The sequence below is a fragment of the Heliconius melpomene genome, chromosome 20 (assembly GCF_056956725.1).
Source record: "Heliconius melpomene rosina isolate 202511_hmr_F chromosome 20, ASM5695672v1, whole genome shotgun sequence".
In the NCBI taxonomy this organism is placed as follows: Eukaryota; Metazoa; Arthropoda; class Insecta; order Lepidoptera; family Nymphalidae; genus Heliconius; species Heliconius melpomene.
This window is the reverse complement of record NC_140408.1, coordinates 5,184,702-5,295,337: the sequence shown is the minus strand read 5'-3', so window position 1 is coordinate 5,295,337 and position 110,636 is coordinate 5,184,702. Positions and strand designations below refer to the sequence as shown.

At 32.4% G+C, this 110,636-nt stretch overlaps 6 protein-coding genes, 2 long non-coding RNA genes and 1 pseudogene across 16 annotated transcripts; 7 read left to right on the top strand and 2 right to left on the bottom strand.

Annotated features, from left to right (window-relative positions):
• Window positions 1-28,074: 28,074 nt before the first annotated feature.
• Window positions 28,075-53,214, bottom strand: Smg6 (Smg6 nonsense mediated mRNA decay factor). 2 transcript variants are annotated; one of them, XM_085204730.1, is made up of 24 exons: window positions 51,911-53,214; window positions 50,458-50,597; window positions 49,545-49,705; window positions 48,441-48,710; window positions 47,985-48,111; window positions 46,970-47,262; window positions 46,542-46,676; window positions 45,938-46,047; window positions 45,146-45,314; window positions 43,842-44,331; window positions 43,656-43,766; window positions 43,097-43,306; window positions 42,785-42,846; window positions 41,917-42,068; window positions 37,206-37,363; window positions 36,920-36,993; window positions 36,739-36,836; window positions 36,262-36,424; window positions 35,147-35,264; window positions 34,492-34,656; window positions 33,107-33,254; window positions 30,325-30,570; window positions 29,817-29,974; window positions 28,075-29,211 (listed from the first exon to the last, which is right to left on the bottom strand). In XM_085204730.1, exons 1-24 carry the CDS (start codon window positions 52,947-52,949, stop codon window positions 29,173-29,175), a joined length of 4,836 nt encoding a protein of 1,611 aa, XP_085060856.1. In that variant the 5' UTR covers window positions 52,950-53,214; the 3' UTR covers window positions 28,075-29,172. The 2 variants fall into 2 exon arrangements, with proteins under 2 accessions (XP_085060856.1, XP_085060857.1); XM_085204731.1 differs by having other exon boundaries at window positions 46,970-47,259.
• Window positions 53,215-54,172: 958 nt separating this feature from the next.
• LOC146527667 (TAR DNA-binding protein 43 pseudogene) lies at window positions 54,173-61,465 on the top strand (annotated as a pseudogene). Its single transcript, XR_014879172.1, has one exon. The product of XR_014879172.1 is annotated as a TAR DNA-binding protein 43 pseudogene (transcript).
• A 217-nt stretch (window positions 61,466-61,682) lies between these two features.
• LOC146527666 (uncharacterized) lies at window positions 61,683-65,601 on the top strand. Its single transcript, XM_085204409.1, has 6 exons — window positions 61,683-61,894; window positions 61,972-62,195; window positions 62,299-62,488; window positions 63,407-63,608; window positions 64,039-64,236; window positions 65,428-65,601. Exons 1-6 carry the CDS (start codon window positions 61,683-61,685, stop codon window positions 65,599-65,601), a joined length of 1,200 nt encoding a protein of 399 aa, XP_085060535.1.
• Window positions 65,602-65,644: 43 nt separating this feature from the next.
• On the bottom strand, window positions 65,645-78,226 carry ssh (Protein phosphatase Slingshot). Of its 5 annotated transcripts, none has more exons than XM_085204727.1 (8): window positions 77,873-78,226; window positions 75,411-75,482; window positions 71,114-71,285; window positions 70,669-70,832; window positions 69,705-69,770; window positions 69,189-69,383; window positions 67,336-67,605; window positions 65,645-67,264 (listed from the first exon to the last, which is right to left on the bottom strand). In XM_085204727.1, the coding sequence occupies exons 2-8, from the start codon at window positions 75,476-75,478 to the stop codon at window positions 65,836-65,838; spliced, it is 2,364 nt and encodes a 787-aa protein (XP_085060853.1). In that variant the 5' UTR covers window positions 75,479-75,482; window positions 77,873-78,226; the 3' UTR covers window positions 65,645-65,835. The 5 variants fall into 5 exon arrangements, with proteins under 5 accessions (XP_085060853.1, XP_085060850.1, XP_085060851.1 ...); XM_085204724.1 differs by having other exon boundaries at window positions 75,415-75,482; window positions 77,873-78,225; XM_085204725.1 differs by having other exon boundaries at window positions 75,415-75,479; window positions 77,873-78,225.
• Window positions 71,879-73,035, top strand: LOC146527665 (uncharacterized). Its single transcript, XR_014879173.1, has 3 exons — window positions 71,879-72,241; window positions 72,387-72,518; window positions 72,662-73,035. It is a non-coding gene; the product is annotated as an uncharacterized LOC146527665 (long non-coding RNA).
• Window positions 78,227-78,466: 240 nt separating the features above from the next.
• SAK (polo like kinase SAK) lies at window positions 78,467-81,410 on the top strand. Of its 3 annotated transcripts, none has more exons than XM_085204835.1 (3): window positions 78,467-78,695; window positions 78,877-78,969; window positions 79,046-81,410. In XM_085204835.1, exon 3 carries the CDS (start codon window positions 79,147-79,149, stop codon window positions 81,133-81,135), a length of 1,989 nt encoding a protein of 662 aa, XP_085060961.1. In that variant the 5' UTR covers window positions 78,467-78,695; window positions 78,877-78,969; window positions 79,046-79,146; the 3' UTR covers window positions 81,136-81,410. The 3 variants fall into 3 exon arrangements, with proteins under 3 accessions (XP_085060961.1, XP_085060963.1, XP_085060962.1); XM_085204837.1 differs by having other exon boundaries at window positions 78,684-78,761; XM_085204836.1 differs by lacking the exon at window positions 78,467-78,695 and adding an exon at window positions 78,696-78,812.
• Window positions 81,411-82,342: 932 nt separating this feature from the next.
• Window positions 82,343-85,586, top strand: RpL23A (ribosomal protein L23A). Its single transcript, XM_085204723.1, has 5 exons — window positions 82,343-82,499; window positions 83,043-83,494; window positions 83,571-83,698; window positions 84,788-84,964; window positions 85,456-85,586. Exons 1-5 carry the CDS (start codon window positions 82,469-82,471, stop codon window positions 85,538-85,540), a joined length of 873 nt encoding a protein of 290 aa, XP_085060849.1. The 5' UTR covers window positions 82,343-82,468; the 3' UTR covers window positions 85,541-85,586.
• Window positions 85,587-86,518: 932 nt separating this feature from the next.
• On the top strand, window positions 86,519-89,859 carry LOC146527661 (uncharacterized). The gene is made up of 3 exons (XR_014879171.1): window positions 86,519-86,855; window positions 89,094-89,189; window positions 89,764-89,859. It is a non-coding gene; the product is annotated as an uncharacterized LOC146527661 (long non-coding RNA).
• A 3,137-nt stretch (window positions 89,860-92,996) lies between these two features.
• Cpr (Cytochrome P450 reductase) lies at window positions 92,997-108,958 on the top strand. Its single transcript, XM_085204160.1, has 12 exons — window positions 92,997-93,333; window positions 98,368-98,554; window positions 98,633-98,779; window positions 99,679-99,803; window positions 99,976-100,170; window positions 100,435-100,562; window positions 100,641-100,882; window positions 101,482-101,679; window positions 101,860-102,023; window positions 105,173-105,347; window positions 106,973-107,130; window positions 108,114-108,958. Exons 1-12 carry the CDS (start codon window positions 93,149-93,151, stop codon window positions 108,256-108,258), a joined length of 2,049 nt encoding a protein of 682 aa, XP_085060286.1. The 5' UTR covers window positions 92,997-93,148; the 3' UTR covers window positions 108,259-108,958.
• Window positions 108,959-110,636: the final 1,678 nt, after the last annotated feature.

The following is a 110,636-nucleotide window of genomic DNA, read 5'->3' as shown; positions in this document are numbered from 1 at the left end:
AGTTTTAAGATATTGATAGAGATTGATAAATATAGAAAGCTTCCTAAATAATATCGATTATATTACCCGCGCAGCAGATGGCCGGCCTGGGCCAGACCGTCTCCGACCCTCCCGCGTTGCAGCCCGCCCTCACCTCATCCCCGATTGAGATTCATCCCAAAACGTCCCCTAAACCATACTAGATTATGCGATTTATATTAAGTTTCCTTAATTTTCATTTATATTGATTCACACACTATGAGCAGGAGAACATTTGCGCGGCAGATTAAACAGTTCCTTTGTAAATATTTCCGAAGGGCACGTCACCGGGGGACCGTCATTAATAATTACAAAGAGATATTAGCTTTTAAAAGGAAATGACGGAATGTCACATCTGCTGTGCTAATTTTGATGTAATGCTAGAATATTTATTATTTTAGGTATGTATTTTAGGTAACAAACATACTGGTACACATTTAATTATATTAATAATAGCATAACAGTATATATATATAGATCCTATATGTACTTCCTACATCAAGCAAGGCAAATATGAGAAAACAAACAAAGCAAAAGCTTCGACAAGATAACGAGCATAACTGCTCGGAAATCACGTAACAGAATAAGAGGAGATATTTCATATCAAAGCGCGTCACGCAAATTTGCTATTTGAATAAGATTACAATGGATCGGACTGAAGTGGGAATTTCGAAGGACTTTTAAGGACAAAATTCAATATTCTTAATATTATATTGAATATATATATGATTTTCATTTTTAAATTGTAATAGCGTTATATAACAGCATATATATAGCATACAACGAAAAAGAAAATAAACAAGCCCAATAGTTTAAGTTTATTAGGATTAACAGTTGGGACCTCTTTAAATTATGCGGGGTTCCTGGTAAAGGTTTTATTGATTGAAGAATTACTTATAGGTCCCGTTCTCCACTCCGCACCCTACTTTCTGCCGCATTCTGAAGGCATTGCGTGTTGAGTGGCGGAACCCAACGCCGCGCTTTGCCTCGACACTAGAACCAAGAAATAAATATTCCATTTCCTCCGCATGAAGCAGATTTATTTTATTTATTTTTTATAACAGCAAATATCATAATATTATATTATACTTCTAATTTCATTATAAATAAAAAAAGGAAACGAAATAATTAATTGATGCCTTCACTGCGGAACAACTAATCCAACGTTTAAGTGACTGATACCGTTATTATAAATAATGTGATATTAAAAATATACTTATTAAGCTTTATATATTTTATTTATTACGTACATTGCACTGTCGCTCTGAACGATGGCTTTTACATAACTAAATGTCACGTTGGTGAAATAAAAATATATCTTTTGTATATCTGTCGATTTATCAGTTTGCTACTGCTAGCTATTAATCAAGCGACGTGTTTTTGTTATCTTTACGCATCTCGCCTTCTTGTAAAGCAGAGAGAGTCTAATTATGCTCACTTCGTAGTGATTGATAGAGACTTTCTGAACAATATAATAGTAAAACATGTACTTTTATGACTAAATTCTCGTAAGTTTAAGAGACGCTGGAATATTTTCGTTCATTATAAACATTAAATTTACTTAAACCCGTAACCCTTAACCCGCCTAGGTACTTCATCGTCATCATCAATAGAGTCTGTACAAATACACACATTAATTAATATTTCTGAAATATAAACGATTCATTAACGTGAAATGTCTTAATAATTGTACAAAAATCTTTGATTAATATCTATAATAATTTTCTTCTGTTTTGGGAAAAAATATCAAATAATTTTATATTTTTGTTAAAACAAAAACATAATTGAGCCTTGGCAAATTTGTAGGACGTAACCAATTTGAGTTTATATTCCTTTTTTAATTGACTTCAAGGTTTGACTTCAAGGTTTGAAGGAGGTTTTTTAAATATGTAAAAAAATCTTTGTTGATTTAAAGAAAATCTAGACCAGTCGTAATATTTTCATTTTCTCGCTGTGGTAACGAAGCAAAGCGCGGCGATGAGTTCCGCCACACAACACCCAAATTCGGTGAGAGAAGTGGAGAACAGAAGTATCTAGATGGGAGCGGAGTGTCTTAGCACTAGGCTCCCTCTGCAAATTCTGATATCTGCGGGATAAAGCGTGAAGCTGAAAAAATAAAAAAAAACGTCAATATATGATCATGGCGTAAAGCAGACATCTTTCTTTATAAGTCAATCTTTATAGCAAACGTAAATAAACTTCCTATGTTATATTCTTTTCTTATAAGCCTTATAGAAATAAAAGGGTGTTATTACAAAATTCAAGATTTTGGTCATTGTGCTAATAAATATTTAAAACAATTTATTTATTATGATATTTATAAACGAAGAAATATGAGGACAAAAATAAATTTAATATATATTTCTACTTAAGTTAACTAAAACAACATTTGTTCTTCCCCGAATTGTAAAACGTCTAATGGTAAGTGGGTGGGCGGTGGTACTGTATCGTATTACAGCGCGACAACGGCACCTTATGTTCATTTCTCATTAATTATAATTACTGTTAAATGTTATATTTTCAAAGCGGTTTGCCGGCCGTTGCAGCCCTCTCGGTTATCAAAATTTATTGGATAAAATACAATTCTATATTCAAAAAGTTAATAAATATTTTTTTAGTGGAAATATTTAGCGAAAAGTCCAAGTTTAAAAGAAAGGTTGCAATATAATAAGATACAATACGATTGAAAATAGTCCTCTTATGAGAATAATTTTAATCTTTTCTTAATATATTGGATTTTACTTAATTTTAAATAATATTAAGAAAATAATTTCTTTAATATATTTCAAACTTCTCAATGGCCAAAAATAATATAGATTAACATAATATAAATTTAATACATTAACTGTTCAGTGAAGTTCATAAAATTTTATTCCTCATAGCTGGAGGCCGTTCAAGGGCTGTCTAAGCTCCATCGTGCCCAATTTTACGGTCTACAGCACAAATATCACTTTTAGAATATTAGATATTCCTCCGCTGCTATATAGATAAGATAAGCAAAAATGTTTATTAAACATATTTTTATCTAATATTACATAAACCTTACAAAACATATCAACATTGAATTATTATGTAAGTTATTAAGGTTTAACAAAGTGCTTTGATATACAATTACTAAAAAGAGTCAAAGTAATAAAAAAATCTACAAACCTTAATGTATGCATTAGTGGAGCGAGTAACATATCCAGAGCTTTTTGCTTAAAAAAAATTATCTAAGGCTTTTAGCGTTTTTTTCTGTATGTCTATACAAGAATTTAATTTCAATAAATTTTCCAAACATGTTAAGTGTAGAGATTGCAATTAGATTTATTAGATGACCTTTTATAAATTATTATTGTTATATTAACACACTAGCGACCGAAACGCGGTTATGCCCGCTTGAATTTATTGTTACATTATAGTCAAATTATACTATTTTTTGACGTAAATTGTAGCCTATGTGTTATTTTGACATATAAGATATATTATAGCAAAGTTTCATCTAAATACGTTCAGTAGTTTTTGCGTGAAAAGGGAACAAAAATGCATCCCCACAAACTTTCACATTTATAATATTACTAGGATATTTATTTTAGGGTTTAAGCTATCAGTTATAGGCTTATTACGAAGCGTCCTATACACATATGAATGCGTTAGTTAATTACTTTATAAGCTTAGTTAATTTTCGATTCCATAAAACATGTTAATTTAGTGATTTTTTAAATCTCATACAAAATATAACATGTGATAAAACTACGGGACTATAGTATTAATTTAAATAATTTATTGAACATATTTACATATGTAATGTAATAACTGTCGGTAACTGTTATACTAATTTTATGTTGGACGAGTATTATTACCTGAAAATATAATTTAGACTTATTACTTTAAATGCGTTACGTACAACATTAACATAATAAATTTATTATATTTCTATGTTAATACATTTTATATTATGTATAAGAAGTCCAGGCCAGTTTTGGCGCAGGTGCATAAAGTGTGCCTGTAAAGACGACAGGCTGTAGATTCAATTCTCACTCGAAGAAATAAAATATTTAATATATATCGAAAAAGTAAATCCTAAACAAAGCTTCTTTATTTAGCAAATGTGATCTACATTTGGCAATGGTTTGAACTTCCGTTCTGTTCTCAAACATTTTATCTTCTTATAATTTAATTAGGGCGGTGGAGTACCATGTAATCAAGTTAGGGTGCTGCTACAATATTAATGTACTATACTAAAATAACGAGCGGAGGCCGTTGAGCGCGGGAAATGTAGTACACATTTTTTTACAAATTTAATTAACATTTTTCCATTAATGTCATTTTATGTTAACCTCGTAATCTAGATGGTAAAATATTTAATAACAACACACATATTTCAGTGAAAAATATATATTTTGTTGAATGTTGATAATAATTGTATAAAAAATAATAATATCTTTGATTTACGTGATTTTTATACATTTTAAGTGAACCGATTTAACTCGATTGATCACTTATATGTACGCATTTAGTTATAATTGCGTTCCCGTAAAGACACTTCTGTTCCCCATTTTCGAGCGTAGAAATGTAATTGAGCGAGGAAATGAAAATAACAAATATTCATATTTTCCTTTCACCCGAGCGGGAATGGAACCCAGACGGACGTGTTTACGGTCAGACGCTTGTTTCCCTGCGCCACACCGGCGTCTAAATGTCAAAGTTCCATTTAAAATGTATAACCATTTTCAAACATTTTTATCAATATCAATAAAAAATCCTTAACCCTTCATTAAGCGTGTTCCACACAGTGCAGGCACTTGAAGGCATGCTGAGGTATCATCATTAGTTGTCGTGTCGTCTTTGATTACATTTCTGATATTTCTCATCTTTCCACTACACGAAGTACAAACAATGAGGTGGGAATGTAAATAGCGCATACTCGCATAGGAAGTACCGTAATCGCCCTCGGGTCATCGGCACATGAAGGTCTTGGAAAGTTATAAATATAAAAATAACAAATTAAAATAGATAGCGTTTACTAGCTTCCTTAATTTAATTTATGTTATAATATAAAACGACATTGGAAGACACTAACGTGGCTTACAGATGAGATTTTACGACTTATCTGAAAGCTGGCTATGAACAATGCGCAAGTACCGCAAGCATCTCCCGAATAGCAACTTTGCAGTCACCGGAAGGCGGTCTTGACCTCCTCCAGTATAAATTTATTCCTAGATAAGTCCATTGCTGTAATTCATTTCCAATTATCCATAGTTTTAGTCATTTACAATCAATGAGACACTGGGATTTATGAAGTACTTTACATCAGACTTTGCTCATTATTATACTGTCTATCTGTGTAGTAGGGTACGCAGAGAGAGCCTAGTGTTGAGACACTCCTTCTCCTAAATTCCAGAGGCATTGGCAATCATTTTAAATAGCAGAACTTAACGCTACTATTTGCCTCTACACCAGAGCGAAGAAATGAAAATATTAAATATTTAATTTCCTCCAGTGGGGATTGAACCCACAATCTGTCGTGATTGCAGTCACACGCCACGACTGGCCTCAAATAAATAATAAGTGAATTATAATGGAATTAACAGGCTCTCTTGCTTCACGTTCATCATTTAATCCACGGAACAGGTGATTTATTACTACGTATCGTCTACCCATTACGGCATCACAATCAATAACGCTGAGTGCGTCTATATGCGGATAAAATGTTCTTACTTTGAGTAAAATATGTATTTTCGCAAAATAAAATATACCTTAACTAATTAGGCTGTCGTAGCGCAGGGGCACAAGGGTGTGACTGTTATGTAGCGGTTGTAGGTTCGATCCCCCCTCGAGGGAAGGAATTATTCTAATTATTTGTATATTTCTAATATTATAATTCTTAATATTTTAATTTCTTCGCTGTGGTACCAAGGCAAAAGCCCGCCGTTATAGTCCGCCACTCAACACGAAATGCTTAAATTGAACAGAAAGCGGGGAACGGAGTCTCTCCCTCTGCCTACCCTACGCCATATATAGCATTAAGCTGATAAAATATTTAATTACATGATGAACATAGTGTCAATAAATATTTTTGGCTGTACTTTATAAGTATGAAATAAGTAATTTTAATGATCGACGTTACAATCTCACAATCTTTAACTATTGATCGGTAATAATTCATGGAACCCTTTTTTACTTACGTAATACAAGACGTGCCAGTCCATTTAAACTTGTGAGTCAGTGAGATCCATGACGCTCGATAACGTCTTTATTATCAGATTAACTTTGTATTTGGGAAGCCGATCGTAAGAAAATGTATAATGCAACTCTAATAAAAAAGTGGGGAACGGAGTGCCTTAACACTAGGTTCTCTCTGCCTACTCTGCTATGTGCTGTATCCTGCACATAAGCTGAATAGAATTTTTTTATGATTTTGTATGTACAATATATATATATATACTTAGTATAGATCTTTTCTATACTATATAAACTGTATTTGGGCATGACTTGTGAGTATATTGCACGGTTCTTTGTAAAGAAAAACCTAACTCACGACGATGGCTGGAATAAGGATAATGAGCTTGTATTGTAACTCCTAAAAGGATACGTAGCGTACAATATCCTATATTACCTAATGCGTTTATGGTTCTACTAATTTCTAGTAAAAATGATTTAATAAGAATGAGTTTATTTATATGAAAACTTATATGGAAACCTCAATTAAAAGTCATAACTTTAAGTTATTTCAAAATTAATTTACATAACAAATTAATACCGTAATCTAAATGAGGCATTCATGAATTTTATGATATCTAAAATAATTATGTAGTACGTTTAGTACAAATCAAATTTCTTTAGATCTTAACGTTATGTTAATCTTATCTTTATAGTTAATCCATTCAATTAACTGATTTGGAAAACTACAATTAATAATAAAAAAGATGAAAATAAAGTACCGATATTAAATAAGTATATCTCACTTGTGAATATCATTTGAAATACATATATTATATCTAAAATAAACAATTTAAACTAGTAATACAAGTTTAATATCCAAATTGGGCTCTTACGTGTCTTTATTTACTCTGAACGTGTATTTACATAGTCCGGAGGAGGCTGTGGCTATACTCGTATGTGGTAGGCAGGTCAAGTGAACGGGGGTCTGTCTCAGCCGCCGGAACCTCTATTTGTCTTAACGCAATACCTGTCAATAGCCGTCCTAAGTTCATTGGCATTCCCACTTTGGCGTCTGCATTGCGTAGAATATATGCAGCCGGTGCCGGTGGTACTCCTTCATTCTTTGCTGAACCACCACAACTGGTATTCGGTTTGTAACGTGATCTTTGGTATGTCGTTAGCGTGTTTACGCATTATGCTTAATTATTATATTTTACAAGAGGTTTTAAGCATGTAGAGTTTTATTTCATCTTCAGAAGCAACTTTGTTCGTTTTACATATTTTTTAGTTTACTTAACACTAACTATGATAGATACACTATCATAGTTAGTGTAAAGTAAATTTTAAAAAAATTACTATATGAGAAAAACAACTATGTGAATATTATATATATAAAATAATTTAATATTATGCTCAAATTAAATTATACAGTTGCACTATCTTTTACATAAATTTATGCTATAATTATTCTTTAACTGATTTTGTCCGGTTAAGTGACGGCTAGCTTACAAAATATGTAAATACTATTTATACCTTCATTTCTGAATCCTATTTATTTTATACGGTGTATATAAAATACACAGTATGCGAGTATAGCATTCGTCTTTCTTAATGCTAAATGATAACAGTCTTTTATATTAATGTTTTTTTTTTATTTTCTTCTAAATTGATTTGAAATTAAGGTAATTTAAAAAAATCTGAAAATATCTTACTAAAAATAATTAATTCCTTTACTATAGAATATTGGTAATATAAACTTTGTAGTAATTTTTTTGCAGATTCACACCGATATCAGCTCGTATCATACTAGGCAGAGTGACAGCACACTCCATTCTCTGTCAATTATTTAATGGTATTCCTATAACCATTGCAGTTATAGGAATGCTCATTAATTTCTCATTCTCAAGTTTCATAACAATTTCCTTTTGACATGATGTAGAACATTGTCGTGGTCACAAGTCAACATAGAAGTAATTTGTATGTTAGTGTTAAATAAAACTGTGTTCAATATTTTGTAACAAAACAAGGAACACAAAGAGCATTACACTCGTTGAGTAAACATCGCACGCGGTAAATGCGGCGTTAAGACACGTGTCTTCATATAACCGATCATCAAATTATCACTGTACCTGCAAGACCACACAAACATATGAAAAGTCGCTAAACGTTAAATACATTGACTTAAATGAGTTCTCTTATACATATTTATATATTTATGTATAGACAGACAGAAATAGATGTTAACGATTCACAGTTTGCAAGTGACTCATAAAAGTGTTTGTATTTTAACCGTCTCGATTTTAAATAGTTTATTGTTTTTTTTTAACTTCATGTTAAATCTCGCATATAGCAGGGAAGCTAGAAGGAACCTGGGAACCTAGTTTTAAAATACGGCGTTCCATTTCCCACTTGCCACTGAATTCTGAAGCATTGCGAATTGAGTTACGAAACTCAAAGCGCGCTTTTCCTTGTTACCAGAAAGTGAAAATTAAAATAATAAATATATAATTTTTCGAATGGAAATCGAACCTGTTACTTTGTTTATAAAGAAAATATAAATTATGTTTCTTTTGATTATAATGATGAAATATTCTAAATATGCGTTCGAGTGAAAAGCGGAGAATAAGTTCTCCGTTTTTCTTCTTCGTTTATTCATTAGATTCTCTGTGCCAAAAGCAAAAACGTGAAGCCAAATCGATTTCCATTAAAATCCAAACAGTTTCTCACAGCGTACGTACCTTAGTTCCTAAATGTTATTATTATTCAATGACTCATTTGGTTCAATTAATAGTAAATCTTATTTTAGTGAATGATGTCAGAAAACCGATGCAAACAAGACCAATTTCATTGAAACATTTTAAGGAAAATCCTAAATAAATCCTAAATCGTTCACTGGCTACCGTGCTACCTGCAGGATATAGCGTGATGCTAAAAAAAAATTTCCACATTGTGGACTTATTACACATTTCCATTATCGTTTCTTCGAAAAAATTGTAAACAATAAACGTGTTTTTAATTTTATTTAGAAAAATAATTGTTTTCAACTATAATAGTTTGAAAGTGTGATTCTTTTCATGCTCAATTATAACTTAAACTTAAAATGATCGCTCCGATAATTCAGCATGGTCTAAGTCATAAAATGTAAATCATCGTATTAGATTATTATTTGCTATTATATTCGTAGTATATAATTGACGCATTTAAGTTTTTAGATCGATATATACCTAAATTGTTGTTTCGGACGGGATGAGACGAATATCGCCCGCTTCTCGACGAACGGTCAACGATCGCAGACAACCATTTGGAAGGTCGCCGCGCGGCCTTCTTTTAACAAATCATCAGTTTAATACGAGCGCTCGGAGCACCCTATTTACTCGTACTCGTATATGCTACACCAACAGTTATACGAGCTGTCGTGCCACATGTGGGTCGTGTTTCTGTGTCGATAGAAAACCTGGTCAAAACTTAAATTGAACGCAATTATAAGCGTTTGCGTGAATATTTGTAGCGCACGAAACTTTACATAATTACAATGGTCATCTTAGTTTAGTAGAAAAAAACAACTTCACGATGTATCCCGTCATTCTGAAGGCATTGTGCGTTGAATGGCAAAACTCAACACCGCGGTTTGCCTCGAAACCAGCGCGAAGAAATGAAAATATAAATTTCTCGAGTGGAGATCGAACCCATAAGCAGTCGCGTTTACAGTCACACTTTGGGCACCTGCACCTGCACCCGCACCAGAACTAGCATCCATCAGGCAGGAGGCCATTTTAATCTTCTACTTGTCTTTAGTATAAAAATATTTAAAACATTTAAGGATCTCACGGTGACATTACAACAATAACTTAATAAGTCTTTCCTGCGAATACCTTTGTGGGAACATCAGTGACTGAGTCACACTACACATCACACGCAAAACGCGCGAACCCTTTATGTTGGTTAATTTGAACGGACGCAGACATAAAGAAGTATTATGTCGACTTAATGATACGTTCTCTATACGTCTGGAAAATGGCGTTCGATGAAGGCCTGAGGTCAAAAAAAGACAATCCTTCTTCCAACGTCTCCTTGACTTGCTGTACTGAATGCTCATTTTAATAGAAAATAATCACAAATGCAATTAAAGCTTTATTCATAATAGTAAATGGCAATGGTTGATTCTGGTATTTGTATTTTGTTATCGAATTTCATATGAAAAAATAGAATTTGGAATTGATTGAGCGAAAACTATTGTAAAAAGTATAAAAAGCATGTAACATGGTTCACGAATACATGCTGACCTCGAAATGAAAATCTCGAAGCACTCCCAACCGTTATAATAACGAGGTCATTTATCAACTTTGTATTTGTTTCTGTCTGTATACGCATTAAGATAGAGATTAGATTATAGTTTTTGATTCATATGGCGTTATTAACTTTTGGTTATAGATAACTAAAACTCGTATCAGTTGATTACAAGTAATTATATTTACAGTTTCAATATGTTAGGTAGTGCTTTCGTACGTGTTTACGATTTTAAATGTTGTTTGTCGTTGTCGAGTCCGTTACAATATATAATGATGAATCGTTGTCAAACCGTCCACACATCTTGATATTGTGTTATTGAAATTGAAAATAGGGTTACTTGTTCTAGCAACATGTTATTCGTTTATACAAATGACCATTAGGAGTTGGTGGGTGAATGTGTCGAGTCAAATTTATATGCATTTTTTTTCTTTTTTTATAGTACAACTTTTTTTATAGTATATATAGGCTAAAACATATTATAAATAAAATAAGTAAAAAAATGTATAATACTTACTCATATAGTAACATTTTCAATAAACAACAATTGCTATATTAACCTTTCGATACAGAAAAATTAAAATGTACTTAATACAAAACATTATTATAGATTAAACCATTTTCATCAATCAAAACGTAGACATTTATTTATGATCCACTATAGAATAAGAAATATTATCAAATCACTTTAAGATTTTTGTTTTAAATGACCAATGGTCATAATATGTCATTATTAATTGATTAATAAAATATTAATTATTGTAGCTTCCCGTTGCACTTAACAGACAGAGGGAACCTTTGAACCTAGTGTTAAGACATTTTGTTCCCCTCTTTCTGCCTCGTTACCGGGTCAATTAAATATTTAACATTTTCATTTCCCCGAGATGGAATCGAACCCGCAAACTGTGCTTTAACAATTACACAATTCTACCCTATATATATGATGGTACAAAGAAAAACCTTAAATGAAGTATTTTATGTAATAAAATGTTCCAAATATTTTATTTATTACAAATTAATAATTGGATGATATCCGTTAATAAAAATAAAATACTTATACTCCTTAGATTTTTAATAAAATTATGCTAATTTATGAGGTCAGTTGCATCGCAGGCGCACAAACGTGCGATTGTAAACATGACAGATTGTAGATTCGATTCCCACTCGACGAAATAAAATATTTCATAAACTGGAACGTCAACATAGTATCTTAACACTAGGTTCCCAGGTTCCCTTTGTCTACCCTGCTACGTGCGGGACACAGGGTGAAACTAATAATAATAATGCTAATTAAGATATTGCAACATGTTTAATACATTATTGACCTTTTATAGCAACGTCCTTGTGAAGGCCAATCATTTGCCTATTATTTATAGTATAAGTGGCAATCACCGTACAAATTCTAAACAAGAGAGACGTGACGAAGCGCGCCATTACGCAAACTACTCGCACGAACTATAAGGAAGTAACCTTTAACTTTTGACACCGTGTAAATAAACACTAATATTGATATTTTCATTATTAGATATGCACGATTTAATTTAATTTTAATAAAACGGTAGAATCGAATATATTTAGTGAGATGGACTCAACCGAACGTAGAACCATCGCATTTACAATTAGAGGTTGATCTACTGCGCCATTAAGATCTGATTGTTTATTTGCTTGCTGTATCCCGCACATAGCAGGGTGGGCAGAGGGAACCTGGGAACCCAGTGTTAAGACACTCAGTTCTACACTTACCGCCGAATTCTGAAGGAATTGTGTGAAATCGAACCCTCAACCTATCGCGTTTTACAGTCGCGCGTTTGTGCCCCTGCACCGCAACTGGTCTTTATTATAAAAAAAAAAATTATGGCACTCTACTTGAGCAATTTCGTAATCGTTAAAATATATAGCTTATTATTTTTTTTTTACTAGTAAATAGTACATAAACTAAAAAAATAAACAAAGTAAGATTCCTTTTATATTATAGCTCAAAATTACTACAAAGAAAAAATACTCTTTGAATAACAACAAAGGAGTAGAAATATGTAACGTTGAGTTCCGCCACTCAACACGCAATATCTCAAAATTGGACGGCAAATTGAGAACAAAATGTCTTGATTGATCTCTAGGCTTCCTCTGCCTACCCTGCTGCAAACAACGCAAAGATAAAAAATATATAATTAAGTAACTGCCATTAAAAGATATTACAGAATTATCAACGCTATCACAACAAGTGCTGAACAATGGTTGCACTGAACTCACGCGATACCACTTTTCTCCAGATTACACAATACGAATTTGTTAACGGGAAATGGTCATCTACATTCAACTTTTTTGTTTGTGCACTGGCAAGTTTAAATTGATAATGTTGGTAATTTGGCGTCGAGCTAGAGTGCCGTTGCCGTTGCCCGCTATGCTAATGACTTTATAATGAACATAATAACATACGTTGATGATATAGTTTCCAAATCAATGTCTAGGTCGTATCTTGTTTTTATTTAATCTCTATATGGGACAATATAAACATTTAAAACATCATCAAATTATGATAAGCCCAATAATGGCGCAGGCGCACAGTACTTTAAACGCGAAAGTTCGATTCGCACTTGAGAAATACTGATGTAAAGTGCGGCGTTGAGTACCGCCACTTAACACGAAAAAAAACCTCTGTTGCTATAAACAAACATAATAATAATATTCTAACGTAAGTTGGCAAATTCAAGTTGAATGACTTTATTAGATTCCTGTGTGAAATTTCCGTAATATTCCTTAAAACAATGTGAACATTTAAATTTGAGCTCGAGTGAGCACCGCAACTGAGTGGAAATTATTGAGACTGCAGTAAGCTGACTTCATAATAACGGAGAAACATTGTAACTAATACATCTCTCCTCTCTCCTAGTCTCTGTGACGAAACATTTACCAACTGGGACATTTACCATCTCTAAAATTATCACCCAAATTTTGTATACCACCTGATAATGGAAAAACTCGAGCAGATTTAAAATAATTGTATAAATTTATTACATTTTGTTTTGTGAACAGTGTGAAACAAAAATAACATTCTAATGAGGAAAAAAATATAATTTAAGGACTGCGTAATTGCAAGAATTTATAATTTTTAAAATTCTGAGAATGTGTTTACTTGAAATCCCTTGTCTACTACAACTAATTATTTATCCTTGTTATGATGCCATATTGTGCAAACCTTTTTTTTATAATGTATACTATACTATTTTATAATCAATTCTGATTTTTTCTTTTAAGTTCTCTACAAAAATATACAAATTACCATTATTAGTTCTCAACAAAAATATAGAATTAATATAGAAATACCATACCAAAATGTGAAAATCGTAAAGAAAAATATATATTATACATGGTAGTTCAGACATTGCTCTGCCAAGATAATCTGATATAATAGGTATGCTTGGGAGCTATTGTCTACGGCTGATTTTACTGTACATGATGCAGGAGACGCGTCTTTATGGCTAATATAAACATTCACCTCGTTTCGCGGTCACATAAAGCCAAGAAGATAAACAGCTAGTACGCTATGTGATAAAAGTACAAATTATAAGGTGAGTTTGTCAGGTAATATATATAAATATATAAATAATAAAATAAGTACATAATAATTACATATTACGAGAGTAAAAACATTTATTTTAATTATAAGCTTTATAATTTATTAATGAATTGATTGCTAATGATGAGGTAAATGTGGAAACGTGAGAAGTTCAATGCTGGCAGCATCTGCTGACGCCACTGCTCCTAGATCTTCCTTAACCCATGACTCATATCTATTGAGTTCGTGACCCAAGCCGGCCATTAAGTGTTATGGCCTCGTCCAGCGTAGGGGATGACTAACGCTAAGAAGTAATACCAAGAAGTTGGTTGCCTTAATTTAATATAGCAATTCAATTGGCAAAATAACCTGTTTACTGAACAAGATATTTATGATGCATCAAAGAAATATGAAATAATAACTGATTAACTGCGAGTCGTACTTACCCACTGAGGCCCCCCTGAGCCCCCCAACGGGAAGTACAATTTATGTAAGTTAACAAACTTAAGTTAGCAGACATATTCGTATGCACTCATTTTGTATGGTGAACTATGAATATAAATTTGGAAGGACTTTTTTTTATTAAATACCTATTAATTTTCACTTATCGGATTTTTTTCTTTATTTGTATTGTAAGTTCTCACTTCGTGCTAGATTTCATAACTGTAGGTCAACGCGGAAGTACCTACTTACAGTGCTTCAAGAGACCATAGAATGATATTAATATTTGATATTAATTTTAGCTTAATACCTTAACACGATCTCGATATAAATGGTCTTGACAGACGGACAGATGGGCAGTAAAGTCTTGCCATAAGGATTCATTTTTACCTTTTGAGGTACGAAATGCTAAAATTGGCAAAATTAGGATAGATATGTAGTTAATGACTATATACTATAATATACTTATGTAAATTTATTGCTTCAAGTTATTAAATTTATCAACTCATCAAGAAAAAAACTTATAATAAATTTATAGTAATATGTTAAGAATGTATAATTAATTCCCTTTTACATAAATGGCGTTAAGAGCATCCGGCTGAGGATGACTTAAGATAATGTTTTATACGAGCACTTGACATTGTGAAAGCTTATTCCTATTACTATTGTAAGTTTATGCAGGTGTTTAAAAAAATAAAAATATTATTAATGAATTCAATGTTTAAATAAACATAATATCTACATATAAACAATAAGCAAAATAATAAGAGTAAATTCTCCATTTTTAGAGTGGTTCTAACATAATTTTTTTAAATGCAAACATTTTCAACACCTTTATCTTCTACATTGGTGACCGACCCTACCACAATTGCCATTTTACAATGCTCATTGCTAATAATATTTTCTTTAAAAAGGCAGTTTCAATTCGTCTCTTAACTCTGAAAAACACTAATAGTACACAAAAAAGTTTTAAGCAAACAACAATAACGGTAACTTTCTATATACTCGTAAGTTGGCGCGGGTTTCTTATATGTAATCAAATTCGTGATAATGTCGTTCAACTTTGAGGCTTACATTTTAGCAGTACTATATAAATGTTTTAAATTTTAAAAATCATTGTGAAATTCAAATATTACTTGGTTTTTGCGCAATTACATAAAATGTCTTATTATAACAGTTAATTCATTGAAAATTTCTTTGCTTTTATATTTAATTTTTCTTTTAATTTTCACGCTATATCCTGCACTAGACAGGGTAGAAAAAGGGTACCTAATATTAAGACAATCCGTTCCCTATAATCAGCCGAATTCAGGAGACATTGCGTGTTGAGTGGCGGAACCCAACGCCGCTTTGTAGCGAAGAAATTAAAATATTAAATATTTTATTTTCTCGAGGGATCTCTGGTCTCAATTAATAAATGTCAATTTTATTATTTGTAGAAACAAAGATATTGGTAAAAGTAAATTTAAATGAAACTGTCCATTAGACTCACCTCGCAGTGGCCACACTGTCAGCTAACGCCGTAAGTATATCGTGTTCAATAAATAATGAGGCATCCACTCGACTCACATACCAATAGTTAGCGGCAAATAACCTAATCGTGAGAACTAGGCTTTCGAGCCCCATTGAAATTTCAATCATTAACACGAACTTTAGAATATTAATACATGTTGTAAATAATCCTTAGCCATTTTCGTATTTAAATTTTTACATAGAACGCAAAAAAAAGCTAATTGGTTTCCCTGTAACAATTAATTTATTAAATTAAAAATTAAAAAATCAAATGGGCTTCACACTATATACAGCACATAGCAGGATACATAAAGGGGTACCGGATATAAAGACACTCCGTTCACCAACGCGTGTTGAGTGGCGGAATTCAACGCCGGACTTTCCCTTTGCCTGTGCCTGAGCAAAGAAATGAAAGTATTGATAAATAATAATCCATTCGCTCAAGTGAGGATCGAACCTAAAACTGTTGCATTACAGTCACATTCTTATGTCCCTGTGCCACTAGGGCTTTTCTTTAATTTAAATGAATTTTAATGAACATAATAAAACATTTTTTTTCAATGAACCTGAAAACAATGAATTTTATTTTCTTTGTGTTTTTGATATATTATAGTAAAGTAAGAAATAAACGATTTTAAACGACGAACCTAGTGTTAAGACACTATTATTCTTTTTCAGCCTAATTTTAGATACATTGTTTCTCAAATGTTTATATTCGAATTAATTTTGTTATAAAATAATTATACATTTTTTAAATAACTTAGTAAATAATACTACATAAGAGATTAACAGACAAAAAATACAGTGAAAATACATATAAATATAAACAATAAAATGTACATATTACTAAGAGTATCTCATATTATCATTCAAAATAAGCTCTACATTTTAATAATTTAAATTGACTCAAGTGGAAATGCATTAAATGGCAATCAACCGATGTGGGCCGTCAGTGGAGATGGATCGGATAAATAACGGCACCCAACTAATTATCTATTAACGCCAACAATGGTCTCACGTCTGCTGCTGCGGCACCACTCACGTCGAGCGCGCCACTCCACGGGCCCACGTCATCCCCCTACAGGCTGTATCATCTGTCTGTGTAAAAAAAGAAAATATATTTCTTTCTAAAACGTCGTTAAACTTTGTTGCTAGTCGACGTACCGAAAATAAATATTTACACGGTAATTTTATTCCTATCTATGTATGTAAATTATAAGCAGGTTTAAAATTCACTGCTTTATTTGTATTTGCGAAGCGTTCTGCTCAAAAACGCGAAGGTTTTACCTGGTCGAGCGAGAACACTATCTGAGCGACTGGCGAGCTATTCCCAGACTGCGAATACAAATTCTGATCACACGAAGTGTGGGGCGTCGGAGAATGGCGTCTTACTCGGCTTCGTAGTCCACTTAAAATCGTTTGATATACTTCGTACGTGCCTCTATCTATTGGCCAGTGACAATTCATAAATGAAAGCTGAATAAATTCTCGTAGCTTAGGTCACTGCTGTTGTTAATTCCATCATGATCGATGCGAGGATATTTCTAGGTCTAAAATTTGTGTGTTGCAAGTTTTAAAAAGCAATAGAATATTGTTAAATTAATTTTAATCAATTATTTGTTGCTTAGACTTTTTTTATGAAAATGTTAATTTTCTTGACTATTTAAATAGAATAAATAAATATATAAACATTACAACAAGTGACGTTTGCTCGAATATAAAAACAAGTTTTATAATAAAAAGTGAAAATATAACTAAAAATATTTATTCATTTGTAGCTAGGAATAATTTTGTCAATGTTGAATTTGCTGATCGATGGAATAAACTCTCCCGCAACGTTACTAGCCCACACGGACAGTGGAGTGGCCAGCGGTCAATACTCCCAGAATTACAGGAATTTATTCAAAAGAACAGTGTCTACATAGTGCACAACTGTCATTTCATGAAACTTTCTCGCACAACTTACTAAATATATTCTAAAGTATAAATAAAAATATTACAGAGATTCTTGCATGTACGACTAATAGACGTAATACCGTTATGTTATAAAAATATACTATTATCTCAATCGTAATTCACTGCTTTAAAGCCTGTATTACTATAAGGTTTTACAGCACGCCGTCTTTGGAAAACAAGTTATCTTAGCGCAGGGAATATTATGATTAATTTCATGTATGGTCCAAGTTAACCCTGTTAAGTATTTAACATTTGTTTTGACGTTCCATAGTTAGCACAATTACCTTCTTGTAATATCGTTTTTTATGAGTAAACGACTGTGAAATTTAGGCGTCCAAATAACGGAATCAAGCCGTCGACTTTGTACATAAATTAATGGCTGGCTCAAGGCCGACTTCAAACACTCGACATAGATTCATTAGTTTTTCTGCTATGAGAACATGGTGCTGACAGCATTGAGGTCGAGAAAGTGCTGGCTCTTAAAACTTGTAAATAACATGAATAAGATTCAAGTATTCCTAATATAGATGTACAAGCGGAAGTAGAAATATCCATCCATCCATACCATCTGGCAAACACTGTTTTTTATTTAGTTTATTAACAAACTCCCCAAACAAATTGTAGTAACGGAATACTCTTAAACTTTGTAAAAAAAAGTTAATACATTAGAAATGTGTCGCGGTGAAGTAGAGAATAGCGAATTTAAGATATATTAAAATATTTAATTAAATCCTTATCGCGGTGCCAGCATTAACCGTGTCGTCGTCCATTCACTATTTTTAAGTAATTAATTTGAATTGAAGAGCACAAAAGTGATAGCGTATTTGGTATCAGGTACCGGGCGACTGCCAGGTTTTTGCCTCTCGTGAGTATACTGTTAGCCGAGTTTCTGCCGCTAACCTTGATATGTACTTTCAGTTACGATGTCTATTTCGCACTCTTCTTGTTGCATTTGTCATTTTATTGTGGCCCAGTAACTGACAAAAAATATCAATCAAAATTCTAGCACATGCGCCCGCGGCGCACGCGCTCTCTCGTCGTCGTTCCTCGTCGCTCGTACAGTAAAAAATATTTATTTTAAATTATTAAAATGCTTATAGTATATGTTTTAAAATGTCACTTTTATTAAAGAGATATTTTTACACACATTGATTTGTATTTTTTGTTATTTATACAACCTGTTTTATCAATTGCAATTTTTGAGGCATTGCGTGGCGGAATTTAACTCCCCGCTTTTTGTCTTGATATCAGGGCGAAAATATAAAAATATTAATAAATAATAACCCATTTCCAAGTGGAAATCGAACCCACAGCCGTCGCATTAGAATCACACGCTAATGCACCTGCACTACGACGGCCTTTATCATGTTAATAAATTGTTCAATAAAAAAGTACAAAATCAAATTCTATAAAAATAAGTTGATAAAATTCTTGTCAATATTCAAAACAATTCATCAACAAAACTTTATCTTTGTATTTTTATTGTTAATAAATATTTGTTATTGTTAATAAATATAACCGTCTGACATTTTGTTTTATTATTTACAAAAATATTGTTTTGCAATCATAAGACTATGGAGGAATCACGCGACTCGTAAGTTCACTGACTCCACCTTCCTCTCTGACTTGGCAGGAAGCTTATATTCGCGTTTGCAGAACCTGTTTGTGCACCCTAATATTACCTGCACATAGTATTTTTTTGTCAAAATGACGGCAGGGTCACTGTCCTCTAATGGTAACCACATCCGACTTTAACAATATTAAACAAATAACGCGTAAAATGAGTTTACGTAAAAACCATCTCGAATATCCAAGACGGGTTCACAGTATACCAAAGCTAGTTTTCCGAATGATCGGACTGCGTGAGTACAGTTAGTTCGTACAAATGTCGCTAAAAGGAATGTCTAGTGATGTAGATGATGACAAATTCGTTAATTGAGCTCGTGTATCGAATATTTGTATGTTGCAATATTGGCTGTTACATAACAATTAGGGTCGTAGTTAGGCGAGGGTCTAGGCGCGGCGCGGGCGCTGCTCAGTCATGCGCGGGGTCATTGGCAACGTGCCGCCGCAGGCTGCCACTTAAGTTCAAGGGTATTTTAGAAATGGTTATATGGTGACGGTTGACCACTGCTCGGTTAAATTCAATTGTAAGTTAAATTTGAACGCGTTAGCTTTATTATTTAACTCATGTTCACAATTAAGTGTTTCCCTAATACTCTGGAAGCCTATCTCTGATGGCTGACCTCAACATCATGAAGGTATATTATAATAATAATATCAAAAGATAGCGAGTACCCGCCGCTGTATATCATATGTAATATCGATTTATTTTTCATTATTATTTAGTGCAGCATATAAACCTACCCTAACTTCGCAGTTCTTTGTCATTAGCGCGTTCTCACGTCTAGTGCATTAGCTATTTTGTCATCACCCAGGGCGATATTCTATATCTCATTATATTATTCCAGACTGTATTACTGTCACAAAGAAACATCTTGTATTAATTATTTACTTATAATAAATATAACATGTTATGTACCGTACAAACACACACGCCTACGTATAATATCATTTATGTTTGTATATAACACAAATATTCAAATGGATGGTCAACATTTTTCGAGTTAAAAGATCTGATTATTTATTATTTATATATCTTTTATATATTTAGATATCTAAATATTTATTAGTAATGAGTGAACATTTCTATATAGAAACATTATTCTTCCTATTTATTACAATACAAATAAAGGGTATATCTTATATATTATATTATATAGGGAGAACGAACGCCTTTTGCAATTCTTAAAGGCTCACCTATAAATAAATATTAATAGACGCCGACCACGAAAAGCAATCTCGCCAGGTGGCAGTTAAGAGTCCTCAACTTATTTTATAACAAAGTTCATTAATAAATGAAACAAGCTGAACTTGGAAAACTGTATCTAGCCCCGTATAGTTGAGAGTCCGTTCTCATTTGCCGCACAACCAGTATATTGTCTCGTCAACTTTGTATACTCATTATTTATTATCTTAAACTCCTATTACAAATAAGTTTGTTGAAGGGAGAAACTTGGTGATTATATGAAATAAAATGTGTATAGCGGGCCTTATATTAAATATTTTAATGAACTAGGTGCATGGGTTCCTACAAACTATTTAGTTGCGAGAAAAGCTAATTGAGAATCGTCAGTATTATTTTCTCCGTAATTAGTGGTGGGAAGGAAGCGTTGATGTCTAATGTAAAGCGCGTAATGCGCATGCGCGTGACCGTCGTTCACTCTCGTCAATGAATATTCACTGACAAAAAATTCTTGAATGAACGCATCAGACGTATGAGTGTCACATAGGTGTACGACTGTCTTGCATTGTTTAAATAAATGATAATAATTAATTACATTATTTAATGGTTTATGTACGTAATCCAATACGTTATATTAAACTAATAACTAAAAATGACTTACGAGTATTCTAAATTATAAAAAATATAAAGGAAGTGAAATATTTATGTACGTTTATATTTCCATTTATTCGCTCTGGTGTCGAGGCAAAGCGCGGCGTTGAGTTCTGCAACTCAATACGCCTCTAGAAGTCGGTAGAAAATGGGGAACAGAGTTTCTTAACACTAGGTTCCCTCTGCCTACCCTGCTGTGTGTGGGATACAGCATGAAGCTGATTTAATTTATTTATTTTAACTTCACCGAGTATCTTATACATTTACAAAACATTATCTGTTTTTAAAATTAAAATAAGTATAAGTAAGAAGGTGGTTGCGGCCCCCGAAGGTAACATGGCCACCTTTGAGACTTGTTATCAAAAATCACGCTATCCACTGATTTTTTTTAAAACGGAACATTAATATGACAATATTAAAATTATACAAAAATCTGAGTGAAGGCAGCATATTCCTGTGTTTTACGCAGCACTTAAAACCTGTACTCGTCAAAATTTTTTAAACTGCTGCAATTATTTCAATAATATTGTAAATATCATGTCATACCTGCTAAGAATTCGACATTATGTTTAATTAACCTTGTCATACAAGATTTTTAAGGCAAATATGCTTAATATTTAATATTGTGGGAATTTTTGCTATCAGAAGAAAATCGTGAAAACGGACGCGGCTATAGAGAGGATGTCTCTAACAGTTCTAGTTCACCAATTACCAAAGAGACGCGATATTCGACATAAGTTCCAATAATGATAAAGTCGTAGAACTTGTTTGAATGTGAGGAAAAATAGCATAGCAATAGCATTCGTAGAAAAATAAATATCAAAATCGGTGATGTATTATTTAGATCTATATTCCTTTTACTTTTCATATTAGACCTCAAAAACAATAATATAACATTACCACATTCTCCCTGTACTAAAGATATTTATATAATTTAAAATGATTTCCTCTACATTTTAGAAGTTTACAAGCAAGAATAATATAATTATAGACCGTAATTGTCTTCTTTAAATACTAAAATGTGTTCATATTAATAATAATTAATTATTATAATTTTTTAATATCTTAATAGTAATAATAAAACGAACTAGACGAGGCTTATCTCATGCTATTATTTATTAAGAATCGTGTTCAATGGGGCCTTCCTCACACGACGTCGATCACAAAAACTCCCCAAATGCTTGACGGATGAGCTAACCCGCCCCGAACAAACGCACGATTCATTGATTGCCTTGTAAAAAATTTAATCATCGACAAAATTATTATTTCTAAAGAAATCATCAAAATTTAACAATTTAAATTACATTCAAAGGCTATTTCAAGAACTCGGTCTCGGACATTAGCTGCGTAGTTAAGACTAATTATACTAAAAATTATTTAATTGAATAATTACTTGCCAATATTTACAATGAATTGATCAAAACTTGTTCATTTAAAAAAAATACTTATTTACATAGAGTACCTACTAATAGTTATTAAGAATTTCAAAGTTTAGAAAAGCTTCTTTTGTTTTCTTGAGGCACTAGAATATATTTGACCTAGTCTAACACCTTCTAAATGAATGTTAAAAAACCGGTCAAGTGTGAGTCGAAATTAATTTTACAGGCGTATTTTGTATGAAATAAACTACAAATATTTTTTATAAATATTCACTTTTTAAATTTTCTAAATAACCTTAAAATGTCATTTACATTTTCATCTTTTCTATCTTTCTTTTTATTACTTTATCTGTATATATAAATCCTCACTTAGTGCTTAGTGTAGGTTCATGGCAAGTACAATAGTATTTCATACAAAATGGAGCAAAAGAATGCATAAATCGTATCTTTACATTGCGTTGATTTAAAAGCTTGATATTTTTTTAAAGTGACCGTAGACTTGAATAAAAGATATTATTTTCAGCTTGAAAAAATCTTTTATTGTATTAGGATTCTATAGCGTAGTTAAAACTGTGATTTTATTACTGCTTCTGTAATGTTTTATTAAGAAACCGCTTAAGTATTAATACTACAATTAAGTATGAATTTAAATAAACAATAGTAAATACATATATTTAAATATGCAATTCAAAGGCAGAAGTCAACGCATACTTAAATATTTTTTTTAACCGTAAATTGTATAAATAAGATTTATTTGAAACCATTTAAGTGTGTAGACACTCAGACTGCAGGTTTACATTTGTAGGTTCTTGTGCCGGATGTCTATAAGTGTAATCTGACGATGATGATGATGTCAACACAATGATGTTTTAAAACTTACGTATCAGCACGTTCAAAACATTTTACAAATCAACGTTTTTTACAATAGAACATGTTTCTGATATTGATTAATGTAATTTACTGTAATTGGTACAAATTATTCTGTTTCTTGTTATTAGTTGTTTAAATTTCCTTTGGTTTATTAAATTTGTATAGTCGTTTTTTATATAATGTATGAGGGTGAGTAATAAAAGAATATTAAATAAAAGTTATTATTATTTAATATCTGTACTATCCTTTGAATAAAATGCACGTGGTACTTACATTGCTACACTTACTTGCATCATGGCGGACACATGTAAGAAGCATATAATTTAATATTGTTTTTTAATGTATACATATTTTGAAAATATATCATTTTTGGGGGGTGGAGAGTTGCGTAAAAGTATCTATAAGTTTCAATGGAAACTAAATAAATGTATTTAATTGGTAAAAAAAATATCTTTATCTCATTTCGTAAACATAAAACATGTTATATTTTACAATACAGTTTTAAATAAATATAGCAAATTGTAACTAAATAACTAGTTACGTTAAAATACACCGATAATTATATTGATATTTTTGTTCCTAAACACAGTTCTTACAGCCAATGAAAGAGTAAAAATTTTATATCTGGGAAAAAAATAGCAAATGAAACACACTAATATAATTAATTGGACACGTGGGAGCAATAAACTTCGTAACAGGAACTGTGTAATTTTATAACTTTGTAAAATTATGTTGAAGCATAAATACATATATAACTTATATATATGTTAAGTTGAAGTAAAATATATCTAACAATATTATAACAATTCTAACTCAAATGTACTTACCTAATACTTGATTAGGTAGGTACGTTTGAGCTAGAATTGTGAATGAATGAATGAATTAATCATTTTACTGTCATATTTAATTTTGGGGATTTAAAAAACAGGAAGTACTGATTACGGTTGTTCTTTTTTAGTGTATTGGATATTCCATTTACGTTACTAATATTATAACGTTACTATAATAGAAGCGGTGTAAGAATAAAAAATATTGCTAAAACAGAAGAACTTGAAAAGCTTCCGTGCGTGCGCTGCATAAACGTACATGATTTTATATAACTTTCAAAAGTTGTACTTCTTGTTGATGTATAATCCTCAAATCAGTACGGAACTCACGGTGGGTGAATGCGACTCGCACATAACCAATTTTCGAAATCGAACAAAATCGAAATCGAAAATTTAGTAAATTCGAAAATTTTGTAAATTCAAAAGCTTTTCTATGTGGCATAAAAGTTTAAGTTCCCTTCACACTATGAGTGACTCATTCCTAATGAAATCTTTATATTATTGCCAACTAATGAATACTAATGTACGTATTAATTACCAGGAAACTTGCGTGTTCCTGTTTAAATTATAGTCTGTGCTTAAGTAAGTGATGCGCGAGCGCACGTCGGTGGTTCAACGCACGATTCACGAACGATTATTCAATAGAAGTAGGTATGTAACTTTGCACATACAAACATTTTGAACAAAATAAATATAAAATAATAAACAGAATAAATTTTAAATAAACAACTCATCCTATCAAAAATAATTTAATATGAAGTAGTAGGCCTTAACGCCTTAACCTATTTCTTAATAGCCTTAATACTCTATAACGTTATATGAGTAAAGATTGCTTGACCAAGCTCCTGACGCTAACTTAACACTTATTTAGTTTTCAGTGCTTTACAAAGTCCTATTCTTAGTCAAAATGTATGGTTGGCTAACCAAACGTTACGTAGGAATAATATAATCATTACTACATAAATTAATTTTTAACAAAAAGAAGACTCTCTGTTCCCAATTTATACCTAATCCCTGCCACATCAGGCTTCAAAGTAGGTTTTTACATATAAAACGTTAATACGTAAGTACTACCTCGAATACGTAAAGTAATTGAACGTAAACACAAATAAAGAATTACTTGAACAGCGCTATCATTAAGATTAAAAAATATTTACTTGTTAGTTAAAAAGAAGGAAATAACACTACTTTGAAACTAACAAAACCCCGGGTTTCGCATATTTACATAGTTGGAAGTCCCTTTTTCACTATACCTGATGAATCATTTTATCTCATGATTAAACATTATAGCCGTATACGATGGAAATATTTTTGTAGATCTATATAATCTGTGGTCACAAAATTCTCAGTATCAACATCCCCTCGCCGGCAAATTGAACTATTATTTATAAAGTAAAATGGCTTGTCAATGATGTGTCCGTTATTTAGTCATTATTCCTTTTGCATCCCGCCAACTATCGGATCAGAATTTCCAATGTTTCTGTGAGAAACCTTACCTATATTTCAGATTCTCTTGTTTGTATTTTTATTATTTACTCAATGATTTTGTACGAAGTTCTTATAAAAAAACATGACTATTGCAAAGTACTTATTTATTAATACGTCAAGATAAAAGTATTTTTATTAACGGAAACAAGGTTAAATTACGTGTTTCTGCTATTTACCTACCTACTTACATTTGTAACTTGATTCATTCAATCTTTATAAATATTGTATTTTAATATTATCGTATTGAGAAATATTTTATTTGTGATAATAACGTTATGTATAAAAGACCTTCGTTTATGAAGTTTATTCAAGCCGACTGCGGCTTAATCGCTATATTGTTTATTATTTTTTTATTATTTGAGTGTACATAAAAAGGTTTTTAAGTTATTTTCATAGATTTCCTTACAAAAAATGTAAGAGCAGCCTCGCCAGAACGAAGATTAAAAAAAACAATACTGTAATTGCGGAACTTTAAAAAAAACAATACTGTAATTGCGACACTTACCCAACGAGCATGCGTAATGGAAATTGCTAACAAAATGAAATATCTCTTAGTCAGATATATTACATCAGCAATGGGAAAAAAACAACATAGGCAGAGGGAAAAGTTGATATCGTCACTCCGTTCCCCATTTCCGCCGAATTTTGGACGCATTGCGTGTTCATTGGCGAGACATTCATTGCTTCGAGAAAGTATAACGCAATTAAATATATACAACAAAACTATATATATATACACTGTACAAACTGTATCTTTACTACTAGTACTAGCAGGTCCTCCAGTTATGGTCCACCAACTCCACTACTAGGTATTTTTTTCTTCAGGAAAAAAGCTAGCTATTTTGCGCAATGATATTTTACGAGGTGTTTAAGTTTTATCATAATGGGACACCTGTATAACTATAACAGTGGACTACAAATATTTGAACCAAGAATGTATAAAAATCTGCGAAGCTTGACGGTGAACTAAGTGTAAGCTGCATGATCAGCCATCCAGGACAATAACCTTACGATTATGTATACGAGTGGGTAATTTAATTTCCAAATAAAGCCATTTATAGTCTGTTGACCTTCACTAAACGATGACACAAAAAAAACATTGATTAAAAACTGTGGTGAAAGTAAAGTAGATAGTGAAGAAAAAATAAAGTAACAAGTGTCCTATTTCAGAATTACTATTAGTAAATTAATGAATAATTAAACTGTAAGTAATATAAATAAAATATTTTAAGAAAATCTAATTTATCTTTTAATTTGATCGATTTTATTTTTTCTCTTTTACTACAATAATAAGATTTTTATTTTGATGATAACCTTAAAACTATACCTAACTGCCTATATTACTTTGTTGTAGACAAAATTCGTAAGTAAAATAAGGCGGTAAACAACGCGTTATGTAACTTGCAATCTCGCCCTGATTTTATAAAATTTCATTATAATTTAAATAAATCTCATGACTTTTTAATAATTTTTAACTTTTGTTATATCATGTTCAATAAATAAGACGCGCTCTCGACGACGCCGGAACACGTGCACCCGGCGCATATATTGTGAATAAGGTAACGCGGAGGCCGGAGCGCCTAAAGCAAGATGCGCACGGTAAATAAGAATAACGGTGCTTTTACAACCTCCGCACCGGTGCTTGCTCCCCGTCACCCGCCAGCCTCGGAACATTGCCAATTCCTATATCTCAACACTCAACATTGGAATTTCACACTGGTACGTACATAAATACATTCACAATTCATTTTCAGTAAGAATATGGATATTTATTAGCAACTTGCACAATAACTTTGACACATTGTGTCAAAAACTAAGTGACATCACTCTACACTCCATCTAGACAGAGAGCTCGACTTCCTACTTTCCTTAAACTGGATACCTAATATTAAAATTATAAGCATCCTACAAATAGGATTTCATACTTGCTTAAACTCCCGTCCCTCTTACTGAGGCACACGGCACAACGACGTTTAGACAGTAGAAACCACAATCATAGTTTAGTCAGACACATCTCAGTACCACATTGGCGTCTATAAAAACTTGGAACGCTTATATTTATCATCATCAATCATGATGACCCAGCCCACAGGAAAACTTAAGAAACAATTATATATAGGGGTCGGTAAATAACACCAATTTTTAGAAGTAATCAATGTTTATTAACATCATGATTAAGACAAAAAATAACAGCATCAAATTTGTTTCCAAAATTTTAAAAAAAACGGAATTAGTTACAATAATATTCATTTCGTATATATATTCATATATATACGTACATATATAGTAGTTTTATATAATATTCTGGTTCATATCATAAACACTTCATTATCTATAGTGAAACAAGAGGTCGAGTGTGTAACATTGAGCTGTTCCGCGTCGTGCAAAACAAATACAACACTATAATATATAACAGATTTGTCTTTGCATACATTACAATAAAATGATTTAATTACAGATAGTAAAAGTGTGTATATTTAAATATTTTAACAAAAGTATATGTTTGTATATGTATATTTATAATGAGATATAAGATCATGATTGCATATCTTTGTCCAGTGTTTAAGTCTTATTGCTAAAACCCATCAATCTATTCGCAGTCGTTTAAGAGATGATAAACAAATAGTAGATAAAATTTTAATAAATTTGCTGAGCGAAACAGAATCGACAAATCGTTAAATGGCACTGTGTAGCTTAAAATGGACAAAATAACATACATGAAGTGATTTTTTTATTAAAAAAGATGGCATTTAATTGATGTTAAAAAGTGCCGAAAGTTATTAAAAGCTAGCAAAGACGTTTGAATAAGAGACAGTGGCACAGAATAGAAGAGAATTATCTACTGTAAAACCGTGAAAGTACGTACATACGATGCGTGACAAAAATGTCATTTACATATAAAAAATTATATTACAAAAAGTAAAAAAAAATAGCTCAGCAAAACCGATTTAGCCGCACTACACAATTAATAGCTTAAAATTAAACAAAAAATATTAATATTAACAATGAAATGTCGCCCAGGAACACTGAGGTGGAATCCTATAGCTCTTAACGAAATTATTTAATATTATATCTCTCTATTGGTGTATTAGTTTTACTTATACTATTCAATTCCTATACTAGTGATGCGCTCGCAGCGCCGCCGACGACAATCCATTTATTATCTTAATTCGTAATGAATTCGCGTCAGAAATGTTAAATTGTGTAGATTAAAAGTAGGCTTCGAATTTTATTTAACTAATTATCATCTGTAGTAGCACTCGCCGGATTCTCATTCTGAAACAAAATGGAACACTAGATTATACATTATATACGAACATTTTTGAAGCGAACAAACTTAAATGTGTTTACGATTTTTTAATTCTGTTTTAGTTATGTCTTTCATAATTAATAATGAAGCGTGCAACCAAATCCAATGACACATTTGTGCAACAAAGTGTAAATCAATATTATCGCACCAGCAACGCTTTGTGTAAATTATGAGAGAACCGATAAATATTTGATTTATACGGAAAAATTAATTTCAACTAAAAATAAATTAGATCAGATCTATCAAAAACAACGTAAATATACTTTAATAGCTTATATTTGACACAATGTGACATTATTATCATAGTACAGATAAAATCTTATTTATAGCATTTAGAAACCAGTCGTGGCCCAGGAGCACAAGCGTGCAAATGTAAGCGTGACAAGTTGTGGGTTAGATTCTCACTCGAGGAAATGAAATATTAAATATTTTTATTTCTTCGCACCAATAACGAGCCAAAGCACGGTTTTTGCATTGAGTTATGCCACTCAACACGTAATGCCTCAAACTGCGGGAAGTGGGGAACTGAACATCTCATCAGGTTCCCCTGCCTACAGAAGGGTGTACTCACGGCGTGGAGCGGCAGGCCCGCCCAGCGCACGAAGGAGGGCAGGTCGCGCGCGGGCAGGTCGGCCGCCAGCGCCTTCACGCGCAGGTTGCGGTCGTCCGTCACCAGCACCACAGAGCGCACGCAGCGCCCACGCCCGCGCCCCTCCTCGGATACGCTTTCTATGTTCAAATTGTATTGCTTATTTTAATAAAATGTTTAGTGGTCTGTATCGCTAATACAGTTACGATCTCCATTCGAGGGAATGAGTTATTTTTATTTCCCTGCTGTAGTAAAAAAACAAAGCGCAGCGTTAAGTTTAGCCAATCAGCACACAATGTCTTCAGAATTCGGCGGAAAGTGGGGAACGGAATGTCTCAACAATAGGTTAACTCTGACTACCCTGCTGTGTGCGAGATACAGCGTGAAGCTGATTTTGGTTTTATTTTAAATTTACTTATATTAAAACTAGGAACCCCTTAATAATTTATAAGTTTAAGAGAACAATAACTATAAAGTAAACACGGTATACCCGTATCGTTGGCGAGATTGGCCTGCAGGTTTAGCGCGGTGGCGAGCACGCGGTCGTCGTTAGTGGCGCGCGCCTGCTCCTGCTCCTCCGCAAAGGCAGGCCCGCGCGCCAGCAGCGAGCCGCGCGCCGTGGCCAGGCGCACGCTGCCCCCGCCGCCACTACCCGCCGCGCCCACCCACGCCAGGGCCGCGCGCGCCGCTTCGCCCAGTCGGGAACACCTCGTCAGTCCTTCCAATTCTGACATCACTGTGGATACATGCACTGATTAGCACCATATGTAAATTGTGTGCAGTACGTTCGTTAAAGGTATGGCAGCCCTGAAATTAGGTTTTCTGAACTTTTGCGCATTGTTCACTCGGGAGCAAAATAGCCGTCTACTGCTAACTTCAGGGCGGCCACGACTTGTTCGAACATCCATTAAGCGGTATAGCCATTTTTTATAATTAAAAAAAAACTATAATTGGAAATCGAAATATATGACCTAATTTTATATTGCCAAGAGGTATGAAGCTGAAATTAGGATCAAATATTCGGGTTTATGGCACTCATGCTCTAAAGCACAGAAACAATCAAGCTTTTAGTCAAAAAATAGAAAGAAGATGAGCATTTTTGTATTAATCTTACGGAATCCTCAGTGGACGAGTACGACTCTCACTTAACCGGTTTTTATATAAAATCACAAATATTGATATGATATATGATGGGTCTGTAGATATTTCCAAGCGTTCCTGAGATAAAAGGTCTTGACAGACAGACATACAGACGGACAACAGAGTGATCTTATAAAGGTTCCTTTTTTCCTTATAAAGTACGGAACCCTAAAAAGTTATCTTTTTACTCTAAGGTATAGCGCGCACTACTGATTTTTTCACCGTGACTGTTGCATCACTGTCATCGTGTACATTACACTAAATGAAGGTGCGCGCATTTGGATACGTGACAATTGGGTGACTTTTTGTCCGCGGAGGAGGCAACACGCCGGTGACGCAACTGTCACCGCGTCCATAGATTTGTATGCCCGTGCGCGCATTAGCAACTAAATATCACTTCGTTCCCCCTCTCCCTTGCGGTTTCCATACTAGTCGTCTTCCGCATAAACATGAAACAGCAGCGTGTTGCATTACAGCACTGAATTTTTATTTCAAGAATGGCGTCAAATTCATCACCAAGGCAAAACGTGTGTTTTCATGAAAAGGAAATAGACAATGACAATATTGATTGACGAAATTTAGTTGAGGCCACGGCTCTATGACAAATCCCTAAAGGATTATTCAAATAGTAATTTAAAAGCCAATATTTTCTACGTTTGGTTTTTTTTTTCTATTTCTCAATATAAGTGCACAGACAACCATCTCTTCGAGATCCATTTTATCAAATGTAAAAAGTTTCGTCACTGTCATCGCAAGTACGCGCAGTCGTGAAAAGTATGGTGACATGTCAGTGACAAAAAAATTATTGTCACCGTGACAAAAGTCACCAGTGCGCGCTTTCCCTAAAGGAAATCGTACTTTATTTATACTATTATCATAAGCCTAACTCGAAGCAAATCTTGATTTGCAATATAAATAGAATATCTAATTTTTAGTACATTTATAGGTAATCTAATTGAGGAATCGGTGTGAAATCGATGTTGCATGCTAAACACGCTCACCGCTTCGACAGCTGTTTCAATTCACGAGACTTAAACCAGTCAAGTAATCAGATGGAGAACTAGATCCAAGTCATTTCTATTTGAGATGTCTTTGTAGATATGTGGCAAGTTGCTAGTTTACATGCATCATTCTATCGTTAACGGGATAAATATAAAACGATAAATTGTACTTGTAAAATATGAACTAGTAAAATATGATGTACCGAGTTCGTTAAGAAAGCATGGCGACAAATCTAGATGGAAAATTGAAATCCCACATAAAGTTTTACTTTTATATTGTTTTTTTTATAACTACGCTGAACTTGATGGTTTATTGAATTTTATGATAACGGTTCTGCATTTGTGAGACAAATGCATAAAAATTTACACCTTAGTGGTTATTTTTTGACAATCTAACAAATTAAATAAACAAGATTAGAGAGATGATCTGATCAAATATTTATTCAATTAAATTAAATAACATTTTAAAATGTTAAATATTTAATTATCACATGCTTTTTGCTTTCGCTTTACTGAAGTATAATTATAATGTGTACATATAACGAAAGAACGTGTAATCGAGGAGTCCGGAGTCTAAAGGGTTTTTTCCCGATGTTAATGAACCTCTGGTCTTTGTCTGTTTTTCAATAATTCTCGTTATTAACATACATTTATTGTTCTTAATTGATTATATATGTAATATCTTTTTGCAATATTTATTTTATTTTGCGCATATAGGATGATACGATCGTTCCACGACATTCGGTGTGTAGATACCATGGGGCGTACAGTTACATAATGATAAAACATAAAATGAGACATAAATCACTATAAAAAATACAAAAATATTCTATTATATTATTCGATCGTTAAGCTATAAAAATTTATTAAAATGTGGCATTTTAAAAATTTTTTCGCGAGTTTGGCGGGTACATCATATTGTTTTGCCGTGACGTTAGTTGATTTTGTAAACAAATGCAAAAAGTTTGCGTTCATCAACATAACACTCATGACATATGTTGTTACGCGTATTAACAAAAATAGATTAGAAACTAAAAAAAATGTTCATTTTAAAATTATCTTCGTAATATCAATTTCATATAAGCTAAAACCATCTTTCCAGATAGCTTATTGCCTGTTGCCAGTACTTACCAACGAGCGGCACGGCGAGGTGGTAGGCGTGGGGGCTGGCGGCGGCGCGCAGCAGCGTCAGGTGGTCGATGAAGCAGTTAGTGTCGGGCACCAGCCAGCGCGGCCGCACCTCCACCTCCGCCGACACGCCCCCGCTGCCCAGCATCTCCTGTGCCAACAACAAATCATATATGCAATTAACATGTCAACAACATATATTTTTTTGCTTCACGCTGTATCCCGCACATAGCAAGTGTAATAAAAAATAATTTAAATATAATGAGAATCAAACCAACAACAATCACTTATCTGAACTGCCTGTGCACACTGTGCAACGCTGGCCTTATAAATTACCATTCATATTTTTTATGTCCAATTTAGATCAAGTAACATATCTATCTACATATTATATTAATTTTTAAGCCTCACTGCACCTACATACATATTATTTTTAAAAAGTAAAAGTAAAGTGCAATTCCATACTTTTATAATTATGCGAGTAAGTTATTAGCAAACCCTCTTATAATGTTATTTGTTACATGTATGTAACAAATAACATTATACATTCAAGAAGAATTAATTTATGAAAAAAATGCTAATTGATAGGAAAGAAAGTAAACTTTACTAAGAATTTATTTTTAAGCCCCTCGACGCAAAAAGTGCGGTGTTATAAGTTTGACGTGTCTGTCCGACTGTCTGTGACACCGTAGCTCCTAAATTAATCAACCGATTTAAATGAGTTTAAGCCTTTTTAAAATGTTGCTATTTTTTTATTGAGATAAAAAAACTTTAAAATATCTCAAAGTTCGTATGCTTTTTTTTACTTAATGTACACTATTGTTACTAGGTACAAATTATTTAAATTCTTTAAGTTCCTAACTCAACGTTTATGAGTTCGTATAAGAATGAAAAAAAGAATATAATTCCCCAGTGTGGGAATCGAACTACAAACGTCGCGTATATCAGACGCTGTGCCGCTGCACCAGGGCCTCCTTCTCCTTCTTTCTATATTAACCACATAAATGGGGTCTTTATTTTCATCATAATTTATTACTGACGCAGGTACCTAATTATTTTTCTTGTCTATCGTGTAAGAAATACATGCAATGCTATTTTTGCCCACTTTTTGCCGTCTGATTTGCTTGAAAATTTTTCCAATACAATACTTTCAACGTTATTTACAGAAAGACAGCAATAGAGTAGCAAATTTTTTAAGTGGTTTTTTAGTATTATTAGGGGCACAAGCGTGCGACTGTCAACGCGACGGATGTGGGTTCGATTAAAAATCTGGGTAATGAAATATTTAATAATAAGAAAATAACATCCTAGTAACGAGGCAAAGCACACGTGTTGAGTTCCGTAAGTGCGGGATACAGCGTGAAGCTAAAAAAATAAATAACACAAACCTGCATTCGTTGTCGTCGTTTTTCCAGGGTTGCTTTTCTAGATTCAAGTTGTTCTTTCCTTCTGAGTAACTTTCTCGTTGTTTCATCCGCTTCGGGTAGCTCGCTGAGGCTGGTGGGTCCGCTGGCGGCGCCGCTTGTGCTGTCTTCATCAGCCGAGTCTTCAGACTGATAATATAGAAAAAATGCTTTAAAACATTGTATTCAAATTATTACATAAAAAACTGTTCAAGTGTGACTCGGATTCGCTCACTAAAGATTCCTTGCCTTGCTTCGATTTCATGGCTGTACGTCGACTCTTGTAATCGATCTCTTTGACTTAAAATCATTTACCACTTATAATGATGATGTATGATATGAACTACAAATATAAATTTATAATTAAATGTTTCTCTGATATACCTATGAATTATCAATTTTCAGATTCGAATTTATTTTTTTTTTGTACTGTAAGCTCTCATAACCTAAAAAAAATCCTTGGAACCACCCTTAAGAAATAGTTTTTAAAACAAATCCTCATTTCAAAGTTATGAGAAACATAAACATGAAATGACTTAAAAACAAGATCTATATTATCCCTTATTTTATCTTGATGATTATTTATTGTTTCGTTTAATAGTTGAGAACATAAACATGTACTTTTTTTAATAAGCTTTACCAATTGCTGCAAAGGTGGGTATTGAGGTTGTGTCCGTTGGACTGCGCTGACGTATCGTGGCTGCGCGCCGGCAGGATATTCCAGTTTTAATACTGGCGGTTCCACACCCACGAGGTACCTGGTGGCGAAAGTAAATTGTATTGTTGTTAATTTTTAAATGAAGACGGAGAAAACCTTCCGCTCCATTATTAATATTGCATGATGAATGGCGAACTTGCTTGCTTGCTGTGTTTTGTTTTTTCATAAGTTAATTTATGGAAAACAAGTAAAAGTTTACCAATTGTCTATCCCGATCGAGAAAGCAAACTAAGTCACATTATAAAAATGACACAATAATTGGAATTTACGCCTACAATTATTATATAAAATGATGCCATAAATTTTTAATTAAAAAAAAAGAACCATAAAAATATTCTGCAAGTATAAACATAATATACACAGTACTTTTTTAGTAAACGTATAAAAACTTTTCACCATTACAATTGTAAGAAATATTTCATAGAAGAAAATAATAGTGGTCAACGTCAAACACAATCGTTCATTCGCTATAATAACTTATTCATCTTAGAGAGGTCGTAAAAACATAAATTTCCCGTTTTGATATATACTCGTATGATTTGCGAGTTAGCAAGAAGATAGGTCGTGAGAATTACATTATAAATGATGCCAAACCGGATATAGTTAATCTAATTTGCAAGCAAATGGACGGGCAGCGCTTGCACGATCATATTAGCCGGTAATACGTTCCGAGACCCGGGAAGCACGTTACACGATTAGTCTCAGTTATAAAATTGCAACTTTTATTAATTCAACCACAGATATGGTTTTCATTTTTATATTTGTTAAAATACATTCTTTTATTTAGTTAATTTAACATGAAGCTGTCACGATAACATCACTACACGCAGCAAAAACGCGACGCCTTTGCCTCTCAACAATAACAAATATGCGCTTACATCATAAAATTATATAGACGTCACTTGCTACGTTTTTTAACCGAATGCGAACCATTTAGAACTAATAAAAAAAAAATCTTGAAACAGTTTAAATAAAATTATAATATAGTTATTCAATGAGGCCATTACAATCACTTTTCCAGTCAAAAGCATACTCACTCCGTTCCAAAGAAAAGTAGCTTCTTGGTCCGAAGCAAGTGCTCGGCGGTGTGCGGTGCCACGGGCGGCTCGGCCGGCAGCCACGCCGCCGCCGGCTCCATGTACATGAGCGGCGTGAAGCCCGCCAGCGACGCGTCCTCCGGCAGCCGCACCGCCACGAGCCCTGCACACACACCCGAGCGTCACTCTAGCCTGTGTCCAGCTGGTCACCCTCTTATGAGATTATGAGATACCCTCTACTAAGTGTGACGGCACATATATTGAGAGGCCAGATGGGCCGTGCCCACTCCAGAATTTTTACCAAAAAAAAACCTCAAAAGTAAAATCTCCCTAGAATATATATCTAGATATGCCTATACATACGTAATTTATGGCTGATCCCCTAGGAACGAATAGCATATAGAATTATACAATATTGCACGTGACTACCCCTATTAGTCAAGAGACTGTTCAAACTAAAAGAATTTGTGCAATTACCTTCCTTCATTTCGCTTTCAAACTCTATGGTTTTGTCGTCGAGAGCTTCTAGGATATTCATAAGCTTCGCGAGCCAATCCCAAGGGTCGTTATCGCTTCTAAATAAAATGTATAATGTTAAATTCTATATAATACTTATTTACTAATTACGTTTTATAATAATAGATAATGCCATACTTACTCTATTTCGAAGTTGTCAAACGTTGGTGGTGGATTCCATATAGTACTGTGACACAACATCCAGTCTGACCACACCTATTAGGAAAAATAATTGTCATTCGGGTAAAACGAATTTCAATGTATGTAAGTTAAAAAAAAATATATATATCATCATATCAACTATAAGCTTCATTGAAAAGTATGTAATATTTAAGATTATTTCAATTATAAAATATAACTAAGAATTTATGCTCCGACGGAATGCTACGTCAATTTTAAATTATATCGATTATATATTTCCTAGTTACCTTAATCGCTGGCAAGAGTAGTAACGCGTCGGCATGTTGCTGAGTATGCGCTGGTTCGGGTAATAGAGCACAGCATCTCTCGAGCAGAGCGCCGAACATTAGCAGAGATACTCCCAAAGCGCATTCAAGCCAAGCTGATCTCTCGGTACCATTATTTCCTGGTAAATTCAATAAATAAAACATATATTGCATTAAATATATAACCTTAATATAACTCCTTAATTTACTAACTAAAAATCTAAGCGGGACGATGTCCTGATAGCGAACGTCATATCACACAACAATTACTTTAAAAACTATTAGTTATTATTAGTGATATTTTTTTTAAGATAATTATTTTACGAGATTGCCCCGGTGGTGATGATGATGCATGCAGATGATGATGATGATGCATGTTGCATCTAACCACCTTAAAAATTGTAACGAATTTTCCAGTACATTCGAAATTTTGAAGATAACGTTTAAATGTTATAATTCAAACAGTTTGTGAAAATTTTACGCTACACTAGGCGACGATATTGTATCGCTGCACTTTAAGCTCTACCGCTTAGCAGAAGAACATATAAGGCAAAAACACTCCTACAGCATATTCCTCCTGTATATTTTATGTTATTTGATACACACAACGACGAAACAGATTAAAGTTAAAAGCTTAAGCTGTTTAACAAAAAAAAAATTAAAACGATAAATTTTATTTTTATTATAATAGACCGTTCCATCTTTTGCTCTTGATGTTATACGTCATAAGTTTCGAGCACAAAAAAAATAGTACAATTCATGTTTTGCTGCACACATTAGCCTGAGAAAAAACAATGCAAGCTCCGGTTTCTCCGGTGTCGGCCTCTTTGCTAAAATCTGCTAACTCGTCTTCATCAATTCAATATATAAAATACTTATAAAATTGATTTCGTTTAAAAAAGATAAATGCGTGACACCATAAATATAGCCATGAAGAATAAAATTACAGAGAACCAGAATACGTGAGACATAAAATATCACATGTAAGTATATAATAGCTTTGCAATTTACTTGTTACTTCACAAAAAGTAACAATTTTTAAATGTAAGAATAGAGATGCCATTGAAAATTATGGACACGTTGTCAGTCTTAGCGAGCAGGTCCGATATAAATAGAAGTAGGTGGCTAAAAATACTCCGCACGGATTACATCTATGGACGTGTGTTGCATACTATCTTTGGAGTTGCAAGACTAGTCGGTGGTCTAAATTAAAACCTACTTGTAATAACTGTTATAATTCTCATGTTTTTATTTTTATACATATTTTTAAACCGACAATTGGGATACATAAAGATATTTCAAATATATGAGCTTTTTATATCTTCTATACTCTATTAAAATGGAAATAATGAGACAATAAAGTAGGATTTTACTACTTTTGTACAATCATTATTAAAGATATAATGGTAACTGTAGACTTTATGGACAATTCTTGCTTTTAGAGTCTTTAATGTAATGTGCATATTGATCGGGTAAAGAAACTTCAAAGATGAGCTTTTATAGCAAAAGTTATAGTTTGTTATAAAAATATCCACATAGACGCATGTGATACAAGAAATTAAAAATAACGTTATAATGAATATGAGTACACATAAATATATAATAAAAACAGTGTTATCACTAACTATGATATAACACTACATAATTAAATTAAAAGACCAAAATACGTCGTCGAGTTGCAATGAAATCGGTTTGTTGAACCTATCGACGTCACATGTCTGCACTCGCACAGTGCTCAGGCGCAAACGACGACGCTGCCCCTACAGTTCAATAACCTCATGTAATTACAACATTTTCTTGCACACGAAATTCAGGAAAAGATCAATAACACGAAGTATTTGATATGTTCATAAAGTACATTTAAAGAAATCATCAATAAGAGATGAGAAACGTTATTTTAAATAGATCCGGTTTTTTTTTCTTTTATATTGCTACTATTATTGCAGTTCTGATAGTCTACCGTAGCTAATTATACGAGTCTAGAAAATAACATTTTTTTTATCGATTGAATAATTTCTCGCAGCGATTGTATCCGTTTCGGTTCGGTTGCCTGAGAAGGTCGCAAAAACTAGAATTCCAACTATAAAACCTAAACATATTAAATAGCTTATAAAAACATTATGCAAGCGTAAAGCTTGCATTGACCCTTACTTGTGGAAATTATTATTATTATTAATATTTACTTATTTTATTTTTATCAAAGTCTGCAGTGGTATGTAATTAGGGCCACCAGTAAATTTTTATATTCCTGTTTACCAAGAATATAAATAAATGTTTTATATGTAATATATATCATTACACTGACATTGGTAAAATCGACTTTTCTCATCTTTGTTTATTTTAATGAGTTTAGCAATAAATTTAGGTCTAAGTTCGAAATCGATCTATGCATATAATCAAACTGAGATTCTTGATATATAAAACGACTTATTAATTATACTGAGTTTATGCTCTTATGTGTACCCCTTCAGTTTCTTGACTCCCTGTATAAATAGAGGAAAGTCAAAGTACATTTTGTTTGTATCGTTACCACTACAAAAAATCTCATAACAATTATGAACATTTTTTTATGTTCAATTTCACACTGTATCTAGCATATAGCAGGGTAGACAGAGGAAACCTAGTGTTAAGCCACTTTGTTCCTCACTTTCCGCCGAATTTTAGATTTGCAGAGAGCATTGCATGTTGAATAGCGGAACTCAACGCCGCGCTTTGCATTGTTATCAAAGCGAAGAAATTAAAATATTTATAAATAATAATTAATTTCCTCGACAGGGGATCGAACCCACAACTGTCGTATTAGTCACACCCTTGTGCCCCAGCGTCACGACCTCAAATTTATTAATGATAGTGAAAAAGTATAAGTGATTTAAAATATAAAATATTTTTAAGACAACTATTAAGTCATTAGATCCGAATCTTACTTAAGTACATAATCATTCTAAAGAGGATGCACACGGAAGACTACAGTCACGCAATACCAATAAATCACTCTCAGGCAACAATTATGATTTTTTTGTTTTGATTAAAGAGTTTGCGTTTTATGGTATTATGATACTTTATTTAATAGCGTCTGCTGCAATCAGGAGAGGGTACGTGGAGCTAACGAAAAGATAATTCTCAGCTTCACGCTGTATCCCGCACATAGCAGGGATGGCAGAGGCAACCTAGTGTTAAGACAGGCGGCCGAGAAGGCCTCAAAAATTTATATATAATTATTTTTATACAGACCAATTATTATTATTATAGCATTTATCTGTCGTAATATATTTTATAAATCATCTTATTAAAGAAATTTCAAAATAACGAATGTTTTTGAAAAAGTCCGTTACTAATAAATAATTTTGTAGACATTTCTGTTAACAAAAGCTCTACATATATAGTATTTTCAGACACAGACAAAAATAATTTTCATAGTACACCTTAAATATACATCCATAATCGTTAAATATTTTAGATATATTATATAGCAAGGCGATAATGATTTTTATAAATCGCTCTTTGTTTCCAGTTTTATTGTTCATCTACACGAAGAAATATTTTATTAGTATCGATTATGATCTTAAAGTATAATCTTTGGAATGCATAACATTCAAAAGATTAATATACTCTTTTTTATTTCCTTTGCAAATACCAATTAAAAATGTATCCTAAATAAATCACATACCGGTGGTTTACGGTAAAAAATATTATTTTTTATTCTATTAATTTGAAACACGAGTCTAATAAATTATATGAGAAACGGTATATTTGTGATCGTTTCATTTCAATAAATTTAAAAAAATGAATTGAAAACGGATATTTAGGTTCGTGGCACAATGGCACAGAGTGTGACTGTACAGCCGACTGGTTGTAGGTTCGATCCCCACTCGAGGATATGAAATATTTATTTAAATTTATATTTCCATTTCTTCGCTCTGGTGGAGGCATTGCGTGTTGAGTTCCGCCGCTTAACACGCAATGCCTCCAGAATTCGGCAGAAAGTGGGGAACGGAGTGTCTTAACACTAGGTTCCCTCTACCTACCCTACTGTGCGCGGGATACAGCGTGGTGCTGATTTAATTTACAATATATAATATTAATTGTAAAAAAATAAATTTATCGCAAGCAACTCATTTAATAGTCCACTATATGTTTTTTGTAGTTTCCGCTAACTGTGTTTAAAAGTACAAAATAATCGTACAGTTGAAACACACCTTAAAACAATAAAAAACTATCTAAAAAGATATCCTGTCATCATATTCTTATATATATCCTTTTAAGTTAGTAATGTCAACAAAATATACCTACGTATTAACACAAATTCGTTTCTATATATAAACTTCAACCATCAACCATTTTGAGGCCAGTAGTGGCGCAGGGGCACCAGCATATGACCGTAAGCGCGACAAGTAGTGAGTTCGAGACCCACTCGAGAAAATGAAATATTTAATATTTTCATTTCTTCGCGTTGGTGTCGAAGCAAGAACGACGTTGAGTTCCACCACTCAACATGCTTCCATAATTCGGCAGAAAGTGGGGAGCGGAGTATTTTTTACATCTAATAGTCCTCTACTATAACTCCTATATAAAACAAATAAAAAGTTCCCCAAGATATTCTTAGTGATAAAGCCGCATTTGCGCAGTACTGTTTCGATATAGTTAGTTATCCAATATAGAAATTTAGATTAGATTTTTTAATAGAAACCGGTACCTTTAAGCGAGGCGGCGTTGGTCTCCACGGCGAACATGTTGAGCGCGGTGAGCTGCAGCAGACGCGCGGCCGGCGTGGGCAGCGGCTGGCGGTGCAGCAGCGCGCGGAACTGACGCAGCATGTGCGCCGCGCTGCCGTGCAACGTCTCCATGCTGGGCGGGACAGTGACTAGGTTACATGTTTGCTTAATACGATATCCCATATGTTCATTTCACTTTCAAGTTTTACGTTCAAATTTATTAAGGTCGTGTTTACTATTGTTATAAGAGAAAAGGAATTAAGTTACGACAATACATATATTTCTTTTATATTGTCTTTTAAATAAAATTATATTAGCGGCTGCTTCTGAAGCTTAGAACTGGCATGCCAATTCAATTGCAATATTCAATATTCGGAAACTTAAGTTTAAAATTTGGCGTCATAATTAAAGGAGTAATTGACGACCAAATTATTATTATGTTAGGAAAGGAATTAAATTATAATATATTTTTTAATATTTTGTTACAAAAAGAAGTGAATTTCAGCGAGTGGCGGTACAGCAGGAACGTAAGTGTGAGCGGAACTGTGCGGAGTGTTTCCATACTCCTTTGCTAGAATAATGGGTATGTTTGCAGGTTGCACAAGAGAAGAATTCATATTCCTCTCTAATCAGTGGATCTTGTTCGAACAAAGGTTTCTAAGAAGCTAGACAGTTATGAGTGACATGTTGAAATATGCTGGTAGAGCCTTAGAAATAGTAGTAGTAGTAGTAGTATTGAAACAGTGACATTATCAATTTAAACTAAAATAAAATGGTGCAAATCATCGCTACTCCTGTGATCTTTCTTGTTTATTTAACTAGTTTTACTATGAGATGTACTGTACTTACTCTATTTTCGTAATAAGTTTTCCATGTACATGCAGGTAGCTAGTGATGAAATTTTTATTTAACTGCAACAAAAAATTAAATTTATTTAAATTATCAGTTGTAGTTTCATATTTATTAATCATGTTGCAACATAGCTGATTTTAGTATCTCTATTAAAGAATATATGGCATAGGCATATGAGACATTTTTTTACATTATTAGTCTAAAATTAAATAAGAGATATTTTTTTCTAAATATTTAATAAAAATTTGAACTTAATAACATCATAACATTTATCCGTAGCATACAAAATTACAATAAAATAAAACTAACCTCAACAGGTGTCATGCTGTCAAGCGTGTCATCGGACGCGGTACGTAGTGTCGTAGTGCGGTGTCCACTAGGACGCACCCATACCTCACGTCGCAGCCCCGCTCCCCCAATACCTCCAACACCTGCAGCACCCTCCCGAATGCTTTCGCCGTTTTCACTTCCCTTTGCAGATTCCACTGCTGCTCGACGTTTGCGTTCTGCCGCTTCGTACTGTTAATACCAAATATAATCTTTATACAAGCAAAAATGCTGTATCTTCATATTTGTATAATACAAAAAGGCTGCAATCTAGAATAGTTAGGCCCATAATTTCGGTGTCGCCCATTAATCGGCCGAATGTTCATACATATTTGAAACTCGTTGAATTTAATTACACGGCCTAATACATAAAATATTAACTAAACTTTAACATGTTATAGGAATTATACGGCTTAAAATTTTATTTGGGTCAAACACTAAGTATAAATTATCATGCCAATACATTTTTAGAAGATATTTTAATTTTCAACCGTGTTACAAATAATTGAATTCAAATCCTATAACTTATAAATAAACAAACCTTCTTTCTGTTTTCATCAAATAACGACAGTAAACTTTCGCGCGCTGATTGAAAAGGATTTGAAGACATTAAACTTCTCATATAATAATAGACTGCATCAAGTTTTCTTCTCTGAAGGAAAAATGTATATAAGTTTAATAATAAATAAATAAAACAACAAAGTACTAAATATATCATTTAACTTACCGCATAAATTGCCAAAATTGCTAACTGATTGTAGGGCCTACCATTTTTTGGATTTATTTGCTGTGCCTTTGTATACCAAAATTTACTTTTAGCATAATTATTAGTTTCGTTTACTTGTTCCTTATATCTAGCTAGGTCACCTAGAAATACGTATATTTTCTGAACAGAGATCAGCGCCAAGCCCACATAGCCGAGTCCCTTGGGCGGTAAAACATGATTGTCATTTATATAATCATCTGTATTAAATTTATAAGTCTTCTCTAACATCTGTACGAGATTCTCGAAGAAAGTATTCCCTTCGTCTATAATAGTATTTATTAATTTGACAACCTCCGGCTTCTCCTGCGGACTCACTTGGGATACACTTTTTCTTAAGTTTTCAATGAAATTGTAGTACAAAATTTTCCAGAATTGATGCTCTATGTTATCAGACTGACAGTATTTTAAGTCGGACAACAACAACTTTTGAAGTGCAGTCTGTAGAAACATCCTAAAAAAAGAATATATTTAAAGCAATTTTTCTTTTAAAAAATATTATTCTTATTTTCTACGTAGTTTTTTTTAATTAAATTGTATATTTAGAAAATTTTCACATATCTTTATAAATTACTGGTATTTTATTCAATTTTACACATTTTTCCCAGATTGGAGTAAAATGTATAGAAAGAACGCAAAAGCAAAAACTCTTCTATTACTGAGTGACTGACAAATAACGTAACGTAACAGAACATAAAGCTCAGTTTTTGTAAGTCAAGGCCATAAAGGAGGCGTAGTAAGACGCCTCTTTAAGAGAGAATTTCTCGAAATTCTTACGAGTAAGAAAAGTTACGTCCAACAAGAGTATACGCAAACGAAGTTGGCTACAACTCGCAACGACATGTCTTATTTTTTTATATTATGTATTTATTGTTTTTTTTGGATCTTGTGGGCTACAGGTATCGAGGCGATGTTGATAAGACGAAAATTCACATTCAACTCTTTTATTATATATTTAATTTGGTTATTTATACGCTACAAAACAATAGTGGAACATAATTTCAGTTGCATTTGTGGCAAATAAATTCAGGGCGCTGATATAGCGTGTTAACAATTGGTCTTTATAAATAATATTAGGACTTGTGCAATACCCCTACAATCTTATAGATCCATCCTTATCATCATCGTATAGTTTTATTACAGAGCTTCTACTCTAGGACTTGATTGTATCAAATCACATATGTATATGAAAACGTTTGGGAAGACTAAAGGTCCCCTAATGGATTAAATTATAGACATATAGTTAGTACTTAGTACAATGAATGTACCTGGTATCAACAACGTCCGGCCAGTTGGCAGCCAGCGGAAGCGCACCACGCATTGTATGCATTTTGAGTATGGCGTCGGCTCGGTCCACCTCTTGCAGAAGTGCAGTGTGGCGCGCGCCTCGTGATGCGTCGCCCGCCTCGTACGACCGGCCTGAGGACTCTTTTACTCCTGGAATAAAAAATGTTATGAAAGTCCACTGTGGATCACCTACCGCGTCGATCGCGCGATGCAGGGAAATGTATGACATTGAAAGTGATGTTGGTTAAAATAACTTATTTAAAACATTATATAACATCTTCATTTTTATTCTGAGGTAATTTTAATTAAGTACAGCAATTAAATTTATTATTTATTGTACGTAAATGTTAACATAGATTAATTATTGGGTATAACATATTATAAAGTCTTCTTTATTCTTCGTATTTCTATTCTTTTTAAAATTAGGTGAACTATTTTGAATGACGTTTAAATATCATATACATATTTTAAAACGCGCCGTCGTTGCACAGCGCCATAGCGTCTGCCTGTAAACGCGATGGTTGAGTCTGACGCCCACTCGAGAGAGTAAATTATTTTCATTTCTTCTCGCTACAGCTGAGTAGACAGAGGGAACTTAGTGTTAAGACACTCCGTTTCTCATTTTCTATAGAATTCTGGAGGCATTGCGTGTTGGCGGAACTCAACCACAATGACGCCACGACGGCTTCTTTATGACTAAATTATTATATATTTTACACTAAAGATGCTTATTAAAAAAAATACAAAATGAGAAGCTACAGAAGAAAACGAACCTCTTTCCATTCTTATGTCATGTTTTGTGGGACTGGTTTGAACAATTATTGGTTTAGATGGATTTTGATGGTCAAATAATGTTTTCTGATTGTCTATATATTCTCCACGCCTGCAAATTAATCACCACATTATATAAGCTTAAATAAGAATATTATATATACTAAATAATCTGCAAGCTAAAGTGGCAATGGGCAGGCCATATTGTCAGGAGGACCGACAACCGATGGGGAAGAAAGGTCCTCGAATGGCGACCACGTCTCTGCAAAAGGAGTACAGGCCGCCCTCTAACCAGGTGGACCGACGACCTTAAGAAGACAGCGGGAACCCGCTGGATTCAAAGGGACCGGACGGTGTGGCAAGCATTGGGGGAGGCCTATGTCCAGCAGTGGAGCTTAAAAGGCTGATGGATGGAAATAATCTGTTAAATTCATAAATGGATAAGAACAATTCTCGCAATATGATGATCATTAAAAAATATATAATATAAAATACACATAATAGTTTATGTAAAACATTTTTTATATATTTGAAAAAGTAAGATGTTTTTCCTAAAGTATCTAAATTGTGTATTAACATATTACTCTTGTTTTAATTTTCTCTTACCCTTGATCTTTTTGTATGTGGCTCATTGAACTTTGCGGTAGAATAATTAGGCCAGGATGAGATGTTGGCTCCGTAACAGATTTTTCTGATAAAACACTATTTAACCTATTTCTCTGATTACTGCTGTCTGGTTGCCTGTAAAATATATAATATGAAGTTTAACATTTATTAATATTTTATAGATTTAATAGTAGTATACCCTTCATTAGAGTTTTCTATAATAATTTATGATTTTTTTAAAAAAAGTTAAGTACATATTTGATTTCCTCGAGTGAGGATCAACCCATATCCAGTCGCATTTATAGTCACACTTCGTGCCATGTCCTCGTTTTATGCAAGATGTTGATCGACCGATGCGACTCGATGGCTCGACATCGACATTTTTCCTATTAAACATCCCCAGTAAAATTGTGTACATGAAACGTCACCTGTCGCTTTGATGTTTCTTGGACTCAATGATCTCCTCCCTCCAGTTGACGTTGGTGGGGGCGGGCTGTGCGCCGGGCGGGTGCGGCGCGGGCGCATGCGGCGCATCGGCATTGCGGCGGCGGCGGCGCGACGAGCGCCTCTGTGAGGAACGCCGCGCGCCGCCCGACGCCCCTGCGCCCGCCTCGCCCCCTTCGCCCCGCTCACCCCTCTCGCCCGCGCCGGTCACGCTCGGCGTCGGAGACTGCCTCCGTTCTGTACTCGACGTCCGCCCACCGTTGCGATTGTTCTTCTTCTAGATCATTATATGTTATTACTATAACGTATTTATACATTAAGGCAATTTATAAGAAATCGAGGTTTACAAAAGTAGTATTTCATTATCTTGATCTTTCCGGAAAGGACATCAGGTCCATACTATGGAAATATTATAGGGTAAACCATATAGACGACAGTTGTAGCGCAAAATAATTAAACATAAAGAGCGACTAGTAGACAAAGTAGGTTATAAATATACCGTTTTCGAGATTTTTTTTACCATTTTTATCCCTCACTCTTGGTGATATGTGGCTAGGTTTAAGATTAACCTACTTAAAATCACGTGTATTTTTTAGTATCTACAAAGAATCTAGAATTACTGTAAATATTATCTTTATTAAAATACAAGTAGGTAGGAATAAAGTTTTATCTATTTTTATTCAAATATAAAGAAAAATGTCTAGACAGAAGCAGGTTGCAGGTTGTTTTTGACTGGCATAAAAATAATAAAAGGAATAGTGTAATCATGAGAAAAACATTTATACTAGTACATGAACATTATTTAATGTGCATATGGGCATTATCCTCGGATCACGGATTAGCAAGCACCTTGCAAAATACACGTGATATCTTACTACAAGCCATTCTCCTCCCCCTTGTGATATTGCCCCTTCCGTACCTCACGTGATTATGGACGAAAAAAATAATAAAGGTATAAACAGCTATAAAATATTTCTGTTGAATGATATAATTTTATACCTGATTGGCTGAAGACCAAGTAGCAGATTTTCCCACAGCTGATGGTACTCTAAAGCCATCATTGTCTTTAGGGCTGACCCCTCGATTTTTTGAAGTATCTCTGCTATTACACTGGGAAACAATCCTCCTAAAATATAAATACACTATATAAGTTATTTTTATTACCAAATATATACTCATTCATTATTATAAAATAATATTATAATTTGTTATAATTAATATTAATGAATACAACATCTAACTGTAAACATACAACAAATTATATTCATTTCCCCATTCTGGTAAATGGTCTTGAATTCAGACAGAAATTGATGTATGGAGTATTGAAAATCCAGTATGATTTTCAATGCCTATGCATGATTAAAAAAAGTGAAGCTAATGCAATAAAAAAACAAACATACATAATTTCTTAAGCATTCAATAAAAGAATAAAACAATACAATAATTAATTATAACCTTTCAGAGCTTTGTTCTCGACTGTAAGATCTCAAAGACCTCCATCGATCCAAGTCATCCCTACTATTTCCTATTGTCGAGGAACGATTACTTCTATGACTATCGCGCCTCTCTCGTTCACGCTGCTTTAGACCATAGGGTAATGCCTCGTGGGGTATGCTGACATTGCTATCTCTCCGATGCCGCTCAGGTTCATGTTGGAGGCTAACATTGGTATCCTTTCTGTTTCTTTCCTTTTTGTCAGAATTTATATTTCCCCTGCTAGAACTCCTGTAAATAAACATTATTATATACATATAGTGTCATTGTTATAGTGGGATATTTTTTTACTATGAAGGCAGTGATGGCATGTATAAAACTAATATTGTTATTTTATTCTCATTAGAAAGCATTAGAAATAAATATTTATTATAAATAACACAGCTTCACGCTGTATCCCGCATACACCAGAGTAGGCAGAGGCAACCTTGTGTTAAGACACTTCATTCTCCACTTTCCGCCGAATTCTGGAGGCATTGTGTATTAAGTGGCGGAACTCAACGCTGCGGTTTGCCTCGACACTAGAGCGAATTTAAATAAATATTTCATCTCCTTGAGTGGGGATTGAATCCATAACCATTTATTATTATCTATACTTATAATAAAATCGTAAGAGGGTAGGTAAAGTACAGACACTTTCAAAAAAAATGTTATTGATAACCTTTATTAACGTAATAGAACCCAAAACAATGATTTTTAAAATTTTTGTCTGTTTGTTTGTGTTTGTTTTCGCTATTCTTTGAATTGGCTTAAGCGATTTAGATGCGATTTTCACTATTAGATTCTGGTAAGCTTCCGTAAACATCTAGGGTTTATTTGACATGATTTACGATCGGTTTATAAATAATAAAGTTATGTCAATTTAAATTACTTAGTTCGACAAATTTTCTAATCGCCGTAACAGTTATTTTATATGTTTTACTCAATTGACTGAATCTTTAGTTTTCAATTTCTTTATTAATATTCCTATTTCAAGCGTGCGTAGCCCGCTTCGGGCCCGGGCCCCTAATTTAATTCTAATAAATAATATCCAAAATGGCTCCTACTTTAAAGATATTAACTTACCTTTTATCTCGTCGACGAGATTTACCACTTTTCTTGGACTCACGTGGTTCACATGCTTTTACTTCTTGGGAGTTTGATGATTTCAAACTTTGAGAAAATGAAGTAGAGGAATCACATACATCATCAAGTTTAATATTTTTCTCCACTTCTTCTGTCCAATCCTTTAATTAGAGTATACAAATTGTAAGAAATATACAAGACCGTTATGACATACAGCATCTGAGTGTAAGCGTGAGAATTGTGGGTTCGATGGGATGAAGGGGATTCTACCACTCAACATGTAATGTCTTTAAAAAAATAATTTTATAAAATTGTTAACAAAATAGTATGTATAGTCATGCTTGTATGTTGTTTTTAACTCAAAATTTCTTACAGAGAAAAATCTATGCATATAACAAAATTGTAACTCATTGTAGAAGATATACAAGAAAATCTACTATTGGGAGCAGTTATTAATGCAATGTAATTTATAAAATTTTTTCCTGCTTATCTGCTTATCAGTGCGTTTGTACATGCTAATCTCATTTAATTTTATAATATTTTTAGCAAACCTCCTTGCAGTTTAAAAAAATACAATGATTTATTGGTATATTTTATAGACAGATCATTTCATTTATGTGAAGGAAAGGTTTTTCCTTATCTAAATGGGGCTTTATGTACCATAAATACAATATTAATAGAGTAGCAATATCCTAAATGGATATTTTAGAAGGGTACAAAGCAAGTTTTAACCCTACACCAAGTAAAGGTACTTTTTTTTTTTTTTTTTTTAAACTTTTCATTTTTGGCTATGTGTAGATACATAAAAGCTTGTGATGTAATTATTCTATTAATGTTTTTTTTTTTACATAAAAGTAAACTATTCAAAATCTGTCATAGAACAAAATAGTTTAACAACTTTATACAAACATACCAAAAGTGTTATGTCAGAAAGGTTAGTAGAAATATGTGATAAAGATTCACTATCATTTTGATTTTCGCTGCTGCCTTGATTTTCCATTTCCTTATGATCATAGTGCAATTCATTAGAACTACAAACACCATTGTTTGGAACTGAAATAAAAAATACTACTAAGACACAAGCATATCTATACTAATATAATAAAGCGGAAGAGTTTGTTTGTTTGTTTGTTTGTTTGTTTGTTTGTTTGTTTGAACACTAAGATCTCTGGATCTACTGGTCCGATTTTCATTGTTTTTGTTTTGTATGAAAGCTGCATTCTTCAGAAGTGCTATAGGCTATATAACATTACATTACACATATATACTAATGTATTTTAAAGTACATTCTAATTTGACATGCAATTTATTCTGCCATGTTAATAACAACCGTCGTTGCTACGCGACCGCTACCGCGACGTTTTGATATTCATCCTTATGAAAATAAATATAAGAGTCACTTTTAGCATTTTATCTAGATTCAAATTATAGTTTACTGTATAACATACTAATAAATAATTAAGGAGATGTCACTGATTCCAAATGACCTAGCCACCTAGCGGGCGGCACAGTATGACCGACGCGAACGGGCAGATGACGTTGACGGTTTTATAAATTTTCATACATTTTCAAACTTTATTTGTTGTTTATAATTAATTTAAAATACACTTTGATTCTCTTCTTATTTTATTTGATATTGCCCGCTAAAATTATCCTGCTTAATAGAGAGAAATGTTTAGTTATTTCGTAGAGTCGATATCTATGTACGCACGCACGGAAAACTTTAGGTACTTTTTCTAATATTAAGAATACCTATCCTTTAGTTACTTTTAATCCTTTTGTTAGTTCATTTCAATAACTCAGATATTTTTTTCTAATAATGTGTATCTATTTATTATTCTTTTTGATTATTTGAGCTTATATTTTCTTACTAATTCTATTGAGAATTGAAAATAATTTCATGAATATATTTAATAAATATTCTTATAGTTGATGCAGGCGTAGCCGCGTCCGGGTCCACTAGTGTATTATAATCCCAACAAAAGATATTTTTATAGTGTTATTTCAAAGTAAGGATAAAAAAAAAATATATATAAAAATATTTTAATGCAGCAGTCAGTCTGATCAACTGCAACTGTCAGTGCCATAAAACCATACATTATTATCAAGTTATGTCAAAGTTTCTATATTCTAATGATAACTTATAAGATACATTACAACCTCCTTTGTGTGTTCTCCATACAACGTGACATTGGCGAAGTGAATAGTGCTCAACTGGCACGCTCGAAGCGCCATAAATAAAGAACCGAGTATAAGATACATTTTCACAAAATTAAACCATCCAAAGAAGTGATGATTTATTTGTTATTAGTGAACCTGATGAAATAAATTAATATTTTTACTATTATACTAATTAATTTACTCACTGTCACATGTGTTTTTTATGTTTTCAGTCTGAAAATCAAAATATTCACTTGTACTTTTATTCTCTACTTCAACAGGCTCATATAAATTCATGTATGAATTGCTTGGAGTAGACTTTCTAGAATCCTGCACTTCATAATTTTTTAAATAAGTCGTGATAAACTTTTCTCTATCAAAATTTTCATTGTCCCTTAACCGTCCCCGTCCCCTAGATGGTAAAGTCTGAGACCAATTTGTATTACTAGGATTATAATAGTGGCCTGAATTAAGAGACTGAGTCATATCATTATTGCTATAATGATCTTTTGTTAGTTGATCAACACTATCAAAACTTTGATGCCCTGATTGCTCTAAATATTTTTTTCTAAACCTTGGTGGTAAATTATCTAAGTTAATTATATGCTTGGGTCTGGAATCGGAAGGAAAACCTGACGAATTCCTTCTTCCTGATGGTGGCTTTCCACCTGATTTATGACGCCCAGCCCATGTCTCCATACTTTTACTATCTCTATTCCTCTCTAAAGATTTTTGGTCATTAAAGCAATAAGCTGGTGAAATTGATCTAACCTCGGAACCTTGTCTATAGTGTCTATTATAATTTACATCATTATTACTTCCTTCTTTATAATGAAAATTCTTTCCTGTATCTTTTGAATGAGACCCTGTACCACTTACAGAACCAAGGTTATCTTGGCTATCTGGGTTTCTTTTACAATTGTACTGACTAGAATTATCACACTTAAACGTTGGTTTATGATGTTTGTCAATATCTGAATCACCAGTTCTAGGTACATAATGTTGTTGTTCAGGTTTTCTGGGCCGAGTGTTAGCTGTTTCTCTACTAGGAATATTCGAATCTTCACCATTTATAGAATGCTGAGATCCATAATAAGCATCTTTCCCTCTTGGGCCATTATCTAAATCATAAGAGTCCATTCTAGCATCCAAACCATACCTAGAACGTCTCAAGGGCCCACTGCCTGGCTTATAAAGTTTTTGTTGTGGTTTTATTTTTTTATAATCTTTATAGTCATCATCCATAGCAATATCACATATATATATTAGATATTTTAAAATAACATTTTTCTAATTAAAAATGTAAATGCTTAAATAAGATGAATACAACGATTTTAACAGTTCAATATAGAGTTAAAGGTTATGTCTGAATAATTTTATAAACAATTAATATATTTCAACTATTTGTTTCAAAGCTTCTGAATAGTTATTGTAACGTAGTTAACCGAAACTTAATATGAGAAAATAAATATAATGAAAACAATGCATCAATTATTATACGTTTGTATTGTGTCCACAGAATCAAAACAGTATCAAGATTGTATTTGTAAAATGTAATTTGTAATATTCTGTCATAGACAACATCGATTATGTTTTTTTTAAATATAAATTAATATTATTAAGTTATTGAATATTAACTGGCTCACTAACATATTTTTTAGCTTACTATGTCAAACTTAATAATTTATTTTTTACAAACCATTCCATTACTTGTTTATTTATTAATACTACATACAATAAGCAATTTTTAAATTCCGTTAGACATAAAGTAAACCATTTAAGGTAAAATATCGGTAAAAATTATATTTAAAAAATAATACTACAATAACTCAAAAATATAAGAAATGAAATACGGTACGGCACTTATTTGCATTCTTACGGTCTTTTTGAAATATATATATTTTTTGCTTAATACAGCATGCCTTTTATTAAAAGAATAACTACTATTTGTATTACTATACAAATTTACATTATAATCAAAAGACCTCAAATTACTTTTTTTAACATTATATGGAGATAGACATGGACGAAACCAGCCGAGATATCATTATATGGTATACCTATCATACAAAATAAATTCATTTGCTTTTTTTTCGGGAAGCTTAAGTTTTAGCTTATAGTAAAAATATGAAAATATTATCTACGTTCATTATAAAAAGCGAACTTATTATAAATACCCAGCATAAAAAAAAATGAAAAGACTCACAATGCATTTAGTTTTATTAATGTAACTGAATTAATTAAAATTAGTAATAATTGAGAAAATAAATTAAACATTTTAAACTATTTTTAATATAAAAATTAGATCCCGTTTTGTACTTATTTTTTAATCATAATTTTTATATAAGGTAGTATTTTCCCAATGCTGTCAATTTTAGAAAGTTGTCGAGTGTCGAATATACCGCATACAAATAGTTTTAATACTTTGATTAGTATAACCTTCTTATGTATAAATGTATCAGAAAGATCAAAGTCTCTCAGTTTTGCTATGTTTTTAACCATCAAATTGCAATGGGTTCCTAACCCGTAGCTGACGTATTTTATATTTATATGAAATAGAAATTGTACAGATTTTTAGTATAAGTGACCTATCTGTGTTTATTTTATTATATATTAGTAAATATTGTTAATGACTAAGAAATAATGTCCTTCGAGTACTTGCCCGTGGCCGAAGATGAAAATGAAGAACCCATAGAACTTCCAATCGAAGAAGATGGGACTTTAATGTTAACAACAGTGTCTGCGCAATTCCCTGGATGCTGTGGTCTTAAGTATAGACATCCTGAGACAAAAACATTCAGAGGAATCAGATTAAGAGATGGCAGGTTGTATCCACCTCCTGAAGGTTGGGGCAATTATTTATTCATTTGCAGTTTTCCTAAAGAAAATAAACGCAAGTCAGGCGAAAATTCTGAAACATCTTCCATTAAAAGCAAAAGAAATGACAATTTATGCTCTGATTTAATAGTTCTGGGTTTGCCATGGAAAGCTACAGAGCAAACTGTTCGCGAGTACTTTGAGAAGTTTGGTGAAGTTTTAATGGCACAATTAAAACGCGATCCTAAAACTGGTATGTCAAAGGGATTTGCGTTTATTCGATTTTCATCTTATACATCTCAAATGAGAGTATTAGCGCAAAGACATATGATTGATGGCCGTTGGTGTGATGTACGGATACCTAATTCAAAAGAAGGTTCGGTTGCTTCTATGCCTTGCAAAGTGTTTGTTGGCCGTTGTACGGAAGACTTATCAGCTAATGATTTGAGAGAATATTTTTCACAATTTGGTGAAGTCACAGATGTATTTATTCCAAAACCTTTTCGAGCATTCAGCTTTATAACATTTTTGGATCCTGAAGTTGCCCAAAGCTTGTGTGGGCAAGATCATATAATAAAAGGTGTGTCTGTTAATGTTTCAAATGCATCTCCGAAACAGAATAAAAGTGGTTCTAATCAACGAAATTTACCTAGTAGAAATTATGAAGAAGGCCACCCACACAATGTCTCTAATAACAACTCATGGAGTAGCCGTAATATGGATATGGTGAATATGCAAGCTTTAGGTCTGTCTGGGCAGCATGGTCAAACTGCTGTAGCTGGAGGAGGGGGTCAAGGACAAGGTGGTAGCATGCCTCTTGGAATGGGAGGATTACCAGTAAACCAAGCACTAGTAGCAGCAGCATTAAACCAAGCAGCTGGTTGGGGTCTTATAAACAACATACCATCTGGTGGTTCAGATCAAGGTGCTTTTGCAGGACCAGCATCATCTGCTCCCCCTGCGCCACCTAATTTTCTGTCATGGATGCAACAAGGTAATTCTGCACAGGGACCTTCTAGTCAATGGGGACAAAGACATCAATCCCAAGGCCACTCTGTTTGATCCAGTATCTGATTTGATAAGCTCACAATAATCTCTGTGATTGTAGCAAGAGTTAGATAATTATTTTATGTCATTATCTATAATACAAATGGGTTGTTCTGTTGGTAAAGAGTGGTTTGCTACTGATGTTATTAATTTATTATGATATTGCTTGTGTTTTGTTGTTTTCTTAAAACTATATCTGTTACAATTGCATAGTTTAAATAATTGGATAAATTTAAAGCTGTAGGTAGAACCTTGTTTTGTAACAGACATAATTGTTGGTGTGCTTTTTTTAATTTTTAATAATTTTTAACCCACTAATTATAAAATCTTGCAAAAGTATGGTGTGAGCTTCACAGATAATTTATTTTGAATAAAGCATTATCACTTGTTTAAAATAAATTATAATTGTTCAACTATGATGATAGTATACCATTAGTACAATAATACCATAAATAAACATACATTCATTTATTCTTTATTAACCTTACATTTCCATTTTTGTTTTGCATGTTTTTTTTTAAATTATTAAAAAACATTGCCACAAACATTATTTAAAAATATATTTTTTTGAATTGTTGTTATTTGTAACATATTTTTTATAATGAGTTCATGTTATATAATATTTTCATTAGGTTGATATATAGTATTTATGAACTTGTTTTGTCATATTGGTTTTAATTTTTATTGTGTTATCTTTACATCACTTTATTATGTTACATCCCAGAACTAATTTGTACCTACCAATCATAGAGTAAGAGTACTGTGCGTTGTACATTAATAGGTATATGTTTTACACCAGACTGTTAAAAGTTCATTCTTGTATAGTAAAAGATAGAGGTCTATTGATTGTTATAATTGTTTGTCAATAATGTTGGTTATTATAAATTTATTATGTGTGTTTCCTCAGGATATGTGCAAATTGAGGGTAAATGTCTATTTTTGACTAAATAAATGGCAAGATATTTTTGTGATTAGCTATGTGGAATAATTCATTGAATGGGTACCTAGTTGTAGATATATGAATTCCACATGTCAGTATGTAAAAAGGCACATAAATGTATAACAGATATAAATGATGTTGGTACAAATTCTAAGACTGTAAATAAATTTCATAAATTATATGAACATTATAGAGTATATTATAAATTTTCAATATATATATTTTACCAACTTGGTGCAGCGTTTGTAAAACTTACTCATACCAGTGTTGTAAATCAAATGTATTTATATATAAATTACTTTCAAAAGAGGTGGCTTAGATTATATAGGCTTTATTTTTAACTAAATTCATCATAATTACAAATATAAATAAATACAAAAGATTTAAATGAAAATATTATGTACTAGTAATAAAGACATCTGTTATTTTTTTACTATATAAAAAGGTAACACCAGTTTTACTAAAGTACATATTCAACTGGGATTCTATGCTGTTTGTAATATATTTATTTGACTAAACGTTTAATTTGTGGATTTGTTTGTTTTTTGTGCAAATTTGTAGATTATCTACATTGATTTATATAAATTTTTATCAGTTATTTGAAAAATAACTTGTAAAAAATGTATATTAATAGGGATATTGACAAATCAATTTTTATTTCAAATATATATAAAAAAAGAAAGAATTTGGTAAAATAGATAAATTATGAGGAACAATCAGCATTGCCATATTTTCTGTCGGTGAAAAGCGGGATTTTTGAACATTTTAAACAAAAAAGCGGGACTCTTTTACCAAAAGCGGGACAAAAAAATTGAATAAATAATGAGAAATCCATTTATTAAATCTCTTTATTAAATATTGAGTTTTAAATAAAGTTTTTAATGCTAATAGATATCAATATAAAATGTTTTTTAATGGAATAACGTCGCTATACTTAAACGATGCTGTTTTGGTTTACCAATATACTTATTTGTATTTCTTCGAAATTATTAGTGACAAATTAAAATCTTTAAGTAATCAACAATATATTTCAAAATACGTCGAATAATTCGTTTCTATTTATTCGTATTCGTTTATAATTCGAGACTACGCCTGTCCCGTTAGGGATATTTAATTTTTGGGATAAAAATCGGGACATTTGGCAGCGCTAGAAACAACCGTAATTTAAATATTTCGAGAGAGCATAGAGGGATCATAAAAAATAATACAGTGAAAATGATATGCCAGTAGTAACGTCATTACATAATATTTACTTATATTACAATTTTGATTTTATATAATGTCAAAATCCCTATTATACATGACTACAAATATCTTTTTACTTCAGTAATGGACCTTTTTTGTAAGTACATTTAATGATTTCGATGATTACAAAATTATTAAAATGCCTTGTTCACTTTTTATTGAAATTAAATTGTTTATTAGACTACCAATATTAATTGTTATTCATGCCTGCTATTCACGTAGTTTGCGTTAATTAAGTACATACAAAAATCGAAGAAAAATTATTTTTTAAGCAAAATTGTCAATTTAATTAGAATAAGTTAAAGCTCTTCAAGGTCCATACAGTTTAGTAAGAAACATGCAAATATCCACTTCTGAACCATCACTTTTCATGTTCAATTTTAAGTGCAATATATATGTTCTGTGTAAATATAGTTTATTCATTTTCATGTGTGTGCTTAGTCATGGTTTACTTTGTAAAATTAATAATACAATCCCACTGACTTCAATAGGATCAACCGAACATGGTGCTAATGTTAAACTTAAACAAAGAATTGATGACATGTATAATACCAATAAATCAAACGGAAAAATACTTTATTATGAATGATATATTTTGAATAGAAATAGTTACGATGTTAGTGATTATACAGATTATTCTTTTTCAAGAAAAATAATAAGTATTTATTAGAAAAAATGCTTTACACATTGATTTTTCCTAAATATATTTTTGTTATGCAACTTATCTAAATAAATTGTCAACTTGTCATCTAATATCTTGATAATGATACCATATGCCTTATCAATAATAATTTAATTGAAAAGAACATATTTTTCTTGTATTAATAGGTATACACATGTATTTATTATTTAGTTTCATGTATAGTCTACGTTTTCTTTATTTAATTTCATGTCTTCCACCTCATTGCTATAGCAAGTCATAATTTGTATACACTAAATATTTATTTTATACACATATTACAGATATTGCTGAAGAAGTTTAAATAGTAATTTATCATTTTAGCTTTTATGTATGTAATTTCCACACCGGTTTTATTGATTCTATTGAATTTGTTTTGTGTCTGCGTTGATTTAATAAAGTACTTAAAACACGAAAACTGGTGTCGAATGATTTAAAATTCTTTATACATAGGTAATGGCACCAGTAATCGACGCCTTAATGTAATAGCACATTTTCATTACAAATATTAAAAAAATATAAAGTTTAAATCAATTATTACAAGCATAAATAAAAAAGTTACATAATATAATCTTATGGTATCCTGAAGTTATATTCAAATTGTTTCAAATTTGTATTAGCCAAGAATAGAAAAAACCTTCAATTATCGATTAAGACTTCATCTTAAACTTATGAGCGCCGAATACAAAATGTTTAGTAAAGGTACCAGTGCTTGACATTCGTTATTTCTGCAAAAATAAGAAAACTTCGAAGTTTCATAACAAAGTTTGTAGTTAAAAGATATCTTTAGCAATTCATATAACAAATCAAAAAATGTGCCGTCAGGGTAAAAAGAATCCATGGGTTCGATATCCATTCGATGATATTTTAATCAATAATTACTTTCATTTCTCTGGTCAAATCACACAAATGTCTTGATATTTTATCGAAAGTGGAGAATGGAGCTGTTTTAACAGTATGGTTACTCATCGTCTCCTGATGATGTATGCAGGTAAAAGTGAGAAGCTATAAAGTAACATTTAATAGATTTCTTGTTTAGTTTATAGGTTGTCCGGTGACAGCGAGCGGATGTCCAATAAAATAAAGAATTATTATAAATTACAAAATATAAAGACTGCTACTTTGAAATAATTCTACCAATTATCAAAAGGTACCTAAATACCCCACCTAACACTAAACAATTGCTACAACTTCACAAATCGCTGGATCCATAGTTTTTAGCACCACAACTATCCTTATAGAATACCATGATGAGACAGTACCATGAGTTCAACACAAGTAGGAATATTAAATATTGTATCCTCATTGTTATACCTAGTTACATATTTACGTAGCATACGTTGACTTCTAAACAAGAAGTAAGTTATTTTTAACACATGTATTTTAAGAATCGAAGCATGGTCTAAATAAACATCTTCTATACATTTAAAGGTTTATTAAACTAATTTAATCCAGTTTTGATTGCAAATACGAGTATATTTCGTACTCATATTTTAAACTAGTTTCCTATGGACTTTATGGCCCTTTTTTTAGTTTACCATTTCTGCGCTCTAGATGGCGCCATATTCAATTTAATATAACTACAGTATAACAAAATCTATATATATAACCAGCGGACAATTGAGCCGCCTAAAATACGTCATTCGTCAAATTATGATAAATATTTTAGAAGTACTATAGGGGAACATATAAACTTACATACATACCGGTCAAAATCATAACCTTACTTTAGGCTTCGCCGTAGTCGGGTAAAAAACGAAAAACCATATACATGGTACATAAAAACCCAAATAAACATGAAAACTTCCTATGTTATTTTAATACAATAAAGAATGGTCACGTTAAGTGCAATATAAAAAATTGTAAAAAGGCGATATTTAATCAACTTTTATGTTATTTTATAAAAAAATAAGTGTTTTTTTTGCTGATTTAATTATTAATTTATAATACTTGTATAATACTTGTATATTAGTATCATTACCAGAATATAACGTAATTTTTCCATTAAATGTAATTTCAAAATATATGTCGATTTAAAAACTGGTATCACTTAATCCCTGATTTAAATTTAACGTCATTTCTATAATTTGATAGATATCGTGTATCTATAAATTAATTTTTAACAAAAACCGACTTCTAACAACGAACTAAAAAGTGAAAAATAATTATATAAAGATTTAATAATTTTCAAGTCGGTGCCAAGTAAAACAAACAGGCTTAGTAATTAGATATTGTAGTAAAGGTGTTGTAGCATTAGTTTGACACCGACTTCAAAATTATAAAATCTTTATATAATTATTTTTCACTTTTTAGTTCGTTGTTAGAAGTCGGTTTTTGTTTTTGTTAAAAATTAATTTATTTTACGATTTTTAGTGATGGGTAGATCTTAAAATGATGCTTCTTGAACGAATGGTGATGGTGATGGTAGTGGTTGTCAACGAGTGGTTGTGATTGTTCTATGTAAAACTTCATTTAATTAGCTATTATTTTTGTGCAAAGTTACATTTTGGTATATTGACAAGAACAAACATAAAAAGTATTCGGGTAAATTCGGAATCTCCCTTTTTTGAAGTTGGTTGAAAATGAGAACATCCTCTTTTTTGAGATTGGTTGAAAAGAAATGCAACTATCAGGAATCTCACTTCTGACATCAATTTAAAAATTTTTTGCTTGTAACTATTACAGTATAATTAATTTTTGACCAAAAAAAACAAACTTTCTCAATTTTCTCCAAATTCCATAATCGAAACCTAACCAAACTTTCACCAAATTATCCTTGAAGTGTATCCTTTCAAATAAAAAAAGAATCATTAAAATCGGTTGGCGCGACATTGAGTTATTCGGCTATTAGTCGCGCACATGCATAATGCAAATTTAAGACTTATGTGATTTTCTCATGGATACCATTGTCAGACATGGACCAAAAAAAATGGGACCATTCGGGAAGCTATACCTTTCAAATAAAAAAAAAATATCAAAATCGGTCCACCCAGTTAAAAGTTATGAGGTAACTAAAACATAAAAAAAAAAATACAGTCGAATTGATAACCTCCTTTTCTTACAGAAGTCGGTAAAAAATGTGAATAAGCATGTAAGCTAAAAATGAAGTATTATTTGTCAATTAAACACTTTTTTAACATTTGATTACATTGTCAAAAAAATTGTAGTGGATAAAAATTTTCCTCTTATGGAATTGAATTTTCCAAAATAGACCTATAATAGTTTTACTTAGACAATAATTATATAAATTATGGATCATCAAAATAAGATTGTAAGCGATTTAATTCTTCGTGCAGTGTACAAACATTTTTTTTTTTCAATTATTAAAGCTTATATTAGAAATATGAATCCTCAGAAACAAATTGTAACGGTCCACACGAGTACGCCTAACATTGAGCATCGTCCTAACCTTAGTGCAAACAATCAAATCTACCAAAATGAAGTTAATGTACTATCAATTATGTAATGGTTTAATATTGATTAAGATTATATTTAAAAATTGTTAACTTCTTTATCATTAAGCACATTTATATTTTTAGTGATACCGATAAGGAAATAATGTGTTGTAAGTATACAGAAGATGTTAAAGAGATTGCCGCTGGATTCATCGATGGCACAATAAAAATGTTTAATTGTAATTCTGGATACTGTACCCGTACTCTCGTTGATGAGGAATGCCGTATGTATCCTGGTCCAGTAACGAATGTGAAACATAGACCAATTAGTCAATCAAGGCCGTTCACAAATACCCTGTTATCGTCTTGTAAGACCTTCTTTATTAAGCAATTTTATTTTGTTTTCAAAAATATTATCTAATAAATTAATATTTTATACATTCAATAATATCTATAAAAACAATTTTATAGATGTTAATGGATGTATAAAATGTTGGAAATATAAGTTAGGTCAATGTTTGTATACAATAAGAGAAAAACGACAAACATTAGGCTTATGTTATCATCCACGAAATGCAAAATTTGTTACGTATGGGGACGACGCGAAACTCAACATGTATGATGAAGAAACGCAAACTCAGGAACGAGCTTTTTATTCCAGGTTATAAGTAAATATCTTACTAAAAATAGTCAATATTAGGTAACTGATATTTATAGAGGCCAGTCGAAGCGCAGGAGCACAAGCGTGTGACTGCAAGCGCGATACACAATGTCTCCGGAATTCTGCTGAAAATGGTGAACGGAAGTTTCTAAATGGGAACTAGGCGTCTTAATATTAGGTTCCCAGGTTCCTGCTGCCTACCCTGCTATATGCGGGATACAAAGAGATATAAAAAAATTATAATCATATTTTGTAAAAAGTTGGCATGCAAAATATATCATGACTTCCATCTTGCCTAATAATTCTCTTAATAGATGAAACAATGTACTCTGTCGTTAATGACAATAGAACGAACTGCGAAGATCTTGTCTGTTGACAATGTTCAAAAACAAAATGGTATGGAACTTAACACAAATTCTTTACCTAACTATGTACCTACTAGTTTTAATATTAAACTATTTAATATTATCTAAACGTTCAGCACATAAGTATTACATGCCCGTATACAGGGTGGAATTGTCAGCACCACTTTAAATGAAACCACAGTTTTAACTACTCTATAAAAGCCTAATATAATTCGGAAAAAAAATAATTCCCAAAAATGAAAAAGTTATTTTTTCAAACAAAATAAATAATAAAATTATCGTTTTAAAATAAAACGCCATTTGTAAAGTATAACATAGGCACGCAGACACTTACCTGTCAAATCGGAAACGTCGCATACGAATGTGTGCGTCACACGAAATACAGGTATGGATAAAAATCGTGAAATGAAAAAAAATCCTACGTCCAAACTGTTGAGGTACCTTGTTTAATTTCTTAGGTGTGGGTTTGAAATATATTACCCTATATGCAGTTTCAATAAAAGAAGCGCTGCCTCTTCCACCCTGTATATATATTTAAATAATGGAATTACAGTCAACAAAGGAATATAACTGACGGCCATACATCAAGAATATTTGCTTGTGCTTTTAATACAAAATCACATCATGAATTAATTTCTGGAGGTTGGGATGATACGGTTATGTGCTGGGACGACAGACAGCCTTACGCAACACGTTTTTTCTCAGGAATACATATGTGCGGAGAAGGATTGGATTTCGATAAACCTGGAAAACAAGTATGATTTACGTTTGCCTTATTTAAAAGCATAATTTTTATAATAATTAGGTTGGAATAGGTCACGATACTATCCACTAAAACGCAGCACAATTCTCCAACTAAATCTGACACCGCAGGATCGCTCGCACTTACCACTACGGCGCCTCGCCTTCAGAATGTTCCATGTCAGACTAGTGCAGCATTAAGGTGTAAAATTACAGTGATGTATGTCTACGATCTCTTTAACGACACTACAAGAAAATACAGAAATCTTATTCAAATTATTTTATGGTCAATTTCCTTTACTTCTGTTACTTCACTCTTTATCCCGCTTACCAGGGTAGGCAGAGAAAGCACGGTGTCAAAAGTTTTCCACTTTCCGCCAGAATTCACAGAGAACGACAAGCATCGTTACCGTCAAAGGTAATACGTATAGAGTTAAATTTTAGATTTTAACATGTTCTTGGCAAGAAAGAGATAGTATACAAATTTGGGATTATGGAACCTGTAAGCTCATAGACACCATTGTACCCGATATCTACCAGTCCAAGTTGTGCTGTGGGAAGTTTGTGCCACATACAAATTTAATTATTTGTGGTGGCTCAGAATCTAATTTATTACGTGTGATTGACATAAATATGAAAATTGTAAGTAATATAAAATTATGTATGTACAAATTAGTAAATAATGTAGGTCTGTATGTTCCTAGCTATCCTTTGCAGTCTTATACAATTTAATTACTAAGCTTATAATCACTTTGAAAATTTGAAAGTAGCGGGTATTGAACGTCCGTCTTTATATTGGACGCTACATTCCATTTTTATACATTTCTTAAAAAAATGTTTTATTTTCCAAATGTGGAATAACATTTTAAACAAGTTGAAAGCTACCGTATAATAACATTGTTTATTATTTCCGTTGATTATGGAATGTTATTCCATTCCATTCACTGCTAAGGAATGGTTATGTTTTTCGCGCTTATATTGTATGAATGTATGTGATATTCTTTATTACCTCATATATCTAGAACCGCTGAACGGATTTACGTAATTGAGGTATCGTTAGATTCGTCGTGGCGCAGCGACACAAAGGTGTGACTGTAACGGGACGCTTGTGAGTTCCATCCTCACTGAAGGAAATGAAATATTTATTTACTTTATATTTCCATTTCTTCGCTCTGGTGTCGAGGCAAAGAGCGGCGTTGAGCGTGGCGGTCTGCCACACGCACACGCAATGCCTCCAGAATTCGGCAGAAAGTGGGCAACGGAGTCTTAACACTTGGTTCTCTCTGCGTACCCTGCTGTGTACTGGATACAGCGTGAAGCTGATTTATGTTATTTAAATAAAATTGTTATTTACTTATGTTTTGCTACATTGCTTCTTAATATATACTTATAATAAAATCGTAAGAGGGTCGGTGTCTGTACTTGGAAGATATTAAAAAAATTGTTATTGGGAACCTTTATTAACCTAATAGAACCCAAAACAATGTTTTTTAAAATTTTTATCTGTTCGTCCGTTTGTCTGTGCGTTTGTTATCGCTAATCTCAGAATCGACTAAACATATTTAAATGCGGTTTTCACTATTGGATTCTGGCAAGCTTCCGAAAACGTACGGTTTATTTTATTACAATCGGTTCATAAATAAAAAAGTTATGTCAATTTAAAGTATTTAGTTCGACAAATTTACTAATTGCCGTAACAGTTATTTTATACAACTGTTTTACTGAATTGACTGAATCTTTAGTTTTCAATTTCTTTATTAATATTTCTATTTCAAGCGGGCGTAGCCCCGCACGGACCCACTAATCGGTTATTAATAAACTTATGTATTTCAGACGGAATGCATGATTCGTAATAATCCTGGAAGTGTATACGGGTTTGATTTCGGCACTATACGTAGGAAAGAGACGAAAGTGCCAGATACATATAAAAAAATAAAAGAAATTCAAGATTCACCACGAGTAGCTTTTGTTACAGGAAAGAGACTTCAAACTGTAGACTTTGGGTAATATAAATAATAAAAAGCTTCAACGACCAAAATAAAAAGATCTCTTAAATGTTGTACATCCGTTGTATCGAATTTATTTTCATTTTCAACTTTTCTACTCACAAACAGCCGTTTTATTACAGTTTACGTGATAGACAAATATACTGTGATTTCATTTTGTAAATAGTATATAAAACTCTAGAAAGATAAAATATCCAGTTTGGCAAGAATTCATAATAAATAAAACCTAAAACTACTACATAGTATTATACACAGGATTCGAACACCTATTATTCGACCGATTCAGGTTGAGCCTCGTCAACGGATGGGTTTTCCCATGCTGCAATTGTTTTTTGTTTTGAGCTTTCGACATCACAGTAGATACCACTTCGGTATAGTCGAGTGGCGAGGGCCTGCCGGCGCCCGCCAGCTTGCACTTCTTGGACGCGTCGGGGGGCGCGTCAGGGGGCGGCGGCACGGGTGGCGCGCGGGGCGGCGCGGCCGAGCGCGCCTCGAACTCTTTCTTGAGGTTGCGCACGAGGCCGGGCGCGGCGCGCGGCAAGTCGCCGTGCGAGGCAGCGGCCAGGCGGCGGCGGCGCGGGCCCGCCCGCAGCCACGAGGCCGCCGGCGCCGACGCCGACAGACGCCCGCCCCACGCGCACGCGTCGCCGCCCACCGCGCTGTCCAGTGAGCTCCACGAGCCCGCCTCCTCCGCCCGCGAAAACGAACTGTATATAGCGTCACTCGCTTTCACTTTCACGTCCACTATGCCACTGTCACTCTTCACTATATCGTCACTGTCGATTACGTTCGGAATCTCGTCCCGCCACGGCTCCCCGGGATCCCACGTGTGTATTTTGTCCGCTTCCGAATCGGTTTCGGAATATTTTTGTCCTGAGATGGTCTGCGGCGACCCCTTGGCGACGTCCGCGCCGACCTCCGCACCGAAGTTGAGGCGCTGGGTGCGGCGCGGCGGGTCGCGCGGCAGCGAGGCGGTCTCGATCTCGTGCACGATGTGGCGCACAGAGGGCGCGCCCTCACCCTTGAGGCGGATGATCTGGTTGGGCGACACGCTGTAGCTGCCGTGTGCGCAGGGCATGAGCATGTGGCGCGTCTCGGGGCAGGCGAGGTGCTCCAGCGACACGGAGGTGGGCGGCAGCAGCTCGGAGGCCAGCTTGGTGTCGGGTGACCAGGAGCGCGGGCGGCCCGGGTACGATCCCGTCAGCGCCAGCACCAGAGGCGTCGGGTCCGTCATCTTGTTCTCCGTCTTGGAAGTCGATTTGGGAGCTTTTAGATTGGTCTCCGATTTGGACCTCTGCAATTTTTCCTTATTTTTCATTGCGTCGAGTATTCCCTGATAAGTTTCGAGTTGGTTAAGAAAATTTGTATTCGGTTTAATACAACTCCTTTTCGCTTTGACGTGTTTCAGAGCTTTATCGAAGTTCCAATTGAAAGCTTTCATAGCATACGCTATGACGACGGAGGCGGACCTACTGATTCCCATTTTGCAATGCACGAGAACTTTCGAGTGCTCGGTTTTGGCTTTGTTTATGTACTTAAAAGTATTGTCCCAGTGTTTCAATAGATCAGTCTTTTCGTCGTCGTAAACTCTAATGTTCAGGTAATCAAACATCCCTGGAAAAAAATTGTCTATTTCTCTCGTCACATTGAGTATGTGCCTGACCCTGAAAAGAAAAAAGTGTTCTGTTAATTTCTTGCGAAAAAAATACTCAGCAGAAAATCGTTTATTTCATACCCATTCCTTTGCAACTCCTCCAAGTTGCTCGCATTCCATTCGGATCCAAGATAGACGTGTTCGAATATCTCCGTGGGAGCATCCATTTGCCCGAGGATGGTCAGCATTTCTTGATCTATGAAGGACTTAAACTCGGCCAAGTCCATGTCCAGGTCGTCCTCGAGGCGGCCGCGAATAGCCTTGCTCGTCACCTCATCGAGGTCCACGCTCATCATGATCTCCTTCAGTGTACACCTGATCACGCGCTCCGTTTCGTCTCTTTCGCGTGGTCTGTTAACAAAAACCTTATTTAATGAATCCTGTGTGGTAGAGTAAGCAGACAGAACCTAGTCACATCACACTCCATTCTGCGCCTTTCCTTCGAATTGAATTTGAGACACTGCCTTAAATTAATTGCTACGAGTGGGGTTTGAACCTATAACCATCACATTTTTAGTCAGATGTTGTCTCACTACGATACGATGACCTCTATGCGATGATGATATTAATGAAAATGTCATACATTGTTAAAAATTATCAAAGTAAATAATTAAAGAAAATAATTAAATAATAATTAGTATCTATTATATATATCTATTATATAACAAAAATTACAATATAAAACATTTTTGTTACGCTTCAGTTTTCTTGATCCTATCTATAATCTAGTAAAAACCTCTATTGTATTATAATAAAGCCAGAAAATATGTATTAATTGTAATTGGCGAGTATCTTAAATTAAAAATTACATATATTTACATTTAACATGCACCTAATACGTTTAATTAGCGCATTTGCCAACTCCGATTCATTTCGAGGTCAAGAAATGAGGTCTAGGTGCTACGTACTGTACGCGCTGGATATTACAATAAGGTTTTCGTTCAATTAGTAAATGGAATTGTTACAGAACGTGGCACTATTTTAAGCGCTGATTGGGTTTTAGATACAAAAACAATTAAAGCATTGTGGAAATTTCGACTGTTTGACTATGCTTGAAAAAAACAAGTTGAATGGAGGTCGGCTTAACACACAGTAAAGTATGACCAGCCAGACTTTTACTAAAAACTTTTAATATAAATAATATATTAACTCTGTATGTGTCTGTCTTATACTTCTATCTAATTATCTATATTTATACCAAGGTACTTATAATAAAACTGATCGGTGTCTGTATATGAAGGATATACATATAAGAAAATAATCTAATGGCATTACGTAATAAATCCAAAAACAAAGATTTTTTAGTTTTTTGTTTTTTTGTCTGTGCATTTGTTCACGCTAATCCCAAAAACTGCTTTACCCATAGAATTGCAGTTTTCACTATTATATTATGGCAAGCTTCCTTTACTATTTGCTCACATTTAGTGTTCGTTTTATTTTAATCGGTTTATTAATAAAAAAAAATATACCACTTTAGAGAATGTTGTTCGACAACATTGCTATACATAATTGTTCTATTATATTACCTGAAACTCTACATTTAAGTATATTATTTTTAAAATGATATTATTAGTAAACAAACGTAATGTAGATATCGAAGTAAGTTAAAAAATATTTAGTATAAGCGGGCGAAGCCGCGTCCCGCACACAGCAGGGTAGGCAGAGGGAACCTAGTGTTAAGACACTCCGTTCTCCACTTTGTGCCAAATTCTGGATTGCGTGTTGAGTGCCAGAACTCAACGCCGCGCTCTGCCTCGACACCAGAGCGAAGAAATGGAAATATAAATCTAAATAAATATTTCATCTCTTCGAGTGGGGATCAAACCCACAACCAGTCGGTTTTACAGTCACACTCTGCGCCTCTGCGCCACGACTGGCCTCTTTATTTATGGTTAATAAATATTGATGGCTAGTAAGCAAATATCGATATTAACTTGAGCCGGAGCGAGTCGGGCGAGGGTGGGCGGCGCGACTCGAGGCAGTCCATGGCATGCCACTCGTTGAGGCAGGAGCGCTCCGAGTCCACGCGGCGCTCGTAGTGCGCACACCACGCGTGCGACGCGCCGCCCGCGAAGTGGTTGAGGGAGCGAGCGCGCGCGCTCGCGCGGTGCAACGTCTGCAGCGCGGACCTGTACACACACGTGGCTTCACTCACTCTCTGCCTATCTTAACATTCTTACAAATATCTATATGATTTTGAAACACAACTTTACTATACTACATGAATTCTTTTTATGTCCTGGGAAAGTTCTAGGTCAAATTTTACCGTTGCAAGTATTATGGAGTGAAAAATAACCAACTCCATTGTCGATTTCATATCTATTTTAGAGATTTTGTAAAAGTCCATTGATTAAAATGGAAGTACACAATGAAGTACATTCCGTCTGCGCTACAATTAATCATCACAGTCATTACGAACGATATAATAATAAATGCAAAAAATCACTTACCACATGGCCTGAACCGACACAGGCTTGAATATGTGTTGCTGATTGCATACGCACACGCTAAATCCTCTGTGGACAATGAATCCATAATTAGTTATTGTTCCTAGCCTCATAAATGTGTTTAGTGAACAAAAATGGCTTCTGGCAATGCAAGGATCGCAACAACATTATCTTTAAAACCTTAAAACCTCAATTGAAAACAACAGTAAGTTTATCTTTAATGACAATGATTTAGTATGAACAATGGGCGCTAAAAGTTGTGTACAACAATTGACACATTTTAAAGGAAAAATGAATTGTGACTAAGATATAAAAATGTAGCTATTTGAAGTAATTTTAATAAGCATACTTAAAATTTAAGAATACCAATCATACATAAATAATTTCGGAATATACATCAAGGATCACAAGTGTACCTAGGCGATCTTTAATAAAGCACACTTTAAGCAATGTGTTTTATTAACAATAACTTTACACATTTTATATGACATAATTCTTTTTATTATAAGAAGAAATTCATATACAAAATATATTTTTAATAGAGTTACTTTATCATTATTATTTCAAATCAACTTTGGATATTTATTATTCAATGTTAATGTAAATGTAACATAAATTTATCAATAATAAAAATTTCATAGGATTTTAGTTTAGTTTACGTTAATGTTAGTAAAGTTATTTAATATGGTTAAACGCGGCATACACACAGCGGATTTCAACGAAGGTTACTAACTTAACATTTTAATCAAGGGCATTCCTATCACTTGCAATATTCTTCGATTTAAAGGTGTACGTATTTTACGGTGTAGTACTTTATATCAAGTTTACACTGTTTCGAAAGCTATTCGTGTCTTGATAATATAATATAATATTTTCATATTCATTTGAAAGATGACAAAAACGAAACATACAAGTATGACAAAAAACTATTGTCATTACGAGTACGTAGAGGCTATTTTTTGCTTACCCATCTCCGTCTAGTTTAATGGAAGTGTCTGCGAGGACTCGCAGGACCAGCCCAACCGTAGTCCGTTCGTTGCAGTCGATCCCCAGTAATGCCGCCTCGTCAACGCGACACACCACTACTAAATACCGCGTCCGACCTGGGTGACCGCTTTCCAGTTTCACCGCCTATGCCAGAAAATATTTTAACTTTTCTATAAACTATGAGATGTACAAAGAAATTCTAGTGTTTTATTCCTAAATTAATGCGGAAATGTCGCTAAACTTTTAACGTAAAATGACAATATGAAAAAGAAATAATGTATGCAATATATTTTTAATTATTACTACTAACATACCCCAGACATAAATTCATGCACACATTACAATCATAAACAATTAAAGTTATTCCGGTTCACAAATAATCGTAACGAGGCTAAAAGTTTGTTCTTGAATAATGATATTCGTACCATTTTGAGCGTCTCCTCCGGGCGCACCAAATAGAACATGGACTGTAAGTGGTGATGGATGTCTGGCTGAGGATGTGCTCGCGCAGGCGACTGTCGCTGGTCGTTGCACCCCTGCTTTGCGCCACCCAACACCAGTGCTGCGCCCTTGTTCGCGAAATAACACTCATTGAGACTGTAACAAATCAATCAATAATTATATACTAAATCTGACTATGAAGAAGTTACAAAGATTAATATAAGAAGCTTTAGTTATATAACGGTTACTATAATCATTAAATAAAAATCATTTATTCAATGACTTAGAAGTTCATATCGTAATTTCCATGAAAGCATTTGTACTTCCTATCCTAAATATGATTTAGGATGAAACAAAAGGACAATTCACGTCGTATCACTCCGTTGTTCTCTTTGACTGACACGAAAATAGAAATAGATAAACGCTTAAAAATAAAGTAAAGATAGTTGTGAGAGGTTATTGCATGAAAATAATGAAACTCCCATTTTGCTCAACGATTTAACTATATCACAATTATAATTAAAAGCTATAAATTTATCTGCTCGGAATACAGATGTTTTAGCGAATGAAATTCAACATAAAAAATGAAGTATTATTAAGTTTTGAAATACTAAAATTAATAACATTATATATACTATATAATTTTCTAGCTAGAGAAACCTGTATATTCACATTCATTCTCTTTATAATATGAAAAAATATATACTTTGAGTATTGTTGGTATTGAAATATCACGTTGAAAGCTGGGCATTATACGAGTATACTATATTACAAAAGCAATAAGTAATATTTCCTCTCATTAATTATCCAGTGACAATTAAGTCTAGCTACACGTAGTAGGCCTGTTGTCCTTCGAACCAGTTTTTAGCGCTCTTACTAATTATTCGAGTGTAATCACTTTTTTTTTTAATATTGCAATCGCGAAATGTATGAATGACGCCATTTTTAGTAAAGTTGCAGCAATCCATTTTGGCGCGGCGTTTACCTTCCTTTCACCGGCGCGGGCGCAACGAGCACCGAGTCCGACCGAAACTAGCTGCGGAGAGACGCGCTGGCTGGCCCTTGAGCCGTGGGCATACCTCAACTCATTACGACTATTACTCATTCCAAACGTAAGCAACTTACTAAATATGATAATGGTAACATACTTCACTATACAGTAATACTAATTCATTACGCATTCTTAAAAAAATATATTACCTATATCTATTTTTTTTTTCCTTTTCCTTTTTATGTCGACAAACTTTAATGTTGTAGGCATAACGTAAGCCAACTGTATTTAATAGAACCATAAACAGATGAAGGTTGAAACTTAAAATAGAACAAGTGGCGATGTTCACTCAGTGACATTTAACTTAATACGGGAGCTGTCGTTGAGCTTAAAATAAGGTAATAATCGATGCACAATTTTACAGGTGACCAGAATGTCTATGCTAAAAATTTCAATACAGCATATGGGAAAACATCAATAAAATCTTATGGAAATAATAATTATTATTAAAGCAAAATTTACTTTGACACTTTCGTTTCAGAAGCAAGGGCGGTTGCTCTCAAGGTTCGTTAAAAATAGAGTCGCGGTGCGATGCCAAAGCTGCGTTGCCCGCTTATAGTCGCGCGTAGGTATATTAAAACGCCGCTTCTGCGATCCGCTTCTTCACATCGCTTTACCCAATTTAGGACAGCGCGCGTCTCCACCACCGCCACCACCGCCACCAGCCGTGACGTCGCGTCGGTGCGCGTCCGCGTCAAAACAATGCCCACGACGCGACGCCTTCAGCAAATTGTCAAGTTTCACTATTCTATCATTTGTATTTTATACTTGTATCATGTATACACATATTCTTAAAAGTAGGTTAATCACTTTATCCTATACATCCATAAATAATTAAAGGAAACGTTCAACGTTTTTCGTGTAATTTTCCTTATTTACTTAATGCAAATAATAATTTTAAGAAATCCTTGTATCGATGTTAAAACATTTATTGCACATGATATATGCAGCACCAAAAAATTGATTTTTCTTAAAAATTTTATATATTATATAATTGACTGACAATTATAATTACTAATTACAATACAATTATAATTACTAATATGGTTATTAACATAACTACTGCTAGATAAGCAAATATTTTTTAAACTTAATAATACATCAATTAAGGAAACGGCCGTCTATTACGAGTTTAGAGAAACATAATTTTGAAATCTAAATTGCTTATATTTTAAGTTTCCTCACGTCACACCTAGGCAGAGCCAAATAGGTTCAACAGTTTTACAATCACACCCACCCATTTTACAGACATTGTTTGCAGGGTGGTGGAACTCTATGTTTACCATATCAAGAGAACACAAGAGTCAGAAAAGAGACGAGAGAAGAGACACTTCAAATCACTGTACCACGAAGGGAGACTGCTTATATGTTATATGCTTTTTTTTAACATACATGAAAATATCCCCAAAATGACAAGATAGCATTTGTATCACTCCTTAATTTATATATTTCTACAAACTGAATAAGTATTAAATTATTAAACAAACACAAAAAATACTTTTCGTAAGAGACAAATATTTTATTAATAAATATTACCTATATGCAACCATTTTTAAAACCAAAACAAACGACAGTCTACATCAACTACACATGTTTAAATACGGCACTAACACAAAAACTAAGGGTCTGTGACGGATGCGGTCTGCACCTCGGTGCCTCGGCGCACCAGCCGGCGCGCCCCGAGCCACTACAGTATGATACTCCTGCAGCCAGCCCAAGTCACGTCACTGCTTCCCTTTGAACCGAGCGCGAACTACCGCGTAAATATAGAAACTCGACGCAGAAGAGCACGCTTCGATTTTAGTTTGTTGCGTACATGCTATTGTTATTGTTTTCAAATTAGTCTGCGTAATAGTATTAAAATATTAACCGATAACTAAATTAATCTTCCTTCACAATAAAATAGGTTAATTATAGGTCGTATGTTATATCAATATCACTCGAGGAAGTGAAATATTTATTTACGTTTATATTTCCATTTTCTTCGCTCTGGTGTCAAGGCAAAGTGCGGCGTTGAGTTCTGCCACTCAACACGCAATGCCTCCAGCAGAATGTCTTAACACTAGGTTTCCTCTGCCTACCCTGCTGTGTGCGGGATACAGCGTTAAGCTCATTTATTTGATTTATATTCTATTTGTAATTGTAACGTATCTGTTTATGTCTCTTGCACTTCTGTTTCTATTTAAAAAGTAATAATTACGAATATTTTTATCGTTCTAAATTTGTTAACAAAATAATATCTGTATTATCCTTCGTAGCATTTCCATTTTTTATTAATGTATTTCTTTTCATCGAGGGGGAATTATAAACTACGTGCACGATAATTAAAATGTGTTGTAATTATTGTTAATAATAAAAATATATATAAGAACAAAACCAGCTCTTTTCAACGAACGATTAACAGACGAAAAATAAAAATTTCGCAATAATAAGTTTTGAAAGTAAAGCTTAATAAATTACTGGGAGATTTAAAAGAACCGCTTCCTACTCTTGCTGCGTTGATTTTTTTATGCGTAATACTTTACCTACAATAAAAAATATAGATTAGCTGTTGTGGAATGAAAAGTAATTTAGAACGAAATTAGTTCATAACTCCACGATATCTGCAGGCTGCAATCATTATTGAAATAGAGGATGTTCATGCTAATTTAGGAAGTATATGCAGTATAGATGGAAGACACGAGATGAATGTGGAAAGGCGTATTGCTGTCGGTAACAGTGTTAACGAAGCCTAAGCTGCATTGATGATACGGCGAAACGTCAGCACATCTGCACGTTTGGCCGTACCCAATGCAGTGTTGGTAACTTGATACCGACGCTGTTTACAGCAGCGAAATTTGGGTATTACAGAAAAAGAATGAAAGAAAAATGAATACCGTGGATCGTTTCGAAGGATATGCGGAGTCAGCTTAACTGATCGAATCCGCAATGAAGAGATACACAAAATGGCAGGTACTAGCGAGGATGTCACGGTGAGAATGAAGAAGAACTTGCTCAGTACTCAGAACAACAATAATTACTGCTTAATAGTTTCATATCCAAACAAATAGAGCCAATGTTAATAACATGGCATAGTACAACTTTTACACAGTTATAAAAATGATTTTAATTACAGTGCGAAATGAAAATGTAAAATTATTTTAAATTTAGGGTTGAATCAACTTTGCTTATATAAAATTATTTCCAAAACCCGTACATATGAATATAATTTTTCAGGAAAATAGTATTACCTACCTCTTGCTGGCACGATTTCCGACATCTTCTTCAGAAACCTCATTAGCTTTTTCTTCTTCTTCATCCTGCTAACAAAATAAAGAGAATAATTACATATTATTTTCATAATTATCATCATCATCTCATCCAACTTCCTCCGTCAGTCTGTTATAATTTTATGTCATTCATAAACGTCATAAAAGCTGAAATAGTAAAAACGTTTTTATTTTATACATGTATTTAAGGAAATACACATTGTTACTTGTTTTTTTTTTGTTTATGCTGTGCGCCATGAGCAGTCCTGCGTGACTTTCTTGCTCCTGCGTTTTTCTTAACTTTTTTTTTAAGTTTCCGTTTTTCTTAAGTTTTTGTTTTTGTAAAGTGTGAAGTAAACATCGATGGGTCTATCCGTGAAGTTCCTAAATAATTGAGTTCATGAGGGCTAGTAGGGTTCCCTAATAGCTCTCATGAACGCAACTATCAATGTCAATTAGATGTTATGTTGTCTTGAGGGCAAGAAGAGCCCTTCCAAATGCCATTTCCTGAGTTTGAATATTGTGCGTTCCTTCATATTGGTCGTTGGTGGTGGTCGATGAGGTTGATTGTTGTGCAGTTAGTTGGTTTCGTTATATCCTCATTGTAGGAAATGACCATTTTGATGTTGTGTTTCACTATATCAGTTACGGACCCTTCATTTGCGTATGAATCTGCCAATAATGTCGTCCTCGGCGTCAGAGTAGAAACCGAGTAGGGCGCTCTTGATGATCTCAGTTTGAATGATCTGAGATTAGTTTATGGTAAGGGTGCGCCGTATCCTTTTCTGATAAAGTCTGCTTTCTCTGCTTGCATATGGACTCTGTATCTGGTCCTGTTGGGGGAAAACACCCGCGTATCGCGGTCGTCCGTTGGGCTGAGTAGATTCTGTCATAAACTTCGTTGAGCGCATGTGTCACGTCTAGTGGATACTTGTAGGATCTGGCTAGCCCTTGATTGATGGCCATCAGAAGGTTTTGGCTGATATAGTACTTTTGGAAGAGGTTTAATCTGTCGATAAAGCGAAGTTGGTTGATGTCCCCAATGAGTGTAAGTGTATCTTTGATAATATAGCCACCATTACGATTTTGTCAGAAAATAGTTCATTAAAGCCTTGTCCCCGATAACTCTTGTGGGCGTTTCTGCAACACTGTTTACCAGAAAGGAGGCGATCGTGAGGACTCTGATCTTTGCATCCCTTGTGCAACTAAAATGATATTACTCCTAAGGTAACTCCTAGGCTGCCTCAGTAGTTGTAGTTGCTATCAAATCACTATTGGGGATGAAATTGTTGACCACCCAGGTGGTCAACAGTGGTGTGTTAAGTGTATGTGTAGTGCTAAGTATTCTTTGTTGAAAAGGTTTTCTTTGTCTGAAGATGTTATGTACCTGGGTGGGGCATATCCTCCTGTTCATTTATCATCCTTGTTTATGAAGCCATCTTTCTGGCTGTAAGCTGGCATGCGGGGGGATTTAGATTGTTTCTCCCTAAGATATTCCAATTTGTTATTGTCATACATGCACCAATAGCAGATCTTTGTTTTCGAGTTCAAAGGTCCTCCATAATCTTTACGCAGGTTGTAAGGTTGACTTTGACAATAATCAATGTACTTAGAAATTGAATTAAAAATTATTTATGACCGTTAAGAAGAATACTGACTGGGGTTTAGATATATAATATAATATGTTCACATATCATAACATGGTTATAATACATGCCATAACAGTGTTCAGTACCCATGTTTAGATTATTTCTTATAAATGATTATACAGATTAAGATAGTTATAAAGATCACTAGTATTATTAAAGAGATAATGAGAACTTTTTTTACTTATATCAATTTTAAATATTACACATACATTAATAAATGATTTTAATTAATAATAAATTATTTAAAAGTAAACAAATACAATTGTACTAACAATGAATACTGATGAAATTGTTATTTATATTTATATATTGTATATACATTTTACTATTAATAAGATGTATTTTACTTTGTTGTTCCTTTTTTTAAACTATCTATATAAAACGATACCTCTATTAATTTATTGTTTTAATTTAAAATATCTTTGTACTTTAAAATTACAGTAAAAGAAAAATCTGTAAAATTATTAGCTTTATATTTAAACAGCAATTCATCAATAAATTTATGCATATCCTTTTAATCACTTGTACGTACTAGAACAGATCATTACGAAAATAAATAATTACCCTAAATTAATACTTTTGTTTAATAATAATACATTTAACTAGTTATAATTAAGCCAACACTTATTTAGAGTTCGATAAAAGAACTTTAAAGAACAAAAGTATTATTTAATAATGTTGTACAATAAAAACTTTGAGTTTATATATGGTATATTCATTAGTCCTTACATTTCTTGTTAATTGTTTGTGTTCTAAATTATTGACCTAACTTTTACATCCGTTATTGTTACTCACCGTTTTCTTTGATGTTGGAACACTCGGGGTGCGTCGAATTGTTACAAGTGCCATACCACATTAGTCCTAACTAATCATTATCGGAATAATACACAATCACAAACATAAAGTGAATTAATATCGACTTATCATAATACTAATCTAAGGATGAATCACTTATTTAACATTAAAATCATTTTAAGCCACTATAAACTGTAATTACTGTCATGACGGTAAAAATATTGTTAAGTGTTTGAAATCTATTGAATAGATTTTTTTATTATATATCTACGACCACTAAACAACGAAAATACTAACTTGCATTTGCAATGCAATGGACAGACACATTTTTTTGTGACGTACAGATAGAACAAAGTTTTAAGCTGTTCAACCGAAAATAGATTACATAAAAAATATTTTGAAAAGTATAGACAAGATTCTTAAGAAGACATTCTGCAAGTCGAATTTATTTTATTTTATTTGAACTTCATGTATTAAATATATATTGTTGTTATCATATTTACATAATATGGAAGATAACTTATACTTTGAAATTTGAATATCGTAGTATATAATCTGTGTGTTACAATATAAATATTCTGTGCATAACAGTTTCACAGACTAATAATACAAGTAATAATATCAGTCGGATTGAACTTAAAATTATGTAATAAAAAATCTATGTACATTTCAGTTACTTGCAATGTTCTTACAACAAATAAGATATTTTTCTGTTGATTCTAAAATTATAATGACATCTTTACAGTTATACAAATATCTTTTACGTGAATGTGAAAGATTACCACCCGATGCTTGTAAACATTACAAATTTGCTGTCAAACAGGTAATGTCACAGTAGAAAATGAAAACAATTTAAACAGAAAATAATCACAACTTATTTAAGAATTACGTAAACAAACTTTTAAATAATTATACAGTTTGGCGGAGTTCAACATTCGTAGTATGTGTTATCATGATTTTAAGATGTATTAAAAAAATTAAACTGAAAGAAACTATTGTTTCAGAGCTATAAGCAACACATAGCTGAATCAGACCCAGAAAGGGTTAAAGAAATCATAACTAAAAGTATTAAAGATGCTAAGTGGATTGTAAATAAGGTATGAAACATTTAATAATTATAAAACATTACAATATTTGATTGACTTCATTTCTGATTTCTTTTTTATATTTCAGTATACAAAGGAATAATGGATAAATTATTCACTTTATATATTAAGAGGACATGTAAGAAATATTTTCTTTACTACAAACAAATATTATAATAATTTATAATCATGATTGGTGAAAGAATAGAAGAATATGAAATACTTGAACATCTAGGGAAAGGTGGCTTTGCTCATGTATATAGAGCAAAATGTAGGAAAAGTAGCCTTTATGTGGCTATAAAAATGATAGATAAAGCTTTAATGGCTAATGCAGGTATGATAGAGCGAGTAAGACAAGAGGTCACAATACACTCACAATTGAAACATCCTGCAATTTTAGAATTATATACATTTTTTGAAGATGCACATTATGTTTATTTAGTATTAGAGTTAGCACATAATGGTGAATTAGCGAAACATTTTAAGTTAGGAACCTGTGGTCTTAGTGAAAAGGCTGCAGCAGATATATTTAGACAAGTTTTAAGTGGTGTTTTATACTTACACACTCATAATATAATACATAGAGACCTTTCTTTAAACAATTTATTGCTTACAAAAGATCTTTGTGTTAAGATAGCTGACTTTGGATTAGCAACACAATTAAATGGACCTGATGAAAAGCATGTCACTATGTGTGGTACACCTAACTACATATCACCTGAGGTAGCTTCTAGAAAAATGCATGGATTACCTGCTGATGTATGGGGACTAGGGTGTATGTTGTATACATTGCTAGTTGGCAGCCCTCCTTTCCACACACAACATATTAAAACTACTCTAAATAAAGTAATTAATGCTGATTACAAAATACCAGCAGAACTTTCTACTCAAGCACAAGATTTATTACAAAAGCTATTATGTAAAGATCCATCAAGAAGAATTACTCTAAAAGGTATTATGGAACATCCTTTTCTAAGCAATTATTGTAATATTATATCGAAGCAAGATTTATCAAGAGACTCTGGATTTCTTACCACTCTTCACAGTACACAACACAGTCAAAAAGCTAAAATCAATGAGAGGAATACTTATGAAGGATTAGGCTTATTTAATGATCACCTTAATTTAAATAATAATCCAATTTCTAAAAAGAGTGTGGAAGAAAATTCATATAATTTTTTTGATAGTAGACAACAAAATCCTTTTCCATCATCAAATAGTGAACCCTTAAAGTTGCTGTGTAACAAACTACCAGAATACAATACACTTCCAAAATGTGACAGTCCATGTCATAGTGGTAATATTATTGATAATATGAAAAATCTTGATATCAAGTGTGCAAAGGTAGAGCCACCTAATTTTAACAATAAAGAAAATTTGACAAAGCCCTGTGTGCTAAATACAAATTGCTTGACAGTTCCACCACTTTGTGCTGACAGATTACCAACAATTTCTCACAAAACAAGAAATGCCATTTTAAAAATTGACTCTTCAGGTGTTATTGTAGAGTTCATTAAAAAAAAAGGGAAAGATAGAGAAGAAAGAGTTGTAGAGATATGCAAAATATCTAAGGATGGTATGAAGATTATCATATATTCTGTAGATAAAGAAAGAGAAAAACAGCCAAATACAGCACACAATATAAGCCCTGATGAAATGTTCTCTTACCATAATTTACCGCAGAAACATTGGAAAAAGTATTTATATGCTGCACGCTTTGTAGATTTAGTAAAAGCTAAAACTCCAAAAATTACTCTTTATACAACACAAGCAAAATGTCAACTAATGGAAAATAGTGCAGATATTGAAATGTTTTTCTATAGTGGTGAGAAAGTAACGTTTACTCCAGCAGATGGCCTAAAAGTAATTGATAAAAATTTAAAAACTCATGCAAACCCAAATTTAAATTCTGACTTAAAATATTTAACAGATCATTTTGAAGAATGCTCCAGTCGTTTAAAGAGGATTCAAAATGCTCTTTCATGCATTCCTGACGAATGTTTCCCATTAATTATTGGTAAAAGACCAGTTCCACAAAATAACAATGTAACTCCTATGTCACAAGGTTTTTCAAATGCAGAACGCAATTACAACACTCCAGTATTCAATTTAGGATCTTTCCACCGAACTACAACTTGCTCTAGTCATACACCAAGTGAAGACAATCTAAGATATTAAAAGTTAGCTCTTAGTCCTGAGCCTTAATATTTAGAATGCCAGAAATTTTTAAATTCTATTGCATTTAATTTTATTTTTAGCTTACATTGTTAGTTTTTTAAATTATCGATTTGAGTATATAATTTATAATAATATGCTGTACTTTATGTATTAAACATTGTAATAAATTCTCACTTTTTTCGTAATGTAGTAACACTTATAATAGTATTACTTATCCCTGTTACTTATTTATGACAAGGATAATAAATAAAATATATAAAAGTATAATATGTAAATTGTTTTTTCTTTTTTATATTTCAATTTTTACTAATACAAATAGATTTATTATTAGAAGTACTTTAATTTACAAGTAATAAAATTATTTATGTTCCATATGAGCTGCTCCAGATCTTCATTTTTATTCTATGAGTGGAAATCGTTTGTCATGTTGTTCCATTTTCCCCAACACTATATTTATATCTCTTATAATTTAGACAGGCTGTTAAGGTTCCACATCAGGTTTGCAGATTTTCAAAATAAACTATAGCCTAGATGTTGCCTAGACTTAATAGCTAGACAACCAAAAAAGTTTCATTCAAATCCGTCCTGTGGTTCCGGAGATTAGCGTGTACAAAAATACAAATAAACAGCCAAACACACACCTCTGTCTACCCTGCTGTGTGCGGGATACAACGTAAAGCTAATTTGTTTTAATTTAATTTTTAACTCGATTATTATGAGTTCGATCATTCGTCATCAAAGATCTTCGGACACGTAATTTTCTTTTTCATTGCTTTAGGAATACATAGAAATCAAAGAATGTAGTAACTTTACGCTAAGTTCTTCCTGGCTATGTTAGTAATTGATAAAAAAATACACAAAGAAAATAAAAAGAAATAAATGTTTTCCATTTATTTTAATTTGAAGTTTCAAGAGTAAGATTGCTTTTTTATATTACTAGCGAGCGAGAAAAGTAATGAGAAAAAACGACTTATATTTTATGAATTATACATTCATATTCTATTTGCATTTTTACGTCTCCTTACGTTTTTTTTTCGTTAATATTTTAATGTACAGACAATTTTTTTCATATTAAATTTTAGGTAGATAGGTACAGTGTGTAATTTTAGAAAGGTATTTTTTCTATACGTGTTTTTGGTAATAAAATATTTTATATTCTTACTTGATCTAATAATAAAATATGAAATATTTTAATATTAAATAATCATACAATTAATTTTAAGTAGCAAAAATTGTTATTCTTAAATATTATCCTTTTCAAAGACAATATAAATTATAGATATTACAATTATTTCGTGTGGCAAGCATTAGTAGTCTCCATCTTTTTGTCACGATGCCTCCTAAGAAGCAACCCGAAAAATCCGGTATGTTTTATGAATTTTATAGAAAAATCATGATAAAATTACTTATTTTATATTTTTAAATTACTTTGGAGACAGATATCGTTACTATTATTGTTAAGTATTTTTATAAAGTTAATGAATCCAATCTTAACTAATGTATTTTGTTAGCCACGCGGTGCATGTCAATATATCGCGTTGTCCATTTCAATAAAATATTTTTTGAGGATATGAATGTGTTATTAAATCTTATTGTTATTTGAAAATAATAATAAAGGTCTTAAAAGATTATTATTATATATTTGTGACTAAACATAAGGATTGTCAGTGCACTCTAGGTTAGGTTAGAATGGTATACAGTTGAAAATCAAGAGGCTTAGTGCTGTATTTTTAATTGTATAAATAGTTAATATTTTGTAAGTATTCAGTCATCAATCTATGTGTTTTTAAAAAAATGTGTGGAAGTATAGTTTATAGTCTATAGTTGGCCTTATATTAAAGCTATTTATTTAATTACTTAGAAATTTTGTTATTTTTAATTTTGTTTAACATACTTTGTAATTTTAGGGTCGGCTGCGGCCAAACCCGCAGAGAAAAAACCCGCAACTGCTAAAACTCCTGCAGCAGCCCCTAAAGCTGCATCTGCTAGTGCTGCACCGAAACCTGCATCTGCTAAAACACCTGCACCTGCTCCCAAGGCTGCTGCACCTAAAGCTGCACCAGCAGCTAAGCCAGCACCGGCTAAGGCTGCCTCAGCTCCTGCTGCAGCAGCCAAGCCTGCAGAAAAGAAACCAGCGGCAGCACCTTCTGCTAAACCTGGATCTGCTAAAGCTGCAGCCCTCAAAACTAAATCTAGTGCAAAACCTTCGGCTAAGAAAGCAGCATCTGCATCAAAGCCAGCCAAGCCAAAACCAGCAGCAGCTAAATTGAAGATTGCTCCCAAGCCTAAGAAGACAGGCATTAAAGGGCAAAAGAAAGTGGTTAAGCCAGTTGTTAAAGCCCTTAAAATCCAGAAAAAGGTGAGGATTTTTTTTTTAAGCAATAAGAAATGTAAATACTGGAATTTTTGTGTTATTAAAAAATATTCATTTACAGGTTGTAAAAGGCGAACATGGAAAGCGTGTGCGAAAAATACGCACCTCTGTGCACTTCCGCAGGCCCAAAACTTTTGAACCGCCAAGAAATCCCAAATACCCCAGGAAATCACTACCTAAGAGAAATCGGTAAGTCATTGTAAATTTCTGTAACATATTACAATTTTTTATTTAAATATATGATATACTTGATTTTAAATAAATGATATACTGGTAAGGTAATAACTCCAACAAATTTAAAAAGATATAACTTAATAGTTGGGTTTGGTTTAGGACATTGTTGTTTACACATGATTGAAATATGTTTATACTAATAAGTTTATGTACGTTAACAAATTAGTTTTGAAAATATACATTGCATGATTTATTTATATGATTTTATTTTTATGGTATTTCAACATTTTTTTAAATGTTATTCAATAACTAGCGGACCCGGATGCGGCTACGCCTGCTTGAACTATAAGAATATTTATTAAATAATTCTATATAATATATTTATTTTTATAAGGATGAATATCAAAATATAAGTTCATTTTGGGTGACGTTTTCTTAAAACAACAAAGAAACTTTGCAAACCGGTGCTTAGCAACGACGGTTGTTATTAACATGGCAGAATAAATTGCATGTCAAATTAGAAAGTATTTTAATTTATTAGTACATATGTGTATTGTAATATTATATAGCCTATAGCACTTCGGAAGAATGCAGCTTTCATAGAAAACAAAAACATAGTAAATCGGACCAGTAGATCCAGCGTTCAAACAAACAAACAAACTCTTCCGCTTTATTATATTAGTTCAATAATAATAATAAAGTGCAATTGTAAACCCCACGATTGTGGGTCCGATTCCCCCATGGGACTGATTATTATTTTAATTTCTGTGCTCTGTTGAGAAGACAAAGTGAGACAAGCATTGAGTTTTGCCATTCAACAAGTAATGCCTGCTTGCAATTTGGCAAAAATTGGGAAGCAGAAGTATCCTTAAGTGGAAGAAGTTTCTTAACACTAGGGTTCCTCTGCATCCCTGCTATGCGCAGGCAAAACAATATAAGGCTAAATAAATAAGCCTGTATTGCTAAATTATTGCTCTTTCATGGATGACAACAATTTATTGCAAATATAAATTCAAATGTTGTGTTAGTTTTAACAGTACTCATAAGTGTTGAATACAAATAAAAGATACCAGAAATAAAAAAATACTTTATAACTTATTTTAGTATGGATGCATACAACATTATCAAGTATCCCTTGACATCTGAAGCTGCAATGAAGAAGATTGAGGACAACAATACATTAGTATTCATTGTTCACACAAGCTCCAACAAGCACCACATCAAAGCTGCTGTCAAGAAGTTGTATGACATAAATGTTGCAAAAGTAAACACTCTTATAAGGTAAGATATTTCAATTTATATGTCTAATATGTAGTATTTAATAGTAATTGAAGCCTTTGTGGTGCAACAATTAAGCATCTAATACTAAATGTTAATACTAAAAATGTATATGTAAATACTAAAATTAAGTTTCCTACTTGGGAGAATTAATTATTTCTGATTTCTCACTCTGTCTACAAGGCATATTAGCATTGAGTTGTACCTTTCAATATGTAATGTTTCAAAAATTGAGATGAATATGGGAATTACGATGGTCTTATCACTGAGTGTCTCTGTCTACCCTGCTATGCAGAGACAAACATGCAACTGTTTTATAGGTAATTTATATTAATTGCTCAATTTTATTGTAATAAACATGATGAAATACATCTATGTGGGAATCTCTTTGATTAACAATGAAATAATGTTTAATATTTCTCTGATGCTTAAAGTATTTTAGTGCTTCCATAAAAACTTTTAACTGTATTCTGATAAAAAAACCTTTGTTGTAGACCTGATGGCAAGAAGAAGGCATATGTGCGACTCGCAAGAGACTATGATGCGTTAGATGTTGCCAACAAGATTGGAATCATATAAACATATGAACAATATTTTATAAGAATAAAAAACATAAATTACATAAGCTGTTTTTTTTATTTACATATTATTTAACTAAAGTGTTTTATGCTATATTAATTCTTTTTTTAGTCTACCTAAGTATATAAAAAAAATGGTTGTACATTATTTAGAAGAAGAATATGTGACAAACTGAAAATGATGCAAGAGAAAATCATCATAATCAAGATATATTTTACTTGTATTCCTTTTTTATATATTACTTTGTAGCAATTTTTATAGAAATATTTATTTTTCAGATCACAAAGTTAATCATAAATATTTCTTCAGTTCAAATATATAGATGTGTTAAAATTGAAAATCTTGCTTGATGCTGCCATAATATAAACAGGTAAGATTAAATTATTATAAAAAATTTTGTTACATACTGAATTAAAATATGCATATTGAGGAAGATACATAGTACTTTCAAGTTTATGTTTACAGTATCCTTAAATGAAGTTTTTAACTATTTTATTGATTAAAGTACTAAAAATGTTTTATTAATCATCATGTTAATCCAATCACATCTTTTAATTTTTACAAAAAGAAGAAAAGTATTTTTTTATGTGATGATATGTTTGTGGGAATCTCTTTGACTTATAATGAAATATAATTTCACACATCTGATTTCTTCTTTTTTTAATATATTATAATGTATAGGCCAATAAATATTAAATGCTGTCTCTTTATTTCTAGGTACAAGTACAAATATAGTGTGAACAAAAAAAATCAAGGAAAGGTTCAAAATATACAGTACAATTGATACTCTATATGTTACAACGTCAAACTAAACTACTGTGTGAAACTTTCTTCCGCATCCCACACCACTGGAATGGCCTTCCTGCAGCAATGTTTCCAGGTCGATATGGCATGAGTACTTCCAAAAAGCGCATTTAATATTTTAAACGCCGGCAACGCACCTGTAGCTCCTGGTGTTACACTGTGACCTGGGTGCTCGTTTGTCCTTACCGCAAAAAAAAAGAAGAAATAAAGAAATTGGTCTAAGATTTTAATGCTTCATTTTTCTTCCTCCACAATTTTCTTCGCCTATCACAAACGAAACAATGCCTGCGTTTTGCAACCACCACCTCGTTCAATTGAAAGAAATTATAAAACAGAAGAGTTACCACACAACATTTAAACTCGTGCACAAGCAGTCACACTATGTGCCCCTTCATAACGGACTTCAACACAAATATTGAAATGGTAAAATCAGAACTACGACAAAATTTTTAGGATAAGCCCCCATGGGTCCTGTAAATGATACTCTATTATGACTACAATTTTGATTTAAGTAAGTGCTGCCTACAGTTTTATTTTGCAATTCGACCTTTATTTATTTAAGCGTTTATTGCCAGTACGTGTATAATATATAAGGAAAGTCTCAAAGTTAATGATTCAACACCTTAATAATTATAGCAGTAGCAAGCATATTATGTCCTTCATAATATGCTTGCTACTGCTTAACTTGTACAGCTGTTGTTGATATAACAAAAAAAAATAGTCTAATTTATAACCTCCTTTTCTTATAGAAGTGGCTTAAAAATAGTATTAATTCTACTCCTATTGGGGATTTCATCTCGTAATGAGTGATAGTCTGCTGTAAATTTGTTATAACCTTTATTTTGGCACATTAAACGTTTGTTAAACAACCTATCTATAGTACGGTGTTCAGGTCTACAGATATTTCAAGGTAAAAAAAAATTGTTTTTGCAAATATCCCGTTTCCTATTAGTCGTTATTCGTATGTATTGTTAATATTGAATGATATGAATGAAATTCTCCACGATTTTTGCTTATTTTTTTTAATATCTTGAACCATTTTCAAGGTGGAGGGCAGAGAGCGCGCAGTGATTAACTATAGAGTATAATTCGGGGGTCAACCGGAGTTCCCGTTGAAAACACGCCATATTTATAAAATTAATAGTCGACTTTCTCTCATTCCGAGATTCTTCCCCTGTTTTGAGTGATATGACTGGACCAATAAAAGGTTACTTAAGTTATCAGTTCCAAAACATACGCTGTGGTTGTTTATTAGTGTAAACGGAACTGGAGTCTGTATCAAATTATCGATTATTTTGTTAAATAACATAAAAGTCCGTCGTGGCGCAGCAGCACAAGGGTGTGACTGCAACACATCGGTTGTGGGTTCGATCTCTACTCGAGGAAGTGATATATTTATTTACGTTTATAGTTTCATTTCTTCACACGCAATGCCCCCCCCCCCCCCATAATTCGGTAGAAAGTGGGGAGTGTCTTACCACTAGGTTCCCTCTGCCAACCCTGTTGTGTGCTAGATACAGCGTGAATAAATATTTTTTATTTTCAGGAAATTAAAATAAAATTTTTTAATTACCTACTGACAAAAACCGTATTTATCCGACTATTTAATAATTTTAAACGTAACAAATAAGTACGTAGATTGTAAAATTCCGTCTTAAAAAAAAAGAAACAGGTTTAATCGATATCATGGAAACTATTAAATTAATATAAAAATATTTTAACTTAAGGTACATATAATGTTTATGTTATTTATACTAATAGTACTTATCAATTCATTTTTGTAATATTTATTTACGTTTATATTTCCACTTCTTTGCTCTGGTGTCGAGGCAAAGCGCGGCGTTCATTTCTGCCACTCAACACGCAATGCCTTCAGAATACGTCAGAAAATGGGGAAAGCAGTGTCTTAACACCACCTCCCACTGGCTACCCTGCTGTGTGTGGGATACAGCGTGAAGCTGATTCAGTACATTTTTTTTGTAACATCGTTTTACGTGTTGAATGGTCTTTTTCTCGTAAACAAACGCCAAATTGTAATTATTCAATATCATGATAATGTTTGAGACGCGGCGCGACGGCGAGGCATAAAAAACGCGGTTCCCCTCGTCGGCCCTCACCTTGAGCAGCTGACCCCTATTGCGTCACTTAAACATTCATATTAAAATGGAGAGCGCGAGCAGTGTTTTTTTCGCAATTATTTATTTATTTTTTATCCTGTTTGTTTTTTGATTCTAAAAGAACGCTCACCGCTGTAATATAATATTATGCTTATTTTTTATGAACCTTGGTTTATTTTATGTAAATGAATAACTTTATAGAGTACTAAAATTTTCTTCTATGAATAGAATTCCTTTTTGGTTAATAAAACATGTTACACATTTGAGTAATAAGTATTAATGTATATATCTTCAGGTTACTACCTAGCCTACTGTACCATACAGCGTTGTCAGACGTCCCGATTTTTAAACCCAAAAATAAATTGTCACGATCGGGATAGTCCCGCTTTTCATGGATTGTTTCACTTACTGTGTTAATCTTTTTTCAACTGGAAAAATCGACACAGATTTTAAAAAATATTTTTTTAAAGAGCGTTGTGTTTTTTTTACTTGTACAACTGGGTCCTATTACCACCAAGTCTGATGATGGAATCCCAGGGAACTCGACGGAAATTTTTAAATTAAATTTTATAGGCACATAAGTAACATATGTTTCAAATAATTCCTTATAATAATCATATTAAATTTTTTAGTTATCATGCGGTAAAATTGCTGAACTGATGATGATAGGACCAACTTTATTATCAATTTTAAAAATGATAATGTAGGGAGAAAGATTAGTGACTAAGGTAACAACTCGTTTTTTTTACTTTTTCTTCATAATTTTAACATCAGAAAAAATCCACTATTTCCGACTTGACCTTATTATTATAAGTATTACTTGGGGCTCCAACAAATGTTCAGCCTAATATCAATAACTTTGACTAGTTTTTTTTTTTCATTTATGTAATATCAATTTAATCATTGACCTAGCGGGAAAAAAACATTTAACACCATTGATATATAGGAAGAGATTATAAGATTTACATATTTATTATACAATAAATAAGTATAAATGCTCAATTACGTATAATAATTTATATGTAATTTAGCTTATACGCCATGCTATTCAAATAAATAATGAATCACGTAAGCCAATCGCCATTAAAAATGTTTGTAAGTGCATTACTCCGTAAAGAATAATCTAGATCTGTATAACTAACATAATTATCTATTTCTATTTACCGAATACCAGCTATGCCTCACAATATTTAACTTTGTTAATAATATTCTAATACATAAATTAATAAGTCATGAGAATACTATGAGATTCGAAATCAGGAACTCCATAGTGTTTGCAAATTTAATTAGTTTTAATTTTAGGAGGAGTTTGGACAGCACAGAGAAGATAGTTAACGCTCATGTTGAAGGGGCCCCACTTAAGCAAAGGCACTTCTCCGAGCTCGTCCCTCTGCGATGCTAACGCCAAGAGTTTGCATTTTGCACGGTAAATCGGAAGGAGTTTCATTTGTTCTTAGGCATATAGAGTAACTTTTTAAACCTTATCAGTACCATTAGATATGTAGGTAAAGTACCTATGACATCTAATAAGATGTAATAGGTACTTTATTATAATACACTCAACTTAAATAAGCAATTAGGCCATCTTGGCGCAGTGGTACAGCGTCTCACTGTCAGCGCGGAGGTTATAGGGCCGATTCTCACTCAGGTAGTTTTTAGATGACACAGTAAATGAAAAGCAATATTTTAAGAATTTTCTGGAAAATGTTACAATCTAATATAAATTTATTTAGGTCCATCGCAAAAACATGATGATGTAAAAGATTTATTAAAGATAAAAAAAATTACTTACGTTAATATATGGGGCCGAAGACCAGGTTAAGTAAGGATTTTTTAGTAAATATAACCCTTTTGAGAGACATCGATTTCGTTCTGTTATTAATATATAAGCTTAAAGTGTACAAATAGAACCATCCAATAGTTTCTATAGACTGGTAACAGTACCTGTACCTACCTATCTAACAAATTACTAAATTCATTGATAATATAAGTTGTACTTACGTCACAACTCAGTAACGCGTCAATTTTAAATTTTACTGTAATAATAAAATTATATTGAGGCCATAAGCATGGATTTGTAATAATTTCGAAATTTCAATTGTATTTTATTTAAATTGTTAGTTATCCATGTGTGTGAGGAAAACAACTTTTTATATATGTAGCTATCTATTTACTTTGTGTCTTATTACGTCACAAGTAATTGAATATATTGCATAAATAAATCACTTCCCACTTATAATGAAAAATTGGCGTAATATAAAATACGATGACTTGGCAGTCCGTACGCAAATTCATGATTTGATATTTTTTTATAAACTAATTAGAAGTGAATTTGATTGTCCAAATCTATTAATATTTTGCGGTTTCCAAGCCTAGTACCCACGGGCGCTTTGTCGAGGCTGGAATGTCATTCCACCAACCACCAGTACCAATTAAAAACAGTATTTTACTATATCACGATTGTCTAAGGCCTTTATCTATAAATCTTGTGATGCCGTTTTCATTTACAGATATATACTTAATTTATGAATTCATTAATTAATTTATTACCAAAGTAAGTAGTAAGTTGCGCCTTAAAACATTGTGCATGTATAAATGTTCACAACCATTTTTTTCTTCAGTCTTCTTCAGTACCCAGTGTTAAGACATTACGTTCCTCAATATATATTTTTTTGGTCGATTGCTAAGACAAATCGAGGCGTTGAATTTCACCTAAAAATCTGAACCGGTAATATGTAGAATTCGTGTGAAAAGCGAAGAAAGAAATATTTCGAAATAAAATTTTATTTACCTTTAATTTTACTTTCCTTGCTGTAAATTTAGATGTCAACGGGTGGTAAATATAAGTAACATAGCAAAGGTCACAAAGGTCAAAAATTAAAGCAAACAAAGGTGTAGACTGGCAATAATCGTAAAAATAAAAGATGCTTGTGTAGACTTAGTTCTTGTACAATAACGCTAATTAGGACGATGGCCGGACCAGTTTATAGTTAATTTTGTTTTAATTTTTAAATCAATATTTGTGTATTAACCTTATTTCAAAGTTCTAATTTACAGAAACAGTATTTTAATTTTCTATAATTATATTCTATAAATATTAAAACACCTATATAATATAAGTAATATTATATAGGTGTACTGAAAATTATAGCAGTAATATTTTATACTAGCGGCCCACTCGCGGCTTCGCCCGCATACCACCTATAATACTTTTATTATGTTGCATTTGCTAAGAGTGAAGAGATTAATACATTCAATTACATTCAATCATGAAGTATTCGGCGGCTGCGGTCGGGTCGCGGCGCGCCGGTCGTAGACAGAGCGTTGAATTATTTTAATTTCACTGATTCTCGAAAAGTATACGTCCACATTACAGGCTGTAAAAGCCGAAGATTATCTTCATTATGGCCAGACTATGTGTTATCATTTCTTCGCTCCAAATAAAGTGGTAGGTACCAAGGGAAAAGCGTGGTGTTGAGTTCCGCCACTCAATGACTCGAAAATTCGACGGAAACTAGGGAACGAAGTGCTAGCAAACACTAGGTTCTCACTGCTTACTATAATATATGCGGAATATAGCGTGAAGTTAAAAAAAAAGAATTTTGAAAAGAAATTTGTGTAAATTGATTGATACTTATATACCTCTTTATGGACTGTTTAAAATCCTTCGATGCGATCGTGGCACAGGCGTAGACTGTGCAACTGTAAATGGTTGTGGATTCGATTCTTATTCGGGGTAATGAATTTAATGTTTGTCCCTTGGTCAAATAGTTCGACAGGAGTTTCAAATTATACTAGAGAGCAATCTTATTAAGTGAAAAATTATTAAATAGATGAACAGTAGGAGGCACACCCAATATTAGCAGAATTTAACTAAAGTTATTAGTTTTAACTATGTATTCTCTAGTTCGGTAATCTTTTTTTTTTAAATATTCGAAAATTACTTATTATTGCTTCAAAGTAATTATATAATTTACTAACAAAACGATGTATTATTCGAAAACGTGTATCCTTAGATAAGAAACGAGACTTTAAGATAAGACTACATGGACATGCAATGAACTAGTGAACAGTATTGTTAATTTATACATTAAATCAATTTCGCAACTAATGTCAAGAGCGTTCCTCTTCATAATATACAATCGTAATTTGTCGTAATTTGGTGACATAGCGCGGGACAAACTCCATTACAGTACGGTCTACAAGTCGTGGCCGCCATGTAATTAGAATTACTGAACTTTTGAGCATTATTCACTCAGGCAGAAAAAAGTAAAAAAACTACTACAATCAAATCTGCGCAGGTGGGCGGCCACGACTTGTTGACCGTACTGTATTCCACGCATCTGTTAAGTGGAGCTCACGTAAGCAACACGAACGTTTATGTTCGGTCACGGTCGCGAAGCGTTCGTTGTAGTTCGTCGTCGTGGACTCGCGGCACTCGTCTAATTCATGCAACGTCACGCCTCTCTCTGTCTCGCTCGCACACCTCATCGCAGTTTTTCACTAATACAACTGTAGAAGGCAGACATTCAGACAGTATAATTTCGGTAGCGACACTAGTAGTTTGTGTCGATGATAGGGATTAAGTTTATAGTTTTGCGATAAGTATTAAAAGTTCGTCAGTGCCCTTCATTTATAATTGTGATTTTTTTTTATTAATTAAGTTATACAAGACTAGATTTGCACGATGTCAGACAATACACAGGATATACTAAAAGAAGCGGCGACGGCGGCTGCGGTCGGTGGTTCACTGTTCAGTACTTTTGACATAATCATGCTTGCCGTTTTATTCGGTGCAGCTGTTTGGTGGCTATATAGTTCTAGAAAAGAAAGTAAAAAGGATGATTTACTTCTTAGTAATTACGCCATACAGTAAGTATACCTAATAGTTAAAATTATTAAATTTTTATGTATCATAAATGAGAAAAAAGTACTTTATGTACATTGTGTAGAGTGAGAGCAATGCGTGAGACATATTCTACCTCAAACGGCAAGAAGGTTATGCAAATTTTTATTAGTACCTAATAAAGTTGCTATGATAATTTTATAAAATATCATGACTTTTGTTTTCTTTATTAATAAAGGCTAATCGCGTTGCGTAAATTTTAAATGGAATAACTAAAATATTAATTGCCTTAATTAAAAAAAAGTAGGCAAGACATTCGAAACAGACCTTGAATTACTTTTGGCCTCATCATAATGCTATACTATATCGTTCCACTGTCATACTCATAATTCAGGAAAAATATATATCATTTATATATATTAACATATCATTTATATACTTTTACATTGTTTGATATTCGCTATACAGTAGGTATAAATAAGGTTGATTATTTGTTTTACCCATAAGAGATGGAGACTTGTTTTGCGTAGTTTTTTTTAAATTTGTATTTACAAAATACGCACTACAGTTAAACAGTAACAAGAACAAAATCTTTTATTTGGTGATAAGTAATTACTAATTACTATTATTATTTTTTTGATCCAATATAAATATCATCACAATATGGGGAAGAAAGGAAAATATAATTTTAATTCCATCGAAGTTAATTACCTACAATTAATTACTTTGAAATAAGATTTTCGAATTCATGCAGTTTGTTTATTATCAGTTATCATTTACAGTGTACCTACCAATTAAATGACCGAAATGATAAAGTGCAAAAAGTCAACCTTGACTCTGGTCAAGGTCGACTTACCTGTACAATTTTGGCCAGCAAAGTTTGAAAATGGAGACATGACGTGTGAACATTTTTTTTATTGTTAGAAACATAATAAGAACATTAATATCCTTACGTAAGCAATTATTTGTCATTGCCTTCGTCGATGCAGTAATATATTTAATTATTAAACTAAACATACATAGGGAAAATAAATAGGGGTCATATGTTGAGAATTTCTTGAAAATAGATGCAAGTTAAATGATAAAGTTAGTTATTTCTTTCCTTCCTTATATCATGTCACCATTTAATTAGAGATTGTTTTATTGGCTTTGCGTACCTAATGTACGTATGCGTAATTAGCCAGGATATTTATACTGGAATTAATTATATTGATATATTATATACTTCTCTATTTGAATATTATTCCCATTAAGTTTATTTCTAAATGTCAAAAGGTATAAATGTGTATGGATTAACGTTTATTAGATATTAGGTTATTTTCTCAAGCGTTCATCGTGGTCATCGTTGACGGTCAATTTTAATTTATTTTGTATAAAATAAATACATTAGTTTTGTATTCTTACATTTATACTGGTAAATTCTCAATAATTAGTCTTTTTACATAATGAACTAAAAAAATATATTATGAATTTAATTGTAAGTAAGGCTAGCCGCACACACACAATAATATTGGCAAAACAAATTTGACAAAAATATTGATCAATATATGGCCCCCATACAACTATTAGTGTGCGTAGTTGCGTACATGTTAAATCTAAAATGAATAGAAAGAAAAAAAAGACGTTGTTTTAGTTATTGCATTTAGCTTAATTACAAAAAAAAGGTATTAAAAACTTGAATCCCCTCCTCTTAAAATATTTGGATTACAATATTGTCGCGCGTCCACACAAGACAATATAATTGACAATAACTCTGCGTCTCTCCTATGTTGCCGTGAAAAACAAACTCGAAATCTACAATAATATTGAAAAACTAGCCGCCCACACACAATATTAACAACATGAACTTTATTGACAATATTATGTACAATAATATTGTACATTATATTGTCAATATGTGTGGGGCTAGTATAATACGGACAACAAAAACAATTACAAAAGGTCATCAAATCGTAAGATACTTATATAACACTATGCATTTAGGTCGTGATATAATTTTTAAAAAAAAATCATGCTTAGTGACAAATATTTAATAGGTATTGCGTTATCAATAAAATTATCAATAGGTAGTTGATGCAAATCAACGCGGAAAAACTTTGAGTGTGGTTAAATTAATTATTGATAAAAATTTATAAAATAGCTACACTATATCAAATCCAGATTTGCCTCTATTTGTCATTATTCAGTTATTAATAGCATTTTCTTATGCTTGATATTGCTATGTAGTGTGTCATAACCGATAGCCATTGTTTACAATAGCTTGCATGTGTCAAGGACAATGAACCTGATGTTATTTGAAAATATATATTAGCTATTTATTTAGCCACGACTCCATAACGACAAAATCTAAGCGCGAGTCAGCTCATAATCGTTGTACCTATGTGATTTTAAAATATAATCACGCCTAAGCAATTTTTTTTTGTTTATGTGTAGCTTACCAGCAATCTGTATAATTCAATATTCTATACAATATTATTGCCGAGCAATGTATAAAACCTACACGTTTTAGGATAATGTATGAAATATTTTTAATTTTATGCTATGCCTAATTATTTTATACAATACCGAATGGCGTAGCTGGTTATTTATTGCGAACGAATTTATGCATTTAGTTTTTATTTGTTACTTTTTTTTATTAGCTTAATTTATTAGTAGACAGAAGGAACCCGGGAACTTTGTAATAAGAAGCTCCGTTCATATTAGAGACTTCCTTTTCCCACTCGTCAACGCAGTTTAAAAGTAACCTTGCACTTAAAAGCCGCTAAATCTGTGACCAGAATATAGAAATATAGACCAAGACCTATTTATTTGACATTGCCTATTCAACAGCATGTAATCTATACAATCCTAGGTAAGGTATAGTCGTACTTTTTTGTTTTTACACTAATGTAGAGTAGAATGCGACGCCAAGTGTCATTTACTGCGCCAGTTTGTATATTTAATATTTAGGCTATTAAAATGATGCAATATATTTTTTAATTGAGTTGAGAAATTAATCTATGTATTTACGTACTACCTATCTTGTTATAAGATTATATTATTGTGCAATCAGTACACCACATTATCTACAGTCAACAAAATGAGTTTAATATAGGAAGTAATAAAAAATAATTATATGAGACAATGAAGTTACAAAATGCATGTATGTAAAAAGTAGATGAATTAATTAATACAACTTACATTCATTAATATTGGTATATATTTAATTTAATAGCTTACAAAAGTTTTTTATATACAAAACTGGTTTATTAGGAAATTAATATAACATAACACTTACACTATTAATTTAGGTATGAAACAAAATGTAAACCAATAAATACGGTTTCTCAAACAACTACCTATGTGACTTTTTAATTTCTATTTTATTTGGTCCAGGTGTACTCATGTTATAAAGTATGAAAAATTAAATATAACAAAAACAAAATAATCAGTAAACAACTTTAAACAATGAATTGTGTAATATAATTTTTTTAATGTTATCAATAAAAGAAGCATAGTCATCATGACAAAACTTAAAGTTATTATAATTAATTTCGCGAAAAATACATGCAGTTTAATGTTTTAAATTCATCCAGATTTCAACAAAAGCATATTATTTTAAAGAAATTTAATATTGAAATATTCCAGAATTTAAATATTAAATACCTAGAAAAAATAATACAATTAATTTTAAGGCAACTCATTTTTTATTAATTTTTTTTTCTCTGATATCATTTATTTTATAGACTGTAAATTTTTTAAACATGATGTTAAGGCTTACAATTAATTAAGTAGAAAGTGGACATATAATGAATATGCTAGTTATATAGTGTTTTTTTCATCATGACCTTAAATGAAATCATAGTTACTCTAAATCGCTGCTCTATTTTGTCAAAAATGAAAAAGTAATTTTTTAAAACGCCATTTGTCAAAAACGACGCACGCAAACATAAACCAATCAAAGGGATACCGCCGCACACGCCTCATTCCGAAATCGAGTCATAGGTATTGGCGGCAAAATTCAAAGTTGTTTAACCTTTAGTAGTATTTTTGTAGTAGCAAGATTTTACGTTATTGGTATCTATGCGTAACTGCGTGACTGCGACACACGTAATACAGGTATGGATAAAAATCGTGAAATGAAAAAAAATCCTACGTCTAAACTGTTGAGGTACCTTGAATAATTTCTTTAGGTGTGGGTTCGAAATTTTTTACCCTATATGCTGTTCGCGTAAAAGAAGCGCTGACGCTTTCCCTATATAAATAATCTTACAAATCATCTCGCATATAGTAACGTAGACAGAGGGAGCCTAGTATCAAGAAACTCAGTTGCTCACTTTCCGCTGAATTCTGGAGGTTATTGTGAGTTGAATAGCGGAACTCAACGCCGCGCTTTGCTTTGACACACCAGAGCAAAGAAATGGAAATATAAATTAAAATAAGTATTTAATTTTGTGCTCCTGCTCCACGACTGGCCTCCTATCTTAGAATATAGTCTATATATATAAAAGGACTTGTCCTCACTGACTGAGGTAAGACGCACGCACAGCCGTAACCGCTGGTGGTAGAAACGTGAAATTTGGACAAAAGTTTACTTTCGTAATCTGGACATCCACTAAGAAGGGATTTTGAAAAATTTTAACCCTAAAGGGGTGAAATAGGGGTTCAAAGTTTGTATGGAAAAAATTTTAAATCGGCACCGATTTTTATAAAATTTGAAATTTAGATTTTTAAAAGTATTTAATTGAACACGTGTTTCATGGTTTTCTAGAATTCATCCACTAAGGGTGCAAATAAGGGGTTGAAAGTTTGTATGGAAAAATCTTTAAATCGCCACCGATTTTTATAAAATTTGAAATTTAGACTCTTAAAAATATTTCATTGAACACATGTTTCATGGGTTATTAGAATTCACCCTTAAATACGCAAGCGAAGCTGCGCGCGTCCGCTAGTGTTAATATAAAAACTATGTAACTATTTTTTAAAAACATTCACATGTCTTCTTCGAAATCGTGTTTAAAGTGTAGGCAATTAATGTTAGTGAAAAAATATTATGGAGCTAATTATTTTAATATTTTTAGGCCTGCAGGTTCTATTCAAGTCACAGAGAATTCTTTTATAAAGAAATTACAAACATCAGGTAGAAGTCTTGTTGTATTTTATGGCTCACAAACGGGTACAGCAGAGGAATTCGCTGGCCGTTTAGCAAAGGAGGGCATTCGTTACAAAATGAAAGGAATGGTAGCTGATCCTGAGGAATGTGATATGGTATATATCCACTATAGATTATATCATAACATAGGTCTAGTAATAAATGTAAATAAATAATTGAATATATAATTTTAGGAAGAATTAACTAAACTCAAAGATATTGATAACTCTCTAGCTGTGTTTTGCTTAGCAACCTATGGTGAAGGAGATCCCACGGATAATGCCATGGAATTTGTTGAATGGCTTAAAAACGAACCCGATTTAGTTGGATTAAATTATGCTGTAAGTATACATTTAATTTTATTAAATTATATCAATTTAATTTTATCTCTCAAAACAAGAGTATTTAAGTGAGTATCTTTACGATTATCTAAACATAGTGTATGTCGTATCATTTTATTTATTGATAATATATGTTTCATGTAAATTATAATAGTATTTATATTAATAATTGTATGAAGCAGTATTCATGTGACTATTAATTTATCAACATACATACATAATGTCTAATCAATAAATAATAATAAAATTAAATATTTACTGTTTGTTTATACAATATGATAACTTTAATTGTTATCATATACATCATTTGGGTACAATCATTTTTTATGATTCAAACAACGTGAATCAGAAAAAAAAATTATAAAGTCGACATTCGTTTAGAATTTTATATGAAGTATAATAATGTCTATGCCTGGTTAAATGTCAAATTGACATTTATAGTGTGTATATGTCAAATGAACATTATTTATATGTCAAATTAGACTGTTGACTCTTGTGTTAAAGAACTTAAACTATTGTTTATTTTGTATATTTTATCAAATTAATGGACTATGTTCTTTGCTCTCGGGTTTACATAATACCATTTGTTTTTTTATTTCGTCGAAATAAATATAAGGAAAATGTTTTTTAGGTTATGATTTTATAGTGAATAATTTAACGTCTATTAAAAATGCTCAACTTAGTGGCTAATGTTTTATTTAAAAAATCATCTTGTTATTTCACAAAGTTTTTGTATAGAAAACACATGATATCGCCGCTTTTAAGTTTGAAATACATGGTATGAGAATGGGCCTTTGGTAATAATAATTGAATTACCTTTTTTACAATAAATGAACAATGAGTATATAATAAGTTACGATTTTATTAAATAAATTAAAAATATTTTTTTTATATTTTAGGTATTTGGCCTGGGGAACAAAACTTATGAACATTACAATTCTGTAGCTATTTTTGTAGATAAAAGACTTGAAGAACTTGGAGGCACCAGAGTTCATGAGCTTGGAATGGGTGATGATGATGCAAAGTTTGTATTTTAAAAATTAAAAACGTTAATTTTGAGTTAGCTTGATAAAAATTTATGGCTTAGTAGTAATCAGCTCGCTTGGACAGTTCCCAAGACTCACGGGTACAGCTACATGATTTTTTTATGATTTCTATCTATGGTATATCATTTATATTTTATAATTGAATTATAGCATTGAAGATGACTTCATTAACTGGAAGGAAAAATTTTGGCCATCTGTGTGTGAGAAATTCAATATTGAAAGTGCAGGAGAGGAAGAATTAACTCGCCAATTTCATTTGATAACACATGATCCAGAGGAAATTTCTCCAAATGATATATTTACTGGTGAAATAGCTAGGTTACATTCACTGGAGAGACAGAGAGCGTAAGTTATCTTATGAAAATATTATTGTGCTAGCTTTTACTCTAACTTCACTCCCTGTCATCAAATAGTATATATAATAGTATAATTAACAAAAAATATATTTTTAAATAAATATTTGAATTCCTTGTGTAGGGATCGAATCCATAACCAATCACATTGACAATCACACACTTGTGTCCCTGTGGCACGACTGGCGACAAATAATACTTTATATTTGAATTTGAAGTTTAACTCTATGACATATATGAATAATTTTTCTTTCAGGCCTTTTGATGCGAAAAATCCTTTCTTAGCACAAATTAAAGTAAACAGAGAATTGCATAAAGGTGGTGATAGGTCATGCCTGCATATTGAATTTGACATATCTGGTTCAAGTATGAGATATGAGGCTGGTATGTATATATCAAATTGAAATTCAACATAATATATTTGTTCACATTACTTTACTTACATAAAAAAAAAAATTCTAGGTGATCACTTAGCTGTATATCCCATCAATGATAAGGACTTGGTAGAGCGTCTTGGTAAATTGACAGAGACTAATCTGGAAGAAGTTTTCTCTTTAGTGAATACAGACCAGGAAAGTACTAAGAAGCACCCTTTCCCATGCCCTACGTCATACCGTACTGCGTTGACACATTATTTGGAGATTACAGCACTGCCGAGAACACACATTCTGAGAGAACTTGTGGAATATTGTACAGATGAAGAGGTAATGTACTGGTACTTATGACATTTTTTTATCAGAGTAGGCAGAGATTTACTAATTCTTAAGATATTTCCATAAACCACCCAATGCTCGAGATGTTTTGTTAAGTTATCAAGATTCATCATTCTAGTGCTGTGCAACACCAACTAACTACGATGCAATGGTTGGAAATGGATTACTTTCATTTCCTTGGGTAGTAGATAAATATATTATGGCAAAAGCAAAGGTCACTAGTTTTCACTACTGACAGTATACCCTCAAATGATCTAAACAAAAATTAAAGTAATTAAACTATTACAACTTTTATATATTATATTTTTTTAACGCTTCACGTTGTATCCCGTAGGTTTAGCAGATTCTTCTGCTGATAATCTGGGAACCTAATGTTAAGACACGCTCATTAAGACACTTCAATTTGTGATTTTCCGCTAAATTCTTCTTGTGTTGTTGAGTAGCGAGGAGAATGAAAATATTAAATATTTCATTCTCCTGAGTGAGAGTTGGAATCGAATCCACAACCGTCGCTTTTGCAGTCGCAAGGTTGTGCCGCTGCTCCACGATGGCCTCGTGTATTATTATAATAAAATATATTTACTTTATAGGACAAAAACAAACTTTTACTTATGGCTACGAATTCTAAAGAAGGTAAAGAATTGTACCAGTCATTTGTGGTTGACGCATGCAGGAATGTTGTACATATAATTGAAGACATTAAATCGTGTAAACCTTCACTGGACCATATCTGTGAATTGTTACCACGTATCCAACCCAGATATTATTCCATTGCATCTAGTCCTAAGGTAAGCTAAATAATTGTTATTTATTAATTATATTGGAAGTTTGATTATTAATTAGGTATATAATATTAAATGATGAAGTAAACCAAAAAAAAATTATAGATAGATCTTATAGTGTTTAAACTTTTAAATTAATAACAATATATTTTATATTAATTATTTTATTGTATTATTATGTTTTAGTTGCATGTTGAAACAGTGCATGTGACTGCAGTGGTTGTAGAGTACAAAACTCCCACAGGAAGAGTTAACAAGGGAGTGACCACAACATGGCTGGCTGATAACAAACCAGAGCCTGGCAAACCTCTGCCAAAGGTTCCAGTTTATATTAGAAAATCACAATTTAGGTATGTTTATTTTTTTAGCATGGTAGGAAAAGTGGACCTGGTTTTGACAAAGTCCATTCCCATTTACTTCTAAATTTTACAGATATTGCGTGTTGACCGGCGGAATTGAACGCTTTTTACCAGAACGAGGAAATGAAAATAAAATATAATATTATATTATACGCTTTAAGCGGGAATCGAACATCCTACAATCTTTGTGTTTACTGTTTCAGTCACTGTACCGCTGTGCCAATGTTACAAATATGCTTATATTTTAAGTAAAATTAAAAATATATATTTATTTATAAAAATTATACAATGTTGGTAAATTGTGTGTACTTATGTATGGAATACATAATTGTCACTTTGTGACATTGAAATTCAAATACAGTAGAAACTCGATTATCCGGCCCTCAGTTGTAAGGATTCGCGATTATCCGGACTATCAATTATTTTATACAATCTACTACAATGAAACCTAAGAAGATGTATATATGTACGTAAATGTTAACGTTATTCTAATATTATTTCATTAAAATATGCTTCTCAAATCACTTAGACCAGAGTTAAAATAAATTATTATTATTAATTTAAATTTAGGTAAAAATTAAAACATTTTTACTTTATTTCATGTTTGCTGAAAAGTAATAAAAAAATTGAAGCCATATAATGACTATATTAAATAGGAAGTTACTAAGAACTTTAATTTAATTTTTGCCACCTAATTTAGGTACAGTTACGATCAAAAAAAAATAATTGAAAAATAATACGAACATTACTTCTGCTATTGTTTTGTGTTTTTGAAACTACATATAGTGTTATCGTTATGTTATATTGTCCTTTACTGGTTATGAATTTTCATGGAATAATTTTATAACTTGTTTATAAATTTATATTCAATGTTGCAAAAAAGAATAATGGAAAGATACTTCGCATATTTTTAAAATGTTATATAAAATGTTACTACCGACATTGGCAGTGTTTTAAAAAGTCCATAAACGTTAGTAAAAACTATTTTGTATGAATGACGGTGATCAGTACAATACTGGAATGTTAACCAATTATAGTAATCTATGTCGTTTATCATTTAATTATTATCAACAACTGTTGTGTATCTTCTTTGTGTCACTATGCTCGTGCCTCGTGTGGAAAATACATGCATATTATATACTCACTAGCAACCCAAACGCGGCTTCGCCTGCTTTATTGTTATGTTAGAGCCAGACTATATACTATTTTTACATAAATTATTGTGGCTTCTATGTCATTCTAATGTAAAAGCTATATGACTGTAAACTTTTATCTAAATTGGTTCGGTAGTTTTTGTGTGAAAGTAGACCAAACATCCTCACAAATTTTCACATTTATGATGATCATCAATTTGAATGATTGATTGATTGATCATTGATATATATAAATTTCAAGGCCTTCTATGTGTGTACTAAGAGAAAAAGCTATTATTTATTTATTACTTCAGATAAATTATAATTTATCTGAAGTAATAAATAAAATAAGGCAGAATGCACTTTAAATAGTAATAGTAAATCATCAGCTTCACGCTGTATCCCGCACACAGCAGGGTCCCCACAATAGTAATAGTAGATATAATAAAGGTCCTAATCTATATTGTAAATTATTTAGATTACGCAATAGCTTATTTCAATTATGTAATGTAATATGATAATTTTTTGCACAAAATATTTTCAATTAATTTACACAGTAACGTAGTGATAAGCGTTAAAAAACTTCTTGAAAAGACTTAATTACTTTTAATGATAAAAAATGTGAATAATTCTAAATGTGATAACATTTTTTTTATTGAAAAATTGTATTATTTATTATTAAAGTTGCCAACTAGAACAGCTAATTCGGTATCACATGACAATGAAATATTAAATTATATCTTTTGTTATGCCTCTCGCATTGCGCGATTGAGCCTAATTGAGACGTATTAAATAAAGGATACAGTGGCTTCTTACGTACCTATATGTAAATTTGGGGCCCACTAGATTTGTTTTATATTTTTTATATCTCCACCTCAAAGGCCGGCAACGCACCTGTAGCTCCTCTGGTGTTGCACGAGGCGGCGGTGATCACTCACCATCAGGTGATGACCTGTACGCTTCATTGCCTTGCTTTTTCCATAAAAATAATATAGTAACTAGGTATTACGCGTTGTGGTTGTTAACAGGCCTTTCAGAGCCCCATGTGAAGTCAAGGGCCGTCGGCACTGATCCCCAAGTATATGTTTGTACTTATAATAAAGATATATCTATGCGGATTATAATACATTGTTTTGCTTGATGTAACAATTTTTTTTTTATAAAATAAATATTTTATATAATATTGACACAATTTAAACGTAATATTTGTAGAATAGGACGTAACGGACCAACAATTGGATGATAAATTTAATGCCGTACTAATTTTTAAATGTTTATTTGAGCAGGACTTAAGAAACGCTTTTAAATATAAAGATATTTTAATTGAACTTGTTGATAATTTTCTTTCGTTTTAAACCTTATGAGTATATTATAAGCGAGTTTAGAATATCAGTTAACTCGACGACCTTGTAGACCATTGAAATGCTTAGCTTAACGTTTGTAAGTAAAGGAACAACCTTGCCGCAAATTAATATTCATGCTTAGTGGATTCATATTAAGAAATAATAAATGTCTATTAATTCCGCGTTGAAAGAAATTCTAGAATCTATCGAAATCTTCGAAAATTTAAGATTAAAAAAAGAATAAAATATTTTTTGGAATGGATGTGTCCCTATGACCTTAGTGGACTGTTTGACGATGGTCTAAGTGTAAGTAATGAACAATGATATCATCTCGAGCATTACGATGTACTTAAACAAATTTGTATACGAGTACGTCGTATGTGCTTTGTTAGTTTGCTGGTAGTTTTACATAATTCCCTTAGATGTTATTTAACGGTACATATAGATAGAATGGAATTATTATAAGTTAACTTTCACAGAGGTAGACTTTAAAAGAAAATAATATATTTATTATAATATAATAGCGCAGCATTGAGGTTCGCCATTCAACTTGGCCAATGTCTCAGGAACGGAGTGTCGTAATACTAGATTCACTCGGCGTGGGCACCCTCCTATATGCGTGATGCAGTTAAAAGAAATGTATTTATTAATAAATCGTTCCCAGGTTACCTCTGCAAACCCAAACGCCGATAATAATGGTGGGTCCAGGCACAGGGATCGCCCCCTTCCGCGGCTTCCTGCAGGAGCGAGCCCACGCGCGCGCCAACGGCAAGGAAGTCGGTGACAACATACTTTATTTCGGCTGCAGACATCGGGGTCAAGACTTTTTATACCAAGAGGTACGTGTGACAATTCCATTTTAAGGTTTACATTGGTAAAAAATGGAGAAAGGCGTGTCTTAACGCTATGGTCCCTCTATCTACTCTTCTGTGTACTTGCTGCTAGATACAGCGTGAAGCTGTGCTAGAAACGTACCAATTCAAAAATTCTAATGCAATTAATCTATATATATAATAGGACTTGTCCTCACTGACTGAGGTAAGACGCACGCACAGCCGTAACCGCTGTGTGTAGAAATGTGAAATTTGGATAGATGTTTACTTTCGTAATCTGGGCATCCACTAAGAAGGGATTTTGAAAAATTTTAACCCTGAAGGGGTGAACTAGGGGTTCAAAGTTTGTATGGAAAAAAAATTAAATCGGCACCGATTTTTATAAAATTTGAAATTTAGATTTTTAAAAGTATTTAATTGAATACGTGTTTCATCGTTTTCTAGAGTTCTCCCCCTAAAGGTGAAAATAAGGGATTGAAAGTGTGTATGGAAAATTCTTAAATCGCCACCGATTTTTATAAAATTTGATATTTAGACTCTTAAAAATATTTAATTGAACATGTGTTTCATGGTTTACTAGAATTCACCCCCTAAGGGTGCAAATAAGGGGTTGAAAGTTTGTATGGAAAAATCTTTAAATCGCTACCGATTTTTATAAAATTTAAAATTTAGACTCTTAAAAATATTTCATTCAACACATGTTTCATGGGTTATTAGAATTCACCCTTAAATACGCAAGCGAAGCTGCGCGCGTCCGCTAGTGTAAAAATGCTTCAACTGTAAAATATATATGCCGACACACTGTAATATGTCAACATCACACATTCAGACTAATATAAGATGTGTATATGTCAATATCGAGGTCTTTTATGATAATTGTGATGAAAAAACTGGAGACATTCGAGACATCGTATTATGATATAATTCTTCTATAATAAAATGTACCTAATATTTTTTGCCTGACATGGAGATATTGACTTTCTTCTACAAAATATTACTAAAATATATAAATGAATTTAACGTTTTATTTTCTAAATAGTTAATTATATCTTATAAATTGCGCAAGGTTTTCTAGTTCTATTACCTAGTTCGCCTTCGTGCGCTAATATTAAAAATGGCAATGGCAATAAGGCCTAACTCCCCATTCGGCTTTACCTACATTAATATGTTTCCGATTGCCTGATCTAGTTAAACAAACTTTTGGAAATTCTGATTATAATAATATACAATATGACGGTGTAAAATGTCATTCATAAATATACAATTTAGTTTACAGACAAGTTTTTTATTATTCTGCTTTTTATGTCGGTACATCAAGTACTTAAGTATATTTGTAACAAGTTGGAGTCTATAATGCTAGTCATATTTAACGTACAATATTGATGTCTTTATTTTTTTTTTAAATATTGATAAATTTATATTTATAACTTAAAATTGGCAAAAGGCAAAAGATCTCAGTTAATAATGCTTAAAGCTGGAATCATCGCTGTTTTTGTGTTACTAACGAGGGAACTACAATTCCTCCAAGTCCAAAGAATGTTGCCGTGAAACTTTGAAACAAGGTTAAACTTTGTCCTTTAAAGTATCTAGTTGAGATTCGATATTTAATTAATATTTTTGTATTTTTTTAGGAATTAGAAGAACACCAAAAGAATGGTGATGTCGATTTACACGTCGCGTTTTCACGTGATCAAGCGGAGAAAATATATGTCACGCATTTACTAGAGAAAAACTTAGATCAAATTTGGGAAGTTATTGGGAAAAGAAATGGACATTTCTACATATGCGGGTAAGTGACATGTAACCTGTAAATCCACATTCATATCTTATAATTATGAAAGCTATATTAATCTCCTGTATTTATCACATTATATTGCATAGATACGTCCTTATATAACAGATCTCGTAACAAAGTATTTGTCAGTTCTTTAGCACTCAAATAACATTGTTCGCAATCTGTGATATATTATTTGAAGGTACTTATAATGTAAATACTGAAAATTAATTAAAAAATGGCTTAAATTACTTAGGAATTGTTATTGTAGCGTTAGTTATCAATTTACATTTGGTAATGCGATATAAGCGCATATTTCGTAAATTTATTTCAATTGTTAAAATGTGGCAACTATGCTTTAGGTACTTTGGGAAACTATTATTATTAAGTATTTTTGGCATTACAAAGTTTTTTTTTAAATATAAAATGGCACCGAATTATTTCCACCCAATGGAAATCAAGAGGGACGCGGCTAATATATTCTTATGACGCAAACTTTATACTCGTACACGCCACGTTATAAACTTTGAACTGTTGTTACTTGCTGCCTGTGCGATGTTTAACGTAAAGATACATGTTAAATAATAATTATTTCTTTTCTAACATAATAACATCAATACCGAGTGTATTAATAAATTATATAATTATGTATAATAATAATATATTAAACATTAATATCTAATTTTATGTAATATCGTCACCGTTAGTACAAGATATTTTAAAAGCAAAAACACGTTTTTCTATATTATACAGTAAAAATTGCTTGAAAAGCGACGTGAATACTTGAAAAGGGTTAACCACTAGATAGCGACTATACAGTATACTGATATAATAGGATACTTAAAGACTAAAGTAATCATAAAAACGTTTTTTTGTCCAAAAATTGCAGTTACAAGGTCCCGCACTGACCCCGACTATACGTTGAATAAATAATTTATATACATATAAACCTATAATAAATGTAATAAATTTTTTATTATTTTATTTTTCTTTTATAGTGATGCGAAGAACATGGCCGTGGACGTCCGTAACATTGTCTTAAAGGCTGTCATAGAGAAGGGAGGTCGCACAGAGGCCGAAGCGGCACAATTCCTCAAAAAGTTAGAATCTATGAAGAAATATTCCGCAGACGTATGGAGTTAAACTGCTAGAATTAATTTTATAAAAAAATACACATTTTAAATCAAAACAGCTGTTCAATACCAGCGAGTGAGTTACGTGACTGCTGCCGTGGCGTCGAGGGTCGCCGAGTGACGTTTCCTTTTGAATTATCAGAAGTTGTTATCGTATTAGTTATTTAAATACTGTTTAATTTATATTCTTTACTTTTCCACTAAGTAACTATTAAATTGCTAAGTCTAAGTCTATATGACTACATTGTTTTTGATTATATGAAAATATATCTTTATTTATTTTTTTCTTAATTTATACACGTGTCTGTTATTTCAAATGGAATTATTATTTTCTTGTAATCTACTGTCTTTCTATTGGTAAACTGCCTATAGTATAATTTATTATTGTGTCATTTTTATTTTCATGTTTCTTGCACATTTTTTTTGTTCTGAAAAAATGTACAAATAAGTAGAAAAAAAATAATGAAATGTATTTTGAAGGTGTACAAAAATGACATAGTTTTTATAATTGTTTAATTGTAAGGACTTAGAATCATTTTTTCAGTGATTTTTTAGTTATTTTTTCCCTAGAATAGTTTGTTATTGTTGTGTAAATTTTGAGCTAATAGCTTATATAAATAAATGTTATATGTAAGTGGACTGGGATATATAAGAAAAATGAGGTTATATTAAATTTTATATTTAAACTTGATTAAATATTTTATATAGTATATCGTTTTTATTTATTTTTTCATTCAACCTTTACAACGTGAAACAGAGGTCAAAGAATACATTACAATTGTTAATATTTAATTATAATATAATTAGCTTTTATACAGCAAGATCGATTGTTTGTTAGTTTATCGTAATGATATCGTAACGTTTCCGTGTTTTAAGTACGTACTTTACTTGTAGATAATATTTGTAGAATTATTCTATTTCTAAACTATTTCCTCATTCATTGATATTAAAAATAATCAAATTGTTTGATAAATTATCAATAAATTTGATTTAATTAATGATGATTGCGTTTTTAAATAAGGAGGTTCATGTAAAAGTCTTATTTAGATATAGAAGAAAATAAATTTATAAAATTTCTAGATGTGAGGCAATGAAATGGCGTGATAGCGTTAAATCTTAATTATACGCATGAATTATAATCTAAGATAATTTCTAATCTAGACGAATGATGTCTAACGACAAATGACATGTTAATCTGAACGATTAATAATTAATTTATAGGCTCATTTAAGAAAGTAGCTTCACTAATCTCTCTTAGTTACTTCTTTATTTATTTGTTGCAGATTGAATACTTTATTTTATTAATTTTAATCATTTAATCTTGATACAAATAGTTAGTTTTTGTGTCATAGATTTTGAAACTTAATGTTATTATAAACGGTTTAGTTGTCCCTCGCAACATTGTTTGCGTAAACAAACACAAAATTTAGTTTTTTGTCGTTTCCGTTGACGTCACTCCGTGGAATCTATAATTATACCACATTTCAAAGAAAGCTAGTATTTTCGCTGATACATTGTATTGTTACATTACGTTTTAAACATAAAGCTATGTAGATTTTGTCTATTGTTTTATGTTGAAATTATACAAAATTATAATCTACTAGTCCTACAGAATACAAAGCTATCAAAGAATCAATAATATGCCATTTATAATCTTAAAGGATGCTATCGTCTAGTTAAGGAACGCGATATTTTTATTCTTCTGTGTTATAGTTGTAGAAATACATTTTTTTTATTTAATTACAATTTTTCTTGTTTAATGATATATGAAGCATAGGATCGTTTGTTTGGAGTTCTTTAGGGGGACTTCTTCAGGTGAATAGGCCTCCCACAAAGATCCGAAATGTTGAATATGAATTTTTAAATATAAGTACATATTTTCCATAAGAAAACTTATTATATAAAATTATGTCCATAAAATAAGTTCTGACAAGAGTACTAAAAACAAAATAACAAACTAACAATCGATTTTGCAACTTGCAAGTCATAATATAACGAGGAATGTTGACACGAAGTATAAGTACATACTACTAGTATATACTTAATTATACATTAAACTATACATTTAAGTTAAAACGATGATAAACTGATTCTAAATATTATCTTACATAATTGTTCTAATTAAATGTCCTGCACCATTAATTTGACTGATTACCTATATATAGCATATTTATGTTTTATTATATTTTCAGCTTCTGCATTCCGCATATAAAGGATAGCCAGGATGGAGTTACCTACACGTGCTCATTACTAGCACGAAATCATGCTATTGGTGAGCGATGACTAGTATTAGCATGTATGTCAAAGCATTGCTTATTAAATATTTCATTTCATCAAGTGGGAATCGGACTCACAACCCGTTTACAATTGCAGTCTTATGCCATAACG

Excerpts from the sequence above, each read along its gene's own strand:
- LOC146527666 (XM_085204409.1), top strand. The coding sequence starts at position 61,683 with ATGGATCATCAAAATAAGATTGTAAGCGATTTAATTCTTCGTGCAGTG. Across the intron at positions 62,489-63,406 it reads GAACGAGCTTTTTATTCCAG|TCAACAAAGGAATATAACTG; the intron begins GTTATAAGTAAA and ends ATGGAATTACAG. Across the intron at positions 64,237-65,427 it reads TTGACATAAATATGAAAATT|ACGGAATGCATGATTCGTAA; the intron begins GTAAGTAATATA and ends TATGTATTTCAG.
- Cpr (XM_085204160.1), top strand. The coding sequence starts at position 93,149 with ATGTCAGACAATACACAGGATATACTAAAAGAAGCGGCGACGGCGGCT. Across the intron at positions 98,780-99,678 it reads TAGTTGGATTAAATTATGCT|GTATTTGGCCTGGGGAACAA; the intron begins GTAAGTATACAT and ends TTTATATTTTAG. Across the intron at positions 100,171-100,434 it reads TCACTGGAGAGACAGAGAGC|GCCTTTTGATGCGAAAAATC; the intron begins GTAAGTTATCTT and ends TTTTTCTTTCAG.
- RpL23A (XM_085204723.1), top strand. The coding sequence starts at position 82,469 with ATGCCTCCTAAGAAGCAACCCGAAAAATCCG. Across the intron at positions 83,495-83,570 it reads CCCTTAAAATCCAGAAAAAG|GTTGTAAAAGGCGAACATGG; the intron begins GTGAGGATTTTT and ends ATTCATTTACAG. Across the intron at positions 83,699-84,787 it reads TCACTACCTAAGAGAAATCG|TATGGATGCATACAACATTA; the intron begins GTAAGTCATTGT and ends AACTTATTTTAG.
- SAK (XM_085204835.1), top strand. The coding sequence starts at position 79,147 with ATGATTGGTGAAAGAATAGAAGAATATGAAATACTTGAACATCTAGGG.
- ssh (XM_085204724.1), bottom strand. The coding sequence starts at position 77,926 with ATGGCACTTGTAACAATTCGACGCACCCCGAGTGTTCCAACATCAAAG. Across the intron at positions 70,833-71,113 it reads CGGAGGAGACGCTCAAAATG|GCGGTGAAACTGGAAAGCGG; the intron begins GTACGAATATCA and ends TTTCTGGCATAG. Across the intron at positions 69,771-70,668 it reads ATTAAACTAGACGGAGATGG|AGGATTTAGCGTGTGCGTAT; the intron begins GTAAGCAAAAAA and ends CATTGTCCACAG.
- Smg6 (XM_085204730.1), bottom strand. The coding sequence starts at position 52,949 with ATGGATGATGACTATAAAGATTATAAAAAAATAAAACCACAACAAAAA. Across the intron at positions 46,677-46,969 it reads AAGAAACATCAAAGCGACAG|GCAACCAGACAGCAGTAATC; the intron begins GTGACGTTTCAT and ends TATATTTTACAG. Across the intron at positions 42,069-42,784 it reads AAACTTATTACGAAAATAGA|CATGGAGACGTTGCACGGCA; the intron begins GTAAGTACAGTA and ends TGTCCCGCCCAG.